Source organism: Vitis riparia, chromosome 1 (assembly GCF_004353265.1).
Source record: "Vitis riparia cultivar Riparia Gloire de Montpellier isolate 1030 chromosome 1, EGFV_Vit.rip_1.0, whole genome shotgun sequence".
Taxonomy (NCBI): Eukaryota; Viridiplantae; Streptophyta; class Magnoliopsida; order Vitales; family Vitaceae; genus Vitis; species Vitis riparia.
In genome coordinates this window covers 6,648,368-6,767,198 of record NC_048431.1, presented here as the reverse complement: position 1 = coordinate 6,767,198, position 118,831 = coordinate 6,648,368, and the positions used below count along the sequence as shown (strand labels likewise).

Here is a 118,831-nt window from a genome sequence, read left to right as displayed (position 1 = left end):
TACAACAACAAATATTCTTCGGTAAAAATATTATTGTGATGAATTTAAACGGTTGCAAATGCTCACCTAATATACTTTTTTCAAAAAACAATTTACCTATAAAAAAAAAGTGAACTTTCATAAATAATTTTTTCTATAAAAACTACCACTCACTAAAACAGTGTCATTATAGTAGATAATAATACCATACATAATTTGTTCCAAAAGTAATTGTTGTCTTATGAGTATGAAATATTTTCCCTATAGTTGTATGATAAATATGATATAGCTAATCACAAAATAATTGTATAGTTATTTTTTTAATTTCATACAATATTTATCGAGAACATATTTTTTTTTTATAATCATAATAGTTTTAACATTTTAATATTTTTTTAACTACCTTTTTATTATCCATTAAGAAATTAATGAAATATTGTTGATATATATATCTTAGAAATATTTTTAAAATTTAAATAATTTCTTGTTTTATATATATATATATATATATATATATATATATATATATCAAGGATGAAAATATTGGTTTTTTTGGATATAGCAAGAAAGTGGATATTTTAACACAAAATATCGGTGAGATGAAAATTGATCAAAACGTATGAAAATGATGAGAAAAAATCTAAATAAATGATATAAAAAATAATAATAGAAAATTTGAGGTTGTTTTATTAAATAAATTGGTATATATATGATATAATTTGTGACATCCAATAATAATATTTACAATTTAAAATACATTTTGTAGAGATTTATCTAATTTGAATACATTCAATAACATAAAAAAATTATAATACATGTATAAGTATTTTTTATTTTTAAATGTTGATAATTTTATTTATAAATTTATATTTATTTTATATTTAATTATTATATAAAATACACAAGAATTAAAATATATATATATATATATATATATATATATATATATATATATATATATATATATATATATATTAATTTATGCATATATAATTTATAATATAAATGCACAAGTATAAGATATTTACATTTATGAATCTTATATATATCCTTTATATTGCAAATAACGAAGTTGGCTTGATGACACAATTGTTTCCTTTCAAACTTTAGGTCATGGGTTCAATCTTTAGAAACAACATCCAAGCTAATATCCAAAACGAACAAAGAGTGTTGAGGCTAGTTAATATCCAAGCCAATATCCAAAACTAGCAACAAGTGTAACAAGGTGTTGTGAATGTAATGAAATCAAGATTTCTTAACGACCTAAAATCTTTTGTTATTTACATTTTCCAACCAACTTAATCCATTTATAATAGCAACCGTCCAAATCTATTAAATAGCATGTCATTAAAAAAAAAATTATTGGCAATGGAAAATTCCCATTAATAGATTTTTGCCAAAACACATTTCCCCGACTACCATGCATCGGGATTATCCCTTGGTAAATGTTTATTCCAACAATATATATTAGTAGAGAAAAGTAAAATTTCTTGTAGTGGAGGCCTTGTTGTCTATTATGGGTTGGTTTATCAAAGGTGGCCTTAGTATTGGTTTTTTCATGAGCAACATGACTAGTGAGGTGTCTCTCAGTGGGCTCACTGATAACTTATATAATAGGGTTTTCATGAATTTAGAAAGGTGCAAGTGTGGGTGCAAGGCTTGACAAATTTCAAAAGTTTCTTATAGACATGCTATAACATGAATTCTAGGCTAAAAGGCCTACTAGATAGAATACTAGTCATTCTTATTTTCCTAAAGACATGTATTTGATGACTTAGGGTAGAATGATATACTCTATTCTAGATGAGGCTCATTGGCTAAGTAGCCTCATTAGTCAGCCACTAAAACCCTTACCATTGAGACGACAACCTAGTAAGCCAAAGAAACCAAGGAGAAGAGAAGTTGATGAATTGGGGTTAGAAAGAAAGCAAATGAGTTTAATCCTTAAATGTTTCTCATGTGACAAGTTTAACAATAATATAATGACATGTCAAGAAAAAGGATTGAAGGATGGAAAACCAAGACCATTTCAATTTAGTCAAGAAAGAAAAAACAAAGAAGGTCAACAAGGTAGAAAAGATAAAACATTTAGTAGAGGTAGGAATGGAGCTAGTTATGGTAGAGCTTGGAACCACATTTCTTCCCATAGAAGCACCTTCAATTTTTTAATCTCATGTTAAATAAGGATGTAAAATATGGCTAGCATGGAGTTTTTTAAACAACAAAGACAAAAATTAGGGCAATGGGTAAAAATTATACCCTAACCATAATTTTAAAAAATTAAGGACATGTTTGGTAACCATTCTCAAAAACAGTTTTCAATTTTTTAAAACAGAAAACACTTTTTTAAGGTAAAAAACGCATTTGACTCCAAAGTTTTTTTAAAACTATTTATAGGAAATTCTTCCAAAAAACAAGGTGTTTTCACATAATACCAAAAAAAAAGTTTTCTCTTGTTTTTGCTACTGTGCATAGAATATAAAAACAGAGAAAAAAAACCCTTATGAGAAACCCTTTTCTTTCAAAAAAAGGGCAAAGGAAGAAACGGAATGGCAAAGCTTGTCCCATTCCAAAACCCTGAGTTTGATGGTGAATTGAAGGTTTTAAAGATTGTTTCAAGATGCCTCCATTTTTTAATCATTCAGGGGTTGAAGCTACTAAGACGATCAAGAAAATGGGTTCTACACACCCACATGAATTCATCCTTCCTTTTGCGGATTTGCAGTAGATTTCTCATCACTTTCTTTGCATTCCTCCACCAATGACTGCCAGCATTAGCCGTCTGCTTTCATCTTCAAGATGAATCCACCAAAACCCACCGTATTGAGTTTCGATTGAGCTCATGCAACCATGGCCCCATTTGGGCGGGTTGACCAATTCAGCCTAACAAAAAGTATGATCCGATTGGCAATGGTAGGGTTGCAAACTCATGTCTAACAGGATTGAAGATGATGTTAATAATGATTTTTTTTAAAAAAAAATGAAATTACTTAAAGATGGAAAATTTTAAATTAATGACAATTTTTGTTGTTCTAGTCAAGTATATATTTATATTTTAAAATTTTAATTTCATACATTATTTGTTTTTACTACATAATGTTAATAATGGTAAGAAAACACCCATTTTACAAAACAAATTCCAAACAAGTTTCTTGTTTTTGTTATTTTATAAAACTGTTTTTATTGATTTAATCAAACATGTTTTCTTGTTTTTAAGAATAAAAAACTATTTCTCAGAATTTAGTTTCCAAATGAAATTTTATTTCTAAAAATAATATAAAACAATTTTTAAAAACTCTTCTCAAAAACTGTTTTCTGGGAACCGTTTTTGAAAACATTCCCAAACACACACTAAGAAACCATACATGTAATTTCACCACCTTTGTTCCAAAATCTTAGGATAATGTGTACAAGTTTGAAGAACTACCTCCATGAACATGGTCTTTGAATAAAAAATGGGCAACTCAATTCTACTTTTATCTTCAAAATAAAAAAATAAAGCACCTTGAATTGATTTAGGGTTTGAACTGAAAATGGATGAGAAGTGAAAAGGATATTGAATTGATTTAGGATTTGAATTTAAAATTAATGAGAACTAAGATAAAGAGGGATTGAATTGATTTAGGGTTTGAATTGAAGATGGAAAAGTTATTGTAATTCTCAATGAGTGGCTTTTACTCTAAAAATAAATCCTTATCAAATGAAAGAAGAAAAATTTTAGGTTTTCAAAAGAAATATCAAACAATTACAGTATTAGTCTTATAACAATCAATGATTGTCACCATTCAAAATATGGTCATATTACTCTTGGTTGATCAAGGGGGATGTTAGTGTACTATTAGAAAATTGAGGCACTGACAATGTAATCTTTAGTTATCTAAGAGGATCTTTGTGTAATTTTCCCTTTTAATTTTAGAGAAAGTTATCACTTTAAAGAAATCTTTTTTAAGAAAAATTGTATTAGCACAAGGGACAAAGGCTCATTGGCAAAGGTTGATTCTTTGTCTTATGTTACAAATCCTTGTCATGATTGAACATTTAAGTCGATTGTCATTTAATTTCTTCTTGGAATGAAAAAAATAATAAGTGGTTGTTATTTGTGATTGCTCAATAACTAGCTCAAGAAATTTAAAGATTGGCTAGTCAGTGAGATCATACATTCCATATTTGCTTATGTTTATATAATTTTCAATAAAGTGTAGAGTTGTTAAGATTGTACATACAATCTAAGAAAGAATAAGACAAAGTTATTATAAATAAGATATGAATATAATGAGAAATAAAGATGAACACCTTTTTTTTAGAACAATAAAGAACTCTTACATACTATATTTTCAAAATCTTGAATCACAATATACTTGCACTAATTGGTTGCATAGAAATCCTTGATAGAATTTGGCACCATGTGATGGAAACAAAGGGAGAAAAAAAAAGATGAAAAATGGTACATGTATCATGAATAGTCAAGAAATAAGAGATTTTGTCTATGAAAGACCAAGTTTAACATTTGTAGTGATGATTGAAGCAACAACAAACTCATATGACATAATAGATTTTGGCTCTAACATAGTGACATGAAATGATTAGCTAAGCGAATGAATAACTTAGCTTAGTCTCGTGACCACCCAATTGTTTTGAGGTATCACTCAACATTGGCATAATTTATGCAAGATGGTTTCGCTTGAGAAAGTGAAGTAAATAAACCTCTATATTGAAAAATCAACTTATCCTAAAAATAGATAAATTTAATTGAACAAAAATGAGATCAAATGAAAGCTTAGACTAATAGCATTGATGGAAGAATCTTCTAGCGGTTTGCTTGGAACATAGTTAAGAGGTTGGCAACATTCCTTTTATCCATGATGTTTTAGATGTTGATATTTAAAGTTTCATTTTACTAATTAAAGTTCCAACTTTATGATAGAATAGGAGCCTTGGTGGACCATATCATGTATTTTAGACAACTTTTGGTTTTTGTAGAGGTAAATGATGCCCTAATTTGTAAACTCTTCTTGTCATGCTTATGAGGACCAATTTTAATATGGTTTTACTATTTACAATTGAAATCAATTGGCTTATACTTCAAATTGTAAGTCGCATTTATAGGGAATTATATTTATTCGACTAGACATAAATGGGCTTTGGACTCTTTATTCAATATAAAAATGTCAAAAGGTGAAGAAGGTATTAGAGTATGTATGGAGATTCAACTCTAAGATGCTTTAATAAAGAACTACAATGACTTAATTCTCATTATTTATTTCCATAAAAGGCTTCCTCTTATTTTAGACCTTTGCAAACTATTGTGCAAGCATATAAAATATAACTTAAAGCAGTTATTGGCCTCACAAACAAGCATCCCAAGTTGAAAGAAGATTTAATCATTCAGTTAAGAATAATTGATCACATAGATACAACTTAACAATGTTTGCTCTTAAATTTGTAGAAGTTAAACAAGAAAAAGAATCTAAAGAAACAAAAACTTGCATGGTGAATGAAAGCTCAAAACTAACTTTATGATATTTAACATCCTTTATAGTAAGATATTTTCAAAGCTGAAAAAAGTAGAAGTGTTTGGTGGCCTATGCATGCCTTTGATTTGGGTTGCCATTTGGGGGACTGTAGAAAATATTGTGATTACCACTAAGAAGTTAGATATTTAATGAACAGGTAGCAAAATCTAAAGTTGTGGTCAAACATTTCCTATAAAAGGGTATTTGAGTCATTTCGTAGAAAAAGAAGTAATGGTACTAACAATGAATAAGTATAATCGAAAGAAAATAGACTAGGTAGGTACGTAGGAAGTTTAAGATAACTTTTTAGTTATAACAGTCATCCATGGAGGAAGTTAATGTCATCTAATAGGAAAAGATGTTTGAGATCAATAACAAGAAGTCACGAACCTGACAAGGGTATGTCGACTAAGTTGCAAGCCTCAAATAGTTACAAATGATTTGAAAAGATTTGATCTTCTCCTAATATGATAGGGAAATCTTAAAGCGTCATATTTTATCATGTTCTAATATGTTTTACTATACATCAACATTGATACGTTAACAATTCTAAGAAGCATTATCTTCTAACAATAGATTTTCCTATACACCTAAAACTCATCTAATGTTATTATTTTTAGGAAATTGCCATTTGAAGGCAACATGGATGTTTATATAGCATTGAAATTTCATAAAGTATCATGGTATGCTTACTAATAAGATAAAACTCAAAATAAGCATCATCTTCTAACAATATAAACCTTGACACTTAAAAACAATGTTATGTTTATGGTTTTTCGTTTTAACGTCTATTTCATAGCAACATTGACACTTAAAAGAAGTGTCATTTTTTACTAGCATGTCATTGGACTTTTTGAGCGTGATAACTGATATGATAAATCTTCGATGAAATGTTATTCAAGAATATTGTAGTGAAAATATATTTTTAAAATTTAGTACCTTTTTACATGACATAAAAATATTTTCTATGAATAAGTGTTTTTAAAGAAACTCTTTACTAGATGTTATATTCACTTAAGATAATTTCATTCACCCGATGCTCTTTTCTACACGAGATCATAGCAACCCAAGAATGAGCAAATTCCAATACACTACCATATATAAGCCAACTCCTTTGGCATCCACTAATTAATTTAAAAACTAAGTTTAGTAAAGAGATAAACAAATAATATATAAACTATTTGAAAAGTGCGCCATTGCCCCATAGAAAAATAATTGGTGAAAATATTTTCAAAGGAAAGTGCTTCTGGGGGTAGTAGTGATCAAAATGTATAAGCTCTCAAAATTAAATCCTTTGTGAAAGCAGTGTGGACCCACCTCTTTCATCAACGTGCCTTTGTGTTAAAAAAACATATACACATCTTTATTAGCTGTCATGGGAGAAAGGAAACATCGCCTTTCATTATGCAACTTCCATGGGAGGCATCATCTTGTGATTCAGAGCTCATCAATCTCTTGCATCTAGAAGTTCCATTCTTGACAATATACCTCCTCCTCACTAGGCACCACCATCTCTAAGTGTCTGTCATTTTTCCTCCCATGCTATTATTTCATTTACTTGATTGATATCCAGCACCTTCTGTCAATATTGAAATTTTAGTAAGCAAGATCTATGGCTAATGCTAATCCTAACACCAACAGAAATCTGAGCTTGGGCCGTGAATCTTATTTAGTCAGGAATGATACAAATATTATAATTTCTTCAACTAGGGTATACATAAAATAAACAAATAGCGATACAAAAGTTGGATTAAAAGAGAATGGCATTGCCCTTCTTTTGGAGAAATGTCATGGCAAGCGCTCTCATTAGAACAATCAAAGGGACTAAAAGGAAAAAGGGGAGAGCAAAAGAGGTGTTGAATAAGTGTTGGGTTGAATGTTTTCCTTTTTTCCCATGTGGAGGAACATTCAAATAAACATGACTCCAAATGAGAAGACACTGCCGTGGCATCCAAAGAAGCCCCATGATAGGGTTTAAGCAAAATTTAAAGGCACAACGATGTGTTTTGAGGAAAGTTGGGAGATGGGTTCGCCATGCTGACTGCTGATCTGAGACACGGCTCCATGCGTGTGTTTTCCAAGACTACTCACTACCTAACTGCCAGGAAGCACCGCCATGATACAATAATTCACCACCATTTTCACCACTTTCTTGTTCGCCAGGCAAGCTTTTCTTAGAGCATGTTTGGATTGCGAGAAAACCGTATGCTGCAAAAAAAAAGCAGGATGGGTGGAAATTGGTAATGAGATAAGGCCAAATTCGTGTCACGCTACCCATTGGATCATAATGGCCTCAACTTATCTACGAGCTCGCACTAATAAATGATTTATTTATTATTGTCAATATTTTGAGTGATACTGTATCTGTCAAATCATTTTTAATTCAATTTTTTTTAAATATATAAAGTTTACTATACAAACATGTTTAATTCTGCTTCCACCAATTCAATTAATAAAGAATCATTTGGAAATTAAAACTTACTATTTATGTTACATTTTTCATAAGATTTAATAGCAAGCTGGAAAATTTTGGATTTATCATCAAGACTGGGATGGATCATGGGTGGGGGGAGCTTCAGTCGAAATTCCCAAGAGCACTTTCGTTCTGTTATACATTTGTTTAAGAGAGCAAGGGAATCTTTTCATTTCATTATCATCCAGAACACTTGGGGGGGGAATGTGGGTACGTGTTTGGATTTCATTGGTTTAATCTCCAAAATATTAGGCTGACTCCTATTTTGGAACATCCAACAAGGATGATGGAGGATATGGAGTCAGCTTCATCATCCATTACTGGCATACTTTTCCTACCACGAATAAAGAAACCAGTTTAGAAAAAGACCCGCCCCTCCCCCTTGGTCTGTCATCTTCTCCTTTTTATTCCATATCTACGTGCTGTTCATCTTATAACTTAAGGGACTTTAGGTGGAATCTTCTGGCACTTATTTTTGCGTAATTACAGAATCTATTACTTATTTGTGAAGAAACAGTTGAGTGGAAGTCACGAATAAAAAAAACTCCAGCACTTGCCATGATGCTAAGCTGTAAGAAGAAGATTGGCATAAAAGGCCTATTTCCTTTGCAAATTCAGGTCACCTAGCGAAACAATGATTGGACTTTTGGGCACCATATTGGGATGTCAGTGGCGTATACCAAATGGAAATGCATGTGGGCGATCGTTGAGAATAGGCTAGGGTTTCATATTCATTAAAAAGTAAAAACGATGCGTGTTGGGCCCTGTCCCATTATTACAGACAACTACTCACCCAGCTGGGTGCTGCCAACTATTAATCAGTGTGACAAGTAAAGAGTATTTAGGTGTTTGAGTATTTACTTTCTTTAAAAAAATAACAATAATATAAATACTTTTGAATGGAGAATAGAAATCATGTGAGAGTGATTACATGCATTATGTGTAGAGTGCATGTTTCAGACTCTCAGTCCACGCCAACGAACTGAGAGTGATGGTCCCGTCCCTTCTCTCTAGTCAACCATCCTTCATGTGCTGACGAAGCTCTCATCTTAATCTCTCGTAACGTGTAGGTTGTAAGTTTCTAACCCAACAACTAAGGAAGCGGAAGAGAGGTCGTGACCATTTCAGCAGTCAATTTCTTAATAAAGTTAGGGCCCTGAAAATTTGGATTTGGGGCTGGCCATGTCATGCTTTCATGTTTTATTTTGAATAATAATAATAACTAAAAGAAGAAACTTATGCAAGATTGGGTTTTACGTGTACGACAAGGCGTGTAGCTACTTTATTTGTATTGCACCCACCGAGACCCATTATGGATTAATTTATTCTGTCATTAGGTTATGGTTTCCAGGATTTTCAGTGGAATTAGTCTGTCCTACGACACCATTTGGGCTTTGTACCTGGACTTCATCATAGCAATTGACAGGGACAAACCCATAGAGATTTAGGCCCATAAATAAATGTTTATTTATTTATTTATTTATGAAAGATTCGAGTATGTTACGTGTTACACTCACATTACTTCCACTTGGGAATTGAAGAAGACAGCATAGAATTGGCATTATGTGGGACCTACTGGTGAAAGCACTTTACAACCTTCTGCAAATCGCCTTTTTATGCTTCACCAACATCCTTTCCATTCCATAATCATGTAGGAAACAATGGTTTAAGGGGATTTATCTCATAATTATGTGGGCCCTTTCGCCGAGCTCCACCTCAGTAAGAAAGAAATGAGGCCAGGGGCCCATCACAACCCCATTCCAATACTGACATATTCCTGTTATAGGTTGCTTGGCCATACGTTGTTCTGATGGTCATACGGATACCGTACGTCTAATATCTTAGCCGTGTTACATCTAAGATTAATTTCAATAATTGAGGAAATTTTAAACGCCTTACTGCAAAGAAAATGAAAATACACTTGTCTTCGTCATATTGATGGAGATGCTGAGCTGATTTTTGGTCAGAGAAACTTTCTTCAATAAAGAAATCGTCAATCAATTCAACAAATCATCCTCAGAACTCGTGACCAAGAAAGATAGTAAATTATAATCGAAGGGCTGACTCCAAATAGCAATCCTACGGAAATCAACCAAAGATTGCCCAGATGACAATTATGAATTACTGTGAAAACAAAGTTACCTGTGTGAAATCATTCTACTCACAGCTTGCCCATCAGGGGTTATAAATGAATTTTCTGGCCGCTGGCATGATGATGGAGGTTTGCTCGGTGGTCATTCTAGCCATCTCAGCTCTTCTGATCATATCCATTGAGCCAAAGAAAAAGTATACACTTCTCATCCAGCATGGTACTTGCTCAATGTGCAAAATAACTCAACAAGCCATTTCCCAAACCATCTATTATCCTAGTTCTTGCAGAATGCTCCCTCACATGAATAAGTATTTCTCATTTACATGCTGTATAGGAGAAGATTTATGTTTGCTTTGGACTGCTGCTACATCTCAAAAAATAAAATAGATAATAAAATCCCCATATGAAAATATAGGAAAACAAAACTAAATTCAAGCTGAATTTGACAGCCAAGGGAATTATGGCACATGCTCCTTATATTTCTTTTTGCTTGCATGCTGAAAGTAAGTATCCGTTCCAGATACAGAACAAGTATGGCTAACAAGGAAAGAAATAGAATAGTCACTGATACAAACTGCAGACCGTCTTCACATTAGAGCTACAGCTACATGAGACCTTATAATCTTATTAATCCCAACAATTATCTATAAGAGCACTTAAGCTTTCTGCTACACAGCTACATGAAACCTAAAAATCTTATCAATCCCAATAATCATCCCTTGACATCACTAATTTACGTTTCCTGCCATAACTAAAAGGACCCAAAAAATTTTATAATCCCAACAATCATCTGATTGCAGTAATTTCCACCTTGGCCCCGAGAACTCACCAATGAAGAACTACTCCGTTTCATATGTTTGAGATGTTGAATGTGTTCCACACAAAGCGAGGACAGTATATGAATCTTGTTGACTTCAAACTAGAGTATGGTCATACCATTATGACTATACTTCTTCCCTTTCAGTGGGTTGCTCTCTTCTCGGTTGCAATGTCTCTTCCCCAGAAGGTTTGTTATCCGTACATACTTCAATCACTTCCTGAAATATTGCGAAATTAGCAATTTGATGAAAAATCAGTCTATAACTCACTCAAATCAGTCTAACATTGTGCATTTCAATTAGACTAAAATAATTAAATAAACAGAAAAGAGGAAATGTTGTTCTCCCTATACCAAACTTCCATAAACAATAAAGAGGAAATGTTGTCATCCCCATAATGAACTTCCTGTTAAACAATATATGATTCCCAAAATAAAAAGGACAAAATAAATAAATAAATAAAATAAAACATAAAACACGATTAAGATTCAGCCCAATAAACTAGTATTAAACTTGAAAAAGGTTCTAGATAAATGATGTAAATGAAAGTCTCCAGCAGAAGCCCCTTGGTCATCTTGACTCTGAATATGAAGTTTGATTAGAAACCAATACTACCATTAGCACCTCATCAAATTCATGAAGATGCTCACCACAAAGCATACAAGAAAAATTGTCTGGCAAACTCCCTATCAAGCAAGATCCTCATTATCAGCCCCATTAATGCTCATGCATTGTTGCCCTACTAGTGAACTTGAGAATAATTCTAAGTCCCTTTGGAATGTTAAATAGATGCTGGATTATGAACATACAATCCCTTGTTAAAAAGGAATCGTGTCAGTGCATATTCTGGGGAATGCATTCAGCCCCCTTCCTGTTTTGCATATACTGACAACTAATCCAAACTTTAGCATAAATACATCTACTAATGCCATGAGAGGAAGTAGCTTAAAATATTTACAAAAAGCAAAAGAAATTCATAAAAATGTTATGCAGATCACAGCATGCAAGGCGCAATGGAGGTAAACAGACAAAATACATTAAGTCAAGCCAACATCAATACAGCAGGTAATCAAACATTTTTTTTCCTTCCTAAATCTAATCCAATGATGAATAAAATGCAAATTATATATTTTGAAGCATACTTGCAACAGATACCTTTTCTAGCTTTCCATTAATATGCTGCTCATCCCTCACATCTACCTCATAATTAACAGAGTTTTCACTGCTTTCTGTCCTGGTGACATACATCTTCTGTTCATCTTTTGAGTCCTCATTAGAGAGCTCATCATTTACCACTACCTCAATATTGGATGAATTGTGAGTGGTAGTTAAGGGCTGAAAACTGTCATTCCCACCATCAACTAAATCACCTCCAGTCCTATATTCCCTTTTAGTTGAATTAGCCTCATTCTTATAGCCTCCATTTGTTGTTGGTATTCTATTTGCGGCTGCCTCTTCAGCTTTCGTCTTTTCTTCTTCCCTTTGCTGCTTTCTCCTTGCCTCTTGCTCCTTAATCTGTTTAAATCTGGAGAACACCAACAGCTTAAGTCCACAAACAACAGTAATTTTTAAGGTCCCCAAAAATAACTGTAGTTATACCGAGAACATAGTGATTAATAGTAAGCAATGAATCTTCACCTTTCACCAGGCCGTAGCCCCTCTGATGTTAACTTTTCTGTTTGTTTGGGCTCCTTTTTGGTTGAGTTTATTTCAAAAACAGGTTTCTGAATCTGGGATAGCTCCTCCTTTTCAATATCATCACTGAACTGCTTCACTGGAATTTGTGCACCTCCTAACTTTTGAAGCCATACTTGTTGCGCTGTGCTCAAGATATTATTTGTGAACCTGTATAAAGCACAAAATAAAAATGTGACATTTCTCTAATACCCACACATGATAAGTGAAATTCTATTTGAATAAAAAATAGGGTAACAGGTTTATATCTATTCAAAAGTATAAGCAACTTCTAAAGAAGGGGCTAAATTTAAAATTAAATATGAGCAGAAACGTTCTTATTGAGATGTTGCAATGCTCAAGAGGGCTTAACAGCTGCTCACCAATAAAGGCTTAACCCAGATGGAACTGAAAGGGCAAAATAGCCGATCATTAAGGGGAGAAACTTGGTCAGTGCTTGAGAAGTCTTCAGGCTTGGATCATTACTCTGAAAGTTAACAGCTCATGTTAAACATTAATGAATGATGAATTCAGAGACCTAAAACCTGTATTTCTCGGATCATTAAAAATTGAATATTATAATACCATTTAAACACCTGAACTAAGTGAAGGAACCAAAATAATTAAAAGATTTTTTCAGTACTTTCTAAACATTTATGATGAACTCACAAACAACCAACAAATTGAATTGTTGAAATCTGAAAAGATAATTGAAAATAGAATATATCAGAAAGAAAAAACAAGAGCAAAACAATTCAAAAGAGAGAAGCCCGAGTTTATCAGAGACCTGGGCAAGGGTACCAAGGAGAAAATGGATGATACATCAATCTTGTGGAAGTGACTAACAATCTTCCTTTTTTACCTAGTCATCCTATGGGGACCTCCAACCAGCTCAAGTAATTTAAAAAAATAAAATAAAATAAAGAGAACAAAGAAAGAAAGAAAGTCACTCAACCAAACTCATGGTTCAAAGTCGCGGCATTGGCCATTGACTCGGAGGGTCACGAGACATATCGATCTTGGTGTCTCGGTTCGGTATCGGGCGATACGTAAAATAAGATAATTAAAATTTTCAAAAAATTATAAAAATATCATATAAATTAAAAAATAAAATAGATATAATTAAATAAGCTGAAAATTTTAATAAAACAATTTTTTTTCACATTTAGCTCAAAGTTATTTGTGATAATATTAAAAATTGAGGATTTAATTCTCACTTTGCCATATAAACACTTTAATTTATCATTAAACCCCATCTATACCTTTCATATCATTTTACTTTAGCAAATCGGGTACTCAATTCTCCTAGTATGTTACTATTAAATCATATTAAAGTGTTTATATGAAAGGTATTTTCCATGTAAATCGGGGACTCAATTCTCCATGTAAATCCATACAAAAGACAGTTTTTTACTTTACTAATTTGAGCTCCCAATCTCCCACCCTTGCACGCCACCATTGCTGTCAAGACCCACAACAGACGACACCACCTGCAATCGCAAATTTGCAACTGTGCAAGACCTAACACGGGAGGGGGAGCAATCTGACTGTGAGGGGGTTGTCTTGTCGACGTCGCCGGTGAAAGATTCAATCCACTTGATGAGTTGCCACCGCCAACACCAAAGCTCTACCCTCCAGTAATGCTCGATTTTGAGGAAAATTAGGTAAGTAAATCCTAAATCATGCCCTCATCCTTCGGTGGTTTCTCCGCTTATTGCCGAACAGGTCATGGGTTGGGTTTTTTCTTCTTCGTCTTCTTTGATCTTCTCATTGATGGTTTAAAATTTCAGAATAGGTGTTTGCTTTTGAAAGGGCAATCTCTGATTTTTATTTTTATTTTTATATGAAAATTTTGAAAATTCTCTATAACCTAACCGAGTCAATCAAGTTAACTTGGAAACTCAGACGAGTCAGCCGAGTTCGTGCATTATACTGTATCTGGTATCGGTCTCATCGCGATAAGTGTCGAGGCGGATACGACTCAGCCGAGTCGCACCAGACTCGGCCAATACTTTGAACCCTGACCAAACTCCAGTCCACCTATGGACTACTCAAAATACATGGAACAAACGTATAAAGTACAAGTATAAATAAATACAAATCATGATTTTGGACTTTTATTATCATATTATTGGTTGCATAATGTAAACAAAATTATTACACCTGTGATAAACCAATCATGGTTTCCAACTCCAATTCTGGGACACCCTTCAGATGTCCAAGAAGTTGCCATTGCTCAATTTAAAAATTAAAAAAAGAAAAAAAAGAAAAGGGAAAAAAAAAAGTTCAAATCTAAAGTTAATCCAGAATCCATTTAGCTAAGTGTTTTTATCACAAATCATTGTTTCCATGGAATGTTCAGATATTAGTTTGGCAAAGGTTAATGTCTGAGTGTGTGATTGAAAATTATTCAAGAAAATAAATTATTTGGAAGTTTACCAAGTTTGCAAATCAAATTATACAGCAAAATCTGAGATAGATTTGAAGTATTTATATAAATTTTATGGCTGCATGTGTTCTACCCATCTATACAAGTAAAATTGTACATTCATACAAAGATTTTATATACTGACCAGATTAACTGAAACTAGAAACTTAAGAATGATTGCTTTGGCTAAAGAGGATTAGAAAAGAAATTGACCAAGAAAATTGGAGAACCATGCAAACTGAGTTACATAAATTGAAAAAAATTTCATAATCTCACACATTATAAAAATCAAAATTTAAAATTATTCTCATCTTTTGACTCAAGAAATTGCAATATAACACAATCTTTCAAGCTTATTCACAAAGCATGTAACCTTTCCATGCTTGCATCATTAAAGCGCATTCAGGATTAGAATGCTTGGCACATGAATTACACCAGAAAACACTGAAGGCATTCCTTGGCCTCATATCATTCTAAACAATCAATATGTCTAGCACCATGTTGGCAACACAGTTTAAGCCAGTTAAAGTCCAGTTCCTGCACCTAAACGGAAGTCATTCCTTTTAAAATGTTTTTACAGTAAGGATAAGGTCTCAAACAATTTATTGTTTAAAAATATAAAAATTGAAATAATGAAGAATTAAAATTAAAATAAAAACACAGACAAGTATAACAAATAAATCCATCTGGCACTGTACAGTATAGGTATAAGCATGTAGTAAAAGAAACATAAAAAGATTAAAAATAATAATTTTTTTTCAATGTACAAATGAATGACCTGTGATGATTGCATGATTTGGACAGATATGTACTGTGAAACAATCAGCAACATAGGCAAGACGAGATAGGCCAAGGTATCCGACCATCCAAGGGGTGGATGACCATCCTGTGGAAAAAATTCAAATATCAACAATAAGAAATAGTTCCATGACATATGAGATAGCTAGCAGTTTGTCAGCATTCTGAACCTAGCACCAGGTAAAAAAGAAAGAAAGAAAAAAAGAGGGGGGGCGGACTATATAAAATATAGATTGCAACAGTGGTGGAGCCACCTTGGGTCCTGGGGGAGCACATGCCCATCGGTCCTAAAAGCCTTATTTCCAATTTGAGATAGAGAAACAAATCTGAAATCTTAAAAATTAAAATTAAAATTAAATTACGTCCAATAAGCTAAATTTTTTATTTTAAGTCATTGTTGTTCACGTATTTTTAATACTAAGATAAAATAAAATTTTCAATTAAGCAAGTTTTCCAAGTTATTTCAAATTATGTTTCCAAAAAAAAAAAAAAAGAACTCTAAGAATGGCAAAAAAAAAACAAAAACCTTATCTCCCTAATTTTTCATGACTTAATTTTTAGTGATTTCACCATTTCTAAAAGAATAATCAGAGATTTCTTCTTCTTATTTATTTTTTTCCCTCTCCAATATCTTTTTATATAATAATTTTTTTTTTAATTTAAAACTAAATTTCTTAATGAAATTATTGAATTTCTTAAAATTAATGTGCACTCAAATAAAAATCAATCAATAAAGAATAACTTATATATATATGGAAAAATGTACTTAATAACATTAATCTTTTGTTTGTTATAAACTCTTGTGTATAATAATCATTAATTTTTGGAATAGAAGTATCATGAATTAATTTTAAGTTTTTATATTTTTTACTGATTTAAATTTTTTATCCTGCTATTATTGCAAAGGATGCCCCCTTCCTATTAAATTTCTGGCTCCACTAATTGATTGTAAGATTTCTTAATAGATTGTATCATATGATGCTCTCCTTAAAACTAAAAGACTTCTAATCCGAATTGCCATCAATATAATTTGTGTTGAGCTTGCCATCAACATCTGGTTGGGTAGCAGATGTGTGAGAGCAATCAAGGAAAAGGGGTTGTTGGAGCTCTTGTTTTGTAAGACAGTGGCATGATTAGGAACTCAAAAGTATGGAGGAATTCCTTTTAAGATTGCAAATAAAAGGTGGCTAGCAGGAATGATGGAAATAGGGTGGTTTGGTTAGAATCAAGGAGTGGTATGTTTTCGGTAAAATCCCTATATGTTGTCAAGGAGATATGATGCCTTCTGAAAGTTATTATAGGAACCCTTAGGTACCAAAGAAAGTGGATTTTTTGCATGCAAAGCAGCTTGGGGCAAGATCCTCACCATAGATTAGCTAAATGAGGAAGAACATATGTTTTGGTTCAACTTTGGTGAACAGATGCTTATTATGTAAAAATGAGGAAGAGACCATCTCTTGCTTCATTGTACAAAGACAAGAATCTTGTGGCTGCTAATTTTCTCATCATTTGAGGTAGAATGGGTGATGTCAGCTTTAGTTAAAGGGACCCTTTTAAGTTAGTAGGGATCTTTTGTAGGGAAGAGAAGAATGAAAGCATGGAGGGCGACCCCCCTTGTGTGGATTTTGGACAATTTGGAAGTAGAGAAATAAGAGGTGGTTCTAGGATGTTACTTTTGGAGTGGATGAGGGTGGGCTTAAATGAAGTGACAATGTCTATGGAACACTTAATCAATTGGTTGGGTGTTTTGTAAGTGGAGGGTGTTTTTTTTTTTTTTTTTTTTTTTTGTTTGCTTTTACTTTGCTATTCCCTTTTGGTGCCCTTGTATATGACCCATGTAAGTTGGCGTGCTTTTTTGATAGGCGCTGTTAATATATCTTTTTTGCATGGTTATCCAAAAAAAAAGAGATGGTTAAGGCACTTACTACAAAAGGGAAAAGCCAAGAGATACCACTGCCATTTTGCCGAGCAGCAATCGTAGTTGGACCAGAAAGGGAGGGTATCCAAAAGAAGCCTTCTGTTAGAAGTCCCTTAAAATTTGAATAGAACATTTAATTAGAAGTGGAAAACATTTAGAAAGGAAAAAACAAATATAAGCAGAAATAGTTTAGAAAAAAAAACAATCATAAATCAACATAAATGAAATGCTACCTCATCTGCCACATTGGAAAGGGCTCTATAAAGGCCAATCCATACTGGAATTGTGGCCAGTGTTGGCAGGCATCCTGGCAAAAAGAGAAAAACATGAAATTAATGTTTGTTTCATAACAAAGAAAACAGAACCAGGAAGAAAATTGTATTTTCATTCAGATCAGGCATTTCTGACCCTGCAGTTTCTTTAGCCAACAAATCAGACATCCTACTTCTTGATTACTCCTTTATCTTCTTTTAGGGTTTCAATTTGGGGTTAAAACCTTTAAAAGTTATTGGATTGGGTTTGTTTTAGAATTGTGGAGAATTGGGCAAGAGATTAGGACAATATTTTCCACAAGGAATAGAAATTTTTGAAAGACAATGTAAAGTTTGTTTCCAAGAAGAAATTCTAGGCTTGCCCAATGCTGAGAATGGGAATGACAATTTCGATATCCAATTGTTGGGAACCCCATTACCAAGAAGAGAATAACCCCTTCCCAGTACACCCATTCTAGTCTTCTAGTCACCCACAGAGGGTCTTATTGCATCAAACGCCAGGTTACTATTAGCACAACTTTATTAATAAATGGAGGAAACATTCTCAATGGCATATGTGTGAATCATGTGATCACATCCATGCAAGCACAAACAAAACTCAATAACAAGGGAATTTCAAATGGTATAGCAACTAAAAGCGAAATGTAATATTAATACCTGCTAATGGGTTTATGCCAGCTAGTTTATACAGTCGAGCAGTTTCAAGTTGAATTCTCTCCTGCAAGTACATAAAAGTATCACAGTTTGAACAAGTTTATGCTAGCTAGTTTATACAATTGGGCAGTTCCACATGCTTGATCTAGAACCATGGTAGGATCATCAGATGTATTTTCTTTCTTTCTTTCTTTCCTTTTTTTTTTCGTTGTTGTTGTTGTTTTGCATTTTTGTGATAGTAGGCAGGGCTCATCAGATGCATTCTTCAATTTCATTTCTTAGCATAAATAAATCCAGGGTTTAAAACTCAAAGCTAGGCTAGTCATAATTTCAGCTAACCAGCTGCAAGTAAAACCGTTTAATATAAGCAGGGTATATGCATTGTTTACATTGCTGGAAACTTTTGTTAATTCCATTGGTTCTCATAAGTAAATTGCAACATGCTAACCCAAACCACCCCACATAAAAAGAGTGTTGTTAGTGCATTAACAAACTTTCAAGTGTAAACCACAAACCATACAGATAAGTCATGCTTTAAAGAAGACATTTCCAAAGGACAGGGCAGGGCAAATTTTCACCTGATCTCCAGCATATCGTTGCTGAATAGCCTTTATTTGAGGCTGAAAAGATCGCATAGCCATTGCAGATTCTACCTACATATACATTTAGATTATTGGGGCTATGACACAAACAAGATCTTCAACTGTGATGAACTAAAAGAGGAAAAAAGAATAAATATATAGGGATCACAATGTTCAACCTGTCAATACACAGAATAAAACTGCATTAGCACATAGATAAAAAGTTTGATGAATCTTGGTTAAAATTGCCATAATAAAAACTAATGGAGAAAAAAATTTCCTCTACGAACCTGCTTCTTTGTCAGAGGAAATGTGGCAGCCTTAACAAGAACAGTGAGAAGTATAATAGCAAAACCATAGGCATAGGGAACATGTAAAGTAGAAAGGCCACCCTTCAAAACCTGAAGTTGACAAAATTTGTTAATCTCATATCCAATATGATCAACATATTAAAATCTCAATCACAACAACTGTTGCCCAATTAAGGTTTTACTAGGGATGTCATATTTGGGAATTTCCTTTATATATTTTATCTTCATGAACAGCTTTGATAATAGAAGAGAAATTGCCAGGGACCAGTCACGAGCCCCTAGTCTGTTCACAAAAGTAGTGGGTTCATGATATTCTTTTCCTGTCAGTTATCAAGAGTATGAATGAGCACGCTATAAAGTATTCTCAGTAATAGTGCTTAGGGTCTGGTTCTAGGGTTGGCTCAAAACCAAAGCTGTGTTTGATTCTACACTGGATGAAACTAGGACTGGACGGAATGCCCTAGATAAGGGAACCAATCCAACTCATTAATGTTGGGTTGGTTCAGTTCTCAGGCTTACCAGTCAAACCTTGCACCACTAATAATTCCCAAAAGGAAGGACTAAAGCATGTGCAAACAATTGGAAGATCAAGAGATTGAGACCAGAAAAGCTGGAAATCATTGATCCAGTTTAAAGAGAAGAAACAGCAAATATGATCTACCATTTCGCCATGAGTACATTTGGAAATGAACAGAAAGCAAAGAAAGAGAAACACTTGAAGTAGAGAGGACATTGAAAATCTTTCAGAGAGTCCACAGAAAGAGAGGGATTTAGCAGAAAAAAGATGGGGTTCATCAGTTTCTACATTAGATAATCATTTTCCAAAGTCATGGGTATTAGATTTTGATTGTTCCTAGCACATGTGCATATAGGCACTGATTTGAGTCTTAGAGGCCTAACAATAAGGCAGTAGTTTTCAATGGGCAGAAATTGGCAACCCTGCTGAATGCAGAACCATTTAGAATGGTACTTCCAAACTACTAATGTCTAAAAATTTGTTAAGACCATACTTAAGTGAGAAATGTTCCTGAGTTCAAAACAACTCCTATCTCTATGGGTCCACCAGATTCAAAACAGGTGCAACTTCATGGTCATTGGTTGAGTTCATAGCATACCCATGGTGCTAGGGTCATGAATAGTAATAGAGATGTTTACACATACTTTTTGGCATTTTTCAATACAATTGCTTCTTATCTATCAAAATAATAAAAAATAAAAAAATAATATGAAGTGCAAAGAAAGAGCCATCTCCCTCCTTGGCTCACCTCCAACCGACAAAACTTCCTTTTCTCTATAGTAACAATGCATACCCTTGAGGTATCATATCCTGGCCTTTTCCATGTCATGCAATGCAGGACGTCTAAACCGAACAGCCTAAATTGTGTTATAGAGAGCTCCGGCATTTCATACCAAATAAGCTTATCAACCCAAGGTTTCAGTACATTCTGGGGATCGTATTTTCAGATGTAACAGTACAGTTGGCAAATGGAGATGCAACAGATGTTTGACTATTCAATTACTATTCACAACTCTCAAATCAAGTTAAGGGGGTATTTGGCAATATACCATCCTTCATCGAAGGTGGAAACTGTAATAGAATTGGGGTCTTACCATGATTATCTCGTCAAATCTTTCTTCGTGCTTGTTTGCACAACTATATACGTCATGCTTTAAATTTAAATCCCCAAAAATAAACGAAGAACAGCTAAACACATACCTTCAAAACAGTCTCCATATAATTAGTAATCCCAGAAAGCCAGTCGCCGCTCTGTTTACCGTCACTAGCCGACACGGCGGCATCGGCAATCGTATAAAGAAGGGTTTCCACTCTACCAAAGAGGTCCCCAATAACAGCGTCGGCACCATCGGAATGGAAAGGCCTGAATCCGAACCTGGCTACACCGAGTGAGCGGCGATTAGGTAACCCCGGAAAGTGAGAGGGATGAAGAATAGGGGTCCGAATTGGGGTCCGGTGAGGGAAGGGAGAGAGGTGGAGCGGAGAAGTGTGAAATGCAAAGAAAGTCGACATTTCTGTGGAAACCCTAATTTTGGGAGCGCCCTGGGGGAGAAAGGAAGGAGGGTTCTGGTATGGCGGTAGTGTGGAAGGATGATGATGGGTTTTCCACTGGTGATATTTTTCAAGGGGGAAGAACGAATTATTTAAATAATGATGCCTGATATCCCATTTTTCATGTGCGGGGGGGGGGGGGGGGGGGGGGGGGGGGGGGGGGGGGTGGATTCCTAGTTCCAGAGTTGAAAACAAACTTGTCGGGATTCGGAGCTCTACAGTAGGCTAGTAGGAAATTTGAAGCTTTTTAAGTTTATACAACTAGCCTTGCACGATGCACATCAATATACTCTTGTAACCGATAGCCATGTTGATATGCATAAGTCTTTCATCATTGCATTGTAAAACTACTCTTAATGTGGATTCTTTAATGATTAAGAGTGTGTTTGATAATGATTCTTATAAGTATTATTAATCTCTTTAATACTTGAAAATAAAAAATTTTAAAATATTAAAAAAGTTAAAAATGTTTTTTAAAATTATTATCAAATAGATTTTAAGTTAATGAAAAGGGTTTCAAAATAAAAAAATTTAATAGAAATTATAGCCTTGGAATTGGCAATCAAGATTTATTTTTACTTTTTGTTTTTTCAAATGCAATACCAATCATTTATAGTTTTTAACCTAGATTAAGTTTAATTTATATAAGATTATAGATGTGGATGTTGGTAAATGGATGGTTGTAAATCTGGCATCGACTATTCAAAGAAAATGGTTGATATTAGGATAAAGTCCTTAAAAGTATAGCATGATGTTTTATTATTCTATTCATGTATTATACCTTTTGAACATTTTGGCTAGACATCTCTTGCATTGTACATTATTATCTTGTATTAGAAACTATATAAAAGATCCAAGTCATAGGTTCCTTACAAGTAGATAATTAATTCATAACTAGTTTATAGACTTAGGTAATTCATTTGAGGGTGTATTACCTACTAATTAGAGGAATAATTAGTCTTAGTTATCAAGATAAAGTTCTTATGGTAAGTGCATTAGTATGTATGGTTACACATTAGAGAAGATCTATAATATGTCATAATATTGGTTATCAGATAGTCATGATCTAACCAAGTTATATTATAGGGTCTCTCAACCTTAAAAGGCTACTAAATTTATTCTAAAGTTTGCAATGACCTTTATTTACAGGTGGTTGTATATTCTCTATGGATTGTGTTATTCTTAATAGAAGCTGGTTGTAATAAAAATTATCAATAGAGGTATCATGATATCTCAAAGGATTGAAATAGTGCGTTCCTTTGAATGATTTTAAGAATGTGTGTTTGGAAAATTAATAATCGTATTAGTTTCTTAATTTGAATTTGACATATGCTCTTTGTAAGTTACAATATGTCAGTTAAACATATAATAGGAGGATTTAAAACTTAAAGATTGGAAATGTAATATTGAGAGACTAATAATATTTACCTTATTAGATTATAAATACCAGTTTATGGGGAATTTGCATACTGTGAAGAGTAAGTTATATGTCTTGTATTATGAGTGCTCTTTATCATTGTTTGAAGGTATATTGTGTAGAAAAGCCCACATGACCCTTATTTAACTATAATTTATTTTAAGACAATTGTCATAGTTTAAGTTTATTTTGATTTGTAAAGTCTACCCTTGGTTTGCAGTTTAGTTTGTCCCACTAAACAACATGTTAGGTTTTCTTAAGCCTTTTATGATATAACTAAGAGTATTTTGGTTAACCTATCTTGTAGCAAATGGTTGAAGAGTTGATTGCATCACTAGTTGACTAGTTGTTCAACTATTTAAGTCATTCTACTCAATAGTTACTTGCAACCCTCATTTAATGCTAACAACTAATCAAATAGTTGACCATGTGGTTGATTAACATAGCAGAACTCTATGTCCAATAGCTAGTTTGTGTAAAAGCTTCATATTTTAAACCTTTAAAATGCCATATGTGAACAACCTAACACCTACATATCATTATTCGTAATTCATCATTAAATTATTAATCCTTTGATGGTCTATTTACTACCTACTTGTATATTCTCATTGACTATACCTTTGAACTAGCCATCTTTTTTACTTGTAATTTACAAAGGTATTTATTTACTTCCACCAAATTCAATTTCTTTTGTATGAAAAAGTGTGAAAGCATTTATGAGAGCAGTTGAAAAAAATTGTAAAAATTCATTGATACTTAAAACCAAATGTAAATTTGAAGGAGTCCTTAGTTTAAGGAGAATCCTTGTTTAGTGGATAAGCCTCAAGGCTTGCTTGTTTTGTAGGCTAGCTTGGTACTAAACTACCTATATCAAGTTTGTAGCTTCTTCTCCTTTTCATTTACCTTAATACATTAATTGTTATCCGTTGTTGTTCTATTAATTTAATCTCATAATCTTGAGTTTGGCATAAAATTTTGAAAGAGAGACGATCGCCTAATTCACTCCTTATAATTAGGTGATTACATTAGGTTTATTAATAGTTGTTTTCATATTTGCTATCAAAGTAAGACCTTTTGTAGGGAAATAACAAACCATCAAGCTTATCAATTATAGGGGGTACTCTATTAGTAGACCCATTTTCTATTTTGAAAGTGATCATAACTACTAGAAAAATAAAATGATTTAGTTTTTAAAATGATCAATTAATTATGACTTATAGGAAATCATTCAAAATGGTTCTCATGTTTCTATCAAAATTGACAATGCGATTTTAATTGAATGATAAGACTATCTATTACCGCCATTGTGCCATAGATAAGAATAAATACAATATAGCTTGTCATTTTAAATTAACTAAGGATATGTGGGTGGTTACTTGAGGTTACTCATAAGGGTATCAATCAAGTGAAATAATTCAAAATAAATTTAATTGTGGATAATTATGAATTGTTTAAGATGAAAGATAACGATACCATTATTAAGATATTTACCCACATTGAAATAGTCAATAAACCTTGGGAAGGTCCACATTAAATTAAAAAGAGTAATGAAGATTCTAAGATATCTACCAAAGCAATGAGAGGCAACAATCACTATCATAGAAGAAGTCAAAGACCTCACAAAGCTACTACTTAAAGAACTTATTGGGTCACTTATGAGATGGTTATTATAAAAAGTCACTAAGAAGTTGAAGATAACAAGAAGAAAAAGAACACACTTAAAATGTTAACAAATAATTATCAAAACAGTAAGGAAAGTAAGGAAAATGAAGATTGTGCTCTCTCATTACAAGAAAATTCAAGAGGTTTTTAAAAAGAGTAAGGAAAGAAAACTTTAATGAAAGAAAAAAATCATCAAGTGGAGATCAAGAGAATAAAGACACTACATGCTACAAATACAAGGAACAAGGTCACATTAAGATCATCTTCTCCTAAAAAGTGATGTTAAGAAAGGGAGGGATAAAAAAAATGAAAGCCACTTAGATTAATAGTAAAGAAGAATCACTTGATGAAGAAAAATGAAAATGAAGTAGTTAATACATTCTTCATGACAATTAAAGAGAATGAGGTTAAGGTAAACTCTGATAAAATTTATATTGAGTAGTTATAAGAGACTTTTAAAAAATTATATAATGATTTAAAAAAATATTTGAAAAATGTCTTTCTCAAAAAAATTGTCTCCACTCTTCAAAGAGAGCTTGATGATTTTTTATATTTTATTTTTTTATTTTTTTAAAAAAGAAAATTTTAAAATTTGTGAGAAAGTAAAGGTTTCTCTTGAAAATGAAAATGATATCTTAGAAAGAAAAATGAATAGTTAACTACTTGTCTCTCAAAATTTTCAAATGGGAAAAAGAATAACATGATCTTAGTAAGCAAAAAAAATGTGTATTTAACAAAAAGGAATTAAGTTACAAGCCTCATAAAAACTAAAAGTATTATAAGAACTGTTGATACCTTGTCAACTGAGGATGGATTCCTCTCTTAAACATGGCAAAGAAAGCTCCCACTCTGCTACCGAAATCTGGGCCTTATGCTTCCTTACACAAAGATGTCCAGACGGGTTGCTCGGACACACCCTCCGAAGCCCAAGTCAGACGTTAGGAAGAATGGAAACCTTTAGAGAGAAAGAGAGAGAGAGTAGGTGAGAGAACTCACAGTGTCCTCCCCTTTTATTCTATTTCAGTAGGGTTTTTATAATGTTCAGATGTAGAGCTAGGCTCCGTAATGCTGAGCTGGCCCTTGTAGTGATGATTGCGCAGTAGTGACAAGGCAATCATCACATTTGCAGGCAGCTGGGGGTTGTGTCAAACGGCGCATCATGATACAACTCGTTGTCCCTTCAACCTTGTTGATGGCATGAGACTGAGCATGCCTATCTACTGAAGCCGACGTGAGGATGGGAAGAGTCTTATCAATCAATCTGGTGTCAGTTAGGCATGGTCTCGTATATCAGAGAAGATTTGAGGTTATCAAGGAGATGTGGGCCACTCAACAACGCAAATGGTCCAAACAGGATGTCTCCAGATGCCTTGAAGATTGTCCAAGTAGTGATGAAAGAAGTAACACATGGCCTAGCTGGGACGATACCACGTAGACAAACGCATGGAAGCATTCGTGGGTGGACACGTGGGATAAGGGCCCCACAAGAACTATTTTGTAAAAAAGGCTTCAAGTAATAAGTTATCAAACATTTGCAATTTTGTGGGAGAAGTAGTCATATTAGTAGCACTTATACCGTAGTAAATATTCTTATGTCTCTTCTACCTCTAAAGTTATTTGAGTTCTAAAAGAAAAAAAGATTAACTCTTAAGAGCCTAGGAAGATATTAATGCCTAAAACAATTTTTTTTGCATTATGAATATACTAAAGAAAGATAAGTGGTTCTTGGATAGTGGGGCCCAAGATACATGACTAAAGATCCTTCAAAGTTTGCTACCTTTAACAAAAGAATGGTAGATTGTTGACATTTGGAGAAAATGTTATGGAAAATATTATTAGCCATGAGAATATTGGTAATGGTGTCTCTTCCTTTTTGAAAATATTTTGTTGGTTAAATGATTAAAATATAATCTTTTAAACATTTGTCAAGAGTAAAAATATTGATTCAACATCAAGGTCTTTAGAATTACTACATATAGACTTATTTGGTCTTTTTAAAACCTCTAACCTTGAAAGAAAATATTATGTTGATGTGAGTGTGGATGATTTTTCTTTATTTACTTGTGTTCTCTTTCTAAACTATGAAAAAAAAATATTTCTTATCTTTTCAAAATTTTACAAAAAGGTTCCCAAGATGGCCCTAAGTGGATATTTAGAGATGACCTCGATTGAATGGACTTAGAAATATGACATGACCTCTCTGGTAGTTGTTTGGAGGGTGTGAAATCAAGGCTTGGTTAATCTTAGTTATGATAATAATAATAATAATAAAAGGTTCAGAACTAATAATTTATCCTAATTGTGTTTACATATTTCTATGAAAAAAATGATGCGCTTAATGTTTGCATTTATAAAATCAATTCTTGATTGATATCATGATTCTCTCACTATACTTAATTGAGACGTTTTGTTGATAACATAAAAAAAATAAAAAAGTACAATAGGTTGCTAACTTGGGGTGAAGCAATTCTAAAATGTTAGTATATTGTTTTAGCAATCCTATCAATATCAATGTTATATGCTTAATTGGTCATTTATGCATGCATTATGTGTCATGTTTAAAACTTACTAATTTTTAATTGCTCTTTATGCTATTTATGTTTGGTTATATTATTTTTTAGCACCTTTAACATACTCTTTAAAGCTCTTAAACTAGAATATTTTGTAAAAATCAAGGAGCATATATTTAAAGGGAGCCTTTTAGTAACCTTGGGTTTGTCATCTTTAAAAATGGGGAGATTGTAAAATCAAGGTATGGTTAATTTCGTTTTTGGTGATAGCAAAGCAATGTTTTAAATTAATGATTTATCCTAAATATGTTTAGGCAAGAATATATCCAAAAAAGCAAATAAAGATATATAAAGGGAAATCAAGAAAAACGAGAAGATCTCAAAGAAAAGATCAATCAAGACCCTTTGTCTATGATTTGTTTGTAAGGTTGTTAGTGTATTATGATTATGCATTTCATTTTTATTTAAGCATTTAAAATCATTTAAGTACCTGAATCAATTTTATTCTTTTATAAATTGGATTGATTTCATGTTTTTTATTTATTTATTAAAAACCCTAAATTTAATATTTCCCAAATTTGTTTAAAGGGTTTTAAAAGTTGAATACAAGTTATGGAAGGTTCTAGGCCTCAAATCTAGTGGGCCTTTTATACACTTAATAGTCAAGATGGCTAAGGCTGAGAGAAACCAATTGAACCAGTTAAGCTCGATTGATTGAGATGTATTTTTACCATCTCTCTCATTTAATAGCATAAATTCAATTGGTCATGGTTAAACCTCAATCAATTGAACCAATTGGACAATAATAACCTTAATAGCTAGTAGCTAGTTCAACTGGTTGGTTCAATCGGTAAATCCTAAACTATATCTAATGGTTAGTTTGAGCTTCTAAATCTTATTTAAAGGCTCCAAACTTTTTTTTTACTAATGGGAGAAGAGTTCTAAATCATTTTTTAATATTATTTGAACCTTAGAGAAGTGTTTTTAGAGTGCACTTGCTTTCAAACCTATATTTTATTTTAGTACATCATTCAATAGTTATTTTGTATTCTATTTAGTAAATATTATAAACTAGGAATTTTTTTTTATTTCTCTATCTTGTGGGGTTCTTTGGAACTAAAGAGGTAAAATAAATAAATAAGTAAATCATCTTTACTTCTTCTGTTGGAAAACATGAATTTCTCTTGCTTCTTCCAAGGGTTGGATCTCTCTTTAATAACTACTTCCCATGTTGCTACAATTCATTCTATAGGATTTTTGTTTGTCCTAGGCCTAATGCTCTTAGTTTTTGTCAACTATGCTCTCTTTCTTTAGAATCAAGTGATTAGGTCATGTAAGATTATCAACTGTTGGGAGAGTAGTGCCTTTAACTGCCCAAGGTGGAGTTCGTCTGATTTTATATGCCTCCAGGATCCACAATCCAAAGGGAAGAGTTTGAAGAGTTTAAAGACTTTGTCTTGAAAGGTCTTATTATAAAGGATTCTTGGAACCATATTCCAAGAGAGTGCTTGGAACCATATTCCAAGAGGGTACTTGGAACCATAATCTAAGAGGGTGCTTGGAGCCATAAGTCTAGGAGGGTTAGATTTGAAGCCTTGTTAGTAGAACTCTCACTTGATTAGGAGCTTGAGGAGAGTAAACATAGGTTGGGTTGCGTGAAATCACTATAAAAACTAGTGTTTACAATTTCTCTTCCCTATTCTCTTTATTTTATATGCAAATTGCTCTTCAATTATATTTTCTATATAATATAATTTTTATTTGCATTCTCTAAGTTTAAATTTACAAAAAGTGACTATCACTCAATTCACACCCCCCCCCCCCCCCCCCCCCCCCAATTTTGTTAGGGTGATTATGATGTGTTAGTATAACTAGAATCCTAACAAAAAGATAAGTTCATCTACTCGATAATGTGGTACCAAGTTTTAACAAGTTGAATAACACTTTTCTAATATAATAAAATGGCCTTTGTAGGGCACCTTAGGTTCTATACATGGGCCTCATAAGGGATATAAGAGTAAGACATCCTTTAGTCTTAGCTTAACCAAGATGAACGATATGATCAAGCATTTCTTAAGTGCATTAAAGGTCATCTTGTAACATTTAGTCCACTCGTGGGAAAATTCTTTTTATAAAGAGAGGGGAGGGGGGTAAGGTAAGGATTAGTTAACTTCAGTTAATTGTTGGGCTATGAATCTCCCCAAGGCTACTATTTGATTGACTAATTACTAAACTTCTTTTAAGCTAACACCATCATAAATAATAATAATAAATAATAAATAATAAAAAATTGTTAGCCTAAAAGTTCTCTTAAGTGAGTTTTGATAATAATAAATCATAGCTAATTCGCTAATGAGTTAAAATCAAGATGAGTTTCAAGTGTTAATTGCAAAATTGAATTGGAAAATCAAGTTATTTACCAAATGATCAAAAGAGTGCAAGATCAAGTATGCATGAAGATTGTTTACATCTAGGGACTTAATATAAGCAAGATACTTGGGTGCATGTAGGAGTTTCAATTCATTTATGCATCATTTTCACACTTGTTTTAAGCTTTAGAAGTGATATTTTTATAAATTCAAGTTTTAATCCAAAACCTTAGACAAAAACCTCTCAATTTGGTTTTATAAAAGTGCTTAAAGATATTGTCTAAGTGGTAGGACAAATTGAAATGAAAAAAGATAGATTTTTAGGCAAAAAAATGGCCATTCGATCAAGGATAGGCTTAACCTGTTAGGAAATTAGCCGACCAATTACTTTTTCTCCATTAAGGATCGGTCAAGGAGTGCATTGAACTTTCTTTCTTATCTAGTAGCCTTATCTTCTCGATCGAGGAATACCCTTTCTTGGTTGAAGGTACCCTTTGCTCGATCAAAGCCTGATCAAGCTTCCAACGATCAACTTCCAAACATTTAATTCCCAATAGTTAGTCAACCAATCAATCGAAACTCAACCAAGAAAGAAAGACTAGTTGGTGTCTCCTTAGGTGTTTGAGACTAAAAACCTATAAATAAAGGACTCTCTTTCATTTATTGATAAGAGAACACCTACATTTAACTCTTCAACTACTTATTTCTCACATTCAAAGCTCTCATCCTAGCCTTTCTTGTGCTTGCCCATTAATTTCGCTCAATTGAGTGTTATAAAACTTTGTTCTTTAAGTAATTAAGGCTAACTGTTTAGTCTTCAAGTTGAGAATAAACTTGAAGGATTGATTGTATTGCCCATTGGAGTCAAAAATCCAATTATAAAGACTTAGGAACTTGGTTTAAGTTTCAAATTAGTAGAACCCCCACTTGGGAGAAGCTTGAGGAAAGTGAATGTAAGTAGAATTAGTTGAACCACCATAAAATTAGTGCTTGTGAATTCTTTATTCCATATCTCTTTATTTTTATTGTTGTTTCATTGTTGCTTGAAAATAGTTTTTCAAAAAGATTTAAAAACCCAATTTACCCCCTCTTAGGTGTTTCTCTTAAACTAATTAGTCTTGTTTCACATATGTCAATGGTTGAACCATGCATGTCAACTATACTTCATTAATTCATAGGTTCTTTGATTTTAGAGTAAGATCTTACACACTTTATAATAATGAGGAAGACATTTTAATCAAATTAAATGTTCATTTCATCACATTAAATGTACCAACATCCGCTTACGAGTCATTTTAATGTAGGGAGTTGGTATCATAGTTACCCCTAATTGTTGGTCCCAAATCGTCCTCTTTTGAACTTATATATGTCTTGCATGTTTCATTCTCTCTTGAACCTACACATACCTTGATGATAATTGCGTAGATTGCCTTTTGCATCCTTATAAGCCAAATAAACAATATCAAAGGTGCCAATCAATTTAAGTCTTCAGACAATGAAATTGACACGTAGCCATGATTCAATAGTCGGATTATCTTTGTTGTTAATTTTCTTATGTGGCCTGGTGTGAAGTGGATAAGATTAAGTTCCATTTCAATTTCCTCAACAGGATGTGTTCTTCCAGTAGATAACTTCTTGACAAAGACTACGAAATGATATTCTTTCCTCAAATTTTGTTTGTTTGATACTACAAAACTACCGTATGTTAATATTATATCCATACACATCTCTCTCTTGTTATTTTAAAAGTTTTTCTGATATGTCAATCTGATAACAACCACAAAGATATGCATGTAGATGATTTTGATATTTTAATTCATAAAAAATTAAAATCTTTACTTTTCACATTTTAGTAGTTGCTGCTCAAACGTGGGTTGAATCATAATCAACAAATTTGCCATGATTAACTGAAAAATACTTGATCACGATAGGAGGTGACTTGATCATTAGAAAGTAATTTTAATGGTTGTCATACTATTGGATGCACAAAGAAAAACCCATTTGTGACCAACCAATTATTGGCACAAATTTCTGAAATGCCTTTTTGAAGACAATTTTGATTAGTAAAAATTGCTACATAGGAAGTTAATTTTGAACTTCCTCTGTAACACCTTAAAAAAATATAAACCTCCACCATGAAAGGTCCCTAAATTGACCCTAGTGTGACCAGGTCCAGTTGGGCTTCCCTGTGATTGGGCCACGCAGAAGGCATGAACCTTAGGCATCATGGGCTATGATTATGAAAAGGTTAATACTGGTTAAAGGCTTAAATAAGGGATTAATATCTACAAAATGGTGTGCTTAGGTATCCTTACAGTTTAGTGGTAAGGATGTGATAAGAAACACGGAATATGAGGCCCAGAGAGCACCAATCACACCTTCTGGATAAGAGTAGAATCTGGAGAGCCCAATTCTATTGGATACCCATATGCCTTCCCTTCACATCTATAATCTTCCACTTCCATCTCACCCAAGTCTTAGCCACTGACAACCTCCCCAAAGCCACTACTCAGATTGCCAAAACTAAAGCCGAAGCACACAAGCAACATCATCAATGGCAGCAACCATAGCGACAATGGCCATGCTCAACGCCAAATGCTTGAGCATCAATTCTCCCAAGAACCTCAACCTCTCCAAGCCAACCGCAAAACCCATCTCCCTCCTCTCCATCCAGAACCTCCCAAAAGGCCTCACCACCCTGAAATCATCCGAGAACCAAAACTTGTCAACTTCCCTAGCAGGTACTGCCATCGCCGGAGCCATCTTCTCGACCTTGAGCTCCTGCGATCCTGCCTTGGCAGCTCAACAAATCGCGGAGATAGCCGACGGCGACAACCGTGGCCTCGCGCTTTTGCTGCCTATAATCCCAGCCATAGCTTGGGTGCTCTTCAACATCCTCCAACCAGCTCTCAACCAGCTCAACAAAATGCGCAGCACCAAGGGGGTCATCATCGGGCTTGGCCTTGGTGGATTGGCGGCATCAGGGTTCATGTTGACGCCCCATGCATCAGCCGGTGAAATTGCCACGCTTGCAGATGCTGCGTCTTCTGATAACCGGGGACAGCTTCTGCTCTTTGTTGTGACTCCAGCTATTCTCTGGGTTCTGTACAATATTCTACAACCGGCTCTGAACCAGCTCAACAGGATGAGATCTGAATGAGGAAGCATTTTGAGGGGTGCAGTGCCTTGAAACTAATTGTAATTTCACCTCCTATGAATGAACGTCTGTTTTTTTATCTCTTGGGTTGGATTATGATTGCTCAGAGAGTATGTGTCAATGTTGTTATATATGAGTTACCAGTACATTTTATGTGTAATTGTATATCTCAGCCCAAGTCCATTAGAAACTATATATATGATTTTGCATTTTTCGATTCCCTGGTATAGCTATCTAATCAAGCCATCAAAGAGTTGCCCCATCTCCAAATTCAGAGTACAAACATGTTTTGACAGCGAAAATTTGGTATCTCCATTGAGTATTTTGATTGGTTTGTTTGTGAGACGCTTTCAGCCTTCTTGTTTTCTTAAGCATGCCATGTAAACATTTGCAGATTCAATGGTATGACTTTGTTCATGCATAAGAAGAAACCAGGGAATCTTCTCAGTACACGGAATGAAACGAAAATCATCACTCTCTGATGAGATTCAATTCTCGTCTTAACAGTGTGCTTGGGCGGACCAAGACGAGCCCCATGGAACTAGTGTGCTTGGGCTCTACGTGGGCTCACAAATATGAATGTGGACCCAGTTTGGGCTGGGTTCATTTCATCTCTTACTCATACGGGTGGGATGTTTAGAGCAATTAACCTTCTAAACCCTGGTCCTAACCACACATGATAGAAGCATTCTCAACGTTGATTCTTGCAAATCTCGCTCTCCCTCTCTCTCTCTCACGTCATTATATCTTTCGGTGCACCATTTTGGAAAAGGCATCCGGAGTTGCAAGCATTTTCTATTGTAATACAATATGCTTTGGTTGAAAGCAAAAAAGTTGCCCTCTCTCAGTCTGATGCTCAAGTTCCTTTTTCTAAAAGCCTTACGGGTCGGCTCACCAACTTCATAATTACTTAGGTAATAACCCAAAAAAGGGTCTAGAGGAGGGGGGTTTGCCCTAAATTCAAACTCAGCATTCCCTTTTTTTTTTTTGCCAAATGGATAAGCATAAACTTTTTAACTGTAATTGATTCAATCATCACATTTTAATAGTCCGGGCATATTTTGATTTGTATAAAGTTGCTTTCAACAAATTGCCATTGACAGGAGTACATAAGTTCTTTTTTCTTTTTTCTCTCTTTTCTGAATTTTAGGACTGGCCTCATGTAAATTTCCAGTCACTTTCTTCATGTAGGGTAAGCTTGTTTTAATTTCTTTGATACTAATCTTTTCATATAATAAGATTAACTATGCAATTATGAAATTAGTGGAGTGATGAGGACCAATGGAATATGATATCAGATGCCAATCTCTAGGATAGCATAATTTAAAAAGAGATGGTGACCCATGGGGCCACTCATTGGGAAAACTGTAGAGAACGTAATGGACAAGCTGTTTAGCCATGGGACATACATGATCTTCATTATTATACAGAGAAACTCCATTGTTAAGAACCATTAATATTTGGCATGCACAGTATCAATATGATGTTCATATTCCACTTTCTCCCTCAAAGTTTCAACTAACATTTGACTTAATATGTGGACAAGTAAATTCATTAAGGGAACAATTTAGAAAATATTTTTTTTTTAAAAGTTATAAATTACAAAATCTTTAGAAACCTTTAAGTTGAAAGTGATTTATACTAAGTATAAAATAAGGCGATGTTAATGATATCTAAATACAGATTGTTTGAAGGCCGTCCGCGTTTATCCCACTTTGTGGATTGTGCGTAGGGTGTGATGGTAAGCATAAGATAAAAGAGAAATCGTCCAAAACAACCGCCACATTGACAAGTGCATGCCCACTCCACACCAAATGTTCATCTCTGCTTGGTTTGTTTATAATTTTATTATTTTATTTAAGTTCCTTTCTCTTCTTCCACCTTCTTCCCGTCCTTGTTCAGTTTCCCACTTATTTTCTTTCTCTTTCTTTTGCATTAACTGTTCTCATGCAATGGATTTTCTTTTATTTTCTGTTCTTTTCTTTCGGTTTCTTTTCCAATTTTCCTCCCATGCAATAGCCAGTTGATTCTACTTTGAGAAGTTAGCGTCCACCAGGGAAAACCGTCATGCAGACATGAAGACCAAAACCAAGCCACTCTTTCTCAAATACTTCTTCTTCTCTCTCTTTGTATCCATCCCTATCCTCCTCCTCCTATTCTCTTTCCAATCCCTCCGCCATAAAACTACAGACCCACCACCCGGAAACCAACCCTCCGGCGACCTCCGTATCCGCCCTGGCTACACCTCCTACGAAGCCTACTTACAGCTCCAGCTCAACAAAACCCTCAATCCCAAACTCAGAAAGATATGGACCACCCGTGACTGGGACAGAAAGATCAACGTCTTCGCTCAATTCTTCCAAGACCTCAAGCAGAAACAACTACTCAAGAACGAGTCCAAAGCGCTGTGCATCGGCGCCCGAGTGGGGCAAGAGGTGGAAGCGCTGAGGCGAGTTGGAGTGGCGGACTCGGTGGGAATCGACCTGGTTCCCTACCCGCCCTTGGTGTTGAAGGGCGACTTCCATAACCAGCCGTTCAAGAACGACACATTCGATTTCGAGTTCTCCAATGTTTTCGACCACGCGCTGTATCCGGACAAGTTCGTTGGGGAGATCGAACGGACGTTGAGGCCCGGCGGGGTCTGCGTTCTACACTTGGCGCTGTCGCGACGGTCTGATAAGTACTCTGCCAATGATTTATACAGCGTGAGACCGTTGACAGAGATGTTTGGAAGGTCGGAGGTGGTCCATGTTCGCACCGTAGACGGGTTCGGGTTGGACACAGAAGTGGTTTTCCGGAAAAAGAAATTGATCGGACGCTCCTGATTTTGATTTCGCAAGTTGGGATCATCACACGGTCATAAAACGTTAGTTGAAGTCTTGAGGATTGTTTGTATCGAAATTTGGCTTGCTTGTTGGTTTGGAAATGTAGAGTGAGCTTGTCGGATAGGAGGAATGTACGTAGGTTTGTTTGCCGGCATTGCCTTCAGTCTTACACATATTTCAAAACCATCTTACTGAACCCAATTTAACAGCTTTCTCCTTTTTCCGCATGCAAATCTAAATTTTTTCGTTTAAACAAGCTGTTCGAAGAAAATGTAATGCAATTTTTTTTTCATTTTTAATAATAATAATAATAATAAAATCATCATTTTCTTTTTTTAAAATAAAATATAATCGTCTTTACCCTTCAATGGTTGGTAGAATAGATGATTGATTCTGTATTTGTTGTATAATTAAATGTGGCAAGAGGAGACGTCATAGTGTTTTATTTACGCATTTCAAATTTTATTTTTCAAGGAATAATGAGAAACGATGAAAGAGCGGGCAAAGGTTCATTTTCAGTGGGACCAGACCAATTAGGGTAATACTAAAATGAAGTTTGAATCAAAGTTGAAAATGCTACAAATTATGGTCTGACTTGAGAGTAGGGATGCAGGACGTCCAAGCAAGCGGGACAAGTAGAATGAATTGGATGCCTCTTTACGGGACATAACACACACTAGATATCATTGAAGTCATGTTACATGCATCATTAGGAGGAACATAAACAAAAGACAATAAGGACGAATCAAGTCCTTTGCAAGAATGGTTTATTTGATCAATTTAATCAATGGGCCATTGCAATGCAGTGTTGAAGTAGGACGGTAACTTGTTTAGCATCGTATGGCATGAGGCGTGTGTCCTTTGGATTCGAATTTAGTATTGCTACCCAACGTATTGAATATAATCGCATGGTTTGTTGTACCAAACTCCCAATCACAAGACAAACAGACAATGAATGAGTCAACACATTTTATCCCATTCGGAGGCTTATTGAATTTCTGATGAACAGAAGTGAAGAGTCAACTCGAATCAGTATCCTATATTGATTTTAGGAGGTCATTCCCACTTGGTGAACCATTCTATGTACCATGGCCCATGCGCATAGGGCTGCTTCAAATTTCCTGGTTTTCTATAATAATAATATACCTTAATACAATCCTTTCAACACCAAAATCCATGAAAAATGTTCCGTTCCACTAATTCAAGTTCAACAACACATGCATTCAGACCACATTCAATCTCTGTTCGTTACAAAAAGCTCCACATTCTCTAATATGAAAAAATTATCAGATTTTCTTGGCCAAGACCAGCAAATACCAATTTTTTTTTTTTAAGTAATGCAATCCCAAAACTCAAGAGCAACTTGTGCATAATACTGAAAAAGGCTTCCGAAATAGCTCCCAGAAATTAAAAAAAGAAAAAAAATTCCCAAAATTGCCCAGCAAGACTAGCACCCTCCATTCACAAGTTTGCTTGACTATCAGGAACAAACTCAACAGGCTGGCTTTCAGTGTCATTCAGTTCTGACTGTGAAGCAGTAAGCTTTGCCTTCTTGAATCGGCTTGAACTTCTGAGGATCACATCCATGGTTACATTCTTTGACCCTGAGGAGCTACTCCAAGCAGACAAATAACAATGGTTACACATGGACAGAAGAAATACATAATAAATTCCTAGCCAATTAGAAAAGGAAAAGGAAAAAAAAAACAACCATAATTGGGAAAACTTTATTTTTTTTTATGATGGCAATGGTATTTGAACTTGTCTTGTTTTCATGACCAATTCTTATTCTTTATTCTTTTCTTTTTCACTGTGAAAGGAACCTACTCGTAGCAGATGAAATTGCAGCTCTGTATCAAAGGTTAGGCACTATGAATTTATGAATAATCGTGGATTCACATCTAATCAAATTAATAAATAACTGTGTATATTTTCTCTAAATAAAGAAAAAAATTTGATAAAACGAATTCTTTTCAGAAAATGAAATGAAAGAACCAAATCTGTGTAAAAACCTACAAGCCTAGGAAATTGTTCCAAATAAATGCAGACAAAATGGGAAATCCAAGGTTTGTGTACAAGTTTTTTGCCAAAACAGGTCAAAACAAAAGAATACTGACAACATTTGAGGTAAGACCAAACACTTCCAACCTCAGCTGTTATGTTTCCAAAAACTTGTAGTACAAACAACCACCAAGAGAAGCATACGATGTACTGGCAGGCTGCCAGTGAAGAGTATGTCAAACAGTTCATTAAGTTAATAAGAGTCTGTTTGGTAGTGATTTTAGGAAGTACTTTTAGCATAAAAAGTGTTTTTGAAAAAACATAAGATATTTGACAAAATTTATAAAACACTTTTAAAAATTTGAAAAATCACTTGTAGCATTAAAAAATCACTTTTAGTGTTTTTGAAAGAAACACTTATAAAATACGTTTGGTAGTGATTCTAGGAAGTGTTTTTAACTTTTGTAATAGCTGAATTTTTTTATCTTTTAGGTATTAAAAAGACTAAAAACATTTCTTAAAATCACTACCAAACACACCCTTAATATGTGATTATTCGAAAAACACTTCCTGAGAAAACAATTCTACTAAAAACACTTCCAAATGCACTGTAAATATTGACAACATAAATAAGTTTCTAATTATCACAATCACTACAGTTTGACAAGATCTATATCTTGTAATGGAAAAGAGCATATAATTTCAAACTAAAATTGAACTTACTTTGATTTTCCAATACTTTTGGCACCACTTTCATTTCTTTTTGCGCTGTACAATCCTGTAAAAAAATTAAATGAAAGTTATTGATCAGTTCTTATCCTAGAAAATGTTTGCTGTAAAGGGAACAATACAAATAAGATAGTTTCAGGAAGTTTCAGGGATTAGTAAGCACAATAGTGTAAACTCCAGGGTAGTAAGAAAGAATTAACATTCAATTATTTATCTGTGGTACTACATTCACACATCATTGTTGAATGTTTCAATTACTAGCTAGGGAGGGAAAAAGAAAAAGGAAAAAAGGAAAAAAATCTAAACAATTTTATTGATCATGTTTCACTGAAAAATATCTGAAAGATGCAGGATACACCCACCATCTTTCTGAGAAAGTGTAAAAAGGGGAGTTCTGGAAGTTAAAAAGAGCATTATATTGATACTGTAACCCTCAGAGATAGAAAAGCGCCTACCTGATTTGATAAGCATAATGAAATAATGTACAATTCAGATGAGATGGGTTTGAGAAGTTCACCAATCAGGACCGGATTATCAGAATATAAAAGCATTGAGTGAGAGATTTATTTACTCAAAATATTTAATCTTATCTTATGGTTAAAGGAGAAGCAAAATGATACATATGCAGTTTATCTGCTAATAAACACATGATGTAATCAATCATTACAGGCAAAAGGAATAAATAGAAAAGCTTAGAATTACCATGTGATGAGTCCAGATGTTGATTGTTTTCTCCTTCTGTGTAGTCAGATGAAGCTGAACTATCTGATGGTGTTCTAGTGCTGGCATCTGAATTCTCAACACCATTATGATCTTCAGAACTTTCACTGCCACCATCATTAAAAATAGATCCATATGTAGCTAATAGACTCTTCCTTTGGTGAGAACTGTTCACAACTTCTCCAGGATTTTTTCTGGGAGCTTTTCTAACTGTCACACGATAACGGTCCAAATTTGACTGACGCTTACCCCTTTTATTTTGGTAAGTTCTGTCCTCTGAACTGTCTGAACTCGAGGTAGATAAAGAGGCTTTACCATTTTCTTTCAAAAAGGCATGGGCGGTGCTACTGGTGCCAGAAGCATTAACAACATTAGGCCATCTGATTTCCTCAGGAATTGTATCAAACTTACCAATGTCATGAGGAGATTTCAAATCATTTCTGGAAACTTTTGAAAACTTGCTGTCAGACTCAGGCATGAGTTTGTTATGTCCATCCATGGATAATGGATCCTGAAGTTGATTGTCACCTTCAGATTTTTTTTCAACATCCTGGCTCTTGTTGGTCTTTAAGGAGTTCTGTAGATCACGTGAGGTGGCTACCGAATCGACATTAGATATTTTTTTGTTCTTATTAGTCTTGGAGACTCTTTCTGATCTTTTCACTTTAGTATCCTCGTCAGCAAGTACTTGAGCAGGAGCAACAACTTTATGCAGTGATTGTCTAGGCATATTAACCATATCACTTTGACAGCTAGAAACTTCCTTGTGATCATTGGCTTCATTAATGCATGCAAGTTTAAGGAGGTTACCGTCAACATTAGCTTCAAGAGGCCTCCCCACAGGGTTATTTTCCAGTGCATATGATGACGGAATTTGAGAAGAGTCAAAAGTCCCAGAATCCTGTTTAGGATGAAGAGATTCAACTTCAGTCCCAGCATCTTTCTCAGTTCCCAACTTCGATCTCTTGAACTGATTTGTGGAACTAGTCTTCACTGATTTAGTTTTCCTTTTGATTTTTGATGGAACATCAACCTTCATTTTATGAGTGGAAGAGGTCGAAACTTCAGGGCCAACATCTAGCTCTTTCTTTTGCAAATCTGGAAGATTCTTTGCAGTAGAACTTTGTTTCTTTGTTTTCTTTCTCACTTTAGCATCTGCCATGGCTTCCGTGTTCACTTGAGGTTTACCGATATGAGTTAGATGAAAGGATTCCATTTCATTTCCACTCATCGCATCAATTTCCCTATCAACACCCAAAAGAGAAGTATTTCTCACTTTTGTTTTCAATACTTCCGTCCTTTCTGTTTGAGACAAGATGCTTTCCCCCTTATCAGCTTCATTACTGGAATGATTGCCGTTAAAAGCATTGTGAGGCTCAGTTGAAGCAAAGCCATCCAAAGTATCTTTAGCATGTTCCATATTGGATCCAACTGGTGTTCCTTCAACTGAGTTCTTAGCTTTCTTTGACTTCTTTCTCTTAACTGCAGGTTTCTGATGTTCCATACCCACACTGGCATCCAATAATTTAGAAGAGGCGGTCACCTCTTTCATGTTCATTTCCGATCCATCACATCTAGACAATCTGCACTTTTCAGACAGCATCCCGTTAGGATCATTGTTCAATGACATTTCTTTTTCTCCCTCACTTTTATCAGTTTGATCAATCCCAAGTTTCAGATGATCACCAGGGACAACATTCTCTTGTTCAGAAAGCTCTAAGTCCTTTCTGAGGCTATCGAGCTCTTTAACTGAAAGGTCTCTCCCATCAACAGCATGATGCTTCTTTGAACTTTTTGTTCTTTTAACTTCGTAAGCAGCTCCTAGTTCAGATACATCACTTTTTCTTCCCATATTGCTAGCATCAGCTTCATTCATATCAATGTCTGCAAAAGAATAAGAAGTAATGTTAACAAAAGATGTCGTTATATACTTTTCCTTAACAGGAACTCAAGACAAATTAACCAAAAGAAGCAATATTTCTTCAAAACAGCATACTGATGCAACAGCGAAATCTCACCGGGTGATAAACTGGGTATTTCTACTGCTTGGACAGGACCACTGTACTTTTCCTTAAGAGAGAGAGCATAAGGTCTGCTATGGGTGGCATCCTGGATGCTCTCTCCTGGAACAATTGCGGTATCAAATTCTCTACCAGAATCCTTGTGGTTAATTTCCACTGTTGCATTTGAACTCTCTTGCCTAGCATCTTTCTCCGAAGGAATTTCTGAGACTGCTTGGCTACAAGGATTGGATGATTTCTTTTTCCTTTTCCTCTTCCCAGTGCTTGAACTGGTTCTAATCAAACAGTTAGGTTCTGGGGGTTGAGTAGGCAAACCTTCTAAATTAAAATTTATAATCTTCTGTTCATTCTCCAAAGTGTTCTCAGTGCTTCCAATCTTGGCCTCTGAAGTTTCTTTATTAAAATTACAGAGCAGAGCCTCATTCTCTTTCACAGGACCTTCAGACTCATTATTCTTTACAATCTTACGCTTTTCTTTGCAGCAGGCTTAGGTTGTGCAATTCCTCCCAGAGAACTATTGCATTGCACATCAATTGTATCCTTCAGTTTGATATCATGGCATTCAACATGTGTTCCTTGAACCTGAATCTCCTCACACGGATCATGTTTCTTCTGTACCCCATAATCTGATCTCTTACTGATTTCAGAAGAAGATTTTTCACCAGGGTCATCACTAATCTGTTTGTTTCCCATCTTCATAACATTTGGAACTTTGACACCTGCATTGCCTACAGGATTCTCCAGGATTACATTCTCTTGCTGTGATGTATCTTTACCAGATGCATGAAAAGGAGGAGCATTGTCTTCTTTCAAAGCATGATCAGATAATGCATCTTTGTGTTTATTTTTAATCTTTTGCCTTTTCTTTGGAATGGGCTCAGTTTTTAAAGCTCCTTCCAATGAACCATTATATTGCATATCATCAATTTTGTTGTCATTTTTCTTCTGGTTAGTATGTCTCCCAGGTAATTCAATCTCCCCACTATACAGGTTGCATTTCTCCTCAGGATCTGACTTCTTGTTGGAAACAAATGAAGTTTTGTGATGATCATCATTAATATGTTTAACTTCCATCTCTAGAACTTTTGATCGTTCAACAATGGGATCACCAGAACCAAATTCATCAGCACTAAGAACTTTCTCATTGCGGACTGGTTGGCCTTAATTTGGGGCAATGATGATTCATCAAGGACAGACAACTTTTTAGAAGGTTCATCAGGTTGAAGATCAACTCATCTGCTGAAGGAAGACACAGTAGTAGGTTGCCAGAATCAGGATTACATGCGAGCTGATTTTCACTCTGCTCCACTGAACTAGAAGCATCAACATGGAGGAACCAAGTTCTTTTAACCCCATCGAAAGCACTTCTAACAAACATGGAGTCTGAGAGGTGATAAAAGAATCCTTTTCTCTTGACCTGTAAGGATTAAAAACCTTGTCCATGTTAAGGATACAATCAACAAGCAAGACAGTTAATAGTTCTATTGTGAATGAGAAAGACGAATACCTTTAAAGCATGAATCTTTATCTTTCCAATGCTAGAAAAGCACAGGGGGTGTTCAAGCAGTATTTTCTCTGCAAGCCAACAACATGGATTTGAAAATGCAATTGATCAAGAAGGGAAATGGCACATTATCAATACAAGCTGAAGATAAAATATGACTTAATATCTCTTTCTAATGAAAACCAAAAAACAACTCTACTCCTTCAATGAGAACAGATATTGTAATGTTTCCAGGTCTTGGTGTTGTTATTAGACGAGCTTCAGAATATGTCAACTACACAAAAGCTGCATCAGTTGGAACCAATTTTAAGAAAACTAAGAATCATGACCAAAAATGACCAATTTGCAGCAGAAAACAAGAAACACAGGTCATAGAAAATAACACCCTTCTTTTACAGGAGATGAAAGGAATACTAAGCAACTAATTTTTCCAAAGACCAAAAGGAACAAACATCAAGAAAAGGACATGCAATCTCATTTCAGATGCTGGTTAGATTAAAAAACAAATTCCTTTAATATGTCATTGCTACAGGACCATTCCTCTCTTATATTTCATGTAACAAGGTGAATAGTGATAGCTTCCATAATACTCATAAAGGTGGCAACTAAATTACCAATAAATATCCCCAAGTTTGGGAAATAAACAGAGGGACAATCAACACCTGCAGCCTCAAGTTTATAATAACCAGCTTTATTTTAAAAAGTTCAACAATTTCATCTGAATATTCTGTATTGAACAAGTCTTCAAAATTTTCCTACCAGCCAAACAGATCTACAGAAATAAGAAAGAAAAAGGAAAAAAAAAATTATGGACACTCACATTAGTAGCCAACAATTTCTTCTATCACAGAAAAGTTCAACTTTCAAGTATAGTCTATATAAAGACATACAACTATAATATATATAGATAGATATAGATAAACAGATAGATAGATAGAAAAAGAGAAAAAGAAAGGAAAACAAAATTTTGGCTTTGGCTTCAAGTAAGACAAAACAAGAACTGTTCGACATAAGGTATCATTGATTCATAAAAAGCACAGATTGTAAGTATTGAAGGAGCAATTTGTCAGGGACAAGGAATACAAAATTTTTGAAATGTGATCACATACCGTTAAGAGAATATGGACCTTTATGAGAAAGGTTTGAAAGCACCAATAAGGTATTAGACCTGAATGAAGGCTCCTAAAGTGGGGAATGCCAAAAAAAAATGCAATAGTAATATAATAGAAGATTTTGAGACTCCATTTATTAATTGAAAATAATGTCTTCTGATAGTGATTAATGGTTAATAGAATAAGTTAAAAATCCCACAATCTGGTTGAAGATTATGCTCTTTTCAATTTATGCAATGCCAGAAGAGCATTAGATAAATCCCTGTCATCTAGATTGAAGATATGGATTTTCATAGCATGCAAAACTAGTAAGAATTCATTTCCCATAGTTAAGAGCTAAGGTGAATAATGATGATGCTCAAAAACAATAATGATAAAACGAGTAACCAGAGTCCAACAACACACAATCTACCCTGCAAAATCCAATTTATCATAAATTCTTCAAATTTTCTTGCAAAGAATTCACTCAATTTTGTTTCAATAAATCATCTTCCGAATGCTCCCACATTAAATTCTTAGACAATGCACTTGTATTGTCACAAAACAACCACACAACCCAATAAATTTCCACAGTTATATATGTAGTTCTAACAGGGAAGAAATGTTAACAATATTGAAAATTTTTGGTGCTTACCATCCAAATGAAATGAAGAAGAAGAAGAAAACTCACACAAAATTTTAAATAGCACTTACAGACTATTACACTCTAAACAAAGAAATGGAAAGGAAGAAGAAAAATTCTAATGTACAGATTTAGGCAGTACAAATAGAGTATTGAACTATAAATATTTCCCAGGTCCAACACATAAACACTCTGTCGGGTCTGTCAACAGATGGAAAAAGAAGAAATTAAAATTCCGTAACAATCTATGATTTCAACCACCTTGACCTCAAAAAACAAAACCCCCGCAAAACCCCCGAGTCTTATTGCTAAAACCAAACAAACCTAGTTTGTGCAAATCAAGTACCTAAAAGTGATAAGTAGGGAACTGCTTGATTGCAGCTCAAAATACAGAAGAAGAAAAAAGCAATGGTTTCAAAAACAACAAAAGAATTTCAAAATACTTCTAAAACAGAATTCAACCTCACAATCAGCAGACGAGAAAATAAAAGAATAGAAAGATTAAGAAAATGTATAATACAAAAAATAATAATGTGTTGAAGGGGTATTATTACTTTTGAGATCGGCGACGGTATCGACATTAGAGACGATCATTGCGATATGGGTATCGAGGCTGGTGTCGATGAAAACTGTATTGTACGGTGGGTTCGCATGGGAATCGGAGGCTAAACTGAGTTCCATCATTGACTCAGTGGAGGGAAAGAGTGAGTAAGAAGGGGAAGGGGAAGGGGGAGGGGGAGGTAGGGCGGCTTGCGTTGTGTATATTGGCGGGATGAAGGGTTTTTGCAGAGCGCGAAACGCTGCGTTTTGGCACCTCCTTGAACATTCTGAGGAGATTAGGACGACAACATGTCTGTTTTCCGGGACCCACTCTCGCTGGTCGGGGTTCAGCGAATTCGTAAAACTAACCCTCTACATTTTTTCAACATAAAAAGCTTCACTTATAAATCATCAAAATATTAAAAAATATTTATATCAAAAATAAATTATTATTCAAGTTCAAAAATATAAAAAAATTATTTTATAAATTTAATATTTTTTTCATCTTTTTTAATTAATTAATCTTTTGAGAATTTATCATAATTTTGAATAAAATACTCATTTTTAAAAACAAAAAATTGTCAGATAAATTGGTTCTAGTAAGGTGTAAAATATCTCCACATTGGTTAATTAATCTTTTGAGAATTCATCATCATTTTGGATAAAATACTCATTTTTAAAAACAAAAAATTGTCAGATAAATGGGTTCTAGTGCATGATGCGATACCAATTGTTATGCACAATTAGATAGAATTCACAATTGAAAATCGACTACTAAGGAGAGGGTGCTCAAGTTCAGTGCTCATAAATCTAATCACTAACCCTAATTTCTTGATGTGGAAGGCAAATGGATTGTTAAAAGCTACAAGATTTCTTTTATTTTTCTTTCTTTTTCAAGATTGCACATTCTCCATTTTCTTTTATTTCTTGTTGAGTTATTTTTTATTACAATTTTTTGTTTTTATTTTTTATTTAAGTTTTTTGTCGTAACTCTTTGTTGGAGTTTTGTTACTATTGTTTTTTGTTAGGGATTCTTGCAATTATTTTTGGTTGAGATTTTTTGACATTTATTTTTTGTTAAGGTTTACGGTTGTTTCTATTGGGTTTTTTTGTATTGTTTTTTATTGGGTTTATTGGTGTTGTTTTTATTAGGGTATTCTGCCATTGTTTTTTTTTTTTTCTCTCAATTTCATTTAAGCTTATATGAAAATTTTTGTTAGGGTTTTTTTATAGCTATTTTTTGTTGGAGATTTTTGTTTTTATTTTTTTGTTGGAGATTTTTTATTTTTTGTGTTTTGTGGGGATTTTCGCTTGAGTATTTTTTTTTTTTTAATTTTTTTTTATTAGGGTTTCTAGTAGTTGGGATTGAGATTAAAATAGATGGAAATTTTGATTAAGACTTATAAATAAAACAGAAACTTAATTTCATTTATTTATTTTTTAAATAAAACTTAACTATAGTATAATTTAAGTCATTATAATCAAATTCTTTGTAAATAAAAAACAAATTTACCTTGATTAAGTTTTTCTTTAAATGAAACTTAATTATAGTAATTCAAATTATCCTTAGAATCTAACTTTATTTAAGTTTTTTGTAAACCAAACTTAACTTTCATCCAACACAAGTGAACACCTTTAAGGAGAAATTAAGCTTTGTAAAAAAGCGATCAAAAAATATAAATGTATTATAAAGAAAATGGTGAACAAAATATAATACAAAAAAAAATAAAAAATGGGAAGGTGATGTCCATATAGCGAAAGGGACTTTGATAGATTAAAAGCAAAAAAAAAAAAAAAAAAATAGAGTTTGAGATATATATTAGTTGGCAAAAGATAAAATGATCAAAATAAGCGGGAAAAATAATATGTTTGGAGGAAACAAAATATGAAGGGTAAAAGCATCTAAATGGCGAATCTTTGAACACAATTAAAGAGAGGGTTATTTTTACAATTTATAGTTATTTTGGTCATTTCCATTAACCCTAAATAGAAGCAAAAAGATGTGTAGAATAAAAAGAAAAGATGATGAGAATAAAAAGTGTGTGGAAATAAAAAAGTTTTTTTTTTTTCTTATCTATCCTTGTGTTTGGATAATTAATATGATGATAGGAATGAAATTAATAATAATTTTAAAGGAAATGAGATTTCATTTATAAATAAGATTTCAATTCATTCCTATTACGAGGTATTGTAATTCTGTAATATAAGTTATTTTTTAAAAATAATTTTCAAAAGTTAAAAACCAAAAACTTTTTTGGATAAGTTATTTTTAAAAATAAAAAGCAAATTATAATTCAATTTACATAATATGAACTACATTTAATTCAAGTCTTATTAAAAATAAAAATAAATTTGTAATAAAAATAAATTAAAAAATGAGTAATTTTTAATAACATATGAATAGTAATATTATAATAAAATCATAAATTTAATTTTTTTTAAATATTATAAAAACATAGATTAATTAACAACTTATAAAGCATAATTGATTTATTTTGTTAAAAATAAATAATAATAATTTAAAATTAATAATTGTTAATACTATTTTATTTGAAATGAAGTTTTTAAAAATAAAGTTTAATTTTTTAAGATATAAATGAACTAAAATTTTCATTACATGCAATATTTAATCCATACGAACATAATATTCTAATTTTATTAATTTAATTAATTAGTGAGTTTTTTTTTTTCAAAGTATCTTTAAAAATTAGAGATTCATTAAAGGATATAAAACATTAATTATTTCTATTTTTATAGTCATTAAATACATTTTTTTAGTTTGAAATTATATTTAAAAACTATTAAACTTACAGCTTTTTTTGTAAAAATTGTTTCTCCATAATAACAACTAAACAATGATATTAATTTTTTAAAAATAATTTTTTTTTTAAATCACACATCTAAATAGGTTTTTATTCTTTAGTAAAAAAAATCTTTCAAATATTTTTTTTAAATGAAAATAAAAAGTTATTTTAAACTATTTGTATATATATTATTGTCAATTTATTTATTTATTTTTGTTTCTCATTCTCATTGTTATTTAACATTGAAATGAAAACAAACAATCATTTTAATCTTATGTTTCTATATGTATTCAAATAAAAGAACTGGAATCATCAAATTCTTTCTTATTAAAGAAGAAATAAAAATAAAAATAAAATATTCATTTTCATTCCTTATTCTCATAACTAGGGATTGTTCTTTGTATTTTTTAAGAACGGGATTACTTTTGAAAAAAAGAGGTTAATTTTTAGCTATTTAACCAAATAACGAAAAAAGAATCAATATTTAATATTATTTTAAAAATAATTAATAGTTTTCTAATTCAAAAACATAATTACAACATTTTTTTAGAATTTATTTTAAAATAAATTATTTTTTAAAACAAGTTTTAATTATTTTTAATAATTTTTAAAAATATTTTAGACAACAATTAAAAAAATACTTTATAAAGTTACATATGGTACATAAACATGTAAAAGTTTCCTGATATACCTTTGTGAAGAATAAATTGATTTTTATATTTAAGTTTTCAATTTGTTTATGAAAATAAAAAAGAACTATTTTTACTAAAAGCTATTTTTAAAAAAATGTTCCCAAAAAAAAAAAATGTAAAGCTCTTGGTTCATATTTAGTTTGGCTTTATAATCCATATTGTCATACTCTTACTCTTCTTTGTTTTCAATAGCCACCTGTCTTTAATTGGGTTACCATCTCCCTTCCTGTGAGAGCCTCTAACAACTGACCCTCTACTTGGAATGGAATACCACCTTACAAGGTGGAGATGGAATTTAAAGCTTGCTGCAACATCAAGATGAAAATGGATACAACCATCAATGGATAGGAGACCACAAGGTGTATCATCAAAAAGGGCGGCACCGGGCAAGTCCGGTGGTCATACCGAGGATGCATAAGAATTAGAAGTAAAGAAGGAATCCTTGACAATCAACTATGGAGTTCTCCGAGCCAACCACCAGCCCTAGTAGGGGCTCGCTACCTATGCCAAATGATCCTTCTTTGGTACTACCTTTCTGGCTAGTCTTGCCTATGGAAATGAATAATCAAACCATCATGAGCAGAATTGAATCTCATCATTTCAAATTTAAAAAAAGATGTTCATTCTCACTTTTCATTCCCTCATCAAACATGGCATTAAGGTCGGCTTCCAAGGATTTTGGTGCAGCAAAAGTCATCCAACCACCCAAATTTACTCAAAATTCATTAACCTAATCAGGTCATCTACCCACCCATATTTCATCTTCGTGGAAAGAAAGCCACATCAAGGAGACCAGGAGGCAAATGTGGCTAGTAGGCTAATACAATTGTTTGCGTAGATTTTGAACTTTACAGGGCCAGAAGCCTTTCACCTTACCTCAGCAGCAAACTCCATTCTACTGTATGTTTAATACATTTAAATCCAGAACCAATACTCAAGAAAAAAAAAGGAAAAAATAGAGGTGCACCAACATTTATTAGTTTGATTGCTCATATGATACATCTAGTATCCACTGAAGCACACCAAAGTATTACTCTAATACTAAAAGGATGAAATTAGAGAAGTCCTGTGTAAAAAATAACAGCAGGCGACACAAACAACAAAAGCAACATCCTTCTAAAAGCAAGTTCTACCTTGACAACCAGACATTCTCTCCCAATTCTCAACAGACCCTAGAAATAGAAGTCTTTTTCTAGATGCCCTGTTGATAATAAACAATTCAAAGAACACGAAGTTTGCATAACTATCAAAAGACCATAAATTAAATGAAATAAGTGATAACAGAATTCTGAGCATAAAGTCTGCATGCTCAAGCTTAATCCAGCAAGAACTGCTTATCTGTTAGTGATCCGGCAGCCCATCACCCCATCTCAACAGCACAAAGAGCAGTAACACTTTTTCTCTATTTTTGCATGAAACAAGGAATAGTCTACTCCTGCTTCCTAGACCCTTTGAGTTGTCCCCTCTTTCTAATCTTAAGGTTGAATCCCAGGCGCCACGCATCAATAGCACACTCTGGTAATTGGCATGCCAGACCCCAGATAAGGACATGGGGCCAATAAGGAGTGCAGCGTGGTTCATACCCTATCCAGCGCATGGCTGCACGGGCATAGCCATCTGATGAGGGAACTAAGAAGGAAGATCTCCTGATTGATGCCATCTTAGTGGCCACATACAGTGGAACCTGCATCCAACAGCCCATTATCAGATCAGAGAACAGAAACCAAGGCAAATGTATTTTCTTTGCAGAAAGTTCTCATTATATTATATACAAACACACTAATTTACCAACATACATACAAATGCATAGGTGATCAACATTCAAATAGATTTGAACAAAACAAATATTTGTTATGTAATTCATATCAAAGGCTAAAAAATCATCCTATTAACACCAAACCTCCCTCTATCTTGATAAAGGGAAACTCAAATTGTTTATGGCTGGTAAGATCAGAAATAAGGGTCTGGATGGCAACTAAAATCAGGTAGGCAGGCAGGGGATGATGTTTTGACTTACAATTCAACTAACATCTATTCCAATTTTTTGGGTTTGGCTGCAATGGCTATACTCTGTATAAGAACCTGCTATTTTCAAAACAATAGTCTATTGAGTTTTTGTCCACTGACATAACTCACATCCATATTGGTCTTTCTCTCTAATTATAGAGCCTTCACTTTGCACAGTACCGGACTTTCTAGCTAGTGCTACAGGGGCCAACCACTAGACTCTTACAAATGGGTCCATTTCAAATTGTATTCTGTTTCCAGACTTCTCACTCAACTGACATCATCATCTAGGATGTCATCATATAATTATTCCACCTGCCAAAAGATTATTTAAAACTTTCCAATGGAAGAAACAGAAGAATGTTTGAAAACTAGATAGATGCAAGAAAGGGAAACAATGTCATTAAAAAGGAGGATAAATTATTGCTCTAAACTCATAAACAAAATAGGGTTTTGAAGGGTGGGCTCGGAGTGGCAGAGACAGAAACATATGATTGAATTCTGATTAATAGACACGGTTTTCCCCTTGCATTTTGATTAGAGCTGTGCATCCAAAACTGTATAAAGTTCATTTTGTCAATAGCTTAATAGGTCTGATTGGTTGTCACCATGCCATATTCTCAGTGGATCAGCTCATCTAATATATAGGAATGCAGAAAATAAAAATAGCTGTCTACCAACCATGACAGGTACGCTTGCAGCAGGGCGTCTGACACTGATAACACTGAATTAAACTTAAAATATGAGCAAGTTATAGAATGCACAAGGACATTCTATGTGTTTTCCCCAACATCAAAACTCAAAAGCCACACTGTACAATCTGATACTTGTTGTTTATCAAATAGAACATTAGCTTTTGAAAAAGAAAAGAAGGGAATATGAACTCTAACACATAATTCTATAGGCAAACCAGACTGAATAAAGTAAGTGGCCTCATTAGCACAAGGAAGAGTATGTTGGGAAACAAAGGACCATGTCTGATGCTTACGGTGTCTTCCTTTTTTTTTTTTCTTTTTTTTTTTGATAAATAAGAGAATGTATTAAAGAGCGCAACTAGCACACAAGAGTACACTGGATGCATACAGTGAGCACCAGAAGGAAAAACAAAAAAGATGGGAAACCATCTATAAAATCAACCAAAGGCATATGTTCATCAATCATGATCACCATCCTCAAGCAGGGAACAAAAGTTCAATTCCTATCATTCCCTTTCTTTAGGTGGTTTGTGATTTCCTGTAAATGGGCAACTGTAAGTATAATTCTTAAACTAAACAAGGTTTAAGCAGAGATGCCACTATAGCCAGACACAATCCAAGGTATGAAACTTCCCCTACTATTTTCTTTCAACCCACATGTTTATTTAGCACCAAAAGAATAAGAAAATGCAACCACCAATAAGATAAAGGCAGTCAAGTTGAACATAGAAAAAGTGAAGCTCAAAATCATAACACTAGAGAAGAAATCATGAAATACATTAGGAATATAAAGACAATGCAAAAATGATCTGAGATGTGGATAGAATACCTGACACTGCACATCAATCCCGCTATTCTTATATTCAACATAGAGGCACCTTGAGAATTGATCAATATACCTGAAAACAAGCTCAATGAAAATATACTTTCAGCATTTAAAAATAATAGAATCAATATTATTAAAACCTCGCAGAAGCAAGTCAGTTAAAATCTAAATGGGAATCAGAAATCATACAGAAGTAGTGCTTACGCTTTTGTGGCCGCATAAACAGCATAAAGAGGATCTGAAGGAATCACAATAGCAGCACCTGAACCAATATTGACAATTGCACCCTTCTTCCTCTTGAGCATCCCTGGAAGAACAGCATGTGTGACCTTCGTGGTGCCCTCGACATTCACTTTAATCAAATTCTTCAATAGCTCATCATCCACTTCATGAAAAAACCTGGCATATGGATATGAAACCCCCACATTATTGATCAAAACCCCAACATCCAGTCCTTCAATAGCTTCTCGAATCTTCAGAACACCCTCGGAAAGATCACCAGCAAAATCAACCACAACAGCCTTGATCTGGGTCTTCCCATATTTGGATTGAATCGCATCGGACACATCCTTCAACTTATCCGGATTCCGACCCACCAATACCAGATTAAGCCCTTTTCGAGCCAATTCAAAGGCAAAACCCTTTCCGATACCGTCCGTGGGAGCAGTCACGAGTGCCCACGACCCGTATTTCTTGAGATTCTTGCCCGGTCTGAGAAAACAAACGTAGACCCCATTGAGGATAGCTAGGAAAGATTTCAAAACCGATAAACATCCCACAGCAAAGAGCACAATAACCCAGAGTGGCTGAGTTTGCAGCTTTTCCATGAAACAAAGTTCCATGTCCCCAAACAGCAGAGTATTGATTTCCCCTAGATCTGGGTGTGTAATAAAATGGATCTCCGAGTGGGTTTTTGTAGACACAGGCCAATTAACGTGATCTAGAAAGATCCTACAGCATGCGAGTTGGGTGAAGGTAGCTAAACAAATGGGTTTAGGGGGGAACAACACCAAAAGAACAGTGACGACTGTGGACAGTGAAGGAGAACGGTTGTAGTAAACAGAACATAAATGCGTGAGATAATGGGGTAAGGTAGTGGTTGAAGTAGATGAGCTACAAACAGCCGCATTAAACCGCACATGAATAAATCACGACACGTAGCGCTAACCCAATCTTAGAGGGCTTCAAGAAATGTCTTCGATCCCCCTTCCAATTGGAATATTGTGAAATTGAATTAAGCTGGGGATTTTAAATAGTAATTTCAAAAAAAATAATTTTTAAAATATGATAATTCAAAAAATAATTTTAAATTTGAATCCAACTATAAGTTACCTTTGGAAAAACAAATAACGTTTTCTAAAAAAAAATGCCCTAGAGATATCATAATTTTTAGATTTTTAAAGTTTGATATTCTCTTTGTTGAATTTTAAAACATTTGGCACAGTTAATATGGTAAGTTTGGTGCTTTAAAATGGGGAGAATTACACTTTAGGGTAGGTTGGGGAAAAATATGATTAAGAAGGGTGTGTATATATAATAATTCTTCTGAAGGGTATGGTGAAATTATGATAATTCTTCAAAAAGTCTTATTTTGTTTAAATGTCAAGACTACCTTTAATAAGTGAAAAGCAACAGTAAAAAAAAAATAAAAATTAACCCAACTGTAGCTTGGCCCCACAAGGACTCATATCAATATGGATAGTCGGAAACGTCAGAATGATGATCCCACCCAACGCTATCACAGCTAGCACGTTCTGGATGATCCCACTGACCACAACCTCTGTCACGGGACCCCCAAACCAACCACAACTCAGCCTAGATGGCTAAAGCTCCTGTGCAGAAATTTACAGACCGCATCTCTAAATTCTTTTTTCCTTTGGTAAACATTAAAATGCCTTCTAGTCTCATTGGTTTCCTTATATCTGTATTGAAGAAGAAAAAAGGGAAAGAGGAAAAAACTCTAATACTTCAGGTTATGATCTGAAACCGTCTCCACAAAGTTTGTATTTTTATGTGAATCTAGCAAAAAATCCATTAAAGGTATGATTTTAAAAAAAAATGAAAAAAAAAATAAAAATACGTCAGTTTATGCAAATAAATAAATAAATAAATAAATAATTTAAAATTTGGATTGAAGGAATGAAATGTTAATAATTTTAACAATGTAGATGTAAAGTATTAGATCTGAAATATTGAAGGAGGTTTTGAGAAAGAAATTACATTTTTTTGTGTAAAATGTTATTTAAATTTTTTTTTGAATTTTTTTATATTATTTTGGTCATATTGAAGATGTGTTTTTATTTTTAATTTATTTTTCGGGCGGGTTGTTTGATATGATTATTATTGATTTTCATTGAAAGGTTTGCACTTTAATTTTGTTGTTGAGACTTGTTTGACATGACAAAAGAAAAAATTTTCTTAATTGTTTCATGCTTGTTTGGGTATTTATAAACATATTTGGATTTTCATTGAAAACTAAAAATTATAATCAATTGAGACATATTTTATATAATAAAGAACAATATTTGTTGTATATTAAACACGTATATGCTAAAAAACCCACAACTGCCCAATTTCATATGCTAAAAACCGTACAAGACAAATTTACTAATTGTACAAAGGTGTACAAGACTACTTTTTGTTAAGGATTTCAAGTTATTTTGAAAAACTTTCCAATTTTTTTTCCACTCAAAGATTTTTTTTTCCCCACTCAAATTCTCTCATTTAAGAATTATTTCGAATTTTATTTTTAAATTTCATCATTAAAATTTTGTAATTACATATTTTGTTTTTGTAGTTTTAGCAATGTTCTTTCTTTCCATTATTTTTTTTTCTTTTGTGAAATTTTATCCAAATGAATCTATATTTAAAATTATAATCATATTTATCAAATTTTTTACTAAGGTTATCTTTAATTTTTTTTAATATATTTATACTCATTTATTTAAAAAATGAAAAACTATTTTTTTTTTTTTTTGTAAACATATTCTATTACCTTTCAAGTAAAAAATTAGATAAGTTTGAAAGTCAATAAAAAAATTAAATATTATTTTCAATAATTTTTAGATAAAATTTTATATAATATATTTTATTTGAAATTTAATTTCTAAACTTTAATTAAAAAATTGTATTGACAATTTTCTTATTTTGAGTCAAAATACTTTGCATTAGTCTATCTAGAGAAGAAAAATTATTAATATAATATTAGAACTTCATATCTTAGTTATTTTTTTCAATAAATTTATCTTTTTAAAAAATTTAAAATAAAAACATTATATATATATATATATATATATATATATATATATATATATATATATATATATATATATATATATATATATATATATAATGTAGATAATATAAAAAATAATTAAAAATAAGAGAAAAATATAAATGAAAGGGTAATATAAATTTAAAATAAAAAATGAAAAATAGACTAAAAGATAAATAAAAAAAGATAAAAAATATTTGGATGAAAAATCCCAAACTTTTTATTATTGCTTATAATAAGAGCAAAAAGATTCAATATCTTTAAAAATGAAAAACAAAAAAATATTATTACTTTTTATTTGACATAAAATAGAAATATAGATTGGAAGAAAAAGAAAAAAAAAGTTAGAAATGAGTAATACTTGATAGGAAATAGAAAAAGGAAAAAAACACAAAAAAAAATTGAATTTCACAGTCACTCGTGTCTATGTAAGGGTGTAGACCCCTTTGAAGAGCCAAGGGGTATTTAGTTTATATATATATATATATATATATATATATATATATATATATATATATATATATTAGAGGAACTAGCAGCACCCGAGAGGTGTGGGGGGGACCCCTCTCCATGCGTGGGACCAGCTGCAAGAGACGCCATGCTGCTGATGAAGGAAGCCATGCTGTTGATGGGTGAACAGCAGAGCTGGTGATGGCTTGTCAAAGAAGAGGAAGGAGATAGAGACCAGGGGGAGAGGAAGCTGGGGAAAAAAAAAAAAAAAAAAGCAGGGTAGCGGACGGATTTTCTGGAGAAAAGCTTGGAGTACTGCTGGTCTTGCTGGAAAAGACCTCCTCATGTATGAATGCAACAGGCTATTGTTAGATTCGGATCCTAGCTATCCCTCTGCATTTTCTTGTTGATATTTTGGATATCTTTTGTTTTGCTTGGGGTGGATTGTTGCTTGTTGAGATACAACCTTGAATTCATGCTTGCCATCGTCAATCTTAATATGCTCTGTTTCTATTGTGATTGTGAAATGCCTGAGAACCCCTCCAATATTTGCATTTGATGCTGTTTTTCTCACCTAATAAGAAGGTTCACTGATGATTCATGATGTGAAACCTCCTTTGAGAACCTTTCTATTTGCTTTCTTCTATGCTTTGTTTTCATGCATTTTTCATTGTTGAGGCCACCTCTGTTCCTGGATCTTGTTCGTTATACGGACTGTGAGAGAGGGAGTTGTTCGTTAGCATGAGGAGGGAGAGAAACAGAGGAGAGGAGAAACTCAGAAGCCTTTTTGTTCATTTCTGCTAGAGGGGAGCTCTCCCAGATCATCCGGAGGGCAAATGAGCTTGGAGAGAATTGTGGGTTTCTTGCTTGAAAACGCCATGACTGAAGGTTCCAGGGGCAGAGTCCAATGCATCGAAGCACCTCAATAATGCTGTTATGACTGGCTGGTTGCATCCTTGGATGAAAGTCCATCCAGAAAACCCACCTGTGAAGCAAGCCCCATGAACCCGTCACCACCTTTTCTCTCTCCCTAACCACCACATCCATTTCATACTTGCATGCATGAAGCCCCATGCACAAGGCCACCTCCACCCAGCTCCATTTTCAACCTCCATACCCATCTTACCCTCTTTCATGCCCACGGTACCCATTGCTGGCTGCCCATTCCACTCATCATGCCCGTTTCCTTCAATGATCATACCCGTTGCAGCACCTTCACCTCACCACCTTCCCTAACTGCACCACCAATTCCCTTTCTCTCTCTAAGTCTTCATCTCCCAACACCCACTAAACTCATTTTCTTACTGATAATGGAGACACATCCCTACACCAGCTTGAGAACCTTTGCATGCGCTACACCCAAAACGGAGCACCATGGTGTTCGTTTGCTAAAATTCCACATTTCGGAAAGACATTATTGCTGGCATTGATGGAATGTGTATTTTCAATGGGCTCTGCCATTGCCTATGGCTTTGAAAAGAAAGGTGAGAAGAATGCCACCAGCCACACGTTGATCTATATACAATAGGTTATATTTCTAGGTCAACCTATCATGCATTACTTTTTTATATATTGGTTTTCTAAGTGGGATTTTCCAAGGAAAGTTGTTGGGCAGCCCATACACGGCCACTTTTGCATGCCCCATTCCTTTTATTTTATTTTATTATCCTATATGTCATAATCAAGACTCTTAAAGTTTTAGTTTTCAAATTTTTATTTTTTTTTTTCATTCCGTTTTTTTTTTAGTTATTCAAAACTCCGACTTTGGGCGTATTCTTTTTTATAAAAAAATTCAATCTTTAAATAATCTTTCAAAATTCTATTTTCTAAATTAAATTCCAATTTCTGAAATTTTAATTCTCACATCAATTTATTTAGTCATTATTATTTTATCTATTTTATTTATTTATTTTTAAAATTTCATTTTTCAACATTTTTTCAAAACCCCAATTTCTGAACCTAATTTTCGAATTCCAAAGTTCTAATTTCCTTCAAATTTAACCCCCTAAATTCCAATTCTTAAATTTAATTCCCAAGACTCCAATTTTCCAATAAATTTCAAAAATTCAATTTTCTTTCGAACAATTTTAATTCCACTCTGGTTTTCAAATAATTTTCTATCTTCCTTGATTTTATATAAGCAAGAATGAATTTTTCATAATTCTAAAATAATGGAATTTGTGATATTAATTCATGCAAAATAAATCGGGCTTTGGTGGGGGCCCCACATATGTGATTGATCGATTAATTGACTGATTATTTACTTTGATTATCATACATGATTGATTTACCCTACTCTCTAACATACATGCGATTATTCCTAAATTGTGCACTAACCCTCTCTATTGATAGCGGATGGTGGCTCGTTACCCAGGTATGTACCCATTTTCCTCTAATCGTTATTTATGCATGTCTCGACTTTTATGTGTGCATGATCATTCAAGATATTTATTGATTCCCTCATCAATTGCCATAATTGCTTCATTTTATTAGTAGAGACCCGACTTTAGGGACTTAAAGGGGTGCTACGGTTTTTACCGTACCTTCCCGATAAGTAACCTGACCCCCGAACCCGATCCGGTTTTTCGCAGACCGCCTTTTCCAAAATAAGGAGTCACACTTAGGGTTTTTCTTTCTTATTTTGTTTACCCTTTTAAAAATAAAACAAAAATAAGTGGCAACTCCAAGTTATTTTTCTTAATCAATAAAATCATTTTTCGAAATAAAAATCGAGTTTCGCCATCGAGTGGGAAACGCATTGAGCCGAAATACGGGGTCCACAAAGGGTTAAGGGTATTTTAGGGATTAATGAAACACAATATTCTTTATCTTAATTTTCATATTTTGTTTGGGTCTTGGGCTTAAATATGCATGATATATGGACCAAATGTTAATTTTTGGGCCCAAAATACAATTCTCTCGGAATTAAATAACAGACAAACATCGTCTGTACGGAATTCCCCGCATATAGCACTGGGAGGGTGTGAAATTAAATAGTAAGTCCCATAAATATTTGGAAAAAAAAAAAAGAATTTATTGAGGACTATGTAGTCCATATATCTATCCGGAAATGGGTTTTAATCTTACTAAGCTAAAATTTTAAATATCAAATGTTATAATATTTTTCCTTCAGATTCTTACTACATATCCTCCATATTTCAAGTATAGGTGGACCCCACACAAAATCCAAGGAGATATATCCACTGTATCTGGTCTTTCTGATTTAAAAAAAAAATCATAAATTAAATACAAATATAATAATTATACATATATTATAAACTAAATAAATTATCATTTTTATTAAATATATTTTCAAATATTACCTATTATGATAATTATAAAATATCATCAATTATATCATTCATATGTCAATTTCTTCATATCTCAATTATAATATATGTATTATTATTATTATTATTATTATTACTATTTTTTATATAATTTTTAATTTTTTTTAAAATATTTTTATAAATTTTGATTAATTTTTACTCTAACAATATTGTGTATCAAAATATTCATCGTGCTTTCCTACATATCTATAAATGAAGTTATTCGATAAATACATTAAAACTAATATTTTCACCCCTAATATCAAGATCCATGTATTATTATTATTAATTGTTAATTGAATCCCTTTCAATTAATTTTCTAAAGCAATAGTTAAAATAAAACAACGTTAAGTTGTAAAATAATTGATTGATGCCTACTTTTGATGTTTAAATACAATATCTTATACTTTAATGCTTTGAGCAAAAATAGGAAAGAATGAAAGAAATGAAATTTGCAACCTCAACTTACTAGCGAACTTAAATACATGACTTGCTAAAATAAAGAATTGCATTGAACTAAAGTTGCAGAAGTTAACAACAAGTGGACTTGGTCAAGCATGGCTGCCATGTTCTAAAAGTTAAAAGCAGCACCTTGAGTCATTCTTCCAATTCGTGATGACTTCAAGGGGAAATTTTCACATTTCTTTTTATGGGCTATTAAAAAAAGAAAGTGTTAAAGATTTTTTGGAAGATGAAATCCTAATACTATGTTTACTTTTTCTTAAGTTTTCTAGACAACCAAACATAGTTTAAGAGAATTTAAAAGAATAAAATTAGAGTAAACTAGACCTTTAACTTGAAGTGTTGCTAAGTCATCATTTCTAATCCAAATTTGTTTAGTTTTAAAGACTTTAAATGGTGAATTTCAAATACTAATATAGGAATCATAAATATTCATTCTACCCTCAGCTTGTTTAGAGCTTTTGAAACCTATAAAGTATTTTTTATTTATTTTTCTATTAAATATTCCATTTTGTCTCTTAATGTTTTAAACTCCATCATAAGCCTGTTCATTTACCTATTAAATTCTTAACTTCCTAATGTAACATATATCATTAATCATTAGTGTGATCATTCCTATAATAAAACAAATATGTGTACATAACCCTATTAAATGATTTGATAATAGGAATTATCAAAATATCCTAGACCTCTTTTTTCACCTGAAGACTTATTTGAATTTATCAAATTATTCAATAATCCAGTACATAAGTGTGTCTCTTCGTTTTTCACAAGTTAAATTTATTTTCATTTTCTTAATCTTTAAGGTTAAGACTTATTTTTATCAATTACATACTATTATATTCAACCTCTAAAACTTTCACATTGTTAAAAGTATTTTCTTTTTAAGATATTAAGGTGACAAATTCAATTTAAAGGTTGACATTTGAAGTTTGATGAAATTTTATCATTGAATAAAATAGGGCAGGCAACAAATTCGAACATAATGTTTGATTATATATTACGTTTTATTTATATTAATATTTATTTTATTTTTATAATACTTATATTCCTTTTATATTATGATAAAGTCTTTCATGTAATTTTATTCTCATCTTTGTTTGTTTAATTTTTTTTTTATAAATAGTTTTTACTTTTCTTAAAAACTTTTGAAAATACCAAATTAATGTTTTCTCTTTTTACATTTTCTAAAAGGAAATTATCCAAACATATTTTTAGACTTAATTTATATATATTTTTAAATAATAATAATAATAATCTAAACAAACAATACCTTAATTTCTAGCAATGGTAATGAATTGGATTTTTTTGAGTACCCACACCACCTCTTTAATGGAAAGGATTATGATAAATTTAATCCGATTTAAAAATTATTTTAAAACACAAGACTAATTCGGTCCGTCATACTTTACCCCAATTATATATAATATTAAATAATTTTTTTAATATATATAAAATATTATTTTTTATAAAAATAAATTATAAATATTTATAATATTTATTTAGTTATAAATTATATTTCTTTTTAACAAAATTCAATATTTTAACAATTGTTGAAGCAGTCTCATTATCTTTCAATAAATTAAGTACTTCTACACTTCAGTTAAAACAGGAAAGAAAAATATTCAATGTATCAAACCAAACAACCAAACCAAAATCATTACTAAAGGAGTTTTAAAGTTTATAAAAGAACATTTAAAAAACAAAAGGGAAATTGTCAGATGAATTAAAAAAATAGAAAAAAACATTCTAGTAGTTTGTTTTCATATGATCAACACAGAAATCAATTCAAATGCAGCTGGTTTAAAGGAGGGATGCACACAACTCATGGGTTCTTTTGATTCACCCCATTTTTCTTGTAGGCATTCACCAGTCCTCTCTTTCGCACCCCAAGAAAGTGTCGCAGGACACACCAATCCCATAATGCATTTGGTAGTAGACGTAGAAGGCACCACTGCACACAATGTGGCCAATAGGGCACGCATACATGCTCATATCCAAACCACCGTATGCTTGCCTTGCTGAATGTCTCTGGCGATGGAACGAAGAAGGAAGACCTCTTTGTGAATATCATCTTTGTTGCCACAAATAATGGAAACTGAAAGCTCACAAGATGGAAACATTAAACTTAATATAAAATCTAGAATCAGAGGGATAAGGGGGAAGGTAAAAAAAAAAAAAGAGTAAATCCAGTAGAATAATATGTGTGCAACCATTGTGAAGATTCAAGCTTGTTAATCTACTAGCATGGTGGTGCTTGTTTTTACATTGAACAAAAAAAGTTAAAATATTTAAACTTTTCTATTCAGTTAATAACTAGTTGATATCAACCAATATAACTAAATTAAATCTATTAATAATAAATTTACTGTAATTATATTGGTTGATATTAAGAGGTTACTCTTAATTCAATAAAAAAAGTCAAAATATTTTGATTTTTTTTATTTAACTAAAACACAAACACCACTTTAAATCTTTTGATATATCATGAAGTTTGTTAAGATATTGTAGTGTACTATAGAAGGATGAAATTTGGGGAAAATTTTTAAATTTCACGATGCTAATATTAGGGTTTATTGGGTTTTTAAGATGAAAAAAGAGAAGGGTCTCGGGTTAGAATTTGTTGGGTTATTTGAGAGTGAAGAAGATAAGGATTGATGATAATGTATTGTGGGTTTTTAAGGTAAAAAGATAAATGATTTTTAGGGTTAGGGTTGTATGGGAAGGTTTATTTGATTTTTTGTATAAATTGGAATACAAAAAGATAAAAGAAGAATGATTCAAATGTGATTAGTAATAATTCTATATCAATTAATAATTATTTGATGTTTATATACTTTATGTTTATTTTGGATTAGTGGTTTTTAATAAAATAAAATATTTTACATTTAAAGAATGAAAAAATAAAGTATGATTAATGAACTAGATGAAGATAAGATGAAATTTTGAAGACATTTTTTTTATTAAATTAAATTAATAATAATTAATTTTAAGACTGTTTTTTTTTAAAAAAATTATTAGAATAATTAGTTTTTTTTATAAAAAAAATAGTAATTTTTTTTTAATGAAGATTAATTAACAAGCTTAAAAGGTATTTTAGGCATTTTTGCAAATTTTTTAGCAATGACATCGTAATTAATTAATAGTCAATAATATACATTGCTAAATGTGGTTAAAGAGGTGGTACAAGAATATGTATAAAAGCCATGTTGTAATATATCTATAACTTTGGAAGGTGTTAATATAATTTTTATTAAAATAAATAATGGGTTTTTAAAGTTTTTGACCTGGTGACACTTACACCACCCACTTAGGACCACATAATTTTAAAATGCATTTATAATATAAACTTATCTCTTCAACTAATGTGAAATATTATAATTATTCCTATATAGATAATAAATTTATATCATATCTATATTGTATTATATTAGATTGTAGAATTAGAATATATTTAGGAGTGATTTTAAAAAACGTTTATAATATTTCTGACACTTAAATGATAAAAAATTTCAAGTATTAAAAATACTAAAAAGGCTTCCTATAACTATTGTCAAATATGTTTTTATACTAATCCATGATATATAAACTGATATAAACTTTTTATCTCGACTAATGTGAGATATTATAATTATCCTATATAAAATTTTTTTACCTCGACTAAGGTGAGATATCATAATTATCCTATATAAATAGTAAATTTTTACCATATCCATGGTAGTTGTAATATATTAGATTGCAGAGTTAAGTGGATGGGTACCTCTTTGCATGACCAAATGAATAAATTCCAACATGAGGGCATGATCAAATGAACAAATTCCAACATGCGTTCAGGCCAGGGCTACCTCTAACACCATTTGTAATGGTCCCCCCATTCCATATAAATTCTGTTCCTCTTTTCTCCTTTGGGTCTGGACTCATATAGTTTAGTAGTGCATCTACATATGGATTTTTCTACCGAACCAACTTAGGATCTCACAATATAATATATATTATTGTAAATTCAAACTGTTTTCATTTCTTTCCCCTTTTTGGTCAAAGGAAGAATGTTATACCTGGCACTGAACAGCGATTCCATATTGCTGATACTCCAAATTAAGAGATTTTGACAGCATTGCTATGTACCTGTAAGAAACAGCAGAAATTCATAGTGGAACTTTCATACTATCGACTAAGTGAACCAAATTGTGTGCATCACCATGGGACCCCAGGCTCTGCCACAAGTTATGGGCCGGAAACCAGTTTTCGTGGTTCCCAGCTTGCATTTCTCTCCAAAAAACACATAATCACAAGAGTTGAAGAAGGCAGGCAACTATTAAATTCCTATTCAACTCAACCCGGTAAAAGTTGAAAACTGAGCAACTTCATGACAAAACAGAAATTCAACTCAACCCAGTAAAAGTTCAAGCAACTTACGCTTTGGCAGCAACGTAAAGGGTGACTAATGGGTAAGATGGAAGCAGAACAGAACCCGAGCAAATGTTGATAATTGCCCCTTTTTTCTTCTCAAGCATGCCTGGAAGCACTGATCTGGTGACCCAAGTTGCTCCTTCTATATTCACTCTCATGACACTTCCCATCAACTCCAAGTCAACCTCATGAAAGAACCTAGCGTAAGGGTATGACAAGCCCACATTATTAATCAAAACACCGACATCTATCCCTTCTATTCCTTCCTTTATAAATGCCGCTATCTCCTCCCCGCTGAACTTTGCAAAGTCGATGACAATACTTTTAACTTCAACTTGCTCACCATGCCTTTCCCGTATCTCACTCGACACAGCTTTGAGTTTAGAAGGGTTTCGACCCACTAGCACCAAGCTAAGACCCTTTGATGCCAATTCAAACGCCATGGCTTTGCCTATCCCATCAGTGGAGCCAGTGACGAGAGCCCACGAGCCATATTCTTTCAGATTCTTTGGAGGCCTTAAGAACATCGCCCACACCCATTTCACAAGACCGACGAGGGGTTTACAGATAGCAATGAAGCCTACGATACTAGCTGCCATCAGAACAAAATCAGGCAACTCCATCGTCGTAAGAAGCTGAGGAACGGTGGATCTTGGCCACGCAAATCAGCCTAGTGCCGCTCTTTATTAAGGAAGATGCCGTATATCTACCGCCTATTAATTTTTACTGTTGAGTGCCATTTACTTGTAAAAACTACCATACTTCAATGATTTCACCAAAGTACTCGAAGAGCAAATGCCAAATAGAAAGGTAAAATTGTGTTTTCACCCCCTTAGACTTGGTAAATGAGGTAAGATACTTCTATCACTAATAATTAAACTTAAAAACCAATGAAATAGTAAAACTAGAAGATATTGTTTTTAAAAAATCCCTTAAATATCCTTGACTATTAAATGAAAAAGTTAACCGGTCATCCCATATTTTTCATTCTTTTTTTTTTAGCTATTTCACCATTCTCTCACCTATTTATTAGTGGGACTAAGTTGAATAATTTCTTAATCATTTTTCTCCATCAAATTGAAGATGAAAGATAAATGGCTAAAAATGATTATTATTAAACGCATTTTTCAAGTAAATAACTCTTAAATACCTCGTAAAATATTATTCTTTTTTTCAAACTTACATAATATATAATAAATATTTTTTAAGTACATTGGAAACTTACATAATATATAATAAATATTATTATTTATTTCAAACTTATATTATTTCTCGTATATATTAAATAATTTTTAAACACCTCATAAAATATTAGTATTTTTTGTTTGTTCTAACTTGCAAATTAGACATCATCAAATATTATTATTGTGGACCTCGCATTTCGGCTCATGTGCTTCCATTTGTTGGCGAACTCGCTTTTTATTTGAAAAATGATTTATTGTTTAGAAAATGACTTGAGTTGCCACTTATTTTTATTTTATTTTTAAAGAGTAAACAAAATAAGAAAAAAAACTCTAAGTGTAATTCCTTGTTTGGAAAAGACAGTCTGTAAGAAACCAAATATGGGGTTTGGGGGTCAGGTTACTTATTGGGAAGGTACGGTAAAAATCGTAACATCCTTCTAAGTCCCTAAAAACGAGTTTTTACTAAATAAGGTGAAACAAATGTGGCAATTGATGAGGAAATCAATGGATACCAGTGAAATAATCAAACAATAAAGCGAATCATGCATCAGAATAAACGAAGTGGGAATGAGATCATACCTTAGTAGCAATTAATAGTGCGCTATCATAGAAATAAGGTTAGCTCAAGTATAAAATCATCACATGCATATCAAAGAGTAAGACAAAAATCAAACAATACTCATTAAGCATAACAAATGACAATCAGAAAAGGAAACTCATTTATAGGGCCCCCCATTAAAACCCAATTTATTTTGCATGAATTAATATCACAAATTCCATTATTTTGGAATTATGAAAAATTCATTCATGCTTATTAAAAAAAATCAAGGAAAACGAAAGATTATTTGAAAATCGAAGAAAATTCATGAATTAAAAAAATATTTGAAAAATGAAGTGGAATTAAAACTATTTGAAAGAAAACTGGAGTTTTGAAATTTATTTGAAAATTGAAGTCTCGAAAATTATTTGAAAATTAAATTTAAGAATTGAAATTTTGGAAATTAAATTTGAAAGAAATTGGAATTTTGAAAATTATTTGATAATTGGAATTTTGAAAATTAAATTTAAGAATTAGAATGTTAGAAATTAAATTTTGAAAGAAATTAGAGTTTTGAAAATTATTTAAAGATGAAATTTTTAAGAATAAATAAATAGAATAATGATAATAATGAAAATAATAATGATTAAATAAATAAACTGGAATTTTGAAGAATTATTCAAAGATGGAATTTCAAAAATAAATGAATAAATAAACAAATAAATAAATAAATAAATAAAATAATAATAATAATAACGGAAATAATTATTATTAAATAAATAAATGTGAAAATTAGAATTTTGGAAATTGGATGTTGAATATAGAAATCGGAATTTTAAAGAATTATTTAAAGATGAAATTTTAAAAATAAATGTATAAATAAATAAATAAATAATAACAAAAATAATAATGATTAAATAAATAAATGTGAAAATTGGAATTTTGGAAATTGAAAATTGAATTTGGGAATCAGAATTTTGTAGAATTATTTAAAGATGAAATTTTAAGAAATAAATAATAATAATAATAATAATAATAATAATAATAATAAAGAAAATAATAATGAGTAAATAAATAAATGTGAAAATTGGAATTTTGGAAATTGGAAATTAAATTTGGAAATCGGAATTTTGAAGAGTTATTTAAATATGGAATTTAAAATAATAATAATAATAATAATAATGAAAATAGTAATGAGTAAATAAATAAATGTGCAAATTGAAATTTTGGAAATTGGGAATTAGAATTTAGGACCAAAAAAAAAAATTCTAAAGATGAAAGATTGTGAAGTTGAATTATTTGGAAATTGGATTTTCGAAAATCAATTTTTTAAAGTCCGTGGGCTTTGAAAATGGGCCAAGGAGGGTGGCCATGCAAACTGGAATTGTGCACATGGGCCCGATCATAGTTGGACTCAATCTCTTTCAAAGAGCCCATAATACCACCCCAACAAGCCATCTGAAGGAATGCTGCTGCACCATGTGATAATTTCCAGCAATTCCTCTAATGTTTCGTGCCCACCTCCATATACATGGTCAAACCTCCTTCCACCATACCAATCTTACTCTTCAGCTTATCACTAACCTCCAATTCAATATTATTCCCTTCAATTAGTCTTGGGTTTTCAGTTCTGGACACTCGAAGCCGACTTGGAGTACGTCGCTCGCATCGTCTCCTTCATCAAATCACACTCCGACTCCACTTTCTCTTCATAGATGGCATTTTCATTTTCCGATGTCGACACCGCACCATCTTCACTATCACAACCAAAACCCGAATCCAAATTTGAAGACGTGGAAAGACATTCTTGATCCCTCTGCATCCTCCGGTGACTTGACACATCCTTGTTCATCATAAGCAAGGGAGACGACATCACCGTCCAACATAATATACCCATCAAAGCCCCACTGTCAATCTCAAGCCAAACGTTCTAAAATCTGAAGACCGTGACACCATAGCTGGTGTTCCGAGAAGTCCGTCATCGTCACTTTCCCTTCTCTATGGTCGATTGTGATAAATGGAGTCATGGTCATCGACGGCGATCGCCTTCGTGCAAGGCTCGTCGGAGCTTGTGTTCTTCGGAGACCCCGAATCACACATGTCGAGAGTCACCTACTAACTATCAAGGTCAAAAGTGGCGTTATCGGTGACGCTCTGGTCTCGGTTGCTCCAGTCGTGGGTGGAATAATTCAGAAAGCGGGTAAAGGATGAGCTGAAGATGGTGGGTAAGGTGATGGGTTCGATGGGTATGAAGGTTAGGATATGGTGATTTGTAGGATGAAGACTTGTGATGGAATGACAATTGGAGGTATGAGTATGGAAATGGGTGTGATGGATGACAATGGGTATGAAGGGTATTGGTCTTGTTCATGGGTGATTCATTTGCATGGAAGTGTCTTGAACATGTATTGCATATTGTTCCATCTCTGCCTGTAAAGAAGGCCTCCTAGAGTACATTATAAATAGAAACTCCATTTTCTTGCAACATAGATGGGTTCGGGAAACCAAAGTAAAATCAAAGAGAGCATATATGCACACAAATAGATTCAACAAAACAAACCAGTAATCCTTGATGCCCAAACCAATCAATAAAATCACACCTAGGAATCTGTAGAAAAATGTAGTAGAATCACGTGAAAATGAGGAAATGTGAAGTTTACAAAGGCCTTACCTAGAAGCCTCCTCCCCAAGCATAGCTTTCCCGTCTCTCCCAGGTTATCTCTATCTCTCTGTAGCAGCAACGAGAAGATCACTTCCTCTTTATAACCCCTCACCAAAAATATCTCCTTCCTCTCCAGCTTGTCGCTTACGCTTCTATGTCTTTTCTAGAAAATATCTTCCTTCCCAGCAACAGCCTGTTTCACTGCTCCTTGTTTAGGGAGGATGTTATCACCTTTAACCACCACCATGGTGAGCCATGTGTTTTTTTTTTTTTTTTGCCACATGTCCATGCAGCTTGCTATTCCAGAAAGAGGCCCCCCACTTCAAAAGAAAATCTTTAACTCTTCCGGGTGGCCATGAAATACCCTTTGATGCAAATTATAAAAACAACAACTAGGACTTGGCCTGCAAAAAGGGGTCTACAATTATTTTTTTCAAACTTATAGAATATATAATAAATACTTTTTAAATACCTTAGCAAATATTTTTTTTTGTTTCTTACTTACAAAATAATAAATATGTTGTACATTATTTCTTATATATATTAAATAATTTTTAAATACCTCATAAAATATTATTATTATTTTTTTAACTTGCAAATTAGATACAAAGTGTTTATTATTTCTCATATTATTTCGCAAATAATGTAAACACTCACATGCTATATATATATATATATATATATATATATATTGTCACGTCCCAAGACCCACTCCAAGGGCGTGACGATCATTTCACACTTTACACCCGAAGGCTTACAGTGTAACCTGACCCAAACAATTATCTTGTAATTGGAAGTTACCAACTACCAAATACCTGTTCATAGTAGCGGAACAAAATCTAAAATCCGCAAAATTCATTTTCAAAACTAAAACATCCACCATCCAAAATCCATTGTCCAAATATTTGCAAACTTAAACAATTCAAATACTATAACAAATTTCAAAATCTCAAAAACTCAACTTTAATCTAACATAAAATTTGAAGGATCAATATCCAAATAACTTCCAAATACCAAAGGATCCAAATGAACATAACTAACAGTTAAACAAAATCCAACATAAAATCCTAAGTCAAATCCTAATGATGACCATTCCTCAGCCTAGCCATCACTCCTCACCCGAACTAAGAGTACTTGAAAAATTTTCAACAATTGGGAATGAGCTCACAGCCCAATAAGGAATATTAATGCAGTTCATGGATCAAATATTTTCATTTCAAATAGGAGATATCATTTTTTTTTCTCATCAAATATCAGAGTTTCAAAAATACTAATATATTCAAAATTCAACCAACCATTTTCATATTAAATTCAAACACTTTCACATAAGATTCAATAAAATCCATTCAATTTTCATTACTCTGGTTATCAAATATCAAATGCCCAATTGGGTGGGACTTTTCAAATGAGTGGCTAGCCTCAAGTTGTTCCTGGTGGAAGGAACCAAACACTACTAGTACTAGTAACCTCTAACCAAACCCCTAGAGGCTGGGGTTCAAATCAATTACATTCCCACCATGAAATGTAAAGGTCAACTATTATATCCCGTTGACAGAGCCGAATAGTCAATTATTATATCTCGTTGACAAGGGCCAAATAAACCAGAGTGATGTTTTTGTTCAAGTATTCAAATTTACACAACATAATATCTCCATATTTTGTGTCATAAATAAAACAAAATATTCCAACATAATATTTAGTGCAAAACAGTTTGATCCATGCATGGTAACAAAATATCATTTTCTTTTCCACAATTCAAAATAACATATAAGATAATTTAATTTTATAAATATTACATTAACTTCCCTTACCTCAAAATATGCAAAGACCTTGAAGGAAAAATAGCCCTGAAAAGTCTACTCCTCACTTAACACAATAAAAAGACCACTATTACTATTTACCTCAAAATATAAATCTGATAATCCTAAAATTTCTAAATGTTAAGATTAATATTTCTGATTAACAAAGTAATAATTTAATTACTCTATTCCTTATTTAATTATAATTAATAAATTCCCAATTTGTTTATAATAACACATTACTAATTTAATTAAATTACAATTTTATTTCATTATAAAATTATATATATATATATATATATATATATATATATATATATATATATTGCTAAATCTCTCGTTCTATTTATTACAAAAAAAGACCATTATTACTATTATCTTATTTATTAATCTAAAACTAAATATTATTATTATTTTTTTAATTAACCAATTCAAAAGCCACCCAAACCATTACCCACTTGTCTCGGTACACCAAACCAACAAAACAAAGCAATGTTTTTTTTTTCCTTGTCATCATGATGATAATGAATCATTATATATATATATATATATATATATATATATATATATATATATATATATATATATATATATATATATAAGCCTCCTTGCATCCGGGCACACCCCATTTTTTTTTTCTTCCATCCAATACTATGCACACGCGTTCCCCCTTTCTGTTTTTTTTTTTTTTTTAATATTTTCTAATTTCTTCAACCACAAATAACAATATATTTATTTACTTATATATATATATATATATATATATATATATATAATTAACCCTAGCCTAAAATCGAAACCTTCCAAGGAATTTTTTTTTCCTCATCTAATAAAACTTAAGGTCTCCCAAATTCCAACAATAAAATCAAAATCTTAATTTTTTTTTATTATTTTGATATTAAAACGAATTAAAAATAAAATAAACTAACCATAATCTAGATTTGGGTTTTCCAAAAAATATCTGATGTGTTTGAAATTAATCAATGAATCTAAAATATTAAACTAGGGGTTAGAATCTTATCTATAGAGATCTGTTCTTCAACCTTGAAATCTGACTCCAACCTACGTTCTCTGAAATTCTGCGAATAGGAACTCTATTCAGAAAAGAACAGGAAGAGATAGAATTTCTAATTTATACCTAGTGTATATTTATTCGTAAAATTACACTTTTACCCATCTTCCACTTTATTAAAATAATAATTAACTAATTTAATTATTATTAATAATTTCCTAAATTACCCTTAAAAAAATACTTGGGCGTTACATATATATTATTAATCAAGAAAATAATATTTCTAAGACTAATTTACCAACCTTCCAATAATTTTGAAAGTGTAAATAGGGTAATTGACAAAATTAAAGTCTTCAAGATATTCAAAATTTCTCCATTCCAAAATGACCTAATTGTTCTCCACACTAATCCTAAATATTTTTAGATAAAGATTTAAATATTTAAAAAATATTAAAATAAATTTTTTCTTATTAAAGCAATTCTTTAAAAGTAATAAGATAAAAATCATGAAATCTTCAAAACTATAATTACAACAAATATTTTTAAATTTAAAACTAATATCATAATTTAAATTAATGATTTTAAAAAATAAAAATGTTACAAAAATAATTTTTTATTTATTTTTAATTCCATTTAAATATGATTTTTTCAATCTCTATTGATAACAATAAAATTATGTTAATACAGGCAAAATAGTATATATATATATATATATATATATATATATATATATATATATTACTTATAATGAATAATTCAAATATGATTGATTTTAATTTTGTTTCCTATGTGCTAATTTTTGTAAGGAATGTCTTAATGACATAGTTTGGTAAAAAAAAAAAAAAAAAAGAACTATCAATAATATTCTTAATGTCAAATTGTTTAAAAATAGTACAAAACTTATTAGGAGCCTTGTATACTCTTGTACACTTGACATATTTCCTTTGTACAGTTAGTGTAATATCCTTGTATTATAACACAAATTTCATATCCCTCTTAAGTTTTGTGTTCATGAAAGTATTGAAATTTTCATGTGAGAGTTAAACAAAGTGCATGATATAGGTGTCCTTGGGTGACAAAGAAAATAAAGGAGTGGTTCGATTGAAATCTTTCACAAATGGTAGTTTTGTACACTCTTGTATACTTAGTACATTCCCCTTGTACACTTAGTGTAATACCCTTGTACAGCGACACAAATTTCATATCCCTCCTAAGTTATGTATCCACGTAAGTGTGTTTAATCATATTTCCAATTGTTTAGTTGAAAAAATGGTGGATGACTTAGGGTCAAAAAAATTTCCCCAAATATTATTATTAGGAAAGTAGTGGAATTTTCATGTGATAATTAAATAAAATGCATGACATAGGTGTATAATTTATGGGTGATAAGAAAAATAAAGGAATGATTTAGAATAAATTGAAATATTTTATAAAATGTAGCCTTGTACACCTTTGTAAACTTAATACATTTTTTTTGTACAGTTAATGTAATACCATTATACAGTGACACAATAAATGAATAAATAAAATGTAATTCTTTTTATTATTTTCATATAAAAAAATAGTACTAAACAAGGCTTTCAATTTTCATTTTTAAAAACAGTTTTCATTTTTTCATTAAACATATTTTCAAAAAGAGACAACATAGAAAATAAAAATAATTTTTAAAAATAAAATAAAAAATAAAAACTAAAAAGTAGAAAAATATTTAAAACCAAAGTCAAACATAATCTATATAATTTTTAACTACTTGTTTTCATCTAAAATGAGTAAATATACTTTTCAACAATTTTATATTAGAAAAATTCAATCTTTACCATGTATTGATATAATCTATTTCTAAAATTAGGTCATACAAAAACATTTTTATTGGGTATTTAAAATAAAAACTCTTCATCCATCATTTTTCTTTCTTTTTCTTTTTCTTATTTTAATAAATTTTTAATTAATTCAAATCATTAAAAAAAATCCTTAGTAAATAAATTTGCAACATTTCATATAACTTATTATTGAAAGTCATGTTCAAAAAGTTATTAAAATAAGGAAGAAAGAAAATTTAAAAAAAAAATTAAAAATTTTATTTTATAATAATAAAAATACTTTTTAGTATAAAAGAAAAGAAAATAGTGCATATATTTATTTTAAATAGTATTTCAATCATTAAATTATTTATTTCTAAAATGTAAAAGATAATATTTATTTATTTAAATTAACATTTTTTTAGAAATTATTTTCCAAAATAGTCTTTAAATCATTAATATAATTTTTTTATTTATAATTTAAAAATAGAAAATAATGTTGATTTTTTAATTATTTATAAAAGAGTTTAAAAAATAATGATAAACCCAAAAATGGTTTAATAAGAGAGAATTTGATGGTAATGACATGTGAAGAGTGGTAGAATAAAGACAATAATGAATCAAAATAATATTTTTGTCCATTACTATCTCATATCCTTGTAATCAATTATGGGTGATTGAACGACCTTATCTTAATTATTAAGTCCAATTGGACTGAAAACACAATTCTCTCAATAAGAAAACCATTTTATAGAAATGACGATTCTCCCTAACAAAGAGTCTATTTTATAAAAATCTATTATTAATTTTAATTGTTATCTCTTCTTATAAAAGAAAATAACCATAATTATTGTGTTTGAAGAGTAACGGGTTATAAAATACAAATTTCAAACATCCATCTAGATTAATTAAAATTTCATACACTTTTTGGTTAAATGTATTATTTTTTACTATTTTGGTATTATTTTTTAATGATATTGATACTATCTTTGATCATCTTAAATATTATCTTTGACCTGTGAGTGCATGAAAATTGAATTATTTTTAGAGAATCTTAATTTTATGATTATTTTTAAATTAGTGTGTGGAAACTTACTTTTTTTTTCTTTAAAGTTAATGATTTTGGGGAAAATGTATTTTGACTCAATAATTTGAAAAAAATATAGAAAAAGAAACCTCAACTTTTATAAATAAGTTTTATCTATATTCATGCGTTTTTTCATAAGTCAAATAATTATTTCTTGAAAGAAACACTTTTAAAAATCACTGTGAAACGGGTTCTTAGTTATTAATGATTTTTTATTTTGTATTACATAAATTCTCTCATATTTTCATATTTTTTTAATAAATTGAATAAAAATTTTATTAGTTGACAACAACAACAAAATAAGATTTTTAAAAATTAAAAATACAATTAAAACTAAAATACATTAAAAAAAAAACCAAGAAACTTTAAAATTAAACAATAAAATATTTATCTATTGTATTTCTAATTCTTTCTTTATATTTATACATTCTACCAAAGTGCTTTAACCGAGTGAAATTCAATATTTTATTTTTATAGTTTAAGTTTTAAAGGGTTTTTTTCTTTTAGTTTTAACTATAGTTTTAATTTTTAAATTTTTTTATTTTAATAATCTCAAATTAGTTCTCATGGTAAAAATAAAAAATAAAAATTGTTAATTGGTATTATTAACATCAATTATTTAAGTTATGAAAAAATGTATGTATTTTAGAAGATTTTTACATAGATGAAGATCAAACTGACTTATAAAAATTGAAGTTCTTTTTTTTATATTTTTTCAAATAAATAAGTCAAAACCTAATTTTTAGTAAAAATAAAATATTTATTTCCATTCCTTATTTTCATGTATTATATTACAAGATTATTAACAAATTTTTTTATGAATATTAAAGGATATTATCAATCAAATGATGTTATGGATATATGTTTCTAGGAGATATTTGTTTTTATTATTAAAATTTGATTTTATTTGTTTGTATCCTCAACAAGAAGATGGATATGTAATCATGGAATAAATTATGTAATCATAATAATAACTTTAACATGAAAGGTAAATACTCTTAAAAGGAAAATAATATTAAGCATATGATAAAATATAATAGTTTTACATTTCAAAAGAGAATGATATTAAAATTTTACATAAAGTGTAAGTAATTTATCTTAAAAAAGATAATGATATTAAAATCGGTTTAATTTTTTTTTTTAAATAAGATAAGTTGATATAAGAATCCTTACATTTCAAATATAAATTATTATTTTTAAAATAAAAAATAAAAAATATCAATCCGTCAGTGTTTTCCAAATTTGCATAAAAAAATCCACGAATCTCTCGTGTCGTGGAAATCTCTAGTCGGATGTCATCGCCAGCATAACTTAAAAATGAAAAAAATATATATTATTTTGCTGATTGGGATAAGCGGATGGTCCAACGGGATTGGGGAAGTAGGTGGTGCATGCGTGTTTTTTTTTTTTTAATCTTCCTTTCAAACCCGAATGCTGATGTGGCAGGCACACGTCAAGAGAGGGAATTCATGTTCTGAAACTCAGATGAAAGCTCCTTGCATGCTTATGTAAGTAGAATCACACAAGAGAAAGAGACGAACTGTTTGCAGTGATGGCTGCTCCTAAGATCTCATCGCTGCTCTCTCGCTCTTTCACTTCTTCTTCTTCTTTTTCTTCTTCTTCTGCTATGTTTTCTTCCATAGGTACTTGGGTTCTCTCTTTGCTTCTCCTCAAATCAGTGCACGTTCATTGAGTTTGATTTTTGGATATGGCAAACGGAAATGAATGTGATTGTTGTATCTGGGTGCTGTTTCCCTTTCTCTTCTGTTTGGTTGGCGAGAGTTGTTTCTAGTTTCCTCCCAAAATGACACAGTACCTATGCAACTACAACTGTCTGGTTTTGATAAGAAGATTGATCCATTTTTTGGAGTTGAGATTCTTAGATTGTCAATGGCTACATTCTTCCATCCCCTATATTATATCTTTTCACCTTTTCCATCACTTCACTTTTTGAGAGGAAAGGCTGGTTATCTTTAACTAATTGTATTGTTCTGTTCTTTCCCATAGCTGCTTTTGCTGTATGTGGAGTATTATTTAATCTCTTGGCTAAGTAAAATGCCTATATTTCTAACCTAGGGAGGAATTCATCCCGGAGAAGAAGGATCTTTAGATATAGCACTGCTGCAGCTGTTGAAGAACCAATCAATCCTTCTGTTAATGTGAATTATATTCAGCATTTAATCAATGGACAATTTGTGGATGCCGCATCTGGTAAGCCTACTATACATCCTATTATTCATAATCGATGGAGGCATATTCCAATTTTCCAGCAACTGATGATGGGACTCTGTTATTATTAAATCAAGTTAGCTCTTACTGAATCTCATGTGGGGCCTTAATTCCCTCTGGCCTCAGGGAAAACTTTTGAGACATTGGACCCCAGGACAGGGAATGTGATTGCCAATGTGCTGAAGGTGATGCAGAAGATGTTAATCGAGCTGTCTTGGCTGCTTGAAAGGCCTTTGCTGAGGGACCATGCCCAAGGATGACTCCTTATGTAACTCTTCTCTGTCTTCTTTTCCTTTTTTGACTTCTCAATTACTCCTCACATTACCTAAAATGCGAAAAGGATATGGGTCTGGACTTAACAGAATTCACTCTTTGTTTGATTTCTCCAGAAGAGATCTAGGATGATCTTGCGTTTTGCTGATTTGCTTGAAAAGCACAATGATGAGATTGCAGCACTCGAAACTTGGGATAATGGGAAGCCATATGAACAAGCTGCAAAGGTTGAAGTACCATTGATGATACGTTTGATGCGGTACCATGCGGGTAGGTGAAATAAAAAAGAATACAACATGTATACTACTTGTATATAAGTTTCAACTTTTACTTATATTTTGATCGTTCTGTGAAACTCTTTATATGCAAAAATTCCTCAGGTTGGGCAGATAAGATTCATGGTCTCACAGTTCCTGCTGATGGATTGCATCAAGTGCAAACCTTTCATGAACCCATTGGCGTTGCTGGACAGATTATTCCCTGGAATTTCCCACTTCTCATGTATGTTGGAAGGTTGGACCTGCATTAGCATGTGGTAACAGTATCGTTCTAAAGACAGCAGAGCAGAGTCAGCAGACACCATTGTCTGCCTTGTATCTATCAAAGTTATTGCATGAGGTAGTACATGAATCGAACTCTAGCACTGGTTCTTTTTATTTCTTTTTGCTTTTCAGGGTGTACTGCATCTAGTATATTTCTCTATTGCATCAATGCTCAGTTCATCAAAACCCTAATCCCAAGTACTTGCAGTGGGGTACATAGGATCTTTTTCACCCTTAAGCTCTATGTAGAGCCATATGCTCCAGTTATCCTTGACTATTATTTCTTCTCTCAGTACCTTGGCCAAATTCCTTTTGGCCTTTATCTTGTTCTTCAGGCACTTTAAAATGTAAAAGGCTAACCCCCAAATAATTTGAAATAACTAAAAGGATGCCCGGTTCGGGCATGATGTAGTGTCAAATTGAAGCCCCCTAGCTCTGTATTAACACACGCATGTATGATATATGTTTGATTTGCACTCAATGTCAAGATTTTATTCTACTGGCTATTTGTTTTGTTTTCTGGGTGACATTTCCATTTTTTTATGGTAAAAGAAATATCTAACATCCACTTTTATGGATTAACATCGAATGTTGTCTCTTCATCTTTCATACTGAGTAGATAACCTTTGTGACAGGCCGGGCTTCCTCCACGTGTTCTAAATGTGGTTTCTGGTTATGGTCCAACTGCTGGTGCAGCACTTGCCAGCCATTTGGATATGGACAAGGCAACTTATGAACTTAAATGTCTCCATTTCTATCCTTCACATACTTGCATCTCTGAAACTAGGTAAAGATAGAATTGCCAGTGCAGGGAAATCCTGAAAATTGACAGAAGATAGATATTCAGTAATCATTTTAAGTTGTTAGTTCTGGGAAATCATGATATGAAGTAAGGTTAACTCTTCCATTCATAGTTACAATATGTTTTTAGTATTGTTGATGTATGGACCAGTCAGATTTTTTCTTTGTCTTTCTCCAAGTATTTTTACTCTGTTATTCACTTGGACACAGCGTTGTTCATTTCCAAGGAGCACTTGAACACATGGGAAGTGATTTTCCTTGTTCTTTTGGGAGGGCAGTGTTGGGATAGGGTCTTAGTTGCTCAGTTCAGGTTTAGAGATGTGATGAAGTAGGGGACTAATCTTCCTAATGCGCATTGTAGAGAACATATAAATAATTTAAATAGATTTTATTGTTTGCCAATTCGAGATCAAGTTAATTCACTTGGAAAGAAAGAAGCTAAACATGCTTAGATGATTACTTGCAGCCATTTTCAGTAACCAATGCAATTTGCTAGTGTTGAACATGAATAATCAGTCAATGGTTAAATTGGATACCTTATTGTTTTCCTGAGTACACTTTTGACCCCTTAGAACTACATGTACTCTAATGGCAGCTTGCTTTCACTGGATCAACTGTAACTGGAAATTCTGTACTTCAATTGGCTGCAAGGAGCAATCTTAAGCCAGTGACTTTAGAGCTTGGAGGGAAATCCCCTGTCATTGTGTGTGAGGATGCTAGTGTAGATGAGGCTGTTGAGCTAGCCCACTTTGCTTTATTCTTTAATCAGGTACATCCAAGAAATTCCCATGTAGGAGCAAGACAGGTTTCAGAAAACTTGGAATTCATTGATTGACAAATGTGTCGCAATCTGCAGTGGCAATGTTGTGCTGCTTGCTCTCGTACATTTGTACATGAAAGTATATATGATGAGTTTGTAGAGAAGGCAAAGACACGTGCTTTAAGACGTACCATTGGTGATCCATTCAAGGCAGGCATTGAGCAAGGCCCCCAGGTAAATTTGCCACCACTTCTTGCATATAACCATACTCTTACAAAGTGATTTTTCATGGTTGATGTCTACTTTTGAACTTTGAAAAACATAACTCTGTATGATGGTCTCGCATGTAATCTTGGAAATCCAGTAAAACGTGTTGAATTTGATTTTGAGAATCATGGCAAACAATTATGCCTCTTACTGCTGTCAAATATAGTGATGTAGGTGCTTCTAATCAGATTGATTCAGATCAATTTGAGAAGATCCTGAGATACATAAGATCTGGTGTTGAAAATGCAGGTACCCTTGAAACTGGAGGTGAGAGATTTGGCAATGAGGGCTTCTTCATTAAGCCTACAGTTTTCTCAAATGTTCAGGTATATCTTCTATGCCCTCCTTGTTCACAAACCATTTTCCTAAAAGTTTGTAATATACTAACTGACATAATTGTAATATCAGGATGGCATGTTGATAGCACAGGACGAGATATTTGGACCAGTTCAGTCCATCCTGAAATTCAAGTGAGCAACAGGCCCCATCTTTGTACACTTCCTAATCAGAGGGTTCTGTCCTCTCATACATACCACTAACGTTTTGAATGATTGCAGGGACCTTGATGAGGTGATAAGAAGGGCAAACGCCGCTAGTTATGGGCTGGCCGCAGGAGTCTTTACCCAGAACTTAGACACATCCAACACCCTGACCCGTGCACTAAGGGTGGGCACAGTATGGGTTAACTGCTTTGATGTGTTTGATGCAGCGATTCCTTTTGGTGGGTACACGATGAGTGGGCATGGCAGAGAAAAGGGTATTAACAGTCTTCAAAACTACCTGCAAGTGAAGGCTGTTATTGCTTCCTTGAAGAACCCTGCGTGGTTATAAATAAATCACCCTGCTTCTCTCTTCTTACTTAAGCATTGTGAAGAACAAATACAACCCTACACTAATCTTTACTTGTAATATCATGATGTTGATGATGAAGATGATATCACAAAATTGGGTATGGTACTGCGTGGGTACCATAGAATTTTCCTAAATTATAACAGGCCTGTGGTAAACTTGCAAAGAAGTCTCCCATTAAATCACATCAAAGCTCTTGTTAAGACAGAAGTCAAGGTGAAGCCGAAGTCAAGCTTCTTTTGATCCTTCGTCAATGACCCCAAAGAAAGAAGTAGATGATATATATACTGATGTTCCACTTCCATTTCTACAAATCAATAATACTTAAAATTTTATTCACAATTTTTTTTTTTCCATTTAAAAGAAAGCTGTGTTTAGAAAAAAGGCACTGGAGAGTTTTCTTCAACACCATTGAAGATTCTCACGATGAACCTTACCTCTGTTCTCTCTAATCAATTCATGTTCATATTCAGGGCCATGATTTTGAGCAACTGGCTGTTTTATGTCTGTTTTTGTTTATGTGCAAAAGATAGTGATCCAGTTCTATGATGGAGGGACTCCCACTCCTTGGCAATGGGTGGAGTAGACAAGGTTCGGCAGCAGCTCCATTTTCGTGTTTGTGCTCTATTTTCTAAGAGAGAAATGCAAATATGTATCACGAAGTAGGATGAACATAGAACTGTCAAAAACAGGCAATAGAAAGTTGAGTATTCAGAAGGACATGCAGGAACCATTTGACATCTGCTTTATAATGGATACAGCAATTGTTCAAATGGCAATTTGAAGAACCATGGAACATTTAATTTAAATCATGGGTTTTTCTCCTTCTTTTCAGTAGCCTCCATATCCTTCACTAGGCCTCTCCTTCGTACACCAAGAAAGTACCAGAGGAGACACCAATCCAACAATGCATCTGGCAATGCATTTGTTAGGCACCACTGCACAGAATGTGTCCAATAGGGCACACATATATGTTCATAACCAATCCACCTAATGCTTACTCTGCTGAACATCTCTGGTGATGGAACAAAGAAGGAGGGCCTCTTTATGGATGTCATCTTTGTTGCCACGAGTAATGGAATCTGAAAATAACACCATAAACTTAATAAGAAAACAAAAAGAAAAAAAGAAAAACAAAGGACAAAAACAAAAAACAAAAGAAAAGCTTATAAAAAATAAATGAATTTAGCTAGAGGCGGGTTTCATGATGCCATATATGGGTGCCTGTTACAATAGATATTGTATGTAAAATTACTTTGAACTTCCATTTTCTTTTTCTAAAAGGAAGATCACCAAACCTGGCACTGGATATCAATTCCTCGTTTCCGGTATTCCAAGCTGATACATTTTGAGAACATGGCTACGTACCTGTGAAAAAGGCAGAAAATCTATAATTTGCAATCTTCCATACCATAAAGATTTGAGGGAGAAAAAGTTGCAGCAGAGTCGCATGGCTATTCCAATTCCGCCACCTTCCATGGGCGTGGAAACCAACCGTCCTGGTTTCCAGCAACCATTTATCCCTCAAACAAAGCATACATAAGATTGAATTTTTAGGAGTTCAACAGGAAGGCTAGCTGGAGAGCCACATTGAAATTCTTTTCAAATGGGCATTTAATTCAGCTCAACTCATAAAAGTATTGCAGCCGGCACTCATCAATAAAAGCATTGCAGGGTTACACAACCTCTCAATGCAAGCTCATAATAAGAAAAGTAAGTTTGAATTAAAAATATCCAATTAGCCTTAATATTGATTGGAAGTGAGTTGAGACGTTCATCAATCCAATGCCAAACCCAAAACAAGCTAATGTATAAGTATATTACTGTTTTATATTTATTTTACGTAAAATCTAAGATAATATAACATAAATTGTGAACTGATCCCCCAATAGCCTCAGCAACCTGCTTTTGGGACCTATCCAAAACTATATCTTGAATTAATATGCCTTAAAACCCAGCATCACTTATGAAAAAATGTTACGATGATGGTGCAACTTACGCTTTGGTAGCAACATAAATGGCATGTAAAGGGTAGGAAGAAACAGCGACGGAAGAACCCGAACCAATGTTGACAATAGCCCCTTTTTTCTTCTTTAACATGCCTGGAAGCACTGCCCTTGAGATCCAGGTTGCCCCTTCCACATTCACTTTTATAATACTTTTCACCAACTCTACATCGACCTCATGAAAGAATTTGGCATATGGATACGACAAGCCAGCGTTATTAATCAAAACTCCAACATCTAAACCCTCGATTTCTTTCTCCATAGTCCTAGCTATCTCCTCTCCTTCAACCTTATCTAGGTCAATGACAATAGTTTTAACCTCAACCTGTTGACCATGTCTCTCCCTTACCTCCCTCAATACAGCTTCGAGTTTCAAAGGGTTTCGACCCACTAGTACGAGGTTAAGACCCTTTGAAGCCAACTCAAAAGCCAGGGCTTTGCCAATTCCATCGGTAGAGCCGGTGACGACAGCCCATGAGCCATAGTCTTTCAGATTCCTTGGTGGTCTCAAGAACATGATCCACACCCATTTCACGACACTGACAAGGGTTTTAAAGATAGTTATGAAGCCTAGGGTACTGACTGCTAATAGGACAAAATCAGGCAACTCCATCGACATATGATGCCCAGGACTCTGCAGATCGACAACACATTTATAGATGTATATATAGTGCTACTCCAACTTATTCAGAGTTGCAGATCTGGAGCCTCACATTAATTTATTGTTCATCATTTAGGCGTCAACTTCATTAGGTGTCATGAACTTTGGCATGCCCAAAAATAGAAGTTAACGAATGACGTAACGTCCCGAGATTTATATTTATTAATTGATGGTAGGAGATCGATGGAGGACCGTAGGCATCTTTGTATTTATATTCTTATTTAAGTTTTCACACTTTTTAAATGTAGGGTTCTGTTGGAACCACCAACAAATTATAATTATTACCATGGCCAAATATAAGATGACGTCTATGGGGGAGTTGCAGCCATGTTGCTGTTCTGCTACTGGAAAAAGCACCTATGAATGTGACTTTTTCGTTAGCCCTACGTAGTCATGTTTAGGAGTTGCTACATGGTTGTGTTTAGGCCACGAGATGGGCGGTACGTGAATCTCGTTCTACCTTAAAGGTATGATTGGCGATTGCAAACCCCTCGTGACAAAAAAAAAAAAAAAAGTTTAATCCTACTTCACTTTGCATAGACAATCTATAAATAGAAACACCTCTCCTTAGCTACGATCATCAAATTAAGATTAAATCTTGTTGGAACCATTGTCTTTTACATGCTATCAGAGTCTTAGACGGAAAACACACATTGCTCCTCAAACTCAACAAATTATACCATCCCAACTTCCTTCAAATTAACACCCCAAGACCTCACGTTGCAACTTAAGATTATCTAGAGAAGGCAGTTGTTCACCTCAAGGGATTATTTAAAGAAGTTGTTCATCTTACAATCTCATATTGTACTAAGGATGAGATTTTCTACAGAAGTTGTTCATCTCAAGGGATTATTTAAAGAAGTTGTTCATCTTACAATCTCATGTACTAAGGATGGGATTATCTACAGAAGTTGTTCACCTCATGTAAAGATTAGACAACATAGGGTTCAACTCTAGTTCACAAAGAATTAGATCACATAATTGTTAACCTCGTGCAAAGAGAGGATGCTATCACATAGTTTTAGTAAGGGCAGATAAATCTGCAACTAAAACTCATATATAGCTTTGAGCTTATTTTGACCTTCACTAGAAGTATTAGATAAATTTCCACCAAATAGTGTAGAGGCTTGGCGGGCTAATTTTAGGGTTCTATAATTGCATGATGTTATAAATGCTTTTTTTTTTTTAGTCATGGATATTGACATTTGGAGCGACATGAGCTCCCATATGCATCCATATGTTAATTGTGTGGTTATTCACAATTACTTTTATTTTTTATTTCTTATAATCTCTAAAATTAAATAATGAAAACTAAGAACATGTTTGGCCATAAGATTTAAAAACTTTTTTTGTTTTTTTTTTGGTAGAAACAAAAAATATTTTTTTTTAAAAAAAATTTATAATTTTTTTATTATAAATAATTTCAAAAATAAAGTGAAAAAAGGATCATAATTGTTTGTAAACAACCTAAAGTTGTTTCTAACTACTTTGAGAAAGAAAGGAAAATATCAAAAAATAAAAAAAAATTAAAAATAATAGAAAAAAAAAAAAAGTAAATTACAATTCTTCCTTTTCTATCATCTCTTTCTCACCCAATGGCTAAAATCGTCAAGTATGATCTTTCTCCATTGCATGTACTTCTTTAATTTTTTTTTTTCTAAATTCTTTAATTTTTATTTTATTTTATTTAGGAATCAAATTTCAAATCAAGCAAGAATTAATATATAGGATTTGTTCATTTTTAAAAATAATAAGTAATCTAAATATAGATCTAATTAACACTAGAACTACTTACATCAAAATTGGTCATGAATACTTGTGGGATTCATTAATGAGTTTAATTATTTTTAAAAATAATTTAAACTCAAATACTAAATTAATTGATACCAAAATGTATAGACTAAAATAGATCCAAAATGACCATTATTATTTCTCTTTTACATACATTATAATTATTATTATTATTTAAAATTTTCACTATACAAATGTGAAAGTTTTAGATCTTGTATCTTAGAACTATTTAGAAGGGTTAGCCAAAAAAAGACTTTTTGAATATTTTTATTAGTTTTTTGTATATATTAAATTAACAAATATAAAAATAGTCAATTGCACATGGAGATAAGTGATTTACATGGAAAACTATTCATTACGCCTCCTAGAGACTTTGAGGATATAAAAAATCATGAGATTAACAAACTGTCGAAAAAAATCAAATGAATATGAAAGATTAAGCATACAAATTTACTTAATTAGTAACTGCTTTCCTTGACACTTACACTACCTGAACAGTTGTTACTCTTCCTAACATTTATACTACCAAAAACCTATACTAGTTTTCATATTGTACTCCTTAATAAACTCCTAAACTACTTGAGGAGATGCGATTTACTACTAATACTATGAACTTAACGAAAAAGATGTTTTCTTTTTTTCTTTTTCTTTTTTTAGAGCATTGAATTATGCATAAAGAAAAATAAGTTATACTTATGATGCATGGAAGAAGAAAAACTCTCTTAAGAGGTACGCATTTATATCAATTAAACCATAATGGATTTGTATGGTGTTTGTTTTTTTAATTAAATAAAAAAAATTAAAATATTTGACTTTTTTTATTCAACTAAAAGTAACATGCTGGTATCATCAAATATAACTAAATTGAATTTATTGATAACAAGTTTATTATAATTATATTAGTTAATATCAGTAAGTTACTTTTAACTAAATAAAAGAAAAAATAAAATATTTTGATTTTTTCTATTTAACCAAAAAAACAAATACCACCTTAGACATAATTTAAAAATCTTAATTTCTAAAATTGATTTAAGAAACTTAATGAATTTTGGAAAATAGTTGAAATCTAATGGATTTAGGTTCGAATGCTTGAGTGTCATTAAGGGTGCATGAGTGTAGGAAACACTTGAGAGTCATTCAAGGGTGCTTAAGCATTGAGAGCGCTTGAGAGAGCCTTGAGGGCACTTGAGCGACCTTTAAGAGTGCTATAGCAACCCTTGAGGGAGATCAACTGTTCTTAATTAAATTTCATTTTTTTCAACTCAATTTTCATATTAGTCCACTACATGGCACAATTACATCTTTATTCCTCAATTACCTCAATCATTCTTACCTATACTATCCCTAAATAAATAAAACCATAGTCTTGAGTCTTCAAAAATAGTGTAAGTAGCAAGAAAGTATGTAGAGTCCTAATATAGGATGAATGAAACACATTTGTCAACTTAACTAAATACCCTAACAAAATAAACTTTAATTTAGTAATATTTAATGGGTTAGATTTATTAACAAATTTTTAATTTTAAAAATCATTTAGAACTTAAAAACTGGCCCATTTAATAACAAAAATTTATGGATCCAAATTGGTTTAGAATAACTCCTATATTCCTCCTCTACACTAACATCTTTAAGAATTTTCTTACTAAGCAAATTAATTTCTTTCAAGCAAAACATAATGTTTTAAGTTCTTAATATTAAGTAAGATGTAGGTATGACATCTAGCATTAAGCTCACAATACAAGTACATTAAAAATACAATGCATTATCACTTATAACTTAATTTTTCTTTTTAACAATTATTAATACTAATTTCTTTTTTTATTATTATTAGAATATTTTTTAATAGTTGTATTGTGAAGTAAAATAATTCAAAATTATTATTAAGTCTATAAATAAAAAATATAATGACTTTGTTTTTTTTAATAATAGGAATAAAACAATAATTTGTAAAATTACCATACTATATTATATATTAGTATTAATAATAATATTATTTGATAAGTTGTATTTTGTAAAATTATTATATTATAATACACATATTGGATAGTTTATATATAATAATTTTTTATATAAAAAAAAGGATCAAATAGAGATATAGTTGACTTAAAAAGTGAAAAAAATATCCCTTGAGGGGACTTGAGGACATTATGATAATTTTCCCAATTTCCTCCCATGACCTTGGTCTTGGGCCCCAGGCCCAATCCAATCGAGCTCTCTAATCTCTAAGCGATACAACTTCAAACCCTGTTGCTTTTCTGAAAAACCTGAAAGGGAAAATTAATTGAAGTGGTGTGCGCCTGAGTGGAGGTTTTGGAGTGGAATTTTAGGGTTTTTTGCAGAAGAAGAAAGCGATGAGTGAAGAGGAGAGAGAGGAGGGGATGAAGCCATGGGAACAGCACTCTGCTGTTATAAGCATACCTCGCTTTGACTACAACGCACCCTCTTCGCTGCTCGATCACTCTCATTCCGGATTCCTCGTCACCTGCACCATCAGTCAGATCTCCTTTCCATTACCAATCTCTTTATTTTCTTATCATTTCATCCCCATTTCTTGTTAGTTGTATTTTTTTCCTTCAATTTTTTTTGTGTCAATTTGCATCTGAAGGACCAATGATATGGTAGATTTTAAAATATAGAAGAAAAAAATGAAACAAAAACGAAATTACATTGGCATAGTTTTAACCTAAATCTCCAAAGAATCATATTAAATAAAGAATATGAAAAAGTTCAAAATTTCTTGATAAATTTTGCCAAAATGACATCATTTTCAGAAGCATCTTTTAAGCAGTTTAACTTGCTGCGGGATTTCTGGCAAACCCCAATCCAGGCCTCTCTTGATGGCAAATTTTTACTACACCCATCAGTTAGAACGGCTGATTAACCTCTACTGGCTACCATGAGAACTTTGAAAACAGTTATTGAGGTTTCAGAATTCTATGGGATGCTTGTTTTGATTGGACATTAGTTTGATTACCCTTATGGTATCAACTAATAAACAACCAAAACTCCAACTTTGCTACAACTAGACCTCGATTTCTTTTGTGGTATACCAATCATATTGCTATGCTTATTGTTGACCTAGTTGTTTTTTCATTTATATCTCTCTCTCCATTTTTCTGTTTCATTGTCTTACCTTTTTTTTTTCCTTTCGAGTTTATTTGAAAGAATCTGTATGTGCTAAATATGATTGGCTAGCAAACTTCTTCAAAAATCTGCATCCTATGTAAAATGATTTCTTACTTCATCCTAACCTGACATATGTATATGTAGTCTTTTTTACTTATGTTGGAAATGGAGCATTGAAGTTCTTTTTCTTTCCAGAGAGGGAGAAAAGTGCCACAAAAGAAGCCATGCCCATCCTTGAAAAGGTTGTCCTTAAGGATCTTTACCCATTTTGCATTTTTGTCATGCCATCTCTCATTTCTTAGAGCTGAATTGTATCCTTCTTTGGAATGCATTTTGATGAAGGGATCCTGTTTTAGGACCAAAATATAATTATGAAAATATTTCATTTTCAAAAAATGGCTTCATTGCCTTGTAAAGGTGGCCTTACACATTAGTTGTATGGGACTGATATGGAATCAGCCCTAATGGAAGGGGAATTAGTTGATTCTAGTCTTAGATTAGTATGGCTGAATTGCTTGTTCATTATCATTAACAGTAATTCCCTTCTAGTGAGAATGGGTTATTGTGAAGAGGCTTTGCATGTAAGGAATAGAGAGAAGTTTTGCTGCATGACACTTTTTTTTTTATTTTTTTATTTTATCCTAGTTAATCTTTTGGTTGTATTTTTCTTCCATATAATTTTGCCGAAATTAGAGTGAGGACCCTTCATTGGGGATTCCAAACTTTAGATTTTGTTTTAAAAAAATGCTTGTATTTGGAAGCCTACACCATTCATCTGGACCTTTAGTATGTACTGGGATGTCGACATTTTTTTTTCCAACACCTGAATTTCCCTTCGTCCAGTCTTGAGACCTCATATTTCTTTATAACAACCTTCAATTTAAGTCTGTTCTCCAAACTGCATGCTCCCATGTTGTCTTCGTCTTGTTGCTGTTGCTGGATGGCAAAATTCCTCATGGGGTGAGTCCACTCTTGTATGAATTCACATAAAACAAGCAACAGTTTTCAAGAAAACAAGAATAAAAATTCTTTCATGTGTCATGCTATATGATAAAGTTTAACTTTCATTGACGCAGAAAGGTTTGCTTTTTCTTGGTAAAAAATGCATGGAAATAAAATATCTTAGCTAAAAATCTATTGTTGATCAATGATATTTTTAACAACTAATTGACTGTTTGTATTGTTGTCTTGATGTGCTTATTTCACCAAATAGTTTCTCTCTGAAGAAAAAATTGTTTTTGTTACACATGCTCATCTACAATTGCCTTCAAAAAATTTTTGGTTATCTCTGGAGAAGGTTCAGAGTATGTTGCTCGTTCTCTTTATTAAAGATAGTCATGAACTGCTACTATATTTGTTTTCTCTTTTCCAAGTTATGATGAATGTTCTTTATGTGAAGCTACTGTTCACAGTCATTTGAAATTTCTTGCAGTATGTTGGGTCTTTCAGTAGTTGCAGCTCTGAAAGTTTGGAAAGCTCTGATGCGAATGCAACTACCAAGAGAAGGAAAATATGCACAGAGGAAATAGATGAGGAATGTGTCAACAGTGCTGAAAACAAGACTGCTAGCAATAATTGTGGGGAAGATGGTGGTAATTTTATGAACAATATGACCTTTCTTTTTGGGTTTTCAATTAGGACTTTTCTACCTATGGTTTCTACATTTTTTTAGATATAGCTGACTTATGCCTTGTGCAAGTAGGTGAACTTTCAAAAGATGCCGGAGTCTCCTCTGCTAATACAGATGCAATTGTAGAAAATGGTCATGTTCTTTCACTTGTTAAGCTGACAAGGAGTGGCTTGCTTCTCTTTGCCTTTCCTAGAAACAATTCTGTTGATACCGTTGATGTTGTATCACAAATCATTCGATCTCTGGAATCTGGAAGTGTAAAGCCACCACTGTGAGTTACTTGCTCAGCTCTCAAGTGTTATCGTTTGAAAGCCGTTGGAGTGATATATTGTATTCAATATATTTACTTCTTCATCTTCCTGATGGAATTTGTCTATATGAATAATCATCCTAATATATATAGCAAGCAGATTTAGATGAACCAAATAATTCCTCCTTTTTACTTTCCTTTATGCTTTTCCTTTAATAGTAAACAAGACATGCACAACATTCATATATTGTGCATAGGTATTGGTTTCTTCACTTATTTATTTGGATAAGAGGGTAATAGAAGGGGAGGAGATTACCAACCATAGTTGTTGATTTTGTTTTGCCTTGAATATTCTGCTCCAGTGGGAAACCAGAACAAAACTACCATTTTTGGCACTGCTTTCAATACAACTGGTTTCATTTTTGAAGATGTTTCCAGATGGTTGAGTCCTTATGGGAGAGAGTCAAGTCCATGGCTTTCTTCTCCACCTTATGATTGAAGAGTTCCTTTGTGGCTTCATTTTAGGCCACTATCACCTGAAGAGCTCTAAAATCGCCTCCTCTCTCATATTGTTGGTGATTGAAAATATGCAGTTTATTGTCATTCATGTATAAATATTTTATTCCTCTTCAGGAAGGCTCCCTGGAAATTTGGGGAAATGGCCATTGGGGCAATATGCAAAATAAGGAAGTATATTATTGCTTTACTGTGTCTATATTGATTTTCATGGGGATATCCGTCCAAGTGGTGTTCCTTGGTCCCCTTTTGGGTGTTAGGGAGCATCCTCGGAGTCTTCCTATAAAAGTCTATTGCTGGAATGTGATCCCTTTGGTTTAAAAGGGATATTGAAGGTTCTGATAGATATTTGTGTATTTACTATGAGATATGATATTGTAGATCGATAGATGGCCACTCATGATGCAGATCCTTTAGGTAGATACAAAGCTACTTGCCACATGATGCTTCAAATGACCCTCCTCCCCATAGGGCTTATATAGAGGGCAAGAAGCTTCTGGTGACTCCTAGAACCACCTACACTTAGCCATTGGTGGGAAGACTGTAGAAGGTTCTAGAAAAGGCTAGAGACATCTACACTTCTCTACATCAACGGTGGAAGACAAGGGAAGCCTGTGGGATGTTCTAGAAACTTCCAACATGTCTTGTAAGTACTTGTACATAGCTTTTGTTTCTACATAATTTCAAGATAGTAGGGAACCTTTGTGGGTTCCAAAGAGTTCCATTGGTGCCTATAAATAGGTGAGGGCCTCATTTGGCCAAGGCACCACCAAAAACCACCCAAGAACCTAACCGATCAAGCAAGTGAGCTTCCAAGCACTTGTAAAGCTTCCTTTGAGCAATAAAAGCTTTCTATTCTTTAAGTGTTACCTACAGTTCTCTTAGCTTCCAAATCTTGCGCATCTTAGCCTAGCGAACTAAGCATCAAGGAGAAGGTTGACTTAGCAAACTTTCAAGTGGGGTGAGTTGTCTAAGTGTTGCACATGAGCTTAGGAAAGGCCTAAGTCCGTGACATACTGCTGTGGACATATTTTTGGCAGACCATATCCCTCCTTGATGTGTTCACTTTTCCACTTTGTATCATCTTTGTGCATAACTTTGTTGCATTTTAAACAACCAACCACCCCCACCCCCACCCCCCCTCTCCTCTCTCTCCTCTCTCTCTCTCTCTCTCTCTCTCTTTCTCTCTCTCTCTCTCTCACTCACACACACATGAATACAGGCACACAATAGAAGGGTAATGTGGATAGATATATTCTTGCTAGACCATATCCCTCCTTCTTGTGTTCCCCTTTTTACCTTTGTATTATCTCTATGTGTAACTTTGTTGCATTTTGGCCTTTTTCTCCTGCTTTTCCCTGAAATTTTCTTTTTATTTATAATTGATATATATATATTTTTATTCTGATGTTATGTTATATGTTAAATTTGGTTTTTGCATCAAGTTATAGTTTAATGCTTTGTTCTTTTCCATTCTTATTAAAATACGAGTACGTCATTTTGTGGGTGTAGTTGGTGCCATCGCATTTTCCCTATCCAAGCTACTTGTAGATTAGATGAGAAGGAACTACATGAAGTTGTTACAAAGCTTGTTGTTCGGTTTGTGAACAATGAACAGAACAAATTTGCACAACCTATTAAGGTACTAGTTTTCTGTATTGTTTTCACTGGTTGTTTATTATTTATGTATGAAATACACAATGGTGTAAAAGATTGCAGATGACATGGAGTTTGGTTGGCATAGGAGTCGAAGAAACTGTCAATTCTTTCTTTTAAATTTGCTTGCAACATGCCACCATATACGCTTTTTTCTTGGATCTTGATGATCATTTTGTCAACATGTTTTGCACTTTATCGTAGCAATTTATAGGGAAATAGGGGGCATCAAGAACATGTAGAGTTGAGACAAATTGTAATATATATGGAAACAACTATTAAGCAAAAGTTGAGTGCCCACTTAAAATTCTTTTTACTTGGTAAGCAACTCAATCATCCTGCAGTATTTACTGACTCTTGATGTCTTGCCCACCTGTTGCTTCTGGCAATGGCTACAACACTTTTTTTTTAAAAATCAATATGGGGACTAGTTGATGGCAAGTGACATCTGAACCAGCTTTTTTCCTTTGGTTTTACAAATTGGTGTTCTAGTGGACGTTGGTATTTGGGATACACTAGAATAGAATTCTTGTCTGGCTTTGCAGTTTGCAGTAGGGTACAACAGAAGAGGGATTGAGGAGACGGAGATGAAGATTCCAAAGAGTACTCCAAGAGATTGTAATTCACATGCTTTATTAGACCGCAAAAAGTGCTTCAGTGTTGTGGCTGCTGCAGTTAAAGGTGCTGTATCAGACTCAGTGGTGGACCTCAGATCTCCAGAGGTACATAGCACTCAAATTTTTCTGCAAAATGTGAATATCTATTTTCTTTATCTAGTCACAGTATTACTTCTGCTGACCTATTGTAATAAACTCATCAGCTTTCTGTACTTGTTGAGTTGCTACCGCTTTCTCGGGTACCAAATGGGTCGATGGTGGTAGCTGTCTCAGTTCTTCCCCAAAATCTTATTACTACTAAGCCACGTCTCTGCATTAAGGCACTGCTTTCTGACACCAAAGTGGGGAATAGAAAGAGTTAAATAGTTCCTGTATTTCAAGAAACTACCTCCATTCTATGACCTCTGGTTTCCTTCTTGATTTTCAAAAGGAAATGCCCATGCAAAATGGAACAGCTAAGCTAATAATGGGAGGTATGATCAGGTCAATGCGATGATTGCTGCATCAGCAGATGCTATTTTTTTTTTTTCTGTTAATAAGATAGGGAGGAGGACCACATGGTTTATTGGCTGGGTGTTTTATTTCTCTTGATTTGGAATGCTTTACCATGTTCATCGTCACTATTTGATTGTACTAAATGTTAGTGGTCTTGCTCGCATGACAAAGAGGAAAATATACTATCTTCCCATGCCCTACTATCTCTAATGACTTGATATTCCCATTACAGGAAGTAAAAGACAAAAGGGTTGAGACAAATGAGGGGAAGCAAAAAATGGTTCGTAGGGCCTTGAGCTAGGTAGGTAGTCTGCTTCTTCTGATATTTGCTGACTTAGCATTTTGGCCTGGCATGCAACCATTTGAGCAGCACCTTTCAGGCCAGGGTACCCCCCTTGATTTCTCCACACCACGACACGAACCTACCTAATCGGGTTTTTGCAGAAGCTAATCTGGAAGGCAATAATTCAGCATGGTATAAAAATGCTCAAAACAGTATTGGTGCTCTGGTAAAAGCTGATTTTCAGTTTGGGCAGGACTTTTCAATATTTGAGCTTGCCCAAGAGTGATACTTGTCCATCAGAGAATTCGAAGTTTGATGGCTTTCATCAAGCTCAAGTCCAATGATTGTTATATTGGGTTAGAAGGGAACATCTAACGAGAAATTATTGAGAAGCCTAACTTTTATTTGCTGAATTAAAGGCATGGCTAATCAACCAGATTGGCCGCCGACCATCATCCATGTTAATCACTTGGAAACATGGTGCTTCCTGCCTCCTCTATTGGTGTTAACTTTAATCGAGTCTGGAAAAACATAAAGCTACTGATACTGGATTTAGGTTCATCATGCCGGAGATATATTGAGCAGTAAAACTTGCTGCTATTAGAGGGAGATTTCGTAGACGTTACTGCAATAGTGAGCTAACCTGCCCTTGAAGCCAATCCATTTTGGATTCTTCCTGGACAGTTGATTGAAGTAGTGGAATTTTTCATACAGCTACAGTTGTCCAAAGAAGAGACAATAGAATTCTTGCATTGGAAGAAGCTTCGGTTAGCCTCTGGATCATTGATACCAGAAAATCATGTCTTGAATAATGTTTGAAGCCATTCTGTGTCAAAGAAAGCCCTGTTTGGAAGTGATTCTGGATCCTTCAAAATCAGTTTTTATTTATTTATTTATAAGTTCTTTTAGCTAGTGTGTAAGTAAAGTTGAAGGAAAGAGATTCAAATTCCTTTTATTATTATTATTATTATTATTATTATTATTATTTTCTAACTACTATTTTGGTAAAGTTAACGAAAGTAATTATGAGCTCACTGACCTTGGTAGCGATGTTTTAAGAATCATTATATCTTCTTTAATGATTTTTTAGACTATGCAATGTGTTTTTCAAAAATGTGTAAAATATCAACTTTAATGTCAAGTTGAATATCACTAACTAAATAATGATTTTTATTTGTGTTCCTTTATTAATAATCTTATAATTCAATATATGCACACTAAATAAAATTTTATGTGGATGATGTTGTTTTTATAATTTAATATTTATTTTTATTATTTAATCTCTATTTTTAATATTATGCATATAATGATCTTTATTTCTAGTTATACCAACTTAAGGTAATCACCATAAAAAGGGGATTCTATCTATCCTTATAGATGGAGTAAGGAGGGAGGATATGAATAGGGTGATGATAACTTTTTACAAATTTAATAATCATAAAATGCATGTGATAATATAAATAATAATATGATAAAAATCATTATATGAGCAATTGCAAATAATTAGAGTAGGAAAGAAAGAAATACAAACGGAAGATTTATAGTGGTTCAGTATGATCCTGACTTACATCTATTTTCCTCTACTTTCAATCTCATACTTAATGTTCGACTATATCAAAACTTCCAAACCAAGCTTTCAACCTTTACACTTAGAATAATTGATTCTAATTGATACTTACAAATTTCCTCAAGATGTTTAAGTGATACTTTGTACTTAGCAAACCTTAAACAATACCTCATACTTAGATTTTTCTCTCAAGTAATGTCACATATTTAAGTTCATTCATGAGGTATACAAGAAAAGCTTTGATAAGAATAAAACATTTAGTTTACAATTTGACACAGTGGAATATAGGCAAACTAGGGTTAAATTGTGCACTAAGATGAAATGTAAGTTTGATGTTAGGGTTTCTTTGATTCTTGCATAACAATCATAACCATAATTTTATAATTATCTTTTGATTTGATTTATTTTTGTGATTGTCGCTTTGAAAATTATCTTGCCTTTAAGACACTTTAAATTATTAGTTCCAAACTTTATTTTGTTATCATCAAAATTAAAATTAATCAAACATTAGTTTTATTCATTATTAAAAAAGAGTAATTTGAAATAGATTATTTCCTTTAAACAATTTATAAATAATTTAAATTAATTTAAATAATGTATAAAATGACAATATATTAACAATTCAATTAAGCATATGATATTTATCAATAAATAATATTTATAGTAATTTTAGAGATGTAGAATATCAATATTGTAATGTTTGAAAATTATATATATATTCCTTATAATATTTTATTGCTTTTATTGATTTTTTTTAACACTTAAATAAAATATTCCAATATATTTATGATTAATCAATTCCATTATTTTAATATAATTTTTTTTTATTTTAGAAAAATTTGAAAATATTAAAGTGATTTGTTTTTTTTTTTTTTTTTTTTTTCCATTTTTTGAACCCGGTTGTTCTAGAAAATAAAATAGAAAAATATCAATTTCTAATTTTTTTTAACATGAAAATAGAAAATAGCTCATGCAATCATGACTTAATTTTTTAATAATTTGTAACTCTTTGAAGATATTGTGATTATGAAATGATTTAAATTAAATTTGAAAGTTTTTATATATTCATTATTACAAAGGATAGTTTGTTTAAAAATTATTTAAAGTAAATGATTTTTAGATATTTTAAAATTAATTAAAATAATACATAAATATATAAAATGACATAAATAACTTTTAGTGTTTTTTTTCTTGCATCCTTGTTATAATTAAATAAAAGTAAAAATGATTGCCAATAAATCTTTAAGAATAAATTTTAAAATTATTTATTTATTAAATAATGTGAATTCCAAAATCAATACATTTCTAATAATGAATACAATACAATCTTTAATCCTTCCATAATATTAATGTGATAAAAATGAAATCCAATACAGTCTTAGAATAAGGATTACAATAGGATGAGTTTTCTCGAGTATCCCTCCCGCTTCACCCCTAATAAGAAGAGTTTGAGATGAGTTTAGAAGGGTTTTAAAAATCTTAAACGAGGTTATGACAAGTTTGAGTATGACTTTGTCTTGCCTCATCTCGTTATGATTATATATAATTTTAAATAAAAAGTTATTTTAGTTAATTTATTTTTTCATTTTTCAACTTTTTAAGCCTAAATAAAACATTACTTTTTATAAAAATAAATTATAAATATTTATCATTATCTTTTATTTATAAATTATATTTATTTTAATAAAATTTAAAATTTTAAAAATTTAAAATTGAAAATTGTTGAAAATTTTAAATAGGACAAATAGGACAAGTAAGAATTTCCTATACTCACCTTGTCACATCCTACCCCATTTAATTTTTTTAGAGGTAGGGATGAGAATATATATAAATAAACAAAACGGAATTGGGATATGGGTGAATTGTCTCAAACCCGTCTTGTTGTCATCCCTACCTAAGAATGAATATGATGCAATTTTTAAGTCTTTCACAACATCAATCCAATTAAAACTCAATGCACTTAGTGCGCGCTTCACAAAGAGTATTGAGTGTCGAAGAAAGACTCAAACGATGTCGATCAATGTCATCCAATATCGGGGGATAGAACAAAGACTATAGTAGTCATAGAGAAAAATCACAGCTGTAACGAAAAATGAGTATCAAGTATCAACATCTTCATAAGAGGAAAACAAAGAATTAAAAATCCTTAATACCTTCATAAGAGGAAAACAAATAACTTGAATGAGGGACAAATAAATAATGCATGCAAGTCATAAAATTCTTAATCTTAATTATAAAGAATATTTTGGGATAAGGATTTTTAATTTTGTGATTCCAAATATATATATATAAAGAGGTTAAGGTTATACAATTCTTAATTATTAAAGATTTTTGTAATTTTTTTTTTTTTGGATAAGTGTCTTAAGTTTGAGGGGCTTAATTACTGAAATTTTATTTTTTTCTTTTGATAGGTGTTAATTGAAAAGGTATAACGGAATAAAGAAAAGCATGGGCTGAAAAGGTATGATTATGCATTTTAATGGTTTTTTAGGCTTATAGATAATAATATTTTTTTAGAGTTTGTTTTTGGGCGTAAAATATTATTTGAAAAGCTAACGCAGAATAATGACTATTATGGTTGGGGAACGAAAAGTCAATGCAAAGTAATGATCATTGCATTTAGAAGGTATGAATTGAAAAAACATCTCCCATATTCAATGAACATTTATTTGATACAAACGAAAAATAATTTTTCTATAGGGCTTTTTAGTATGAATGTTTTACAAATTGTTCGAAATTTAATATATTATATGGATTAGGTATTTGATTAAATTTATAAATATATTACACCTGTTAATGAAATAGTTAGATTGACAATTTTGCATAAAAAAATCATTAATGTGAAATTGTAATTTAATTTTCAATGAGAAGAGGAGTATGTAAGAAGATTAGATGAGGCTTATACCTCTAAACCTCTGATTTGCCACACATGGACCGTATAGGTTCAATGGGAATTAAGAGCATTACAAGAAAAAGGTACATATATATCCTAGTCATGATTGGTAACTTATCTAGATACATTACATTTCTTATAGAGAAGTATGAAGCACTTGATGACTTTAAAATCATTTGCATTAGAGTTCACTACGAGAAAGTGCATTCAATTATTAGGATTATGAGTGATAAGGAGCGATAATTTGATAGGTTTAATTCAAATGACTTAGTGAGAGTCGAAGGACTTGATCATGAATTTTTTTTACTCTTAAGATCTCCTGAAAAATAGAGTACTTGAGAGGAAGAATATAAAGCTCTTAGAAATGGCTCATTTTACTTATTTTGTCACTCATGTTGATTTGAAAAATCAAAATCATTTATTTAATCGTTATTTTTTCTTTTATTCATTCATTCTATTTTGTAAAAAAATGAAAATATAAAAATATATTTGTAATAGTTATATCAAATAATTATGCATAGTCAATAATAATGTTTTTGAGAAAGATGTTTAGAAATTACGTCCAATCATGTTTTTCCTACTTTGAAAGTTCACTGAAATCTTAGTAGCAAGCAAGCCCGAATTCCAATCGAGTAACTGAGATCGGGATGGGAAAAGGGGGGTCTACGGGCACTCCCCTATGATGAGGGGGTCTAGGAGATGGGCATCTCCCCGATGGAGGGCCTTCTTTGGTTGGTAAATTAGGTTTGTTGCTAGGGGGTCCAAGGGTCCTCCCTTGGTTAGGCTAACAATAGAGTTATAAATATTCCTAAGCTAGCGAGTGAGTGGCCCTTGTGTATAAAGGGCACGAACGGTAACGAGCTATGTCACTTATAGAGTTAGAGTTCTTTAACTTATAGAAATAGAACTAGCAATGGATGATTAGATTGAATCACTTATGTGGTCGAGTCCAATAAGTTGCATAGTTTTGATCTCTCTTAAATTTTTACCTTTTTTTTCTTTTTTTAATATAAAAAGGCAGCATGGGAATGTTGGATTTGTTTCACCTAACCTTACGCATGAATACAAAGGATTCTATTTCCCTTATCATTCTATTAGTTCTTACATCTTGTGATGTTTGGAGAAAAGAATCTAAGAATAATTATGCATTAAAGAAAACAAAATTTACTTTAACTCCCAAACTCAATACATGTATTTCATAGCAAGATAATAGAAATGGTAGATTTTATAAAAGTTTCCTTTTCCATGTGACTCAAATCTCATTATATGAATTTAGTTCTTCAAACTCATGACTATTTAGTTATGAGTTTCAAAATGTAGTATGACTTCAAAAGAAATTGGAAGCATGCTTTATCATTGCATTGACTACAAATGTTGTATGCCTTCTCAATGGAGAAAAGTCGTATTTCCCTCTATAAACAAAGCAAAACAAATTTCAAAACTCAATTTGATAATAGAGGAATTTTGGAAACGATACTTTAACTTTTTCTTCGACCACTGGTCATTCGCATTGATTACTCTCCAAGACAAATCATCCTGTTTGAACTTTGGAATCATTTCTCTATCCTTACCAATTTCTCCATTCAACTATTTAGCTGGATATGGAAATTTTCTGGGACACTTTCTCAAACTCCCATTGCCAGTCCTACATAATGCCAAGGCTTTGAATCGCATATTGTCATGTCTTACAATTCCCAGAGACGACTCAGTGAAAGGCCATGTCAGAAACTGTAATATGCATCTCTAGGAGGCTATGGACTATGAAAGTAGAGTGTTCTTGGCTAGAAGCTTTCTATGTATAACATGGATATCAAGATCTGTAAGAAATTCTGGCTCACAAAGTCATATTTCATCAAAACCCGAAGATTGATTACAAAAGCTAAAGCATACAACAATGGCCAAAGATTTAAAAAAAAAACGAGAGAAAGAAATGAAAGAAGAAAAAGAATGTGGAAAGATCAAGAGGAAGATGAATTTCACTAGAATTGAAAATTTACAGTGACATTAAATGCCACAGAGAGCAATGGATAGGTCTAAATTAATACTGCGTTCTTCTGAATAAGATCCAAAGCTGTCTTTGAAGTTAGACCTAGGGTATGATGAGAAGGCCTCACTGATCTCGCTCGTCGAAGAAGCATTACTTCTCTGTGTGGAGGGATGATGCAACGAGAGCGACAACGATAACCCACAACCACCAGCTTCCGCGCCAACCGCTGGTCTCCTTTCATTATCCTCATTTTTATTCATTTGGGCTGCAGCATGCTTTTGATCTTCTAGCTTGGCAATCTGCTAATAAGAACAATTTGGTGAAAACTGGTTTTTGCCACTGTATATGAACTAGTAGAAAGTATCAACTCTGTTGAAAAATGATCATCACACAAATGGTAGGTAGGGTTTATACATTACCCCCACAATTAAGAGCAACAAAAATTAAAAGAAATTCAATGAAGATTTTAAGCTGATGAATATCTCCTCCACACTCAACATCAATTTTTTTGCACTAGTCTACACATATCTCAACTATTACTCTTTTCATCCTGCAGGCTAAAACTCACAGCTTGAATACTAGTAACTAATTCATATAATTGGGAAATGAAACCAAAGAATACTGTACAGCCTCGGTACGCATAATTTGTTATTCCTGCTGCCTAGAATAATGCTGAATTTTCTACCATACTGGTAGAAAAGCATTACAGCTTTATTTGCTTTGAAGCTTCTATAACCTAACATCATTTTTCATCAACAGAAAATTTCTGGGTAAAGAAAAAAAAAAACACAAAAGAAAAAGAAAAGAATGGACTGTAAAATCAAATTGGGGCAGCCTAAGTTTCTGACAAATGGCCCTACCACTGCAGAGTACTGTGACTTCCACACAAGTACTGGTCTGCTCCAACTCATTAAAGGGCTCTCATTGGATTACCAATTTGCCCCCCAGAGAGGATCAACCATTTGTGAAAAATTGACTCGGCCACAATGTGTACCATTTTAAATAGATTCTAGTGGAACCCAAAGAAATGCTTAAAATAGAAATCCAAGGAACTGGTCTTTCGGTGTGTTTACATGAGATGTAGAATGTAAGGTAGAGTAAGTGCTCTTCAGCTGCATTTTCATAGTACATTTTATTTAGGAAAAATATTTTTGTGTGGCCCCATTATTCAAAAACATATCTTTTATAGAGAAAATGAGTCTAAACAACACCCTTCCAAAGCTGCCTTAATTTTAAGAATAAAATAAGAACAAAAAAAAGAGAAAAAAAAAGCCAAAAAAAAAAAACAAAGGAGAGGAGAAAAAACAACCGAACAAACAAACAATAAATAAAACAACTGCCTCCTTGACATGTGAAACGTGGAGTACACAATCTAAGCTCACAAGTGACAAGAGCATTGGTCGCAGACACAGATTTAAGGCATTGTGGGAAGGGCCGTGTTCCATGACATGAGTCGAAAATTCAACTTTTAAGTCTAGAAAAGCAAAAATACGAGAGAAAGAGTTGAAACTTGAAAGATCAAAGAGAAATCCAGCAATGCACTCCACCCTGATTTTATTTTTTTTAGAAGAAGGGGGAAAAAGCTTGTAAAAAATAGTAATATACTGTAGAGAGAGAAGCTTTGGTGTACCTTGAGGAAATCAGATTCTTCCGCAGCATATCCGAAAGGATTGAGGTTGTAAAGATCGTGGGGCAGAGGGAAGGCTGGGGAGGGAGCCTGGGTCTGCCACCTGAAACCACCACCCTCCTTTATTCCCCTTTTCTCAGCCAGATAATCATCAAAACTGTACGGAGTTGCGACTGTCTCACATATTCTTTGGCTGCATTGCAGGTTCTCTGAGATGGAACTCATCGTCTCGATTCGAGCTCTGAGGAAAATCATACAAAAGGAATTTTAAATTTATTGAAAAGCAAGTCTAAAGAATGAAAAGATAATGCAATGCAGGCCCCTTTTTGTTTCTCACTGGACTATCATCACTGTCTTGAGATTTGGAAGTCTGAAACCATAAGCAGCTAAGTCTACATATAAGCTAACCTTTTGGCACGGAGTGGACTGTAGATAAACTGAGAATCCGATTCTTCAATGGATTTTAAAGGTGGGTGAAAACCAACATCGCCAGTTTCTTCATCCACACACCCATCATGATCCTCAAAAGATTGCTTTCTTTGTTGGGTGGAACTCCTATCTGTCATTTTGAGAACACACAAAAAACCATGGAGAAAAACAAAAAGTTAGGATTTTTCATCATGTATGTTCATGTCCCTTGACAAGAGGGAAAAACAAAGGAAGTAAAGGGCGCTATAGCATTTCAATTGGAAAATGAAAAAGGCATTGTGAAAAGTATGCCTCCTGTTGAAATTGGGTTTGTGGGTTTCATAAAAAATGCTAATATTAGAAGATCCAGAAGGATAGTGGTTTCCTTCTGTTGTCCTCAATTTTGGCATCAACTTGTTGTAAAGAAGCTACACATCATAAATGAAGTGAGGCGACAAATCATTTCCAAAAGATACGTAAAGATGTGAATTCATCTGCTTTGATTTTTAACTTGGACAAGTGCCAATAAGGGAAAGCAAGGTAGAAAGTGAGTCATTATTGAACATGCACAAGCACATCATATATTATGAAAGATACATAACTTTGGAAAAGTTGGGTGACATGAAAAATGAAAAACGAGGAGACACAGTTGTTGTGGGGATAATGTTTTTGTACATATATATGAAACAAAAAAGAAGGGTACGAAGCATTGGATACCTTGTCTGCCAATATCACTCTTCATACTTCTATACATCTGCAGGTTGGAACAAAGACAGACCCCCAAACAGATCATCATTAACAAGAAAGAAAGAAAGAAGAATCATATTTAAATTTTCCAAACCCAAAAGTCGTCTAGAGTTGAGACGAGGGAAATGGATGAGATTAAAAAAATAAATTTAAAAAGGGAAAAAGAAGAAGAGCCAACCTGGAGATGACTCTTCACATGTGAAATGGTGAGTCCTCTCACATCCATTAACTGAAGCACCAGCTTAGGAGTAGCCTCTACGAAGAAGAACGAATAACAAGATCATCATCACTAACAGGCGAGAAAAAACAAAAAAAAATAAAAACAAGCAAACAACAGCTGACTTACTGTCTTGACCTCCAAGCCTCTCAATGGCATGAACAAAACAGTGATGAAGCTCAGGAGTCCACCTCAAACGCGGCACCTTTGATCTGATATACTGCCTTACGGCTCCATTCCTACCGCAGCTCCCCATTTTTTTTTCCCTTTTCTGCTTCCCGTATGCTATCAATACTAACTTTCTTCCTCAGCTAACAACACCCCGCAAATCCAAAAGGCTTGTCGACAGCTGAGATTGGTTCTGAGGAGTTATATGCTGAAGGCTTTCAATCCCGTTGGAAATGTCTAGGTTTAAAGCAACAATATATGGAGAGAGAGAAAGAAAAGGAGGGCTGTGGAAGAGATCACGAGAAAAGGAAGAGACGAAGCTGAAGGGCCTGAAAATTCCTTAGGGGTCTGCTAATCTGCTACTGTTCTACCCTGCAAAGAAAAATTCTCATCACGAGCTTCTGATCTTCCCGAAATCATTACAGATAGAACTGCTGCTTTGACCCCATTCTCTCTCTCTCTCTCTTAAATTTGTAATACGCCAACGTCGTCATGATCACAAAAGCCCATGAAATATTTTTTTTCTTTTGTGATACAAAGGGACAGTCACTGTACCCTACTCAGGCGCCCCATTTCTCTCAAAGGACGATTTTACCCGCTTTTTACCGTAACAAAAAGACATTTGTGACCTCACTATACCCCCTGTCGTAGGACTCGGTGGCCTACCGTATACGGTGATTTGGAAGTCCAAGGGTGGGACGGCGTTACACAAAATTATATCCCCAGAGCTGGAATGTAACGGAAAACACGTTATATGCATTGACCAGTTTACCTAACGGAGGAAAATTACTGGGGTTATGTCTGTGGGTGGACAATAGTTAAGGTCCCGTTCCCACTGAGTGTCGTGTGGAATATGGCATCTACACCATCCAACTCGCCCCCTCGTAGGACACCTACCTTTTCTGCCTTCAATTCCAACTCTCAATGCCCCCCACCTTTTTTTATTTTTTATTTTTACCTTAATTACATTTCCCTTTTTTTTCTTTTTTTGTGTCTTGTTTCTTCAACTTTATAGCCAATCCGTTAGAGGAAGCATATCATGTAGTTTCATATATGAGAAAGAGAAAACAATAATTAATAAGAGGTGAGGTGTTAATCATGCTACCCATGTACGTATATCAAAAAGTGTTACAAAATGTCCATAAATCTCAAATACTTTCCTACTAAAAGAGGAGAAAAAGGAGAAAGGGATGCAAAAAGTGGCCAGAGGCCGGGCACGCGCTTGGAAGGAGGGGTGGACGTTTAAATTGGGGTGTGCAGAGTCTACACCTGCGAGTAGGTGGCACTGATGTTTCCAGAATTAATACGGTGCGCAGGTTAATGAACCTTCACCCCCACCCAGCCCCACCCCCACCACCCTCTACATTCCCTCGCTTTCTCTCTCTAGAACCAGTCAAAACTCTAGCCCCCCCCCCCCCTCACCCCCACCCCTCCTTCTCTCTCTCTCTTGTCATGGCTCATGGACTTCTTGCTTTTTGGCTTTCATGTCAAACAAGAAATTTTCCAAAGTCAACTAACCAGCCAAACAAGAAAAAGTTAAAATGGGACACCACCTCCTCCTCCAATCCACACCCTCCACACCCCATCAACCTCATTTTTCATGATACATCGACGCCCCACACGCTAACACGTCATAAGCATTCTTGATAAGGTGTTTCCGTATCAACAATTCTATTTCAATCAAATCAATCACGTTTGGTATTTCCATATTTAAAAATAAATAAATTTTGGCTGTAACTTGTAGGTTGTGGGCGTTACGAAGGGGAGACGGTGCCGACTATTTGACAAAAAAAAAAAAAAAAAAAAGAGAAGCCGTACTAGAGCAATTTATTTCCTGGAAAAGCTTAGTTGAATAAATACATGAAAAATGAGTGCCGATATCGTGTGATTACGATCATTTATAGTTTCGTGGAAGGGTCTTTGTGTGGGGAAAAATTCCTGAGACCCTGTTTGGATGTTGTACCGATTTAATCATGGTCACTTCATCCAGACGTCTCAGACTGCAGTTACTACCATTACAGGGCCCTCAGTGTAATTTAAATTAACTGATTGTGCCTTCTCTTTTTCCACCAACCCCATTTACCACTTTTGCTGTCCTCAAAATCTCTCTTCCATCCTCCTGTTCACTATTTTATTTAGAAAGATAACATTTTTCTCTCTTTATTCAATTTTTACTCTTATTTTGCCATTAAAGGGTACATGAACATGATGATGATGTTAATGTGAGGGAGGAAGGGGGGGTTGGGGGAGAGGGAGGAGAGGGGGACAGAGGGCATTTACTCATTATATATGAGTGCGGGCAGGTACACATCTTGTGGCGAATATTCATACTTTCTGTTGCATGGAATTATCATCATTTCCTTGGACTCCGCGAATCTCATCACCTCCACGCGATTATTGTTTCTTCTACATCCACCACTCCCCTACTTGTTCGACATAATATCTAAGAAAAAAATAGAAGGGGGAAGTTAGGCAAAGGTGACCGTCAATTAGGGTTTGTTTGACAAAGCGGATCAGGACGAAGCTGATAAACATGTGGGGGTGAGGTGGAAGGGACCAGGAGGTAAATAGGGGCTACGGTAACCGCGTAGTTGCCGTCAAGATGGGAGGGGAACAAGTAGGAAAATGTGGACACTCAGATACGTGTCAACCACTGTTGGGAGTGCAAAGTTTGGATCATTTCAAACCGTAGACTGACAGAAAGAGAGAGAAAGAGAGTGGGCTGATTTAACACCATAAGCTGTTCCCTGTCAGACACAGTCTTTTGGCTCTACGTAGTATTAGCCCAACCTCCATTATTCTTTTTGCCTCCTGCACAAACCCCATGCCATACAAAATCTTAAATTATTAACCTGCAGAAGAGGTTTTCTCCTTTTCCTTTTTAATTATTATTTTTTAACCAACTGGGGGCATCAAAACTTTTAAAAAATGGTTTCTGAGGGTTTAGAAATTACAAGTACACTTCCCGGCCTTAATGAATTTTTCGTTTGTAGAAAAAAAAAATCAACAATTAATACATCTGATCCAAGAAGATCAATGCGTTCACTCTATAACTAAAGTTGACATGGACAACTTGATATAACATCTTGCTGGGATGCGTCCTTTATCCTTCGAAGCAAGGAAAGTCTATCAATATTCTAGAAAGATGCTCTTTCGATTCAATTTCCGTTGGGAATAGGTGCTTTTAAAGCGTTAGATTTTCTCAATTTTATATTAAGTATCAAAGATGTTTCTTCTGGGAAACTGGCTGGAAAAAGTGTGTTAGTTTGCTATTATTATCATGGAGGGGTATGGACTTGTGTCCTGTTTGGACTATTAAAGCTTTCATAAAGGGAATTTTGGAGGGTTCTGCCAAATTTGTGGCTAAGTATTGAGCCTCAAGATATGGGGATGTGAAATAACACTGACAATGGTGTTTTGGAAATGATTAAGAATACGCAAAAATGATGTTGTATGAAAACACAACACATCAACATCGATGAAGGGCGATGGATATTTACCCGCAAAAAGAAAAGCAGGGAGAATAAAGCCATGAATGTAGCGCAAAAAGTCAAAAGCCATGAAAGAAATTCACACCCTCGCACATAAAACAAAAACATAATGCAAAACAACAAAATAAAATTGTTGTAGGGGCAGAGGCTGCAGAAATGGACAAGTAGGGAGGTGGCTGGGGTCTGGTATTTGAATACAAAGGAGAGTGGCGAGAGGGTGGGGGTGGGGGTGGTGGGGGGCTGAGTCGCCTGAGGCTGCCTTTATTTATGAGGATGGCAGAGAGGGGAATGATGGAAATTCCTGCAGAATGGAATGATGCAATGCAAACGGGGCACAGCCACCCAACTCTTTTTCTCTAATAAGTCCAAAACTAATATTTATTATCTGAAAGCAGTGAAAGCTGTAGAAGTGTTGTCATTATTATTGCTGGGTATTTTTTGAAAAAGAAAAAAAGAAGTGGTAAAAACAGAAACATAAATAAATAGAGAGAGAAAGAGAGGGGGGGAGGAAGAGTTGGAGGAGGAGGAGGTGGTGGAGGAGTAGCTCATCGAGGGCGCCGGTAATTTTGGCGTGTGCAGAAAAGAGGATGTGGTGGGTGTGGACCTCGAGAAGTGTGGACATGGGAATGGGAATCGGGAATGGAATGAGATTGAAATCTCAATCGGAAATCCACATTGATCCCAACGAATGTTGCCGCATTTTAATTTGACTGATTGACATTTACGCTTTAATTTATTTATCTTTTACTTTTATCATGATCAGTCTCTTCAATCGCCCACCTAAAGCTGACGTAGACTACGTGCCCTTCCTCCTCCCTCAATTTCTTTCTTTTTAATCGCAAAAGTCATTTTGGTTTATTTTTTCAAATATTAAAGTATTCAAATTAAGATTAATTAATCCTGCATACTTCTTTTTTTGAATTTTTAAAAAATCCTGGATGATAAACCCATCAAAATTTATGAAATGGACGTTCAGGAAATTGGTTTTGAAACATGTGTTTATGTATTTAATCATGATCTGAAATCAATTGGATTTATGTCCTGCTAGACGTTAAAGAACAGTAGGATGATGGGATGCACATTTATGTTGTGTCTGCCCAAGGAAAACCCATGTCTATTACTTCTCCAAGAGGGCACCTCCAAATTCCCAGTTGACTTGGAGGAAGGGCACTGATTTTTCCAAGTGATCGTCCTGGAACTCTAATCCTTCCAAGAGGCTCATGTCCCTCATATTCGGGACATCAATTATTTCTATATCAACCATTGGTGCTTGGCTTTCTCTTGATCCTCACATATGGACGACTTTGTCATTAACCTTTTGAATCTTCGCCGATGGGCTACATTTGAGTCTTCTATTCTTTCACCCCTCCATTCACTTTTCTCAAGTACTCTTCCCCCTTTTTAATCAGAGACATTATTTCTAAAGCCCCACAACTTACCCACGTGACCTTTTTCATACTTTAAACCTGCTACACCAATAAGGTTTGACATTGGCTTACAAGGCTATGTTTGTCAAAGATGAAGTACTCCTAGCTATAATAATATATATTCTAAGATTCTTGAGCAAGAGACTCAAGAGCCAATTCATACTCTTGGCCCATATATTTCAACTCCCACCAATTTTCAGCCCAAAATTAAATCTATCTCCAGTGGTATTATTATTATCAGAAATATTATATAATTTTGACCAAAACATTGTCCATGTGTTAGAAATAAGACGTAAGTCCTCCCATTTCATGACGACATTTCACAAAACTAGATGATAAATAAGAGACGAGCTCAATTATTGATCTTTTGGGTGATGGGGAAGTTTGAAAGAAGAAAGGAGCGGAGAAAGAGGGTAGTTAGATGTAGAGTTCAAAAGAGACGTCTCGATGGCACGAATGTATGATTTTTTGGAAGGAGTTAGCTGTCCTCGTATGCTTCATTTTTTTAATATGGATGGAACCTAGACAGCGAGGATTGGTAGAGTAGAAGTATAATTAAGTATATAATGCAGATTTTCATTCTCATGATCTAGGGAATGAACAATGATTCAAGAGGTAGGGCCTACCACCTTGACTTTTTTACCCGGAGGGGTTGAATTAGGTGGGATGAGTTTGACTAATGGTGCCCATTTTGATTGATTGATGATGAGCTTTTTGTCCATGCATGCACTTAAAAAGCATTTTCGGTTTTCCATTAAGGAATCCAAACATGCATTTAAGCACTCCACTGTAGAATTAGAGCGACGTTTAAGTAATTTTATATGCAGATATAGACATAGTCATGTAACACCCAGAATTATTTCTGCCGACTACAAAGAATGTAATGCTTGCTTAGCACTGAGATCATCATCTTCACGTGGAAGACATAAAGTGCTGTTGAATATTGCAGGATGATGATGAGTCGTGGACATCTTCATCGCCTTGGTTTTTAATTCTTTAATCAGAGCACTTTATGAAGGAACAGACTAATGAATGAGAAAGTGGACACCCACCACCCAAAAAGGCGATCATCACTAGGGAGAGAGTTACCCAGAGAATGAAAAGGTATATATGGGAAGGGTCAAATATCTCGGCCTCCAGTCTACATAAAAAGGGAGGATTAGTGGGCAACTTGGAAAACTTCAGGTATGAAACTTAGCTGTTCTTTTGTAGATTTAGCTTTATTTTATTTTTAAGAATCGAGAAGATAGGGATTGGGCTTGGTGGAGGAAATAAAGTAATGGTATAGATGCATATTCTGATGTATAATGGTCCAGGGAATGAAGGATGATTGAAGAAGGAGGACCAACTTGCTTGACTTTTCTTCCTTGAATATTGGAATTAGGTGGGAATACGATGGGTTGCTTTTGAATATTACAAGGAAGATTGTGGTTTGTTCAGATTCGATTGGCTTCTTCTCCCTAATCTCAGGTCATGCACGTAAGAATATTACAAAACTCAAAAAACCATTGTAACACGTTGAAATTTTCTTTCATACTTTTTTCATTCTGGGGTTTTTGAACACTCAGCCTCATAATTGAAAATTTAGAATGGATATTAATTTAGGAATTTTTTTTTTCAAACTGCATTGCTGTCAAAACATGATCCACACATTTCTTTGGATCAATTTTTGGACAAGTCCTGCCATGCCCGGTAATTAATTTTTTCAACTATGAGGATCCCAATCAGTCATTCTGAAAATGCAAAACCCAGTAGTGTAATTTGAATTTCCGCCAGAGATAAGAATGAAAGATGGAGTAAAAATAATTAGAATCAGCATCCCTGGATGAATAGGTAGTCTAAACAAGAAGTGTGAGACAGAAGGATGCGAGAAGTTGCGGTTGAATCAGATGCCCAAGCATACATGCAAGATTCTCACGGTCCTCGGCCCGCCTACCCAGCCGCCCCTCCACTGCCAACCTCACCTCCAGAATGGAAATAAAAAATTGATTGATTATTTCTTTGTACTCATACATATTTTGACCGTATTGTAAAGGCACATTGACTTCTCAAAAAAAAAAAAAAAAATGCAGTAGCGGCACAATACTTGTTAATTTTTGAAAATCTTAGCGCAGTCAGTCAAGGGATGAAAGATGTCACGGCATTTTTACTTATCTAACAAAGAAACCCACATTTTTCTTGAAGCTGACCTAAGTAGTTCTTAATCTTCTAAGGTACGTGGTATATAACTGTTATTTTATCAATTAATTATGTTGCTGAGTAGGAATGATAAGGATTGGTATGATTTATTGAACAATTTAAACTTAGCATGTTTTTCATATATTTGGATTAAGTGTAATCAAGTTTGAATCAAATTTGTGTTATTCAATACAATCTATTTAATAAATTGATAGTTTTTTGGTTAGATTGTATAACACGAATTCACCTTTTTAATAATCTTATTGATTAGCATAATATAACTTCAACTATTTGACTCATTTTAAATTTATTTTTAAATAATTAGGTCAATTGAATTATAAATATGTTTATTTGAAACATTCATCGTATAGACTTATACAAAATTTAATTTAACTTAATTATTAAATAAGAGGACTTGATGATTAAATGGGTTAAATAAGTTACACAATATATATTTTTTTATAATTAAGTTTATATTTTTTATAATTAGGTAGTGATTAGGTTTATATTTTTTATGCAATTATTATTCATGTTAGGTTTAGATTGACCTACCTAGTAGAATACTTAAGCTTTGACATGATATGAACATGATTTAACCACTGATATGAATTGTCGCCCCCTATTATGTGCATTTGTGGCATTAATTATTAAATATAATAAAAAGTACATATAATAATCCAAAAATAATTGGGACATAGTTTTTGTGACATTTAATTTATTGATTGCATCTCATACATCCCTTTTGATTAAGTTACTATTGACAAAGGTTGGTAGCGATAGATATTTTTAATAAAGAGACCATGATATCTTACGATCGAGATAACGTGTTTCATTGAATGATTCAAATGACATATGATTGTGAAACTTGTGGTCTTGGTAATTTTTTAATTAGAATTTGACATATGCTCTTTATAAGATAGAGTATGTCAATTGATCACATAATATGAAGATTTGTAACTCAATAATTGAATAAGCTTATAGTGCTATTTGGTTATATTACAAGCACCAATTCATGGGGAGTTTACATGTAAGGAATATTAGGTCACAGACTTGAGTTTTAACTCGTAATTTTATAAGATATTGAAGTGTAATTGATTCTTTTTATTGAAGTGTTGATTTAACTTCAAAATTGGATTCAAATGGAGTCAATATTTTTCTATGGGTCTCAATGATCCTTGCTTGAGCTTTTAGTTTATGGTGGTATGGTTGTTTTGAGAGATTTAGGTTTTGGGTTCATAAATACGTGGACATTTTGATAAAACGTAAAATTACACTAAATCGTATGAATTAACTTTCTATATTGAGCTAATTAATTAATTAAGACATAAGTAGGTTGGATTAAGTGACTTAAGCCTAATTTGAGCTTAAGTCGCTTAAGCTCAAAAGAAGCCCTATAAAAACTCCCTTAGGGGCTTAAGGTTTAGATTTTTACCTTTTTTGTTTACTAAAGAGTCACGGAAAAAAACCTTAGCCACTTTTAAAGAAGAGAAAAACTTACACTTTTCTCGTGCCTAGATTCATTGAGGAGATATTAGATGGCAGAACATTGAGCATACAATTTCTATGACATTTTTGACATCTTTATTGGCTTGGATTCGATCTTAAAACATTTATATCATAAATATGAAGCTTTTAATTTCTAGGTTTATATTCTATAAAGGTTTTTTGTAACAGTTGTTTTTCGTTGCATTAGATCTAGATAGACTAGGGATAAATAGGATTCACCCTACAAGATTTAGGGTCAGGGAAGGGAGCAAATCGAGATTTCTAACACACCACCCCTTACTAGAGTCATCCATTCTAGTTTATGTATCACCACCATATAAAGCATTTATGTCATCATCCCCACCCTTATTAGATCATCTACATCAACCTTTTCACTCCTATAAATACATTTGCACTCGCCTTTTACCCCTATTAAAGTCATCCATATCAATTTCTCTACTACCATCTTAAGAGTTTATGTCATCATCCTTAACCCTACCTAAGTAATCTACGTTATCTCCTCTCCTCCCTCTTGATACACCCATACTTATCCCTTCATCCTTAGTATAGTCATCCATTTTAGTTTTTCTAACGCTACACGAAATATTTCTAACACACCACCCCCTACTAGAGTCATCTATTCTAGTTTATGTATCACCACCATATAAAGCATTTATGTTATCATCCCCACCTTTATTAGATCATCTACATCAACATTTTCACTCTTATAAATACATCTGCACTTGCCCTTTACCCTTACTAAAGTCATCAATATCAATTTCTCTACTACCATCTTAAGAGTTTATGTCATCATCCTTAACCATATCTAAGTAATCTACGTTATTTCCTCTTCTCCCTCTTGATACATCCATACTTATCCCTTCATCCTTAGTATAGCCATCCATTTTAGTTTCTCTAACGCTACACGAAATATTTATGTGTTTCTACCTTTACTTAAGCAAGCTACACTAACCTCTTCACCATCACTAGATACATCCACACTTGCCCTTTCAACCCCCCTACCCAACACACATAAGAGTCATCTATGCCAATTCCTTCTTTACCATCACTTTAGGCATTTATGTCATTGTCCCTGCCCTTACATGAGTTATCCATAGTAGCTCTACCCTCACTTAAATCATTCGTATCATTGAGTATAACCCCGCCTACAACATCACTCCCATGTTAGAGATGTCTCAAATTACTCAACTAGATATAACTTTGCATATTTTGAGGCATAAGCACGCCACACATCAACCTAGAGCAATACCTCCATGGTTTTGAATCTATAACAAGTGGATTTGGTAACTGAGGTTCTAATGTTCATCATAATGCGTTAGTGGGTCTTTTGGTAAGAGATCAAGGAGCAACCCAAGAGGAAAAACGCATTCATTAGATATATGTTTTTTCTTTGTGGAGATATAGTGGACGTATTTTTTGATTTAACAAATATTATAAATATATTATACATATGCAATAAATAATATTTCAATATATATATATAATAGGAAAAGAAACATGGGTAGACATAAATTATGCCCCTTTTCATCAATTCTTAATTATAATTATAAAAAAATATTAGATAATCAAAATCTGATAATATCAACCAAGTAAAATATATATTAAATAAACTTTTCATAAAATGATTTCTCATACCAATTTATTTAAATTGCTTTACAAATAAATATATTTGTAATTTTTTTTAATTATAATATATATATATATATATATATATATATACACAAATATATATTAATATATCTAGAAGTTACTAAAATAGGAAATTTATAAGATTACACTTATTTTAAAAAATGGAATTTGATAATCATCTTTCTGTTCATAATTATGTAAAATTAGAAACAAATAATTTGATAGCATCAATTCTAGATAAGGAAACACAATTGATGGATAAAAAAAAAAGATTTTTAAATTAAAAACAACATGACCATGGCTGTTGCGGTTCAACACAATCTTAGGTTGCGGTTTTATATCTTAATTAAAACACAACCACCGATTTCTTTCTTTTGTTAGGTTTCTTACACGATAATTAACATGCTCTTGGTCAAAGTTTGAAATAAGATCATATGTATTTCTTTCAGCAACTCAGATGCTGTCAACATACCACTGAATCAATACGTTGGAGATAGAATTTTCGTAACGTAGGTGTGAATATGGGTAAGAGAAATTGGGTGAGCAGGTTGGAGAGCTGGTTCCTCGGAAAGGGATAAGGGATAAGGGATAAGGGACGAGGTCATTGGCTCTCCCATGTGGTGGACAATTAATTCTATGCTGTTCAATCATTTATAAGTCTTCGCTAATAATTTTGTCGTTCAAACGCACATCTCTTGGACTTAACGATTTTTCTATTTTTCAATAATCAAATCAAAACTATTTTTTCTTCTTCCTTTTTTAATTTGAATTATTTACCATGTTTGAATTTAGGTATTTTGTCAATTCAGGTTGGCAGGAATTAGCAAAAGTGACTTGGGATGCTCAAATACAAACCTAGCCTTTTCAAGGCAGGAAACGGTCAAAGAAAGCGTAACTTTGTTTCAGTTTGATTTCTGGCTGTTAGACTGCAATCTTCTACAAAACACTTGGCTTTGAGCTTCGTTTGGATAGGTTTCTGTTTTTGGCTTTTCCAGGAAAGCCCTAAAAGCAACACTCCTTTCCTATTTGTTCAGGAGCTAAAATTTATAATTAGGGAAGTTATTTCACTTCAATCAAATTACAAAATTCTGAAATAGCATTAGGAATGAAAACTATTCCACATGGATTGAGAAATAAAAATCAAATCAATCAAAGAACAGAGCAAAGGTGTGAAAGCATTTAAAATTGAGGTCCTGTTTGTCGGTTTTGTCTTATTTGTTATTTTTTGGTTCTCTTTTTCCTCTTTGTTTTTAAAGCCAAAACTTATTTTCAGATATTTCGTCTGAATAAAAAAATAATTCTTTTAAACTACTATCTCAAATCTAAAGTTGTTGCACATTTTTGCATCAATTAACAATTAACACCCATTCAAACTTTACTACTTTAATTAACTTTATTTCATGAAAATATCCCTCAAGAAATTGTTATCATAGTTCTAGAGATCCATCCATGCAGCAGAGGTGTGCAAATTACAAGATGTGCACTAGCACAAACCTTCAATTTGAGTAGAGAGTCTCCTTTTAGGTGGAAATGGGCTTTGGGATTTAAGAATTATGAGATTTCTTTGAACAATAGTGGAAGTTCCAAACACTAAAAGTTTTTTTTTTCGTCTTCACCCATGATTATAGATTTTAAGTCAAATCATATAAATTAATTATGTACTTTGAATGCTTTCTATTTTCCTTCTCTTATTTTCTTTTACCTAATATTATTTTTTATCATGATTTTTCATAACAATTATAGTTAATAGTTCTTATGGAGTATGTACAGGTTAAAAAAGGGTATTAGGTGAGGAAGAGTTTTATTAAGTAGGATCCATTTGAAGACAAGAACTTAAATGAAAGAATATTTGGTTGAATACAGTGTTTATTTCTAAAATCGTGTAAGACTAGGAAAATGTGCAATCAATAATAAGCATATAGTCTAAAACTTTTCCTAAGCATGCCAAAAATCATCAAAGATGAACCTTAATCAAATTTTCATGAAAAATACCATTTTAAAGTTTACATCTTAAAAAGTTTCCAAAGCCAGATTTTGAAGTAACTTTTTTAAACTTAAAAAGGGTTTCTTTCAAACATTAATATATTAGAAGTCTTAAGGAGCATGAGTTGAAAACTTATAAAAGGAATGCATTGGAGGCTTGGACTCAGTGACAGCTGATTGGTGGTGCCCATGTGGGTGCCCCCCAAGTGTGCTAAAATGGTTCTCACTGATAGTGAGTTGTGGAGAGTTTTTTCGATTCAACCTTACAATCGACTACCCAATCAGCCGAAACAACAATTAGTTGTCTCTAACGGCTAGTTCGCTTCCATATTCTACATAAAGGTTCCTTAATTCTCATTTATGTTCTCCAATGATCCAACATCAAATTGCATTCATTGTGAGTGTCAAAACAATTAAAGAGTGCATTTACCTTGAAACTTGCATATCCTTGATTGTTCCCCTAAAAGCCTGGTTACTTTTATTCTTGTAATCATTATCTAAGTGTTAGGTCTTGTAAAAATCACCTTGGAGTCATTTATTTCTCTTCATACCACCTTGTGATTGAGAGATAGAGAAAGAAGTTAGGGATACTCCGTAGAGAATTGCAAAGGTCCATTGGAACTTTGAAGTCTTGGTGTAAATAAGGAGGGGTTTTGGTTAAGAAAGCCTTTTTTTTTTATAGTGGATTACATCCAAGTTTTGAGATTGAAGCTACAAGGAGAGGATATAGACAAAATGTCGAACCACTATAATAGTGTTTGCATTGTCTTTATCAGTCTCTCCTTATTTTATGTCTTACCTTACACTCTCCTCATCCATAATTGCAATTGAGGTTTTCAAAAATTGACAAATACCCAATTCACACCCCACCCTCTAGGAAATATACCTAGATTGGATTAGCTGACCCTCATGATTATGTATAAAATATGAGTTGGAAAAATAGGTTTAAGAAAATGACTCCAACACATACGTCTAGTGCCTTAAAAACACAACCCCAATAGCCACCGACTATAATTATAAATAAGGGACTCTCTTAAGCATTTCTTATTCATCTTATAGATTCTCTCTATTCCTTCTCCCTTTAGTCACAAATCTTTCAAGTCTAATCTAATTTCCTTTCTAGCAATCAAGTCTAATCAAACATTCATCCAATGAAACAAGAGAGTACAAATCATCAAGTGATTTTAATGTTTATTGTGATTTATGGTGCTAGTATCATAAGAAAGTGATCATTGAATCCTACGAAACAATCATCTTTATCAATAAGCACCTGAATAAAGTAAAATTTATCTTAAAGATATAGAATCAAACACTAGCCTTGATCAACCTAGTGTTTGTGAGTTTTATGTTATTATATATATATAAAAGAAGTCCATCTACTTATCGGTTTGGACAACCATATCAACATTTAATATTATTGTACACATAACATTTTCATTTCTTAATTGAAAACTTGAGTTATGACTATTATTAATATTACAATTTGAACCCTAATACAACTTTCTCACTATTATTAAAAAGATGTAAAAAATGTAGGTATACTCAATTTGAAACATTATCTTAAGCCTTTCATTTGGCAGAGTTGTATTTAGACATGGTGAATGCATTATGACTTGGAATGAATGGTGCAGGGAATTTACTGCACAAAAACTTGAGTTCATGAGGTGTAAAATGGGAAACTTCAGAACTTTCAGCTCCGACTTGGATAACTTGCTACGAGTGGTTGCCTACAGGTCTCAGTTGCCTAACAATCAAGATGCTTATTCATTATGTTCCTTATGGAGGAAGATGGGACAAAGTTCAAAGTGGAAATTTTCTAGTTAAAAAAAGGCAGGATAAGGCGTCAATAACAATGAGCTTGAGGCATGCCTATTAAAAATTTCTAAAAAATATGAAACAACAGAAACTATTGCCTATAGGGTCATCACCATAGTGTTATTCTCCAACTGATTCCACTGAATTTATTTTTTTCAATAATGAAAAAATAAATAAAATAGTTGGTGGACACCAGTTTTGTAATCATTTTAACCAAAATTCTCAAAAGTGGAGGTTACATGTTAAAAATAAAATAAAGGTATCAAAAAAACAGAAATATAGGTAAGTTGCAAACAACCTCCAAAGATCGCCTAGAAGCTCAGAGATGACATAGAAGATTTTTGGAAATGTTTTGAAAATCAATTTTAGTCTTAGGTGATGTTTGTTTTTTTGGCTTTTTGCTGAAAGCAATTTGTTTTCAGAATTTAGGTTGTTTGTTTTTCTACTTTTTCATGACTTATTATAAACTTTTTACTAAATAGAAAAAACCAAAATATGTAGCTTTTTCTAAATAAAAAAAATAACATATTGGTTTTTTTTTACTTTTTAATACTTAACAGAAATAAAATACTATAAAAACAAACAACCTAATATTTAATACTATTAAGCATTAAAGTTCTATTTAGAATTAAGTAAAAAAAAAACACCACCTTAGTAAGCTTACAACTATTTCACAACACCAAATAACTCTAGTTTTATTTTTATTTTTTAAACATAAATTAAGGATTCATGGAAGGAAGCCAAAGAAGGTGTTACCCAAGTACATATAAAATTTCTCTATAGTTCACACAAGATTTTTTGGGGCACTCACCATTAGGCTCCTATCATTCTTTATGGAATTATTATTAAAATTTTCAACAAAATCTCTTTACCATACTATTTTTCCTCAATTGTCTCATAATATTTATAGCTAGGAACCATTCTATATATTAGAATCTTTTAGTATACTAATTCTAATCTTTGGTTAATGATAAGGACAAAACCAATAACAAAGCATATCAAGGTGTTCAAAATATTTAGAAAGCAAAGATAATAAAACAAGCAAAACCAGTACTCTGATAGCATTTCCATTGAACTTTAAAAATATGGGGCTTTTGCTCATCAATAATTTAAGAACTTAATCAGAAATAAGAAGTCGTGACGAACCTTTTTCCATCAGGGTTGTATGCTTAGGCATTTATAGGTCCAAACCATTTCACACCTCCAATTACTTCTTGAAGAATCTAATCAAATGCAAGATCATAATTTACTCGAGTGTTTACACATAAGGCAAATCACAGTGTTCAACAATGGTGGTGAGCCTATATTTTCCTTGTCAAAGAATTTGGCCCCACACTTCTCAGCATGATGAACTGACATGTAATGCATCTGACTATCTCCTAGCACTACCTGGAATGAGAAAAAGGCATCAAAGTTAGACAAAATGATACAGTACATAATGAATAGATATTCAATGAAAGAAGCAGCATTGATGGCACATGGGATCTATGTCTATCATCCATATATTTACATCTCCTATGCCTTTATATAGATGATAAATTAAAAACTATTTTCCTGGTCCTAGAAAGATAATGTTGATTGAGTAGCAAACTTATCTAGGCTCATATATGGACAATAGCACTAACTATTTAAACAATAGCTTGTAAATATGAGTACTATTCCTTTGGACCTTGAGGACTAGCCAGACTGGATTGTTGGCCCTTGAATCATTAGTGCATACTGCATACCCATGTTGCAAGGACAAATGGTTGAAGAGTCAGGTTTTAAACCTTTGGGAACAATTACAAATTAAGTACATCCAAAGTGATATAAATTCAAGTTCAAGCTTAAAATCCTCGACTAACAAGGCATACACCCAGAAAAACAAGAAGGTGACTAATTCAAATTCTTGCTAAATTAACACTCCTAAATTTTGACGATGCCATCTAACATTATTGGTATTAAATTTTAACATCAGTAAGGTCATTTTCAGTACATGTGAGAAAGATATGTAGACATGACATAACAATAATCAACATATTTATTATATTTCATAAGTAGGTGGTGTCTCCAGCACTACCAGTAGTAGTCTGTAGTTAACAAGTGGTCTGTCACAAAGCAGTTGCAATTTTACAAATCTGCAATCTCAATTGTTCAAGCTTTTTCTACATCCAACTAACTTTTTCCCTCTCACTGAGTTAATTCTACTCATGGTTTGTTGAATTTGGAATTCAATTCATCTCAACCCTTAAAATCGATACTCGAGGACTTCACAACACAAAATTTGCCTACCAAAGATAAACCATCTTTGTTTCAAGGACAATCATCAATTATTCATAATGTTTAACAGAGACAGTGGAATTTATTTGCCAGAAAGTTCATCAGCTTGTGGGAGAAATTTAGGTTCTTCAGATCCAAGTGAATAGATAAACCACAAGATCAAGAAAAAATCTGAGAATGCGATCAATAGAAGGTATCCAGGGACCACTGAGAAAATGCGAACCATCCTCAGCTTTCCAAAGTAATGTTATTGTCTTCATATGACCGGTTTCCTGGTTAGACTCTTCAAGCAGTCTCCCTGTCTGCAAGTTTACCAGAGAAATAGAACTGAAAACATGAACTTCAAGCCAAGCAACAAGCACATTTCGGGACTGACAAG

General features: G+C 32.9%; 10 protein-coding genes and 1 pseudogene across 15 annotated transcripts in view; 4 read left to right on the top strand and 7 right to left on the bottom strand.

The window, feature by feature from the left end:
* Positions 1-10,483: 10,483 nt before the first annotated feature.
* LOC117918775 (ALBINO3-like protein 1, chloroplastic) lies at positions 10,484-21,709 on the bottom strand. Its single transcript, XM_034835667.1, has 11 exons — positions 21,229-21,709; positions 19,491-19,601; positions 19,198-19,272; positions 18,623-18,683; positions 17,927-18,000; positions 17,701-17,805; positions 15,756-15,863; positions 12,933-13,036; positions 12,514-12,720; positions 12,031-12,400; positions 10,484-11,094 (listed from the first exon to the last, which is right to left on the bottom strand). The coding sequence occupies exons 1-11, from the start codon at positions 21,538-21,540 to the stop codon at positions 11,002-11,004; spliced, it is 1,620 nt and encodes a 539-aa protein (XP_034691558.1). The 5' UTR covers positions 21,541-21,709; the 3' UTR covers positions 10,484-11,001.
* Positions 21,710-31,988: 10,279 nt separating this feature from the next.
* LOC117923470 (photosystem II core complex proteins psbY, chloroplastic) lies at positions 31,989-32,914 on the top strand. Its single transcript, XM_034841808.1, has one exon. It carries the CDS (start codon positions 32,092-32,094, stop codon positions 32,695-32,697), a length of 606 nt encoding a protein of 201 aa, XP_034697699.1. The 5' UTR covers positions 31,989-32,091; the 3' UTR covers positions 32,698-32,914.
* Positions 32,915-34,491: 1,577 nt separating this feature from the next.
* Positions 34,492-35,746, top strand: LOC117921955. The gene has a single exon (XM_034839900.1). It carries the CDS (start codon positions 34,770-34,772, stop codon positions 35,517-35,519), a length of 750 nt encoding a protein of 249 aa, XP_034695791.1. The 5' UTR covers positions 34,492-34,769; the 3' UTR covers positions 35,520-35,746.
* Positions 35,747-36,692: 946 nt separating this feature from the next.
* LOC117919813 lies at positions 36,693-45,076 on the bottom strand. The gene is made up of 6 exons (XM_034837079.1): positions 44,783-45,076; positions 42,498-42,565; positions 40,988-42,407; positions 38,952-40,853; positions 38,244-38,298; positions 36,693-37,131 (listed from the first exon to the last, which is right to left on the bottom strand). The coding sequence occupies exons 4-6, from the start codon at positions 40,843-40,845 to the stop codon at positions 36,981-36,983; spliced, it is 2,100 nt and encodes a 699-aa protein (XP_034692970.1). The 5' UTR covers positions 40,846-40,853; positions 40,988-42,407; positions 42,498-42,565; positions 44,783-45,076; the 3' UTR covers positions 36,693-36,980.
* A 4,137-nt stretch (positions 45,077-49,213) lies between these two features.
* On the bottom strand, positions 49,214-52,917 carry LOC117922605 (very-long-chain 3-oxoacyl-CoA reductase 1-like). Its single transcript, XM_034840768.1, has 3 exons — positions 51,997-52,917; positions 51,796-51,865; positions 49,214-49,948 (listed from the first exon to the last, which is right to left on the bottom strand). Exons 1-3 carry the CDS (start codon positions 52,632-52,634, stop codon positions 49,694-49,696), a joined length of 963 nt encoding a protein of 320 aa, XP_034696659.1. The 5' UTR covers positions 52,635-52,917; the 3' UTR covers positions 49,214-49,693.
* An 8,148-nt stretch (positions 52,918-61,065) lies between these two features.
* LOC117925182 (very-long-chain 3-oxoacyl-CoA reductase 1-like) lies at positions 61,066-64,340 on the bottom strand. Its single transcript, XM_034844107.1, has 3 exons — positions 63,724-64,340; positions 63,363-63,432; positions 61,066-61,405 (listed from the first exon to the last, which is right to left on the bottom strand). The coding sequence occupies exons 1-3, from the start codon at positions 64,338-64,340 to the stop codon at positions 61,133-61,135; spliced, it is 960 nt and encodes a 319-aa protein (XP_034699998.1). The 3' UTR covers positions 61,066-61,132.
* Positions 64,341-75,350: 11,010 nt separating this feature from the next.
* On the top strand, positions 75,351-80,069 carry LOC117912647 (annotated as a pseudogene).
* Positions 80,070-80,199: 130 nt separating this feature from the next.
* On the bottom strand, positions 80,200-82,190 carry LOC117912654 (very-long-chain 3-oxoacyl-CoA reductase 1-like). The gene is made up of 3 exons (XM_034827345.1): positions 81,519-82,190; positions 80,818-80,887; positions 80,200-80,601 (listed from the first exon to the last, which is right to left on the bottom strand). The coding sequence occupies exons 1-3, from the start codon at positions 82,142-82,144 to the stop codon at positions 80,329-80,331; spliced, it is 969 nt and encodes a 322-aa protein (XP_034683236.1). The 5' UTR covers positions 82,145-82,190; the 3' UTR covers positions 80,200-80,328.
* A 4,035-nt stretch (positions 82,191-86,225) lies between these two features.
* LOC117919557 lies at positions 86,226-93,462 on the top strand. Of its 3 annotated transcripts, XM_034836733.1 has the most exons (9): positions 86,226-86,470; positions 87,299-87,345; positions 88,536-88,695; positions 88,806-89,004; positions 91,012-91,141; positions 91,701-91,877; positions 91,976-92,129; positions 92,500-92,568; positions 92,648-93,462. In XM_034836733.1, exons 1-8 carry the CDS (start codon positions 86,329-86,331, stop codon positions 92,520-92,522), a joined length of 1,032 nt encoding a protein of 343 aa, XP_034692624.1. In that variant the 5' UTR covers positions 86,226-86,328; the 3' UTR covers positions 92,523-92,568; positions 92,648-93,462. The 3 variants fall into 3 exon arrangements, 2 of the variants coding, with proteins under 2 accessions (XP_034692624.1, XP_034692614.1); XR_004652097.1 differs by having other exon boundaries at positions 91,976-92,245; positions 92,500-93,462; XM_034836723.1 differs by having other exon boundaries at positions 92,500-93,462.
* Positions 93,463-98,828: 5,366 nt separating this feature from the next.
* Positions 98,829-102,699, bottom strand: LOC117934393 (myb family transcription factor APL). The gene is made up of 6 exons (XM_034856091.1): positions 102,126-102,699; positions 101,958-102,034; positions 101,750-101,786; positions 101,033-101,183; positions 100,628-100,865; positions 98,829-99,296 (listed from the first exon to the last, which is right to left on the bottom strand). The coding sequence occupies exons 1-6, from the start codon at positions 102,250-102,252 to the stop codon at positions 99,015-99,017; spliced, it is 912 nt and encodes a 303-aa protein (XP_034711982.1). The 5' UTR covers positions 102,253-102,699; the 3' UTR covers positions 98,829-99,014.
* Positions 102,700-117,310: 14,611 nt separating this feature from the next.
* Positions 117,311-118,831, bottom strand: part of LOC117922936 (eukaryotic translation initiation factor 3 subunit I-like) — a 2,062-nt gene continuing 541 nt past the window's right edge. Inside the window, exons 2-3 of one of the 4 annotated variants that reach the window (XR_004652588.1) lie at positions 118,658-118,754; positions 117,311-117,582 (exon numbers count right to left, since the gene is read on the bottom strand). Coding sequence is in view for 1 of the 4 variants with exons in the window: in XM_034841170.1 (XP_034697061.1) it covers positions 117,433-117,582; positions 118,605-118,754 (300 nt within the window). In the remaining 3 variants the exon portion in view is untranslated. Of the gene's footprint in view, positions 117,583-118,604; positions 118,755-118,831 lie in introns of all 4 variants that reach the window. The other 3 variants (XR_004652586.1, XM_034841170.1, XR_004652587.1) reach the window with 3 other exon arrangements.

Excerpts from the sequence above, each read along its gene's own strand:
- LOC117918775 (XM_034835667.1), bottom strand. The coding sequence starts at position 21,540 with ATGTCGACTTTCTTTGCATTTCACACTTCTCCGCTCCACCTCTCTCCC. Across the intron at positions 19,273-19,490 it reads TTCCTCTGACAAAGAAGCAG|GTAGAATCTGCAATGGCTAT; the intron begins GTTCGTAGAGGA and ends ATGTATATGTAG. Across the intron at positions 11,095-12,030 it reads TTAATGGAAAGCTAGAAAAG|GAAGTGATTGAAGTATGTAC; the intron begins GTATCTGTTGCA and ends GCAATATTTCAG.
- LOC117923470 (XM_034841808.1), top strand. The coding sequence starts at position 32,092 with ATGGCAGCAACCATAGCGACAATGGCCATGCTCAACGCCAAATGCTTG.
- LOC117921955 (XM_034839900.1), top strand. The coding sequence starts at position 34,770 with ATGAAGACCAAAACCAAGCCACTCTTTCTCAAATACTTCTTCTTCTCT.
- LOC117919813 (XM_034837079.1), bottom strand. The coding sequence starts at position 40,845 with ATGAATGAAGCTGATGCTAGCAATATGGGAAGAAAAAGTGATGTATCT. Across the intron at positions 38,299-38,951 it reads ACATCTGGACTCATCACATG|GATTGTACAGCGCAAAAAGA; the intron begins GTAATTCTAAGC and ends ATTTTTTTACAG. Across the intron at positions 37,132-38,243 it reads AAAAGTATTGGAAAATCAAA|CTCCTCAGGGTCAAAGAATG; the intron begins GTAAGTTCAATT and ends TGCTTGGAGTAG.
- LOC117922605 (XM_034840768.1), bottom strand. The coding sequence starts at position 52,634 with ATGGAACTTTGTTTCATGGAAAAGCTGCAAACTCAGCCACTCTGGGTT. Across the intron at positions 51,866-51,996 it reads GTTTATGCGGCCACAAAAGC|GTATATTGATCAATTCTCAA; the intron begins GTAAGCACTACT and ends GCTTGTTTTCAG. Across the intron at positions 49,949-51,795 it reads GGATTGATGTGCAGTGTCAG|GTTCCACTGTATGTGGCCAC; the intron begins GTATTCTATCCA and ends TGTTGGATGCAG.
- LOC117925182 (XM_034844107.1), bottom strand. The coding sequence starts at position 64,340 with ATGGAGTTGCCTGATTTTGTTCTGATGGCAGCTAGTATCGTAGGCTTC. Across the intron at positions 63,433-63,723 it reads CTTTACGTTGCTGCCAAAGC|GTACATAGCAATGCTGTCAA; the intron begins GTAAGTTGCTTG and ends TGTTTCTTACAG. Across the intron at positions 61,406-63,362 it reads GAATCGCTGTTCAGTGCCAG|TTTCCATTATTTGTGGCAAC; the intron begins GTATAACATTCT and ends GTGAGCTTTCAG.
- LOC117912654 (XM_034827345.1), bottom strand. The coding sequence starts at position 82,144 with ATGTCGATGGAGTTGCCTGATTTTGTCCTATTAGCAGTCAGTACCCTA. Across the intron at positions 80,888-81,518 it reads ATTTATGTTGCTACCAAAGC|GTACGTAGCCATGTTCTCAA; the intron begins GTAAGTTGCACC and ends CCTTTTTCACAG. Across the intron at positions 80,602-80,817 it reads GAATTGATATCCAGTGCCAG|ATTCCATTACTCGTGGCAAC; the intron begins GTTTGGTGATCT and ends TGTTATTTTCAG.
- LOC117919557 (XM_034836733.1), top strand. The coding sequence starts at position 86,329 with ATGAGTGAAGAGGAGAGAGAGGAGGGGATGAAGCCATGGGAACAGCAC. Across the intron at positions 87,346-88,535 it reads CCATGCCCATCCTTGAAAAG|TATGTTGGGTCTTTCAGTAG; the intron begins GTTGTCCTTAAG and ends AATTTCTTGCAG. Across the intron at positions 92,130-92,499 it reads CAAAGTGGGGAATAGAAAGA|GAAGTAAAAGACAAAAGGGT; the intron begins GTTAAATAGTTC and ends TTCCCATTACAG.
- LOC117934393 (XM_034856091.1), bottom strand. The coding sequence starts at position 102,252 with ATGGGGAGCTGCGGTAGGAATGGAGCCGTAAGGCAGTATATCAGATCA. Across the intron at positions 101,787-101,957 it reads ATGTGAAGAGTCATCTCCAG|ATGTATAGAAGTATGAAGAG; the intron begins GTTGGCTCTTCT and ends TCCAACCTGCAG. Across the intron at positions 101,184-101,749 it reads GAGTGATATTGGCAGACAAG|ATAGGAGTTCCACCCAACAA; the intron begins GTATCCAATGCT and ends TCAAAATGACAG.